The 144,179-nt window shown below is 47.6% G+C and overlaps 1 long non-coding RNA gene across 3 annotated transcripts; it reads right to left on the bottom strand.

Annotated features, from left to right (window-relative positions):
• Positions 1 to 42,929: 42,929 nt before the first annotated feature.
• LOC135261307 (uncharacterized) lies at positions 42,930 to 131,674 on the bottom strand. 3 transcript variants are annotated; one of them, XR_010331878.1, is made up of 9 exons: positions 130,774 to 131,674; positions 130,442 to 130,608; positions 130,205 to 130,271; positions 124,387 to 124,519; positions 117,726 to 117,870; positions 115,120 to 115,292; positions 70,380 to 70,888; positions 68,425 to 68,504; positions 42,930 to 43,872 (listed from the first exon to the last, which is right to left on the bottom strand). It is a non-coding gene; the product is annotated as an uncharacterized LOC135261307 (long non-coding RNA). The 3 variants fall into 3 exon arrangements; XR_010331891.1 differs by lacking the exons at positions 42,930 to 43,872; positions 68,425 to 68,504; positions 70,380 to 70,888; positions 117,726 to 117,870 and adding an exon at positions 94,897 to 96,245 and having other exon boundaries at positions 130,774 to 131,663; XR_010331881.1 differs by lacking the exons at positions 42,930 to 43,872; positions 68,425 to 68,504; positions 70,380 to 70,888; positions 117,726 to 117,870 and adding an exon at positions 111,510 to 111,637 and having other exon boundaries at positions 130,774 to 131,662.
• Between the last annotated feature and the right edge of the window lie 12,505 nt (positions 131,675 to 144,179).

The following is a 144,179-nucleotide window of genomic DNA, read 5'->3' as shown; positions in this document are numbered from 1 at the left end:
TAATAATTTTCGTTTAATTTAATTAAAAGGTATTTATACAGGAAAGAAAAATGTATACACCAACAAATGGTTTGTAAAAAGCGTGGCCCTTACTCAGCACATTTCCTGGTTTGCAGAGGGTTCCTGTCCTGCAGTGGTAAAGGGAGGAAGAAGGATAAACGAAAGAGAAAGAAGGAGAGAATAAAGACAGATATAAAACAGGATAGAATAAGTAAGAATATAATAAATTAATAAAACGCTCAGAAATAGATGACAGAATGATAATAATAACAATAACAAGAAGGAAAAGGAGATGAAGTCCCGTGCTTTCCTCGGTTTGCTACCGCCTGCCAATTTCGTGAAGTCGTACACTTCGTAAGCAAACCAATAGACCTCACACTGTACACCGTGAAAATTTTGCATTTCATTGCTGTTCTCTCAGGAGCCTCTAGATGGCACTGTGGTGCTACTTCTCATCCCGCATACTGCGAGTCTCCGGGCGGAAAAGCGCTCGTCTTAGATGTACATTTCAATGCCTCATATCACCACAGTTTCCCATTTCATGTTTTTGTACTTCTCTTGAACCAAGAGAAAGTTTACTTTTGAGCATTTGGGAAAACCCAGTGTATGCCGTTGGAAGTCAGTGGTGATATTTGGAAACCATTGTGGTTCATCAATAATAGACCAGTGAGTCCATACATCAAGATGTGCATCGTTTTTGAAATGCCCTCAATGTCTAGAGTTAGTCCCGCATGATTTGCAGAGGTAATAGGAGTTCACACTTATCTTCTTCTTCTGCAACTTTTGGAGAAAGGTTAACTTCTGTTTTTTTATTTTTTTATTTTTTTTTTTAGCTGAAAAGCCAAACTAGAAAATGGTGTTCTCTCAGGTTAACCGCTGCTCAAAAGAAGACCAAGGTAGGCTGTGTCACGCAAGGTAGCGTTTTTGATTTACACAGAAGACCGCGTCTCATAACGGGTAAATCAATTAAACCTAAAGAAAGGTAAAAGGAGAATTTAACTGCTGAGAAATTACCCCCGCCACCCCACACCCGCCCAAAAAAAAAATGAAAATAAAAAAATTCACTTCTATAGGCCCCGGCAGTTGGCTTGGCTCTTTGCAGACACTGTAAGTGTTTAAGAGGCGCGGAGCAGTCAGAGTAGCAGCTGCCCTCGCAACGAAAAGAGCCATTCGACAGTCTTTAAATCTTAGTTAGCTATAAAGAACTGAAGTGTGTGTGTATAAAATACATATCTCTGCTTTACTGGCCTATAAAACACTGTGTGTAGATATTAAAGTAAATCTGGCTTTATTGCTCAAAATGGGTTATTGAATAGAGATCTCATAAATAGACAGGACAAAAAATCGTTTACTTTTTTTTTTTTTTTTTTTTTGCAGGGCCAAGGTCTAATGGATTCCCCCCCCCCCGCTGCAGCACAAACTTGCCTTCTGTCCTTCGCTCAGCTGTAAAACCTGCTAATTTTCCACACGCGTGTTCAGCAGCCTGGCGGCGTGAGCAGGCCGACGTCCCCCCAGACGGTCACGCTCGCCGCGCATCGACTGACACGTGCCCCACTTCTTTGTTTCCCACGCAGTGTTGCCAATTTAGCGACTTTTGTCGCTAGATTTAGCGACTTTTTGGCCTTCCCTAGCGACTTTTTGGCCTTCCCTAGCGACTTTTTGGCCTTCCCTAGCGACTAAAAATCTTATCGAGCGACTAGCGACAAATTTGGCGACTTCTCGCAACTTTGGCAACCCTCCATTCTCGTTGTCGACTGACACGTGGCGCACTTTTTTCCACGGCGCGCAGGCAGGACTGCCGCCGTGGGCTACGCGTGGCAAATTGTGGTCACTCACCCACTCATTCACTCACTCATTCACTCAATCAATCACTCACTCACTCACGGACGCTTTGTAGGGCGCATGTGCAGGTGGTGCTTCGTTTAGTAGGACGCATGCGCAGGTGCGTCTCCCAAAATCACCCCTTCGAACGGCACGAGATTTTTAAGCACAGCTTTATCGACTAACGTTACTTTAGCTAACCCTAACATGTTAGCGTTTCGCCTACTTTAGTTAACCTAGTTAGCGCGTACGGATGCTATCCTGCACGCATGAGCAGGAGCTACGGACACACAGCTACAACCACCGATACAGATGTGTGGACACACGGAGGACAACAAATAACGTTACAGAGGTGAGGACATGCCATAGCCAGCTAGCTATATAGTTCGCAAAGTTGCGCCGTGGGTCTGGACGGTTTCGTGCTTGTTCGTTTTGACCGTGGTGCAAGTGTCATTCTGAGGCTTCGCTCTGTGCAGTTCGGACTCCTCCACGAGGCCTCTTACCACCTGACCATTAATTATGGTCCAAAATATCTGAAATAAAGTAATTTGTGTTACTCTCTGACTAGTTTTAAGTAGACAACAGCAGTGGCCCCCATGCGTTCACTGTTTATACGGGGAAAAAACAAGAAGATTAGCAAAAAGAACATACAGTTTTATCCCACTTTGTGGAATATTAACCATATTTGACCTTTTCCCCCCTTTTGACTTAGCCCTGTTTTGAGATTGGTAGAAGACCATGTTTAAGGCCGTTTTTGCTAATTCAGAATTAGGCGCCGAAGCAACAACATCTGCACCAACACAGTTTCAGTCACAGTTTCAGTTTTTTTTTTTCGGTGAGCCTGGGCCTGTTGGTACAGTAGCCTATAGTCAGGCCTTCCAGGCGCCGTGGCAACGCTGAGCGGAACAGGAAGGCGATAACAGCAGGAGCCCCGTGCACTTCCTTATCGCTCTCTAACACTCCGCGTTCACAGACGTTTTCACTCATAATGTACTTGCGCTGCAAAGCTAAAAAAAAAAAAAAATAGATATCATCCATTTAATTAATTTAATCTCCTTTTGGTACAACACCAGACAGTTGCTAAATATTGGATGGAGAGAATGCTTTTTTTCCAGGTGGATCATTATTAACATAACAAAGACCGATTAAAATAATGATTTTTAAAAAATGTTTGGTTTCGCTTTGGCGTTTTTAGTATGAAAGCACTAAAATGCAAATGGTCTACACTGCGAGGCTGTCTAAGTCTGTTGAGGCTCATGGTGTAATTTTTAATCTCATATTAGGTTTCATATCATTTTGAATTTCTTTTTTTTTAACATCCGCCGAACATTTCAAAGGGCGGTCTCTGAAGTTATCGTTGAGAGCTAAATGTGGATAAAACTGCATTAAAAATGTATGCTCAAGCAATCTTAATACCTCATTAAAAGCAGTAAAAAAAAAAAAGAATTAAAAAATGATTGGGCACGATGTTATTTGGGAAAGATTAATGACTGTATACCGCACATTTTTGTAAGATTGTGCGGTGGGCCATTAAGTGCGAAAACACCGCGTGAAGCAGAAAGGGGGGGTTTCAGCGTAACGGTGGCCAGATGGTGGGGAGGCAGTGAGGGGGGGGGGGGGGTCTCTGTGCAGAAGCAGGGCCGTGCTGCCAGACTGGGCCTGTGAAACGTGAGCGGGGTCGCCAGGCCTGCCACTGCAGATGTGGGGCTTGGTGGGGTAGTCTGAAGGTTTCTTTTTCTCTGGAGGGGGGAAGGTGGGGGTTAATGACCATCACTCACAAATAGGTACAGTGGAGGTACATTTTTGTTGTCTCGGGGACAAATTTCCCAAATGTACCCGAAAAACAAAAAAAAAAAATTATTTGGGTTCTAACAAGTACATTTTGCAAACAAAAAAAGGTACCAATGAGTTATTAAACCTATGGCTCAGGGTACATTTTTATGTACCTATAGGGTACCACCCCAGTGACAAGCATTGCACCCTTTTTAGGCACTTTCTCACACCGTATTTATTTCTGAGAGTGAAAGTCCGGGGTATGTCTCGATTTCAGGGAGGAGGGGGTAAGCCTTGTTGATATTCAATAGAAGTGACCGGTTCAGTCTCCACACCATCTTCCTGATCTCTGTTGCGGGGGAGAAGATAATGAAAGTAGGTCTGACATTGGCGTTGTCATTGTGCAGCTCACCGTGGTTGTCACCTTTCACCGAGAACCCTGGGAGGAGATCCACCAATCATGGGCTACGCCGGTGACAACAAATAGGACAACGGTAGAGGTGATTGGTGGATATTTTACTGCCGAGGTCCCTGCTGGGCAAGGTGACATCACGCCTGTCCTGTCCGTTATACATTATAATCTGCTCTGTGTGTCTCCAGTCTGACCTGTGGAAAAGTGGAAGATGGGGGGGGGGGGGGGGGTTTGGGTTGTGCTAGATGTTTTTTGTGTGTGTATGTGCATGTTGGTGTGTGTGTGTGTGCGTGTGCGTGCATGTGTGTGAGTGTGTGTATATGTGTGTGTGTGTGTGTGTGTGTGTGCGTGCATGTGTGTGAGTGTGTGTATATGTGTGTGTGTGTGTGTATCTATGGTGCCTTGCATTGTGGTAGGATCTGCAGCCCTTCAGTTGGTAATTGGCCACTCCTGGCTGTCAGGGCTAATTAAAAGAGGCCTAGCCTGTGTGAGGGTGGAGGAGCTCCATTTACATTTATATGTGCTTTTACTCAGCTGTGCACCCCCCCCCCCCCCCACCCCAACCCAAACCCCAACCTCAACCCCTACTCATTTCAGAAGATCAGTTTCGATTGGTGGTCAGTAAGACGCAATTCTTTCTCGTTTCTCATGTTGTCATGGCTCTCTCAAAAATGGGCGTCGCTGTATCGGTGCTGTTATTATGAATTAATGTTTTGTTATTATTTAATTTTTTCAAAATGACTTGCAAATACCGTGAAATGGGGATGTGGGACAGGGGGGTGTGGGACAGGTTTCGGGATGGGTAGTGGGTTGGGGGAGATGGGTAGTGGGAATCTGGTATGGGGTGGTGTGGGACGTGTTGTGGGGTAGGGGAGATGGAGGGGGGTGTGGGGGCAGTGTGGGACGGATGTGGGTTTGGGGGGGGGGGGTGTTCCTGTCAGCGGATGCTTCCTCTTTGTTCTGTCACTCCGAGCCGCGCCCCGTTAAGGCACTGCTCTAGAGCATGGATGGTCCCCTCCGCCTGGCATGGAACCCAGGCTGTGCCCGTGCCTACTGTGAGTGCCACAGGGTCAAGCAGAACTGTCGCCAGTGTCGCCCGCGGACGGGTGGGTTTCAGCAGGCAGACTGACAGCATGAGAATTCGACTCGTTTCTAACCCTACACAAAAAGGGGGGATGCTCAAAAATAAGAAGAACGGGTTACACCCCCCTCCCGAGTCAGTACGTTTCAGGTCATGTGACCCGACGTAGCCCAATCACACGCAGTCAACTCTTCACTGTTTGTTTTCCTCCATTCATCTTGAGTTTACCCCCCACGCCCCCCTCCCCCCCCCTTCCGCCACACTATTGATCTCCCACCTGGCTGATCGGCTTCCCTGTCAGACTGAATCAGAGAGGATCCCGGGCTAAAACAAAAGCAATTTGCTTCAGCACCAGAAAACCGAGGCTAAATTTCATTTGGCGGGACTGGCGGTGGAGTGGGGCGGTGTACGGCAGAGGGGGGGAGGGGGGCGGGCCATGGAAGGGGTTCTCCTAAATCAGGGGTGCACTGCAACCTCAGCCCCTGGAGGGCCAGGGTAAGTGCTAGTTTTTGTGTTCCGACCGATTACCTTGGCTCGGTTTTCCAAACAGCTGCGGATGCTGGTGCTGGGTCGCTGCCACGTTGGAAACGGTTACGCTGCAAGCGGAATCCGCAGCTTTAAGCTGACGCTTAAAAACAATTGGAATAATTGATATATGAAATAAATAAGAGCAGGAGGTGGTGCAAAATCCCAAAATGGATGGGGGCCTCGCTCGTACGCCCCTCTCCTGATTTAGGGCTGCTCAGCCCCAGGTCCTGGGGAACAGCACAGACTGGCTGTGGAATGGTGTGAGGCAAACTCTCAGCCCGTGCGAACGGTTGGATTTTTTTTTCAGAAAACCCAGAGGCTACAATTAGTGTACCGCTTGCATTTGGATTTCAGAAGAACCTGACATCTGAGCAGCTAAAAAGGGCAAGAGTTTGCAGTGGGTGGCGGAGTAGTACAATGCTTAGGGAACTGGGCTTGTAACTCAAAGGTTGCTGGTTGTTCCCGGGGGCAAGATTGTTAAACCGAACCTTGCTTGAGTAAATATGCAGCTGCATAAGAGGATTACATGTCACATGCAAAGACAGTCTTTGTACAGCGAGCTAAATGCAAAATGTAAGGGGTGTATGAGGCCTGTAGCATCGGTCACAGGAGCCCTGTTTCCATGTAACATGTTCAGATACATGCATGTAACCAGGTAACACGTTCAGATACACATTAATGCCAATAACCGTTAACTTAACGGTACCCCAACAATCCACTGGATTTACATTCACTCTGAAAACATGAAATCATTACGGTCATGCCTCAAAAATACCCTTTTTCTGGCAAAAAATTAAATGATATGAATCTGTTTTCTATAAGAGCATGAATATACATGGCAAAACATCTGTTTTCATCATAAACAGAACAGGGATGTGCTATAGTCTTGTGCATAGATTACAGATTAGAGGTGTATGGGTTTCTGAGTCCAATCAAAGCCTGTGATACAGGAGTATTTCTCCCTTTGTGATGTCACAGAACGCAGGAGAACTTCTCCCATTGTGATGTCTCAGAACGCAGGAGTACTTCTCCCTTTGTGATGTCACAGGGCGCAGGGGTATTTATCCCTTTGTGATGTAACAGGGTGGAACACCAGCGCTATTGTTTTTCCCGGTGTTCACGACATCAGTCACAGTGACAGGAACCACTGCGTGGAAAATGCATGGCGGTCCTGACGGGGGTACTCCTGATGGATTTGTGGCTGCGCAGAAATGTGAAAGCTCTTCGAGTGCCAGCACCATTTTAACACTGATTTCCCCGCTTTGCTGTTCTTCTACGAGCCGTGACCAATGCCCAAAAAAAAAAGAAGAAATAGAAGGACTGTTGTAGTTGTAGAGGGGTGCAGGCAGCCAGGATAGGACAGCAGGGGTAACAGGTTTGGCTGATGTACCAAACCCTGCACACCATCCATAAAAAACAAGGCGAGTGTGTGCACCAGTAATTCCTGGAGATTTATGAATGAATTCTCACAAATTAGCCCACCGGCAATTACAGGGTTGTGTGTGTGTGTGTGTGTGTGTGGATGGGGTAGGTGTGGAACAGAAGGTACTAAATTCTCCCGTAGTTATAAGCAGATTTAGACCTAATTACATCTGCAGTGCTTACGCCCCCTGCCCCCCCCCCCCCACCCCCTCTACCACCCCCCCCCCCCCGTTCCCGTTCTCTAACGGCGACAGGGGTACAGAATTAACCGCGCATTAAGTCAACAGTTCCGCCCCGGCGCGATAATGAAGACGCGGACGCGCGGAAGGAGTCATCCCGCCAGCCGGCCAATCGCACGCCGGCGCCGCGCGTACTCCAGCAGAAAGGACTTCCATTACCATTTAGATTGCGCATTCAGGCTCCCGGCAATATATGCACAAATAAATAATTGAATCTGCACTCCCTCCTCTTCCTCCTCCCCCCCTTCACCACTCCCCTGCCCCCCCCCCCCCCGCCTCCCCCTTCCCTCCCCAGGAAGAGCCCTGTCTACGGACACAAATTTCTCCTATTTCCCATTTTCCTATGAGCCGGTGACTGTGGCGGGGGCCCTGCTAAAGCTCTGACATGCGGTTTAAATGATAATCTGACTGGGGGGGGTTTGACTAAAGAGACCCCCTTTCTACTGAACCCTCCTGCTTCTCATTCAGAGAGAGATGTGGAGAAACATACGATCCACGCTCGCTCCTCCGGTTAGAGAGAGTGTGTGCATGTGTGTGTAAATGTGTGCATGGGTGTGTGTGTGCGTGTGTTTGCGTGTGTGTGTGTGTGTGCGTGTGTGTTTGCGTGTGTGTGTGTGGCCGCATGTGTACGTGCATGCATGTGTATGCGTGTGTGTTTGTGCATGTGTATGTGCACGTGTGTGTGTGTGCATGGGCGTATGTGTATGTGCATGTGTGTGTGTGTGTTTGTGTGCGCATTTGTGTGTGTGTGTGTGTGTGCGCATGTGTGTGTATGTTTGTGTGTGTGTGTGCGTGTGTGTGTATGTTTGTGTGTGTGTGTGCGTGTGTGTGTTTGTGTGCGCATGTGTGTGTTTGTGTGTGTGTGCGCATGTGTGTGTGTGTTTGTGTGTGTGTGTGTGTGTGTGTGTTTGTGTGTGTGTGCGCATGTGTGTGTATGTTTGTGTGTGTGTGTGCGTGTGTGTGTTTGTGTGCGCATGTTTGTGTGTGCGCGAGCACACAGATTTTCTCCTACGCCAGACTCTGCCGCACTAGCTTGCCCTCGCAGGTCATAGAGTCACAGGCTGGCGCTGCAGAGTTCAGCTCACACCTGTCAATAAATCCATAAGCGACTGCACCTGGATTAAAACTGCAAGCCTCACGACTGCTGCTGTGCGCTTCTCCTTCAGCTGTGCCTGTTCTCTCTCTCTCTCTCTGAACTTCGCTATCTTTACTAAACACACCTTAAAAGTCACGGCTCTTATAAACAAAAATGAAAAAAAAAATCTATATTTCTGATGATTAAATGAGTTAATTTGTCTCTCCCCTGACTTGCCTGTCCTTAGTAATTCGGTGATTTTGATAACACACAGGGGTGCAGTTTTTAGAGAGCGCCAAACAGCGATGAAAGTGACATTGAGGAGCGTCTCTTTTCTGCAGGGGATTGTGGGATTGCAGCGCATTATGTCTGACCTTTAGGATGATGTCATTCCTGGCTCTGGACCGGTAAGCAAAAAAAAAACAAAAAAAAAACAGGAGAAATCCTGAGTCCTGAGATAGCTGATGATTCATCTGTTAAAACACACTCACACACACACACACACACACACACACACTCACCTACACAGCACACACACACACCTACACAACACACAGACACATACGCGCACAAAATAAATAAAAAATATATAAAAACAGTTCCCATGGAGCACTGCGCCATCACAAATAGAGTCCCCTGTGAGAATGTTCCGGAAAGTTCCATTCATCACCCACTCTCCAAATCACACGCACATGCCTACATTTCTCTTTTTCCTGTCTCCCTCCCTCTCTCTTGCTCTTTCTCTCTCTCTCCCTCTCTCCCTCCCTCCCTCCCTCTCTCTCTCTCGCTCTCTCTCTCTCTCTCTTCCTCCCTCCCTCTCGCTCTTTCTCTCTCTCTCCCTCCCTCCCCCTCCCTCTCTCTCTCGCTCTCTCTCTCTCTCTCTCTCCCTCCCTCCCTCCCTCTCTCTCTCTCTCCCTCCCTCCCTCTCTCTCCCTCTCTTTCTCTCTTTCTCTCTCTCTCTCGGGAGGACGGTTCCCTCACACTGGCTGACCTTTGACCTTTCCTGCCGTCGGACCGGCAGATTCCCGCCCTCTGGGGTTTTACTCCCGGAGCAGACGCACGTATGATGATGACGGCCGTGGCGATGATGATGATGATGATGATGGCCATTATGATGACGAAGGGAGAAAAAAATGCAAGGCGAGGAAAAGCTGCCTCTACGGTCCGATTGGTCACATGCTCACCCGCTCGCTCACTCGCTCGCCCACTCACCCGCTCATATTCGCCACCGCCAGCAGCGCAAGCTGAGGTGGCTGCGTGCTCAAGGCTGTTTGGAGGACACCCCCTGGACCCCCCTACCTGCCTGCCCCCCCCCCCCCCCCGGGCAATGCACTGTGGTCACATTACATTACATTACATGTCTTGTGCCGATGTCACAAATTCAAATTATAACAAATAAATAGCAGACTTGAGGGGTGCTACACACTGCATGTAGCAGAAAACAAAGCAAAGCAAAAGGCAAACAGGACACTTCAATGAGAGACAGAGTGAAACTGGAAAAGAGGATGGAAGTGACCTCGGAACTGAGGTGTGGATTCTGTGATGCTTAGACTCTATGAGAGTACGGACACACGTCACACACTTAGCAAGCGCACACACACACACATCACACACTTAGGAAGCACGCACACTCACACGTCACACACATAGCAAGCATGCACACACACACGTCACACACTTAGCAAGCGCACACACACACATCACACACACAGCAAGCACGCACACACACATCACACACTTAGGAAGCACGCACACACACACGTCACACACTTAGCAAGCGCACACACACACATCACACTTAGCAAGCGCACACACACACGTCACACACATAGCAAGCGGCGCACGCACACGTCACATGCTAAGTGAGCATGCGCGCGCATATGACAGGCTTTGCGAGTACCAACGCATGCCACACATCACACGCTGTGAGCGTACGAACACGTGCGTCACATGCTACGCCAGCACGAACACGCACATGTCACACGCCACACGTACACGGCCAATACCCTGGCTGTCCCAGGCTGGGGTCTGCGCCCTGTTATCTGGTGCAGGGACAGGGGGGGACGGGGGGGGACGGGGGCGGGGGGCGTGTTTTTGAATTAACCCCGGGTAAATACTCTGGGGGGGGGTTTGTAAGGAGAAGAAAGGCGGGATGTAATCCGGCGCACAATGAAGCCAAACAGGTTTCTGAGCCTTTATCTCCCCGCGCCGGTGAAAGGGACCTGCGCCCCGATGCCGCAGATCCTCTGGACTGGCGGGGTTATTAAAACCGCCGATTGTGGCGCTTTAATCGAGAGATGCCGCCGGCCGATAGGCCGCTTTATTTCCTGAAAGGAGAGCCGACCGCGGACGGATCTCCCCCCCCCCCCCGCAGAAGAAAAGCGCTCCCTCCCTCCCTCCCTCCCTCCCTCCCTCCCTCCCTCCCTCCCTCCCTCCCTCGCTCCCTCGCTCCCTCCCTCCCTCAGCCCACGCTGATTGTTTATCGAGACGCTAACCTTCGGCAGACACTCACAGAAATTACGATTGCTATCCATCCGGGCCGAATGAAACGCCTCAGCGCTCTTCAGTTCTGTTTATTTATTATGTTTTTTTTTTTTTTTTTTCCCCGCCCGGTTTGCTTAATAGCAGGCATAAAAGGAACGCAATGCAGAAAGGGTAGAGTTGGTCAAAAACTTTTCTTTTAGTGTCACTAACAAAATGGAACTTCCCGGACAAAAGAGGATCTGTTTCCCATTTAACAGCACAGCATTGCGGTTCAGTCACTTAGGAGTTTTAAACCAACTTTGGTAGCTGATGAGTGGTGAAAAGCTGACATTCAACTGAAACAACTGAAATAAATAAAAAACTGCCATATGAGATGATATGAAAGACGCATTTGATTGGCTAGAAATATTGCTACGTTTTCCCTGGCAGTTGTTACGGCAGTTGTTATAAGCATGTGATGACTCACAGGTGCAGCTGCAGTTCAAGAAAGAGGGGGGGGAGGGGGGGGGAACTTTCCCAGTTTCCACAGAAACGAGCAACCGAAGTTGATCCGAGCCCCCTGCCACATCCTGTCCTGACCAGGAGAACATCCTGTTCTGGGCCCCGGACGCACGGCGTCCTTGGACGGGAGCGAGCGCGTCAGAGTCAATGTCACAGGGGCGTGCCGTGGGCGGGGCGTTTAAAAGCCCCGTTCGCCGTTCCCCCCAAAACTCACGCTTATCAGCCCGCCAGGCAGGTGGGGTTAGCGCCCGCTGCCATCGGTGGCTGGAGGGGGCGGAGTCACCCTTCACCACAGCTAAGGAGCCTCTAAAATCAGAGAGAGAGAGAGAGAGGGAGAGAGAGAGAGAGAGAGAGAGAGACGGAGGAAGGAAAGAGAGGGACGGAGCAGGGGAGGGGAGATAGGGAAATAGAGGGAGAGTAGAGGGATTGTGATTAAGAGATAGAGATAGAGAGAAAGAAAAGGAGAGAGTGATACAGATAGAGAGAAAGAAAAGGAGAGAGTGATAGAGACAGAGATAGAGAGAAAGAAAAGGAGAGAGGGGTGTAGATAGAGATAGAGAGAAAGAAAAAGAGAGAGGGGTGGAGATAGGGAGAAAGATAAGGAGAGGGGGTGGAGACGGAGGAAATAAAGGGAGGAGAGCTGGAGAGGAAACGCACCGTGCGTGAAACAGTGGCGCAGTGACAGGTGTGCAGCGCATGCAAACAGGCGAGCTGCCGTCAGGCACGCTACGACGAGGTTCTCCAGAGAGCTCACTGCTGAACGCGGGAAATCGAGCATCTAACTGATGGGCGGGGACGTCGGCCTTCACTATATATATATATATATATATATAATGATGCAGGGCTGGGGGTGGCCACTGATCACGTTGTGAATGGACATGAAAACAACTGAACAAAAGGTTTGGCTTACCACCCATTATAGGTCCCAAAACACCAAAGCAATACAAATCCAAAACACCAAAAAAAAGGCCAATCTGGCAACCAAACTCTTCAAAGAAAAAGGAACGACAAAAAATCTGACCATTTCCGTGCGTGTGCGCTACGAACCGCTCCGCTCCAGCGCGTCCTCGATGGGTGTCAAACATCCCTCAGCCCAACCTCTCAACGGGTAGAGACCTGATCCGAAAAAAAGACCCAGACCCTCCGTGCACAGGAAGTCCCAGGTGAAATCAGGGGCTCGTTCAAGCGTGAAAGACTTCTGTGTAATGGAATACGATGCACGGGGAGATCCACCGGGTCAGAGATTTTGAGAAAAAGACAGAATCGAGAGTCGATGTCCTTGATGTGTTGGGACAAACGGTGTAAGCAGTGAAAGAAGGCCTTCTCATTTCATCACAGTAGTTTGATTACATGCGGCAGATTGGACAGTAGTAATACAATAAAGCAGTAAATCGGTAAAGTTATAGTAGTTCCTGGCAGAAATGGCTCTTTCCTCTTGTTATTGCACAGGTAAGCTGTATCCCCCCACCCTGGGTCTACAGGTGGGGCGTCTGTCTGCCGAATTAGAGATGTTTAGAGATGTCTACACTCCAAGCTCAAGTGAGGCTCCCCCTGAAAACTGCCCCTCCCCCCCCCCCCGAATCCCCAGCACGCCCACCTCAAAATTAACCCACATTAACTGCAGCCTGACTCTCCTAACCAGGTAATAAATACAGCTAAATGAGGCATGCTGGGAAGGGAGGTAAAAATGAGCAGGAGGCTCTCCAGCTTGTCCTCTCCTTTTGATTGGGGGGGGCAGAGGGGTGGGGGGGAGACGCTGTGCGACCCCCCTGCTAGGGAGAAGGTCGATATCGTCGTTAGGGACGGTAATGAGCGGGAGGACCCCGTAAGGCTCCGCGGCGCGGAATGCAAAGCTTTTTCCATTTTCCCGCCGTTTTTACGTCGGCGTGGCAACCGGCGGAGCGCGCGGTGAACAGAACGGTCACGGAGAACGTTCCGGATCCCGCCGTCCCGCGGATTAATTACAGAGCCCCTATCACGGCGGTTAAAGGGTGGGTCACGTTTCGGGGAAGTGGCGCTCAAAGATTTCATGCTGATTTTTTTAAGGGGGCTTCAGCTCGGGCTGGGAGACTCTCTTTCTCCATTCCGCATGGGACTGACAGCTCAACACAGACAGAAGGAGTCAAATATTTATTCCTTTATTCCTTCCTTATTTAACCAGGTTAGTCAACTGAGAACTCACCTTAGCTTTTGTGAGTGATTACTAGGGGCCTGGATGTGGACAGGAACGCAAGGGAATGTACAGCCAATCAGACGATTAGGGGGCAATCAGGTGACCAGATGTAGCCAATCAGTTTTTAGGCGGGAAAAGCCATGACACAAACTACTCCTTCGAGTGTCATTAGGTGTTAAATGACTGCAGTGAGTGTGGACCTCAGTTTAACATCACATCTGAAAGATGGGCATATGTTCTGATGTCATTATAGAGATGAATAAAAGCCCACATCAATGTTAATCTATTTTAGGTGGGGATCCCATCTCTGGGCTGTCTTTGCACGGTGCAAAGCATCATGGGTAAGGAGCCTGAAAAAACCACCATCGTCATATTTGGCTGCCAAACTCATTTTTAAATTTAATTTTAAATCGGAAAGCCATTATGCTAATTCCCAGAACCCTTTCTTCAGCAAAATATAAAAAAAGAAAAAATCATAAAAAAAATAAATATATCACACAAACAATAAAAAACATCCCTTTTAAGTTTAAATTGAGCCTCTGGGTCGTACACATGGAGGAATCATATCTGTCCGTCCTATAATTAACATCTAAACCGCACTGGATTCAAGGAAGTGGAAAAAGCTAAAAGAAAACAATTGCTCATTCACCCTGGATAATCTCATTAATAAATCACAAGGCTAGCAGCCCCCATTATGTCACGGATCCAGAATCCGGCAGCAGCGTTCTGTCTGCCGCACAGCCGGCTCAATTCTACTGCCGCAACAAATCATTGTCTGTACGGTTAGCCCTTATTTATTTTTTATTATAAATGGCTATACCAGTCTGCCATCGCTTTGACTCGTGTATAAAAGATGAATGAGCGCTTGAACAGGCGTGCGAGTGTTACTGTAGTCATTTCTCTTACGTAAAGGAACAAGGAAGCACATGTTCAAACCATTTTCTCAGGAAAAAAAAAGGAAAAAAAGAAAATGTGAAACAAGACAATGTTAGTGTTTCTGAGCGTCTGTAACGAGATTCAGAGATTTCCTGCTGCTGGTCTCGGGTTCGAAAGCAAGGTGTGCGGTTTCCACAACGTTAGTCTTCATACCTTTACCTGAACATCTCGTACGTACAGTTCATGTATTCGTTTCATTTTACTGACACTCAATTTTAGTTTGCTCCATGTGGGAATTATTGAGTCTGAGCAGATTACTGGCTTGTTACAGACACTCTTATCTGGAGAGAGTTACTCAACTTTAGTACCCATTTATACATATAACTGTGAGTAACTAGGACTTTGTTTTGTTGCAGATTATTCTGCATGGAAGACCCCTCAGAACACATAAATATCTGACTGGGCATTATGACATCACAACAGCACTTGTGGGATTTGTAGTTCTAACCCAATAAAACGCTAGTGAACAGGATTAAACAGAACGTGTTCTCGGGTAGTAAACGTAGTTTTCCGGAAGTTTTCCTCCAACCAGGGCTCTGGAAAAAAAAAGAGAGAAAAAGAGGCAGGCTTCTGAGATGTAATCTCTGTGCGAAACCTCCGCAGAGTCCTTCTTTTAAAAAAAAATGAAAATCCGAGAGGGTTTTTTCTCGGGAAATGCCACAGGCCTGAGGCTTACGAGCGTCTGTTAGCGAGCCACACCCCGAGGAGTCAGCGGCAGCGCCCGTTTCCTCCTCTCTCTCCGCCAAACAAACTGCAGCCAGGCTCAGCCAGCGGAAATGGGAAATGGCTTTTTTTTGAAACTCGGAAATTGCTGCGGTTGTTTTGAGAGGTAAAGCCTGGATGTGAACTCGGGACTCGCTCTGGGAAAAGCTGGGGAGCAGTTGCCGATGCTTTGCCCCCTTCGGCAGCGCAGCTGACAGGCTCTGCCCAATAACAGCCTCGGCCCTGATAAACCTCAGCCTGACATCCGAGATCCAGGGCGGTTTTATTGTGCCCTTACGGAAATTGAATACACTGAAAATACATTGAAAGCAAATATATTACCGAGATACGGTCACGCTGCACAGTGTGTGGGCAAAAATACACATCGTTTCCACCTCACAATATTGCCGTGTGTTACACTACTGTGACACACATTTAATATTATATTTATGCATATGCACGCAGTATTGAACTATATTACATTTCCATAAGGTTACTAAATTTGAATAAATAATCCACAATACTATTCCCATAAGTGCATGCAAATGCTTTCATAAAACACAGACAGCAGATGTTTCCAATAAAGAGGTACAACATATTAAAATTTCTCTTTTTCAAGGAAAACCTCTACAAGCGACTATATGAATAACTTAAGAAGTTAACAGAACATTACACCCTTTTTACTTCTGAGTGAACTACTACTCTTTGATTTAGTTTAATTAAATATTAAGTATTAAAAAAGAATTGCTATTGTGGAGAATTAAACTATTATCACTGTCGGCATTTTTGTGAATTTTGGCACAACTTCAAGGACTCTGCAAACTATTATACATGCAACATTGTAACTAAAAAGCCAATGAATGAGGTGGCAGATGTGACTGATGATGATTGAGAACATTCTAGATTACCATAGTAACATGGCGATCTAGAATGTTCTCAATCATCATCAGTCACATAGACAGAACGTTCTGGAATGGAAAGGAGAGCCGTACAGGAAAGGCAAATGTAAATTTAAACACTCTTTGAAAAAAAGGTAAGGAAAGTGCCAATAAAGATACAAAAACCTGTCACTGGGATGGTACCCTGTAGGTACATAAAGCTGTACCCTTAGCAATCGGTTTAATAATTCATCTGGACCTTTTCTTGCTTGTAAAAGGTACTTATTTACACTCAAACAAAGCTACATTTCAGGGTACATTTGGGAAATGTGTTCCTTTACAAGCACCTCCACTGTACATTTATTTCCGAGTGTGTGTAAAAAAAAAAAAACAGAAGTAAAAGAAAAACTGTAACTGAAGAATTCATCATCGGGCCTGTTTGCGGTTTGAGATCTGCTCTGATAATGGGGCCACCTGTGCTACGATTCTCACTCAGGTGCACATCCCAAATTCCACACCCACGCCATCTCCCAACATCGCACACAGTTGCAAATGTCACTCGGTAAAACTGATGGAAATAATTTCAGACCTGTGGTCTTCTTTAAAGCATTATTATCATTAAGTTTTTTTCTTTTTAAAATTTCATTTATTTCAGTTTTTTTCAGGTGTTGTTCATTGGCAGTGCTTCTCGCCCAAAAAAACATAATTGAGCTGTTGTTCCTGTCCAGCTATTGCGAGGGCCTCAGGGAAGGGGCAGCATATGGTGCCCAGGACCGGAAATTAAGGCTCACAGGGAGACGAGTAAATAATAGCGTCTTACTTCCTGAAAGTGAATGAGCAATCAAACTGAAGCACAAATCACAAAAAGCCCTGGATGTTAGTTTAACAGAGGCTCGGTGTGTAAGACTAAAACACCCATTGTGTATTTGCCGGGTCCTGACACCACTGAGGGTACACTTCCTTCTACCGTGCAATAAATATACAGAAATTCCCTAGAAGTTCTTTAAAAAATTTTTATATGACACAAATATGTCAGTATGTGTATGTTGTTGTTTATGTTATATGTCTGTAGAAATATGTGTATGTTAGTTTACAGGTTGTAGAGTTGATTTATTTGTTTTTCTTTTTTTTTTTTTACTAATTATTGCTGTTGTTCTTTGTAACTCTTGCTTTGGAAACACACTGTGAAATTGAAATTGAGGGAGAGAGAGAGAGAGAGAAAGTGAGCGAGAGATAGAGAGATGGAGAGAGAGAGAGAGAGAGAGAGAGAGAAAGTGAGCGAGAGATAGAGAGATGGAGAGAACGAGAGAGAAATTGATATGAGAGATTTACGTGCCGAGTATGGTAATAACCATCATCATCATTGCTCTTTACCGGAGTTATCATAGTCATACAGCATTCACTTATCTGAAATGCCAACGTCCGTATTGCTGTTTACATTTATCGCCTGGTGATTTAACGATATCCACGGAGGGAGAGGGAGAGGGACGGACAGGAGGAGATAGACGGAGTGGGGGGGGGGGTCGCCCCGCGGTGAATTACAGTACATGTCTCCGTAGCGCGCGCGGACGCCTGCAGCGGGAGAGACCGGAGAAGGAGCGGGGGGGCAGCAGCGCTTTTGAATGCCGTGCGTGTGCGTAGCAGACGTGCTAAGCCTCGCGTCCCTTAATGAGATTAACGAGAGGACTCGCTCGGCCTCCGTGGTCTTTAACGAGGCTTAAGAGGAACGAGCAGGGGATCAGCGAGCAGGAGATCAGCGAGCAGGAGATCAGCGAGCAGGCAATCAGCGAGCAGGAGATCAGCGAGCAGGCGGCTCCCGGAGCCCCCCCCCGAAGCCCGCGGAGTCGCGGAGTAATCCACACGGGCGTTCGCATTCCTCACGCGTCCGTCGTTCAGCTCATAATGTTTGTGTCGGCTTCACGGACCGCCGCGTAGCTAATTAGCGCCTGTCAATTATTCCCCCAAAGTGCCGGGAATTAAGGGAGCTCGGAAAAGCATGAACGAGATGTTCGGCTTCAGATTCAGAGAACATGAACTGTGTACGCCGGCTTCTGTGAATGGGGTGTGTGCATGTGTACGTGTCCGTGTGTGTGCGTGTGCTTGTGTATGTGTGTGTGTTTGTTTGTGTGTATGTGTTCGTGTGTGTATGCGTGTGCGTGCCTGCGTGCGCGCATGTGTGTGTGTGTGCATGTTTGTGTGTGGGTGCGCTTGCATACGTGTGTATGCGTCTGCGTGCCTGCGTGTGCGCATGTGTGTGTGTGTTACAGACCTGACCTCTCTGTTTATGCGGTGTGTAAAACACGTGCGCATCGTTGCTGCGGATCGGCTGATGCATTCACTGCCTAATGCATGTGATTTCTCTCCAGTCTGCATCTGAGCAAAAATCGAAATTTCACTGCTGACATCTTCTCCATCTGTGCAAGGCTGGGTTTGTGCAGATTGCCCGGTGATGTTGGGGCTGGCGTTTGCAATAAAAATGGTAATGAATTCTGGCACCTTTTTTTTTTCTTTTTCTTTTTTTTTTCGCCAGCAAGTTGTGACAGCTCACTGATTGGCGGATGCCTGGTTTTACACATGGAGAAGACCAGATGCTTAGCGACAGATGCTCATGAGCAAATTAGATGTGATTACAAGAACAGGGGAAGGAAAAGAGTGTCAAGAAGTTTGTTGTTTTCACAACGCCGCTGCTGTTGCCCCCTGGGAAGAGGAAGTGTGACCGTGAGAACCTTCGACAGCAGCCGCGCGCCAGAGCCGCGGAAACGCAGTGTTTTCACCCCCGGCGAACGTACAGCGGGGGCTCCAGGCTTCCTCAGCTCAGTCACACAGCAGTCGAGCTGCGTACCGCAGATATCAGGCCTTCAGTATCTCTCCCAGTTTAACTGGCTGAAATCGTTCTCTCCCTCTCCACCACAGCTGATGTTTTTGGTGAGTGTTCTGGCACAAAATGGCCGCCGTGCATCGCCCGGGTGGGCGCCACGCTTCGGTGGTGATTTCTGAGAGTTTTCCCCTTTCTGCCTGTAGAGCACTTAAGAGTCTGAGAAAAGGCCAATATAAATGCAAGCCATTATTATTATTATTATTATTATTATCTGTACTTGCAAAATCTCAAAAAGGGTTCAGTGTCAAGGAAGGTTGAACAAATCTGAGCGACTTGCTCGGCTTAAATTTAACACACGCTCGAATCTGGAGTGAGTCACACATCTTAAATTTATACACTCATACAATGTGGCGTTACACGCTGTAACAATCTTATCCAGTTCTAGTTTAATTTAGCACATGCATTGTTATCCAGTGCTAGTTACACTGCTTAAATTTAGCACATGCATTGTTATCCAATGCTAGTTACACTGCTTAAATTTAGCACATGCATTGTTATCCAATGCTAGTTACACTGCTTAAATTTAGCACACACTGTTATCCAATGCTAGTTACACTGCTTAAATTTAGCACATGCATTGTTATCCAATGCTAGTTACACTGCTTAAATTTAGCACATGCATTGTTATCCAATGCTAGTTACACTGCTTAAATTTAGCACATGCATTGTTATCCAATACTAGTTACACAGCTTAAATTTAGCACACACTGTTATCCAATGCTAGTTACACTGCTTAAATTTAGCACATGCATTGTTATCCAATACTAGTTACACAGCTTAAATTTAGCACACACTGTTATCCAATGCTAGTTACACTGCTTAAATTTAGCACACAAACTGTTATCCAATGCTAGTTACACTGCTTAAATTTAGCACATGCATTGTTATCCAATGCTAGTTACACTGCTTAAATTTAGCACATGCATTGTTATCCAATGCTAGTTACACTGCTTAAATTTAGCACATGCATTGTTATCCAATGCTAGTTACACTGCTTAAATTTAGCACATGCATTGTTATCCAATGCTAGTTACACTGCTTAAATTTAGCACACACACTGTTATCCAATGCTAGTTACACTGCTTAAATTTAGCACATGCATTGTTATCCAATGCTAGTTACACTGCTTAAATTTAGCACACACACTGTTATCCAATGCTAGTTACACTGCTTAAATTTAGCACATGCATTGTTATCCAATGCTAGTTACACTGCTTAAATTTAGCACATGCATTGTTATCCAATGCTAGTTACACTGCTTAAATTTAGCACACACACTGTTATCCAATGCTAGTTACACTGCTTAAATTTAGCACATGCATTGTTATCCAATGCTAGTTACACTGCTTAAATTTAGCACACACACTGTTATCCAATGCTAGTTACACTGCTTAATTTAGCACATGCATTGTTATCCAATGCTAGTTACACTGCTTAAATTTAGCACACACACTGTTATCCAATGCTAGTTACACTGCTTAAATTTAGCACGTGCATTGTTATCCAATGCTAGTTACACTGCTTAAATTTAGCACATGCATTGTTATCCAATGCTAGTTACACTGCTTAAATTTAGCACATGCATTGCTATCCAATGCTAGTTACACTGCTTAAATTTAGCACATGCATTGTTATCCAATGCTAGTTACACTGCTTAAATTTAGCACACAAACTGTTATCCAATGCTAGTTACACTGCTTAAATTTAGCACATGCATTGTATCCAATGCTAGTTACACTGCTTAAATATAGCACAGAAACTGTTATCCAATGCTAGTTACACAGCTTAAATTTAGCACATGCATTGTTATCCAATGCTAGTTACACTGCTTAAATTTAGCACACACTGTTATCCAATGCTAGTTACACTGCTTAAATTTAGCACATGCATTGTTATCCAATGCTAGTTACACTGCTTAAATTTAGCACACACTCTTACACAACCTACTTTTTATGGAGTCTTGCTTAAGGTTACAATAGCAGTGTCCACACCTGGGATTCAAACCCGTAACCTCAGACTTGCAAGCGGTTCCCTAGCCACTATATTCCACAAAAAAACTTGACAGAACATGAAACGGCAGAAGAACGCCAGATTTTAAAAGCCGTCCCAGATTTCATGAATCACACAAGCTGCAGAAGCATTTATGGAATACAGATCATCATCCATCGTGACTTTAAATTTATAGCTCAGAGCTGTTTCGACGTTTACATTTTGTCCGGAATCGAAAATTCTGTCTTAAGTGGGACACATTGTTTTTAACAGCAGCTGCTGCACAAGCTGCTTTTGAATCACTTGAAGTGTATTTTCTTGATACAGACCACAAACTACAGAATGACCCAATACCTTTGTAAAGCTGGCAGATGATCAGAAACTTCTTTGATAGCTAAAACACTTTCACTCGCACACAAAAATTGTGAACTTATCCAAAAATACACAGTAAAACTGATTTAATATGAAACCCCTGAAAGTAAAAATCCTTTCAATGCAGGTTTTTTTTTTTTGGTAATGCTGCATACAAATTGCCCATGAGGGACAAGAAAAACATGCTGACCTTTTTTTGTCTTTTTTTTTGTTATGAGGATGAGGAGAGTCAGTACCCAGGAACACTGAGCTAACCTTGCATTTGAGAGAAGATGAGAGTACTTCTTTTGGAAAGTACCACTCCAAACCACACCACTGCAGAGGTTTTAAAACCTCCTCTCGAGCAAAATGTTAATTTTGCCACTGACAGACAAAATCAGAGCAAACATCGAGAGCTGAATAAAAGGACAGATTTGACACTTTACTTCCTCTCATAAACTTCTCTTATGACCGGCTTGCCTTTACCTCAGAATCAACATGTTAAAAAGGCAGCAACAGCACATTAACGTTACATCTGCTGAGAAGATGCTCGTATCCAGGGTCACTTACAACCCAAGAGAACATCAGAACATCATGCACACGCACAGTTAATTGAAAAACAGCGCCTGGTCTGGCCAACAGCATTCCCAGACCAGTGGTTCTTTTTCCACAGCATCACTTAAAGCACCGGTGCCAGTTATTATGGTAACCTAGAACCATAACACCAGCTCTGCACATGCACGGGTGCCACCCACAGCAAGCCGCAAACAGTAAAACAAACAAATTAACACAAAAACTGAGAATTTATTACAAGCATATGAAATTACTTCAGTATTTTAAACCCAGAGGAAAGCAGCACATGTTTATTCATTACATGACATTACAGTCACTTAGCAGGCTGTCTCGTCCAGAGCGCTGTACAGAACTTATAATCACTAAGTGTAATGTTATCCTTGCATCTCTCGAAAGTACCACTAGACAGAAAACCTTTTCATAGCTATAATTGTAACGCTATCCCAAAAGGAAATCCAGAGAAAGGAGTTAAAAAAATTATATCTGAAGGGGGTCAGGGGTACTATGGTGCAATCTGAAGACATGAGTCTTCAGTATGTATGGAAAGATGGGCAGGGTTTCTGCTGTTCTGACTGCAGTGAGAAGATGGGCAGGGTTTCAGCTGTTCTGACTGCAGTGGGAAGATGGGCAGGGTTTCTGCTGTTCTGACGGCAGTGGGAATATGGGCAGGGTTTCTGCTATTCTGACGGCAGTGGGAAGATGGGCAGGGTTTCTGCTGTTCTGACTGCAGTGTGAAGATGGGCAGGGTTTCTGCTGTTCTGACTGCAGTGGGAAGATGGGCAGGGTTTCTGCAGTTCTGACGGCAGTGGGAAGATGGGCAGGGTTTCTGCTATTCTGACGGCAGTGGGAAGATGGGCAGGGTTTCTGCTGTTCTGACTGCAGTGTGAAGATGGGCAGGGTTTCTGCTGTTCTGACTGCAGTGGGGAGATGGGCAGGGTTTCTGCTGTTCTGACGGCGGTGGGACAAAGCAGGGGGGTTGGCGGAGGTAGCAGCATGGAAGGGTATGGTCAGTGTGTTTAGGCTATTTCACTGTTGGGCCATTTCCCATTTCCATGAATGGCCCTAAAGCCATTCCCAAAAATCTTCCTTTCTCTCAAAATGGGTAAAAATATTTTTACTCTACTGGATGAATATCTTTTACGGGGTGATATAGCTCAGGAGGTAAGAACGGTTGTCTGGCAGTCGGAGGGTTGCCGGTTCGACCCCCCGCCCTGGGCGTGTCGAGGTGTCCCTGAGGAAGACACCTAACCCCTAATTGCTCCCAACGAGCTGATTGGTACCTTGCATGGCAGCCTTTCACCGTTGGTGTGTGACTATGTGTGTGTGAATGGGTGAATGAGAGGCATCAATTGTAAAGCTCTTTGGATATATAAATATATAGATAAAAGCGCTATATAAATGCAGTCCGTTTACCATATCTTTTATCTGAGAGTGAAAATACCACACTTTGGCCTTCAGGAAAAGTCTTTCTTCATTCTCATCGGGGATGGATGGAAATAATAGACTTGTGTGGACGCTTTTTACTCTTCAAAAACCAGAAGGGGGATACGCTGGTGGATTTCATATTTCTGCATTCAGCGTGTCAAGGACCGCTTCAGTACAGCAGAACAAAAGGAACGTTTGTGCGTAAAAAAAGGAGGGAAAAATCTCCTCGATCTCCACGTTTGCCGGATATGAGGACTTGTTGTTCGGAGAAACAGAAAAGCCGTCGGTCAGAACGGAATGGCAGACAGGACGTGTTTACTTTCAGCGACCATGTCCCTGGAAAGGCATTTATGATTTCCAATAACATGTAAAAACATTGAGATAACAACATGCTCTCCCTCTGAATCCCTCCAATCGGAAATAACAGCAAGTGACTGGCTGTTCACATTGTAGTTATTTGCATAATTTCTATAACATGCACATGATATTCTCCCTCTGAAATCTTAAATCTGATGTAAATGACTCCTCGTTCACCATTTTCTTACCTGACAGTAAATGCACAGAGATTTTGAATCAGGTTTAAATTACTTTAAGGATTTCCATTTCAATAAAACACAAAACTGCTTGAGTTTGACATAGACTTGGTCGAGTATATCTATCAGAGATTAACACAACAGAATGGAAGCATGCTTGCCAGAATGGAACCATATTTGTCAGAATGGAACCATGTTTGTCAAATGAAACCATCTTTGCCAGAATGGAACCATGTTTGTCAGAATGGAACCATGTTTGTCAGAATGGAACCATCTTTGCTAGAATGGAACCATCTTTGCCAGAATGGAACCATGTTTGTCAGAATGGAACCATCTTTGCTAGAATGGAACCATCTTTGCCAGAATGGAACCATGTTTGTCAGAATGGATCCATGTTTGTCAGTCTTCCAGTGACTCAAAGTTCATGGAGGCTTTTATGGTTCCCCCAGTGTAGTCAGCTATGCCAAAATGAAGATCTTTTATATGTCCAGATGGAAATGCAATAGCCATTTCACTACTTTCATCTAATTAGAAAAAAGGAAGAAGAAGAAATACTCACTTTATCAAGCAACGCTGTACTTCAACATTCACTTTCAATTTAATTAGCTGGTTTCTTATCGACACCCATTTCCATGGCAACGTCACAACAGTCGTTCAGCCAAAGTTTTTTTTCCCCATCAAATTATGCTTTGTAAAACTTTTTCTTCATAATGGAAAAGTCCTTCTTGGCTCATTAAATCTCTTTAATCACTTACCCTCTCTCCCCATCAGACATATGCTTCGCTTAAAAGCAGATTTTTACTGTCGTTCCACTCAAAGCGCCCCGACTGTAATTCGTCCCAAACATTAGAGTTCGGAGGGGGCCCCAGTCCCTCGTTTGCTTATCGTCATCTTCAGGGCTAAAGGGAAGTCTGGAGCTACGGCATTGTGAAAATGCATTCATATTAATTTCACTATAATGGAGTTTATGATGCCAGTCATTTGAAATGCTTCGACCGGGGCTGCTGATGAAGCGCTACGCTAATAGGACAGGAAAAATTACCCACAGAAAACGGAACCGAGCGAGCCCGGAGAAGCCGCCAACGATACGTACGCCAGAGAGGCCTCTCCTCGCCAGAGTCACGCTGATCTAATTTTTTAAAAATCAATAAACGTTCCCGAAGCCAACAGCAAATGTATTCGGAGGTTTTCCGCTGTAGCTACACGGCGCGCGAGCGCGAGGCCTCGACACTCATGAATAATAAACCGGATATTTATTGTTTGTTTTGCACGTCTGAGAATTGAAAAAGAAAATAATTCACTTAAGTTTGGGGGTTTTGCATAATGACCCCTGGACGCGTTCTGCCGCGTTGCTGCGGTTACCAGCTCGGTGGCCTGAACCGCTGGCCTCCGTGCTCCCAGATAATCAGCAGAGCCGGATAAATCCATACGGCAGCGTGCGGCTGCGTGTTCCCATGGTCAAAAGGGCTGAAGGGGAAATAGAAAAAAATAAATAAATGAAATAAAAATAATAAAATAAAAGGTCATAAAAAAAAAGTAACAAGCAACGGGCTGCCTCCAACTGTTTTTCCGTGCTGAGTGATTTGCAGAGGTGGGAGAAGCCATCATTATGCGGCTGATGTCGATAACTTTCTCCTTAGGCGAAACACACCCCGCCCCCGCCTCCCCAAATCCCCCCGCCCCCTCTCCCTCCCCCCGCACCCTTCACTCACTGACCTAAAGCGAATGTTCGTTATACGAACTCAGGCCGTACCCCTCCCCTCCCCCCTCTACTCCTGCACTGTGCCGACACACCCCAGAAGCAGGAGCGCGGGGGGTGGGGAGGCGAGGGGGGGGAGGGTTTCCCTTTTCGGTGAAAGCGCATGGCGTTCTGCCAGACACCCCGCAGAACCGCCATCTTCCCGCCGGCTACAAATCAGGAGCTCGGGACCTCAGGCTCGTAATGCTGCCTGATGGAGCCCAAATAAATAGAATCTGTCAGTCAGAGTAAAACAGCTCAGTTTCACCCATCACACTGCATCTCCCGCACTTTTCCCATTTACTCTGGTTAGGGCTGAGAGAGGGAGGGAGGGAGGGAGAGAGGGAGGAAGGGAGATGGAGGGAGAGAGAGAGAGAGAGGAAGGGAGGGAGAGGGAGAGAGAAAGAGGGAGGAGAGAGAGCGAGGAAGGGAGGGAGAGGGAGAGGGAGAGAGAGAGGGAGGAAGAGAAAGAAGGAGGGAGAGAGAGAGAGGGAGGGAGGAAGAGAGAGAGGGAGGGAGGGAGGGAAAGAGAAAGAGAGAGAGGGAGAGAGAGTGAGTGTGTTTGTATAGAACAGTGAATGTGTGTGTGGAACTGTGTGTGAGTGTGTGAGTGAGTGTGTGTGAGAGAGAGAGTCCTTAAAAGGTCAGCGAACAGAAGTAGTTTTTAACCCGGGTGATAACGTAATTGTCTTACCAAAAGAGCAAGAGTCAAAAACGCACATCACACATCTCTCCGGAACACTGTACCGATTCAGCTTTCCAGTATCGACAGGATTTAGATTTAATTCCAGTGCACTCCGCAATCTACAAAAACACATGAGGTTTCCAGCTCAATCTTCCAACTTAAACAAAGACAACGGGTAGAGACAATGAAAGTGAATCTTGCATTTTCAGCACCAGGAAAAACATCTAACTTGCAACTTAAATCACAGAGATTAATTTATAGGTGTATACTTTGGGGATTCTGTGCTGGAGGAGGAGGCTGTGGTGTAAGCAGGCTTCAAAGTCAATATCCTTTGACGTATTGTACATGTGTAGCCGAGCGCCTGGTCGGCTTAAAGCGGGAAGCCGGAGTTTTCGCCACGACAGCTGATTGCGCGGAGCAGATAAAGAGGACGCATCGCTCATTTTCAAACGCAGCGCTGCGTGGTTTTGAAGAGGAGGAAAGCATTGTTTCCTAACAGCGAGGGGAAAATATAATATTTCTACTCTTTCAAATATTTAGATGAGCGCAGGCCTCTCGGAGAGGAGCCGGCACAGTCGGGAGCCCAGGGTTCTTGGAAGAAAGAAAAAAAGAAAAAAAGAAAAAAAGAAAAAAGAAAAAAAAAAAAAAAAAGAAAAAAAATACGATGGAAAAAAAAGCAGAAAAAAAAGAAGGGAGGAAAATCTCCGGCAAATGGATCAGCTTGACATTCATAAATGAAAATACGTTTTAATAAACGATGAATAAGTAACGGCGGCTTCCGAGGCGTTACCGTGACAACTGGAAATGGTGGTTTGGCGGCGGGAGGGGGATCAGCCAGCTGCCGGGGGGGGGGGGGGGGTCGCAGTGTGGGGGGAGAGGGGGGAGTGTGTGCTTTTGAGACTTATGCATGCCTAATCCACTTCTATCTAGTTACCGTGACCCTGGGCTCATTAAACAGAATAGATTATTGATTCTGCTCTGCTCGCGGTCTCCTCGCGGTCTCCCCTGCGGTCGCTGAGCGGTTCCGTCTGGGCCCGGTTTCCGAGACGCAGAGGCAGGAGGGGACCGTCGGCGGGTCAGGGGAGCCGTTCGCTGATCATCACCCCATTACTGCCGGGGCAGAGGGGGGTGGGGGAGGGGGGGTATTGCCTGGGGGAGGGGGCTGTCGTAAAACACTTAACTGAAACTTATCTTCATATTTACAGGACACGGTGAATACAGCAAGAAATGAATCGTCATTTAAATGGCACCTTTCACACGTGCTATAATGCGAAACCATTGATTTTTCATACTTGAAATTTGAAATGTTGACCGGGCAGAACAAATTAATCTTAACACAGCGTGTGAGAGTGTGTGTGTGTATGTGTGTGTGTGTGTGTGTGTGTGGGTGGGGAGTATCTGCGTCACTGTGCCACACTCGGACACAAAAGAGAAAAAGTTACTGGTTTCACCAAAATAGGCTTAAAGCACACAAAACTGGCCAATCAGTAATGTGTGAAATTTGAAGGAATATATTAAAGAAGAAACACATACTGTGACAATTTAAAAAAAAAACAAAGGCTGCACAGAATACCTGCAGATCAGTGCTGTCTGACCCCAGCCCTGGACATTTAACAACCTGAGGGTTACAGAGACTCCTCAGATCAAACATCTTACTAACACCTGAGGAAAAAAGAAATCAGACAGGTGATATTCAATAAAAGGATGCAATCCTTTCTTCGAAAGATCGGGAACTACAGCCGACGCCTGCACCTCCTTGGGTAACGCAGCTCTCCAGATATTTTCGGTTGAGCTCACCCCAGTTCTACATTACGGGTGCCCACTGCCCATGCTCAGATCTGTTCCACCAATCAGAGGGGCAGCCTGTGAAAGGCCACGCCCTCTTATGGCACAGGTAAGCACAGTAGACCTGTAGAATAACCGGCACAAGCTTAGATAACCCAGCACAGGCATAGACAACCAATGCAGGCATGGAAAACCAGCACAGGCATGGATAACCCAGCACAGGCATAGACAACCCAGTGCAAGCTTCAATAACCCAGCACAGGCATAGATAACCCAGGAAATGAGCGGAGAACATGAACTATTCATGTTCTTCCACCCAACTCGTTTCAGTGTGCATGGGTACCTCAGGGAGGGGAGAGACCCCCACCACATCTGCAAATCAGATCAATAAAACACCCGGACTATCCGCCTTCCCCCAGAGAACTGCAGGAACGCCACTCCTAATGCCATCTCATTTCTCTGAGAAAAAATGAGAAAAGAAGAAATGAGAAATAAAATATGAATTAAAAAGCGGTCTTACAGCAGCGCGAGCCGCGGTTTCTGAATAAAACATTCCTAAAGGCGCCCGAGGCAGCGTTCAATTCAAGGTGCAGTAGTAATTGTGTGACGAAATGCGAGCAAAGACTTTGTGGGGGGTAAGATGGTGGGTTGTGGGTGGTGAGGGGGAGGAAAAAAAAAAAAAAAAGAGTGCAATGGCTCCCCGCAGGAGCCTCCCCCCCGATCTCGCGGGCGTTCTGTGGTCTCCCCTCCACAGATGGCAGTAGAACGCTACTGATGAAGTTTTGGGGAGCGACCGGGAGCGTGTGAAAACTACGATCCCTGTTGGGAAACGGAAAACCAGAGACAAGGATGAGGGATGTCCGGGGGGGGGGGGTCTGCACTTAATCACTGAGAAATACACACAGTCCCTTACCCGCCTCTCTGCTTAATGTGCATTAGCCTCACCTGAAGCTGTGTACCAGATTACACGTTGATGCATGATTTTGTACTATTGCCCTAGGGGTCCCCAATCTTACCCCCAGAAGGACACGTGTTTGTGTGTGTGTGCGTGTGTGCGTGCGTGCGTGCGTGCGTGCGTGCGTGCGTGCGTGCGTGTGTGTGTGTGTGTAATGGTTTCTGCTCTGGCCTGAGGAAAGAAAATCTCCTGATTCAACTAATCAGCTAATGGAGGTTTTCAGTCTTCCTCCCTGATTGGTTGACTCAGGTGTTTTGATACCAGGCCTGACCGACGGCCTGCATCCACACCGATCACTCCTGGGCAGGCCGGGACACGCCCGTCCGACACTGTAGGGCTCATTCTGTTCCTGTTGAGGAAGAATTCAGATTGTGGGTGGATAGTCATTCAGTCATTTTTCCGGGAAACCTGAAAATGCTCATCCAGTCTCCCATTTTAGTGCTGGAACATTTTAAATGCTGTGTACGGTGCACACACGATTTTGCTTCTTGATGCTGTTGCGTGAATAAATGAGAACTACCAGGGAATGTTGCCAGCAAACTTATGTGTGACACGCAAAGAACGTTTCTCTGTGACGTCCACAGAAATGGTCTGGAACAATAAATAGGTCGCAAAGATGTGTGCGATACACTATCGTCCCAAGATTATCTCACGACCAAAGGGTAACCTGACCAGAGCATCCGCAGTCTATTAAGTCTTTAATGTTACAATGAGTAGCCAATCAAACACATTAATTGATAAAAATACATGTCAGTAAAATCATTTAGAGTATGTGGAAAAAAAATACATGTAAAAAGAATGCATCGGTCCCTGTCTGTGTGACAAATCATACGGCATCTATTTACTGGAATGCTAACGTGTGGCCCAGCATGCAGAGGTGCATGGATGCATCCTATGACATCACAATGCAAAAGAGATTCCAGAACTTTCAAAAACAGACACTTGTTCTCTTGGAAAGGGGAGGAGCAGCAGCAGCAGTAGCAGCAACAACAACAACAACTATTATTATTATTATTAATAATAAAAAAATATCAGACCATATGTTGCCTGGCATAGTTTTCAATGTGTAGTGCCATTCATGTAAATGATGTGAAAGCTCAAAGCCCTGGCATTAACCTTGGGCCCGGACTCCTGGCCCAAGCTCCACAGCTGCGTTGCCAAGGTGAACAGTGTAAAATTGGGCCAATGACCTTGCCGAGGCTCTGTGACATGTGATGTGGCACGGCTAATCCGGAGCCTCGCCTCATTCACAGCGTGCGTCCCCGAGGCTGCTGGGAAGCCGGTATAATGCTCTCATTACCACAGCGGGACTTCATTAATTATTCATGAGCGTATGTGTAGGCGCTCTGGTTGGAGGGGGGGGGCGGACCTTAAGCCAAGCGGAATCGTGTCCCGTGTCACGGCCGAGGAGCGCGTTCTACACAAACACGTGTGATGTCCTGCCTCCGTAAAGCTGTGCATTTTTTTCCTATGAATGATTTATAAAGATGTTCATGAATTTCACACGCGGGGGGAATTCAAAGGGAAACCGTACGGTTAGGTAATACTAATGGGGCGTCTCAAAAACAATTCCAGCCCCCTGGCTTTTACACACGCTCACTGAAACGAACGCCAACGTTTGCGTTCACTCGAACGCTCCCCCGGGAAGGGATTGCACACAAAACAGGGGGAAAGAAAAAAAGTTCTGACACGTTTGGTTTTCTCAGTGCCTGTTCTGGGCTGGTCTCGTGTTTTTTTATAAACTTGTGTGATGTCATAATTAACAGCCAAAGTTCTGTTCCAAATTCGAGAGTGCAGAGATGCGAGAATTCCTTAAAGATCCAGCAAACACTAGCCAGATGTTAGCAGGTACAGAGAGACATTTTTAATGAGGAAACGCCTTGGCTAACTTGTTGCCCAGGCAAGCTTGGCTGCATCGAATTAGCTGAGCGTGCTCTTGAAGCACATGTACTTGCATGTTGTAGTAAGTGCTAGGTAGATTTTTATGGGTACAGAAAGCAATTGTGTATGAAGCAACCTAAAAGCATTAGCTAGCTAGAGAACAGCGGACAAAAGAGTCACTTTCATATTTTAAATAAGCTATTTGTCGACAAATGGAACAAAACTACACCCCATAACCACAGTAAAACAGCCATACAGAGGGTACGGGGAAACTATTAGGAACGGCAGCTGCTGCCTGTTTTATTGCGACGGTGTAACCACACGCCACAACCATGCATTGCATCTTAAACACACAGAGCACCGTTCTCTGTCCTTGTGTCCTTGGAAGTGCGGTATCCCAAGGAAAAGGGCATTGTTCACAAGAACTTAAGTCAGAACTTGATGTTCTTAGTACTGAGAAACCCCTTGGGTCTTACCAAGGTCGTAGGTAAAAGGTCACTGGGCAAAGGTCAACGCAAGTGAAGAGGCAGAAAGGAAAGCTTCAGTTTCTCAGAGACTTTTGCAGGAATCATTTAGAAAATTCACACACATACAAAAGCTGCGTTGGAAATGCTCTCTTCAAGAAGTCCTCACCCAAACCAGAAGGAAAGCAGGCAGGAAGTGTCTTAAGTGCTTCATGTTTTCTGGGAGACAGACAGCGAACCATCAGCCTCGTTGAGACTAGAATAATTACTTGCGCTGTGCTGCAAACGTTCGATGGTTTAAAAATATTTCAGTAGATGCCAGGACACAGTTTTCCTGACACCCACACCCCCCCCCCCCCCCCCCAAAAAAAAGATGAATGGCGGAGAAGAGAGAGGCGGAAGGAACCGAGAGGAGGGAGCGGCCATGTTGGTTGGAGGGCCTGGTTATTACCGTCCCGGCACAAAGACGCAGCTGAACGAGGGCGTTGGGCGAGGAGGGGTGCTGGGAGCCGTTCGGCAGGGTGGCACAGCGCCCGTACCCCCCCCCCCCGCCAGCGGAACGACTGCCCGAATGCTGCGGCGCTGATTGCGGGTAATTAACGCGTTACAATGCGGAATTGTGGGTAATTAACGCGTTACAATATGGAATGGGCGCGCCATTCAGGCGCGCTGAATGGAGATTTCCCCCCAGAACTGGAATGAACGCCACCGGTATTAATAGCAGCGGCGGTGGGGAGGCAAGATGGTGAATCTCTGGAAAAGATAGTCCACTGACTGCAGGCCATGCTCTGGGGATAGCAGGGGCAGTAGGGGAGGCAAGATGGTGAATCGCTGGAAAAGATAGTCCACTGAGTGCAGGCCATGCTCTGGGGATAGCAGGGGCAGTAGGGGAGACAAGATGGTGAATCGCTGGAAAAGATAGTCCACTGAGTGCAGGCCATGCTCTGGGGATAGCAGGGGCAGTAGGGGAGGCAAGATGGTGAATCGCTGGGTAAGATAGTCCACTGACTGCAGGATGGTGCTCTGGGGATAGCAGGGGCAGTGTGGTCCCCAATACAAGGTTTCGTGATGGCCGAACCGAGCTAAAGGAAGTATAATAGGAATGTGTGTGTGTGTGTGTAAAATATACAAATGCCAAATCTCATTTTTGTTCATTTTAATACATAAATAGGAAGCTTGCTTCCTAAGGTCTGTACAGTAAATGTTTTGTGACTCTGTGGCCAATAAAAAGTCTATTCAAATAATTTTTGAATCCAATACTGATGTGAATGAAAAGAACCCCCAATAACAATTAAAAAAAAAAAGTCATGGTAGTGGCATAAAGTGACTGTTTCATTCAAATCCTTCATAATGTGACACATGCAGTATTCCAGCACATGGTAAGAAATACTTCGTTTCACTCGCAAACTGCACAAAATGGAGACTGGGTTGTCTGAGAGTGTGTTGTCTGCGTTGTGCATGAATCCGTCCAACTCAAACTCAAAAACGTCTATTTCTAAAAAAATCGAATCTTTGCGGCGTCTCCACGCCGCACTTTTTCGGTTAAATTACTCCCAGAATCCTCTGCGCTTAAGTGGGGTTCCGCTGACGATGTGCCCCGGCGCTGTGACGACGCGGAGGGAGGGAAAAACTTCGGGATTTAGCGCCAGGCCGACACGCTGAAAATAAATTTGACTGTAGTTCAAATGGAGGGGTAATCAGCGATAAAGAGAGCGATTCTCCGGAACGAAGAGCCAATCCAGCTTCGGTCTGCAGCCGCGGCAGCGAGGCACTTATCTCTGAAGAGTTACGGCACTTCACAAAAACCCCCAGATAAAAATAAGAGGCGCGGTGTAAGAACAGGGGGAGAGGGGGGGGGGGTAATTCAGGGTGCGGGGACACGGCCAACAGAGATCCAGGACAAAAACAAAAACAGAGAAAACAAAATCCCTTTCTTTATGAACACGTTGCAGGTATGCGACAGAGCTGCACGATGCTGGTAATGCTCATCACCTGGGAGGACTGGTCAGAGACGGCTACATACTGCTTATGAGACACAGTGCGCACGTTTGCAAACAGAATGAGTACTTCTGCAATTACAGAAGAATGACTTATTATGCGCCTTGCTGAGCTGGCTTGTTCTGATCGTGTCCCATGTGGGTTTCCTCTGGATGTTCCGGTTTCCCCCCCCACAGTTTGAAGACATGCCGGTTAGGTTAACTGGATAGTCTAAACTGTCCTTGGGGTATGAGTGTGTGAGTGAATGGTGTGTGAGCCCTGCGATGTACTGATGCAGGTTGGTTTCCTGCCATTCACCCAATGCATGCTGGGATAAGCTTCAACCCTCTCTTTCCTTCTCTCCCTACCACTCTCCCCTCTCTTGCTTTCCCTCTCCCCCTCCCTTTCCCTCTCCTCCCTCCCTCCATCTATTCTTCTTTCTCTCCTCTCTCGCTCACTCCCAATATCCCTTTCCCCCTCCTTCTCTCTTTTCCTCCCTCTATCCCTCTTTCTCTCCTTCTCTCACACTCTTCCCTCTGTCTCTCTCTCTAACCCTCTCCATCCTTCTGTCTCTTTTCACCTTCTCTCTTTATCTCCTTCCCTCTCTCTCCCTCTCTCTCTCTCTCCACCCCGCTCTCTCTTTCTCTTCCCCCTCAGATGGCCTGTGCATGCTATGCTGCCCCTGGAGTGTTGCTCATTAACTTTCATTCTGTCTCTCCTGTGAGGCTGGCCCCAGAATCTTCTCCCTTCACTGGCTTGTCTGATAGGATTTGGTGCTCCAGCGACTGATGAAATCTCTGCAGCTCAACAGATGCGAACCGGCCCATCCCTCGGTGACCCCCCCCCCCCTCAAAAGCAGTCTGCTGGTAACACACACCCACTATCATTAAAGTTAGATTAAATATCAAATCTACACCATGCTCACCACATATAGAAAGGGAAAATAGGGATAAAAAAGTAAAACAAAAGAAAAAAAAGACAGAAGAGAAAGTGATGAAATAAGAATCTTATCATCACTGTAATTTTTTTTTTTACACTGGTGCTAAAAAAGATTACAATTGATTTTTGCCATAGAAAAACCACATATAACAATATTTTGGGTTGGTGTAGGTGCATGTCCCTACGTGTGTGTGTGTGTGTGGGTGTATATATGTGTGCAGGCATGTTTGTGTCTGCATGTGAGCAGGTGAGAGAGAGAGAGAGAGAGAGTGAGAGACTGTGAGAATGATAGCACATCTGTGTGCATATGTGTTTTTGGTGTGTTTTTGGTGTGTGAACATGAATGCACACTAATGCCCATGCATAGGAATTTGCATGTAAATGATTTAGACTGCTGCCGGGCCAGAGCTATTTTCATACACACCACTCCCCCATTCTACAAACACATGGGAAAATGGAATGTTTCACAATGCCGTTACTCTAATCCAATCCATGGGCCTGTGCGTGTTCTGTTGATTAAATATCTCAACAATAATATGTTTGTATTATGTTTATTCCAACAAGAAAAAAGAAAATAGAAAGAAGCCAGCTATGGATTCTGTTCAGCGGTAATAATCCAGCAATATTAACAGCACTATGTATTCAAACCCAACCCGATTAGAATTCAGGTTGTGAATCCGTGTTGCTCTGCGGAGTCGTTTCTGAGCTGAAGGATCATTGATTCACCTTTAAATAGGAATCCTGATTAGTTTTTTTTTTTTTTTGGTCCTTATCTTTGTCAGCTTTCCCACTTGGGAACCCCCCCCCCACCCCCTCCACCCACCCCCCATCCCTCCTCTCCTGACCTTATTTAAAATATATGCTTGTAGGGCAGCTCGGTGTTTATTATGACGTACACGAGTAAACACCGTAAGAGGGAGAGTGGCAGCGCTCCAAGATAAGCCGCTCCTCATCAAACCCAGCACATTCTCGCCCCGACGTTCATTCAGTACAAAATCATATTGGGCACTTTTTAAAATCCGGTGCCCCGATCCGTTATCCAGTTAAATAGAGGCTGCCATGGAGCGCCCACATCGTCCTCCCTTCGGATCTGTGACCGAGAGAATAATTCCACAGTTCCGTTTCAGCCAGGAAACTACAGACGGAACGCCGGGGGGGGGGAGCCGGATTGGACCAGATCTCTGTATAGCGCCTCGGGGTAGACCGCTAAAACTGGGGGGGGGCGGATTCGAACCCGGAGTCAGGCCGTAATCAGTGACTGACGAGTCGAGGCAGCGCTCTGAAGCCGCTCCGGGCCGGGGGAAGGGGGGGCCAAACCGAAACGGCGGTACGCGACTCGGCGCGGGGCGCGGGGGAACGCTGGCGGGGGATCGGCTCCTGACGGGCGCGCGTCCGTCCGCAGCGCCCCGCCGTGTCGATCCACATCAAGGCGGCGATTTGTTCAGCGTGCGGAACCAGACAGGCGTGATTCCCCTGGAGCTCCCTCATCGGCCAGCGCTACAGCGCGCCGTACACCGGCCCTGCCAGCTGCTTCTGCGTCCCTCTCCGGGGGGGGACAAGCGATTTCTCATTTACACCCCCCCCACTCCTCCTCCTCCTCCTCCTCCTCCTCCTCCACCACCCCACACCTCCTACCCCACCCGGTCCTTTCCACCTTGACACCCGAGTCCTCTCGCTGTTTTCGGGAAACCAGAAATGGAAACCTAAAACATCTTTTACTGCCACGCGAAAAAAAAAACCACAGCGTAAGTTCACCGGCGGGGCGACCGCATCTGGCGGTGCTGTTACCCGTCGTCTCCAGGGGTTACGGGCCGTCGCCGTGGCGTCGCGGAATGGGATGTACACTGCTCAGATTGCAATATCACCCCCCCCCCCCCGGTGGAAAGTTTTCAGAAACATCATCCGACATCGCCGGCGTACGTTTGACGGAGCGTCCAATGCAATTCCGGGCGATGTGTCACTGTCACCTGCAAACCCGCCAGCTGCCTGTCAACCTGCCAACCAATCATTAAGCATGAGCAAGCCACATTTACCGCGCATATTTAATTAGCGCGCGCGATGTTTAGACAGCTTCGGCAGCACATGTTGCGTGTTCTTACGCACACAGATCCGGGCGTGTTATCTCAGCGGTATTAAACCTAATGAGGTCAAAGAGGCTGAAAGAATTAACTAATTCCAGCGGTAATTTAAACCCGTGCTAATACAGAGAGGAACACGGATCAATTACGGTAAACATGAATCTTAAAAATAATGCGCTAAGTACAGCTTACCCCAAGAGCGGCGGTATTTGCGCAAATTATACGGCTATGCTCAAATGGAGCTCGTTTCCCCTCGGGTGGTCCTTTTGAATAAACCAATAAACAATAACGTTGCGTGCAATTTCCTGCCTAGCAACACGGTTGGAATTTTCTGATTGGATGGAGTTTTTGAATTGCTGTTGGCTGTCAAGTTCCTGTTGTGCTCGCAGCCTGAGATTCCTTTGGTGTGCCACCCCAAAGCGATAGGTACCATGAGCACTGTGCATAAGGATATAAATGAAACTGGGGGGAAAAATGCCTGGAATTTCACTGAAGCCCATTTAGTTCCTTTTTTCAAGGACCCAGACACTTTACAATATTACACAAATAAAATAAAGACTACCATACAGAGGGATGTGATGATTCGCACTTAGACCTGTGGAGGGTGTTCCATGAAGCAGGGTTACTGAGTTAGCTGGATAACTGCACAGAGTAAAACCCAGAACAGTTCTTTTCACTTCAGTCCATGATTCCAGATTTGGGAAGGTTCTGGGTTTTACTTGGCGCAGTTATCCGGCTAACTCAGTAATCCTGCTTCCTGAAACAAAGCCCAGCTGTATAAAGCAGTTAACAGCTGGCCTCTTTATACCGGCTGAAAAATCTACGTTGCTGAGTGATATTGAGATTGTCAAGTGGAGCAGCGAAATCGATAACGAGCTTACTGTTAAATGAGTGAACACGCGTTCCGCTGTGTTTTCGCCAGACATCGTGTGTGCCATCGTCAGCGCAGTTTACCGTTCACCTCAGCGCGACCTGGAACTTCCGGCATTTACAAAACAGGAATGCTTATTCAGTAACTGAAAAAAATGTAAAATAAATTATCAAAAATTGGAGGTAAACATGTTGGACGAGTGCCAGTTCTGGTCCAGTACTTCTCAGTGGTTATTAATTTACATAAGCCGCCAGGTGACCGTTTTCCTCATACATTATCATCCAAAATAATTATCACCAGAACTGCAAATTATAAGCATTTAGATACAAAAAAAAAAGACCATAGAAAGATAACAAAACATTCCTACTTCCCTGTAGCTCCTCCTGCTCCCTCCCCCCCACCCAGAACACCAGGCACCACTTAAAATAGGTTACATGAAGTACATATCCATAAATGTAGATATACCTACACACACACACACACACACACACACACACAAAACACACAAACAAGGCTATTTCAGTGGATAGGTAACATGGCAGATGTGCTCAGATGTGAATCTCTTTCAAGTATTCTAAATGCAGAATTTAGCTCCCAGTGGAATGCATCCATTTTAGTTCTCTGTCTCCTGTCTTTTTTCCCCTCTAAACAGTCGTGTAAAAAAAAAAAACAAAACAAAAAAAGCTGGTGGGCAGTACTTGCTGTGAGATGACAGGTTGATGAATCATTGGAAACATGCAAATTTAATAAAGTTTTGTTCTATCCAATTATTGTTAGGTGTCAGGGATGAGAGGCCGGGCTTGGTTGAGAAGGGGGGGGGGGGGGATGGGGGGTTAGCCTAGCGGTAGCAACAGGCCTCATAACTCACATTGTGCTTTTGCATTAAAAATGGAGGGAAACAAATTAATCCGGGCACATTTAAATATTGATAGTTATTATGATACATCTGGCTCCGGGGTCTCTGATGCGTTTTCAAATTACCCGCTGAATAAATGCATATTTATTTAACCTCCACCCGGAGATTATGCTACATTCACTTCATGCACAAACAGAATTTTTATTTATTTATTTCTCTCGCTGTCGTGCAGTTGGTTTCCACACACTGGACCAGAATATGTAAACACGTAACCGAGAAAACAATAGAAATGTCAATTTTTTTTTTTTGCCGAGTAGAAGAGAAAAGAAGCATCCAGTCGGTCCTTTTTTTAGTCTGTTTAGCTCTGAAAAAGTTCCAGGAAGTGTTTCCGACTTCACTTGTCATTTTGTCAAACACTTGTTCCCGACCCGCCCGTCTTTCCCACCCACAAGCTTCTGCCTGCTGTCTCTCGCAGTGTCTCTGAGACGGATTTATTCTCTTCCTCATCCTTCCTTTTCTACCATCGTTTTTGTCACTTCCTGTTCTCCCCTTGGGGAATCCCCGGGCGTGGTCACGATAGGCTCCTCCTTTCAATGATGTAAGGAGGTTGAGGGTGTGATTCCCACACCCTTGAACTAATTACATAACTGGAGTAGCTTCAGTATATATCCAGCAGTGTAAATACATTGTGTGCTATGGATGTAAACTGCTCAGAATAGGAGAACCTGAAAGTAAACACAAACTGTGCAGATACCTGATTGGCTAGAGTCATCGCTCCCACCAAATGAAATCCTTGTTCCCTAGGTAGCACTCTGGCCAATCATGTGCCAGCCTGGTGGAGCTACCAACCATAGTCTGTGCTGATTGGATAAGATTTGGAATGTCGCTAATCTGAGAACCAGTGTTGCGCACGTGTTCGATTTGGCCAGATTTTCCAAAAACTGTCAATCTACTGTGTTCAGTGGAAGGGAAGAAAGGATAAAGCTGTTTAAAATTTGAGAGATAATGTGCATTATGTTGTTTGGGTCTTGGGACTGCAGAACAGTGTGATTATTTTATTTATTTATTTCTTTAAGTTTGTTTTCAAGCACTAATTGAAAACCAGAACACTAGCGCACATCTGTCCTTGTTTATTTCTGCAAGGGATGAAAAAAAAAAATCCAATTTAATTTGGACAGCCAATTTAATAGAGGCCAGCAGAAATAAAATTAAAAATAAAATGAAATAAAATAACAATGACAAATTCATAGCAACGTCTAGCAGGTGAAGAGGCGAAAGTGTTGATTTGCCACTTGCCTTCGTATACACATGCATTACGAATGCATCTCATAAATTATCACCCTCCAGCCCATAATGAATAAAAAAATAAATAAGCCCTCCTGCCGATGCTGTTCTGCATAATCTCGGGGAGGTAAACCATGTCCCTGCTTGGCACCACTGTCTGTCTGACAGGAAGTGAAATCTTTTGTGCAGTGTAGTGTCCACCGTGCGTCTCACTGGAGTCCCATGATAAGCCCTGCCTAAGGAACTACGTTTCCCATCAGACCTTGGGAACGTGTTCCCAGTGTTTCCAGTGACAAGGCATTAAATATGCCAAGAGACGGGGGATAACAACAAAAACAACAGTAAAAACAGATTGCACCTTTCAGGGAATGTCTGAATATTAAATATTACTCTGAGCTGGGCAGTGGTCAGTACTTTAGGACAGAGGTAGGCAGTTTCTTACCTGCAGGGCAGGTGTGTGTGCAGGTTCAACTCCTTACCTGTAGGGCAGGTGTGTGTGCAGGTTTAACTCCTTCCCTGCAGGACAGGTGTGTTTGTAAGTCTTTGCTTCCTCCTGTTACCACTGGCTCAGTTGGCTAATTAGCTGTATACAGCAACACCGGTTCACTGATAGATTAGATCACAGTACAATGCTTGTCCTTATCAGCAGGTTAAGCCAAGTATCCAAAATAGCAGATCACATAAATAATTGGGGTAATTAAATAATTAAGAGCAGAAGCTGGCACAAAGTTCTCAAATGGATTCGGTGCTCTCTGTTACACAAGAGGGGCTTTAAAATTTGATCCCGGGGAATCCAAGTGTTTCAGCCAATTCCCCCATCAGCTAAAGCTGTTAGAACTGGTGCTCAAGTTCTGTGAGTTCCTTTATGTTCTGTGAGTTCCTTTTAAACAGACCACAATGCCCTGCAGGTCAGTGACCAGGTGTCCTCAGTTTGAACAATTAGGACCCCACCTGTCAGTCTTTAATCTGTCAGACACGTGGCTGTGCTTTCTAAAGGAAGCGTTTCCCACAGGATTCCCACGCAGTGCAGGAAATGAGAGCACTATTTTGTCTGACTGATTAAAAGTTCTGAGATGTGATTATGGATCATTTATTCTTCACGATATGAACAACTATTCCACTTCTGACAAAATGGGCTTTAAGAGAGCAAATCATGCCGAAATACATTAAAAATGCCTAATTAAGGAAAAATGCCTAATTAAGGGAAATTAACAGCTCATTAGAATTCAGGCCTTTGCAATTATGGCTGGAAAATAACTTGCAACGGGTTTCCCTCTACTGCAGTTCACTCTCTCTCTCTCTCTCTCTCTCTCTCTCTCTCAGAGGTGGGCAATGAGGGCCATGTTTTTATGCCAACTTCTGGCCTTAATTATTTAATTAGACCTAAAATTTCTGCCATCTGACATTTTGGCTACGTTTCGTGATAAGTGCATGAACGGCAGCTGAAGGCGGTTCTTGCGTCCCTCTGTGAAACGGCTCACTGTGATTTAATCTGAGAGTGGACCTGTGTCTGCGGACGCAGCCAGTTAGCTCAATCAGCCAGGGCTATGGGTGCAAACAAAAACCTGCACATACACAGGCCCTCCAGGACTGCAACCGTCCATTTCTGTTCTAAATCCAGCCTTATCCGAAAAAGGTGGTTGCAGGTATTCGGTTTAACCCAGAACTAAGACTCATTAAGGCCTTGATGTCAATAATTGGTTAATTAGTTCAGTCAGGTGTCGTAGCGGCAAAAACACAAACCTGCGCCCACATCAGCCCTTTTCTTTTGGTTAAGATTGGACACGCTTGTTCTAAACTGCAAACAAACCGAACAGAGGCGCTGGTTCACCTCTATGTCAGGCCTCTCTGAATCGTTTTTGTCACCCGGGGGGGAGCGGGGGAGCCGGGGGGGGGGCACACAGGGAGTCTTGCAGCTGCGACTCAGCTTCTGTTCCAGCGGAAATGGCGGCGCGTGCGTGTGAGCGATCGGCCTCGTTAAGCAATTAAGAGCAGACGCTGGCGCCAAACCCGGAGAGCGGACCGGGGCGGCCGTTTGGCACGGGTACAGCCCCAGAGAGGGGCGGAGCTCTGTCTGCCGGTCCATGTTGGGGAGGCGATAATATTCAAATGAAGACACCAGCACCCCCCACTGCTAGTTCATAACACGGGCAACTCCATTCCTGGAGGAATGCAGGTTTTGGTGCAACCGGTTATCCAGGTTTCCGTTTCTAAACACAGCAACCGGACACAGATCCTTACTGACTCACTTCTGTACGGGACCATTGTCATGAGTGCAGCTCATGAGTGAAATAGAGAAAAAGATCAGATCATATAAATGAATTCATTGAAGTAATTCAATAACTAAATTCCAAAATCCTGAAAGGGCCCTTGCTGAGTTCAGTTCCTGTCATGTTCACTTAGCACAACCCCCCTAGCCCCCCTAACCCCCCTCCCCCCCACATGTAACTGGAGGGACAACACAATAAAATGTCCAGTGTTAATTCAACTCCAACAAGAGTACATAGGACAGGGACCACATGTACTCAGTAAGAGTCGATTTAACACACTGAACATTTTACTGCGTATATTTAGCTTTCCAAGAAAATGCATTAAATTATTAAATTATTCTCGGAACACATTAAATTAACGGGCACAGCACAAAAGAGAAAGCTCTACACAATCGTGTATTTATAAAAAAAAATAAATGCAATCACAGACATGAAAGATACCACCCCCCCCATCCTAAACCCCCCTGACACACACACACACCCACCGTTCTGGGCTGGCTGCCAGGCCGTGCCCCATAATGCACTGGTAATTACACTGCCGATTCCCCCCCCCCTTCCTTTTGTGCAATTACACCGCCCCCCTCGTGTTATTCCTGTCCGCTGGGCGGGGCTCAGGATAGGCCGCCGCGTCCGTTAAACTTTAATGCAGAAACCTGCATTTAATTACGGCTGCCACGGCAAACACAAGCTTCCGGAGGGGGGGATTGTGGGATAGCGGCACCGGGGGAAAATCGCTGTCCTGAACAATTACCCGGCAACATGTGACGACTGGAAGTCTACGCCCGAAATGCTTATAGGACAGACATGCACACCTGTTTACGCACGCACGCACGCACGCACACGCACACACACACACCTGCTCACTCACATGCATACACACACGCATGCACACCTGCTCACACACCTGCACACACACACACACACCTGCTCTCACTCACACTCACACAAACACACACACAGAGGACTTCTGGGATGAAGAACAAGCTGAAAGTCCAGACCATCAGCCAGTGAAAACGGCCTGACATTCAAATCACTGCTATCAGTTAGCTGAGTTTCACTTTGGGGGTCACTGAAATAAAAATGCAAATTACTTTTGCAAATTGTTACATATTTCATACAAAAAATAAAACATTTTTTTGCAGGGTCCTCTCAACACGGAGCAGGAAGTGACATCATTACCACAGGATATCTTACCACTTGCCTGAGACCCAGAAGAAATAATTTTTAGTAATTGTTTTTAAAAAAAAATAATATATGTGTTTAGTATGACAAAACATGTTGCAGTGAAAATATTTTCAAAAGTATGAATTTTATTTGTATTGAATGCCCCTTGGCTCTTGAGATCAAGACCAGGGACTCCTGTCCCCTACAAAGGACAAACAGACAGGTTTTAGGAGGTGAAGCATATAGTTTGTCAAACCCACCTCAACATCTCATTTAAAAAGAAAAAACTATCCCTACCCCTACTTTCCCTGGTCTTCCTTTGATCTTATGGCACAGAACTATGATGGCACTGATTCCATAATTGCTAAACTGATCTCAGGTGGGGATTTTAAACACCCCTGGTTTAAGACACTTTGGCTCAGGAGTTTGCTTAAATGCCTAAAATCTGACAGGCCATCGCTCATATCTTCACCAAAAATACAAATATTTATATTATGAAGGAACACATGCACAGTAACACAATCATGGCACACCGACTCTACACCAGGTTTACCAGCCAGATTGGAAAATTCTTAGGTAACAGATTTTTTAGTGTAAGGCACTGGCACCCATACAACCCAAAGTTGTAGCACCAAAACAAAACAAAACAAAATTCCACAATGCCAGAAGTTCTGGCTTTACAACGGCACACTGATCACTAAGGAAGTAAGTAGTCTGAGCAAAGAGAGAGAAAAAAAACTACCAATCCCCAGGAGCACCAAAACAACAGCTGGCTTTCCAATCTCACCAGTCAGCGCTGAGTTACTGACAAATCAGCCAATTTGGCTGAAGGAGCCAAAGCGGACAACTCTGGCGGAGACAGAAATCAGCACAAACTTCCCCCGGGGCCTGGAAGAGCAGAAGAGAAAGGGAGTGTGCAGACACTGCAGACTGGGCCTTTTATACGAGACCTGATGAAGGAAATGAGCAACACCTGCTCTGAGTATCAGCCAGCTCCAGCTGCGGCATCCTTTAAGTGGCTGGGGCTGTCCGTGGTCCTGAACAGCAGTGCGTGGTTATCGCTGTCCGTGGTCCTGAACAGCTGTGAGTGACTGCCACTGTCCATGGTCCTGAAGATCTGTGAGTGAGGCTGCTATCCTTGGTTCTGAAGTCTAGGCCGTGGGAGAAAGCAGGAAGCTCTGACTGTACAGAAATGGAAGGGCAGCCCTCTCTACCCCTCCCAATGTGTGTGTTGTGTCGTCGTGTGTGTGTGTGTATATATGTATGCGTGGTGTTTCTGTTATTGTGTTGTATCTTTTTGTGTGTGTAATATCTGTTGCATGCATGGTGTGTGTTGATCATGGTGTTTGTCGTTGTGTAATCTTGTGTGTTACGGATCTCTTGCATGCGTTTGTGTGGTTATGGTGGTTTTGTCTGTATCTCTGCATCAGAGGTGTGGAGTTGTTGTATCTCTGTGCGGTGTGGTGCATCTGTGTGTTATTCTGTATGATTTTCATGTGTGTGTGTGTTCATGTGTGTGTGGTGTGTCTTGCGTGTGTATTGTGTGTTGTGTGTATTTGCATGGTTTGTGTGTGTGTCTCTGTGTGTGTGTTTGTATCTGTGTGTGTGTGTCTCTGTGTGTGTGTGTGTCTCTGTGTGTGTGCTGTATCTCTGCATGCGTGTGTGGGTGTGAATATTACCTCTCATTGTGAGGCTGAAAGCGTTAGCGGGGCCCGCTAATGAAATGCTCAGCCGGGGCTTTGAGGCTCTGTAGGGCGGAGGGGATATTTCAGCACATGAAAGAGACGCCGTTATTGTGGGGGGGCGGTACACGTCGGCGGTAACGCGCGGCATAATGGCCGCCCGCGGAGGCTGACTCACGGCGCGTACGTGTGACTCACAGCGGGCGTGATGTCACGCCGCGAATGAATAATGTAAACCGTCACCACGTCCCTGCGGCCAGCCGGGGGGGGGGAGGACTCGTACGAAACCACGCTTATCCGTCTCAAGGTTACGGTTGCCTCCCCCCCCCCTCCGCTGCGAACGGCGTGTTATTAACACCCCCGTGGGGGTACGATGTTCAGGGACGCAGAATACACGCGCAGCAGGGCTAACTGGGAACACGCCGCGCAGACTACATCTGGAGCCTACGTGCATGTTTTCTTGTTTTCCATTAAGCGCATCACACATAGTAACCGTAGTAACAGCTGCGCTGTACCAAGCTGTGCTGAACTAAACTGTGCTGAACCATGCTGTACCGAGTTGTGCTGTGCCAAGCTGTGCTGAACCATGTTGTACTGAGCTGTGCTGACCTGTACTGAACCATGCTGTACTGAGCTGTGCTGTGCCAAGCTGTGCTGAACCATGCTGTACTGAGCTGTGCTGTGCCAAGCTGTGCTGAACCATGCTGTACTGAGCTGTGCTGTGCCAAGCTGTGCTGAACCATGCTGTTTCGAGCTGTGCTGTATTGTGCTGTGCTGTACTGACCTGTGCTGTCTCATCGGTAGTCAGATCACAATGGAAACAATCCTCAGGCAATAATCACCATAAACAGAAAAAGACTTTATCTGAGAGGAACAGAAATAAGCAACAACAGGAAAACAAACAAACAAACAAACAAACAAACAAAATGCAAATAAGAATAAAACCTTGATATTTATACAATAAAGTCAGTTTAATTAGTAAATGTTAATCTTTTTCTCCCTCTCCCCCTGTTCGGGTTTTGATTCTGAGAATGCTAAAATGGGAATGCTGCTTTTTCAGTGGAACCCGTGTTGGCGAGGGTCCGTGTGCAGGAGATGCAGATGAGTTTTGCGCAGGCTGTTCTCAGCCTATCCGGGGGAGCCGGTTATTGACTGCGGGGAAGAAGCCTCCAGGAGCTGCTGGGGTGGGGGGCCGGGGGGGGGGGGGGCGAGGAGCCGAAAACCCATTTCATCCCCCTGCTGCTAAGACAGAGAGCTTTACTGCCCCTATCCTGGTCTTACTGCCCCTACCCTAGTTTTACTGCCCCTGCCCTGGTCTTACTGCCCCTACCCTAGCCTTACTGCCCCTACCCTAGCCTTACTGCCCCTGCCCTAGCGTTACTGCCCCTGCCCTAGTTTTACTGCCCCTGCCCTAGCGTTACTGCCCCTACCCTAGTTTTACTGCCCCTACCCTAGCCTCACTGCTCTGACAACAGAAAGAATCACTTGATGACAACAGGCATGGTGTCACTGTCCACCGAAACCAAAGAGTGTGCTGCTAACAACAAATTGAATAAGTGGTTTGTGCATACTTCCCGACCCTACTTTCCTGTGGTAATTACCAAGTAGTGGCAAGAAAGTATCCAAAAATCACCATCTGCTTTGTCCTATTGGTTGTTACCGGCATGCTCTGTGATTGGTGGAGCTCCTCTCCATGTTCTACCAGTAAAGTGACGTCACAACCGCATTTTGTTATTGTGTTTTCCTGTCATGCTCAGTTGCTCTGTGATTTAGATGAATGTTAGATAAAATGTTGAACGCTAAATTAACTCTGACAGAGTACACGGGACTCTGATATGAGTACATGCGATTGCTCTTAGACTCAGAGAGCTAAATTCACACAGAGCATTATACAATGTACCAGCACAGGAAAGTCAGATTCAGTGTAAGATGATAACAAAAATGTGTGAAGGAGAGAGAGAGAGAGAGTGTGTGTGTGCGTCTGCATCTGTGTGTGTCTGTGCATGTGTGTGTGTGAGTGTGCATATGTGTGTGTGTATATATATATATAAGTGTGTGTGTGCATCTGTGTGTGGGTGTGTGTGTATGTGTATGTAAGTGGTGTATGTGAGTGTGCATCTGTTTGTCTGTGCATGAGTGTGTGTGCGTGCGTGTGTGTGCGTGTGTATGCATGTGTGTGTGTGTGTGTGTGTGTGTGTGCGTGAGTGTGTGTGTGTGTGTGTGTGTCTCATATTGGACCTCTGGGAATGATATCTGTGCAGGTACAGTAAGTGGAGAGCTGGGGGGGGGGGGGGGGGGGGGGGATTACATTTTAGTGACAGTTATTTGCTTCACTCGAGCTCTGGAGTGTGTTCTAACACCCCAGGGGGGCAGTTGGGGATTATCACCGCGCGCGGGAGTCCATTAGAGAGCGCTCCGCCCGCTCTTACCGCCGCGACTCGGCCTGTCAGCGGCGGTGTGGCAAATTGGCCCGCGCAGTGGGACAGACCGCCCCCCCCCCCCAACACCCCCTAAACCCCTCCGCCCGTGGGACAGGCGCCCCCAACACCCCCTAAACCCTCTCGCGCAGTGGTCAGGCCCTCTCTCTCTCTCTCTCTCCTCTCCCTCTCTCTTCTCCCTCTCTCTCTCTCCTCTCTCTCTCTCTCCTCCTCTCTCTCTCCCTCTTCTCCTCTCTCCCTCTCCTCTCTCTCTCTCCTCTCTCTCTCTCCCTCTCCCTCTCTCTCTGTCTCTCTCTCTCCTCTCTCTCTCTCTCGCTCCCTCTCTCTCTCTCTCCCTCCCTCTCCCTGTCTCTCCCTCTCTCTCTCTCCTCTCTCCCTGTCTCTCTGTCTCTCTCTCTCCTCTCCTCTCTCTCTCTCCTCCTCCCTCTCTCTCTCTCTCTCTCTTGCGGAAACGCTCTTTTTTACGGCCCCGGTGGGAACTCGGTGATGTGTGTGTGAAATTCCACGCCATTCTCAATCGCAATCCTCCTCCGCACGTACCCCCCCCCACAAATAACATCAGCTTTAAAAATGACTCATTTTCCCCCCAATATTTATCTGCCTTACCAACACAAGGGTTACTAAAAAAATCTCTCAGTTCATATTAGATACTGTATTATCTAATATAATGAAATTATATTATTTATATATTGTATGAAAAAAATTAATTAATCTGTTTCCTTGTGTCCAGTTGGCTGACTAGTGTGCCTGCTGACCTCAGCCTGAACTGACAGCAGGAAGCAGGTTTATTTTGACTGTCATACTCAAGTGGCCACAGGCACAGCCTAAGACAGATGACAGCAGTCATTAAAGTGAGAGTGTGCTCAATAAGAGGTCACATCGCACGGCTGTGTCATTATGAATGACCGTGAGCCCAGCGCACTGCGCGCTTATCAAAACATGAAACATAACTAACTGCCACGCGCCATGCACTTCAGCTGATATTATTCACAGGCCAATGCAGTTACCATGCCACCCCCAGTTATTCACATGCACACACACACACAGTGATGCTTTCTCTCAGGCCATGATGTGGGCATTGGTCAGCCAGGTTCTCACCTGACCCAGGGGTGCCTGTGGGAGCCTTTTTTTTACAGCGTGAAACAAACAGACGTGTCGTGGCCACCTGTTCCTCCAGGCCGCGCTTGCTGGTGGGGTGAGGTTGAGAAAGGTTGCGTGATGATCCCACGGGTTATACGGACTTATTTTCTTTCCCGCTGCCTTTGATGACCCCCCCCCCTCGCCTCCCCAGCCGCGGTTTACAACCTGTGGAAAGGTCGCGGCTCCAAACGAGTGCAGCGGTGGATTTTCGCTGGAACTGTCAAAACTGAACCCCTGCACTCCTATTCCCTAATTTAATTTTCACTGCTATTTCGCCGAGAGAGACGCAAGCCGTGTGATTGGTCGATGGGAGTAAATAGGCGCGGTCAGAGGTTCGAAGGAAACCCCAAAGACACTCGATCTTTCTGTCTTTCCCCTATAAAGAGTCTCTGCGCCTCCCCACCGATGTTCGCACCCCCCCCCTCCCCCTCCCCCGGCCGACGGGGCTCTCCAGCAGAGGACCCGGGACGGAATTACCCATGAGCCCCCTGGGCGCCCCTGCATCTGACGGTGACGGACAAGCTGGAAAGCAGCCCTGTGGCCGTTTCCCCTGATCCTAAAGCCAAAATAAATAAATACAACCTGGAGGGGGCGGGGGTAGGGGGGTTGGAGAGGTCTGCTTTTGAGAAACACACTGGCTTGCAGGACCAAGATTCTCCTCACTGCAGGAAATCTGTCTGGAAGGAAAAGCCTCCTCTGCTGTGTGCTGCTTCTGTAGGAGGTGCTGTGTAACTTATTAAACTCAGCCCCCAGGCTGTTCAAATCCAGCCCGGCAGCAACTGCTCACACTTCCACCAGACCCAGTTTGGGTTTGTCTCCTCCGAGCTGCGTGATGTGCTGCACGTCTTTCCTTTAAAAAAAAAAAGAAGAAAAAAAGCCAACCGACAGCTGAACTTCTTAAGGAGTCTTAATTGGCATATTTACGTGCAATTATATCCAAATCAGCTGTTGCCAAGTAACCATGCACTTCTCTTGTCAGTAGTCTCCATATTGCGCTGAAATATTATCTTGGCTGTCATATTCAAGTGCAGGCCTCCAAAGCTGAAGATTGATCCGCTATCATAAATTAAATAAAGCTGTTGATAACGTCACTGAGCCGTATCACTGCAAATAACCACAGCTCGGCAAGTAACATGTTTATCAAAATAAATAACCACAGCACGGCAAGTAACATGTTTATCAAAATAAATAACCACAGCTCGGCAAGTAACATGTTTATCAAAATAAATAACCACAGCTCGGCAAGTAACATGTTTATCAAAATAAATAACCACAGCTCGGCAAGTAACATGTTTATCAAAATAAATAACCACAGCTCGGCAAGTAACATGTTTATCAAAATAAATAACCACAGTTCAGCATGTAACATGTTTATCAAAATAAATAACCACAGTTCAGCATGTAACATGTTTATCAAAATAAATAACCACAGCTCAGCATGTAACATGTTTATCAAAATAAATAACCACAGCTCAGCATGCAACATGTTTACCAAAATGCAGGAATGAACATGCTGAGATGTACTTGTACTTTGATGTCACCACTATTGACCTCTAACCTTACCAAGAATGCATTGACACTGCAAAAATCCGTGAAACTAAATAAAATATACTTACACTACTGGTACACACAATCCTCCTGCCTGCTGTCATCCTGTCCATTTTCTTGACGCAGTGAAAAAAATAAATTATTCTTCGCCCTCAAATACAAAGCAGAAAACGCAATGGCTGCTGGGAAAGGAAAGCATGGAAGAGTGTGCTTAAAAGTTTTTTTTAGTCCTCCCAAGAACACAAAAGAGAATTCTTCTCGCATTCTTGCCTGGTTGTGTTCTTGAGGTTTGGAATGCACTTGATCACCGTTTGCTAATTTACTAACTAACAGGGGCTGGCTAATTTAGGATCCGCTTTTCCCCCCGTTAGCTTTAAAGCCCAGCCCCCTGCTCTGGAACGGTCCGCAACAAGCCAACAAAAATCACACGACAGGAGAGTTGTTTTGTTTTTTAATTTTTACAAGGCAGCAGCGCGCAGGCCCAAGCGATGCGTTTGTGTGCGGCGGCGGCGATGGCTAACGGTCGGTTAAACGGGAAGATGACACGCGTGGGCCCTGTTGGGGGGGCGTCGGTTAGATCGGAAGATGACACGCGGGCCTCGTCTGGGCCTCGCAGAGAGCGGCAGAGAGCGGCAGAGAGCGGCAGAGCACCCGGCCAAGCAAGAGCTCATTCATTTGTCAGCAGGAGCTCGGAGACTGACAGCAAAAACAGAAAAATAACACGTTTCTTTTTTTTTTTTTTTGGGTTCCATTTGTCTTGAAAGAATCCTCTTTTTTATTTTGTGTGTGTGTGTGTGACTGAGTGTGCATGAAAGAAAAGACTCAATTCAGCCAAAACATTCCAGCTGAATAAAATGCTAATTAGTGCAGGACAATAACCCCAATTATTTGGAAATAGGAAATATGCAATTAGGGCTGTTTTTGTTCCTCATAAATGTCCAGACCCCCTTTTGCAGTTTCCCAAAGTATTATGTTTCTTCATTATGCAGATGCAGACAGACTGTTGGTTTATTTATTTTTTAAACATGTGGTGAAGCCTGATGTGCAGGCAGCCAAAGGGTTTGCTAATACTCACTGAATAATTAAAAACAAACTCCTGAACAGAATCTGCTGCAGACATCTAAGTTTTGACGGCAAGCTCTGTTTTCTAAATTCTAAATCCATTTAATTAAAAGCGGCTAAAAGCTAAATGGATATTTGTTTCATCCTGCAATTTATTACGAAAAAAATTATCTCTTTTTTTGTCTTTGGCTCGTCTCTCTGAATTAAGAGCAAAGAACTGAAAGATCATGCGAGAGAGACATCAACCGCGTGAGAGACAGTGACATGCGATGCGGTGATATGAAGGTTCAGACGACGTCCACTCGGACACAAAAACTGATTATTTAAGACGTTGGAAGCTAACAGAGGCCCCAGTGACAGACAGGATGTTATGGGGCCACAAGCCGGGATGAGGAAACCGTGTCTGTCGCTTATCAGTGACATTCCGTTATCCCTGCTGTGTGTGGGTACGGGCCCGGGAGGGGGCCTACAAATCTGGCTCCCCCCCCCCCCCCCGCCCCCCCTTTTGAAGTGTCAGAGGCGGCTGTTTGCACAAATCCCTTTTTTTAAATGCTATTTCCTCCCCCTGTTTTCTCCCCCTGATCGGAATGGGCCAATCACAGCGATCCGATCCGTTCGTGCTAATCGCTAAAACCCCCGCCAACGATTCGGGGGGGGGGGAAGGGCGGACCTGTACGCTCTCCTCCGGAACACGCGACGGCAAACGCGCCGATTCCATTCGCGCGGCAATGCGCTAGTTAGAATCCTGAGCAGGAGGAGGAGGACAACACTCTTAGCTCACGCAGACAGACTGCAGATGCCCAGAACGACCAGAGGGGGGCGCCGGTGCACAGTGGGAGAAGGACGATGCGGATGAGAGCCCTCCCTGGGTGACGTCTCGGCCCTGGCGCCGTCCGCTCCTCAGTACCGTTACAGGAAACCTGGAACGGCAGCTTCGGCAGCTACATTCTGCTTCAGGAGCGAAATCGCTTTTTCGTTCATCAGGGACGGTAAACCATGCTGACCACGCAGCTACTAAAGCTCACGCAGCCGTTCGCCTACAGCAACATCCTATTACACCAGAACCATGGCTGAGAGAAACACGGGTGTTTGTGTGTTTTTGGGCAGGGGGGGGGATAGTCCTACCCTCTCATACCGAGCACGCTATCAGGAAAGCTGAAAAGACATTCGCGGAAGCTCAGTCGTCAGGACTGAGACCACTGTGTTTCAGGTTCTGCTCTCTGCAAATTCATTACGATGTTGAGCCCCGCATCACCCCGTTAACTCCTGGACCCTAAGCCCTGTGCGAAGGACACTGTTCCGTGCCCTTAAGTCTGTCTCTAAGGCTCCAGTAACCCCCTGGGGATTTGTTTTCCCTCTATTCTGAAGCCCCACAGGATCCCTGGGTAGATTATGTTTAATATCGCTCGCGAGCATCTGTTTGTGTACATCGAGCTAACGCGCTACCGCCCGGCGCATCCAACCATTTCCCAGGAGTCAAGCTCCACGTCAAGGTCGAGTTAGCTCACACGCTTTATTTTTTACACTCCTTGAGGCTGTAACATCTGAAAGTGTAACATCCCTAGCCATTTACTAAATGAACGTTGATTGGTTACTTGATCAAAGCTGGTGACTGTGATTGGTTGATTGATCAACGCTGGTGACTGAATTAAAAAAAAAAAAAAAAATTGCTTGGAATTTTCCAGGACATTCCTCGTTTTTCTCTGCCTGTCGGACAGAAAAATGGAAGATACTGCGTATTATTTTTTTTTTACAGCCTCTTTTAAATTTCAGGTGCATCTTCACTAGACTATTGCCCCCCTGCAATAAAGCCTTCATTTCTCCATTGCCATTTTCATAAGCCCCTACCCCTCCCTGCTGAACACTCTCCCCCCCCCCCCCTCGCTGTTGAAGTGGAGAACGTGGCTCTGCTCCAGGCAGTGAGTGAGAGGGGGGGGGAGTTAATTTGCAGTAAAGTTTGTGGAGTGCGTGATCGCCCCGGATGACTGATTATCTGACCCGGGGGCCCCCCCCCCACCCAGGAACAGCTGCACGGAGCGGCGCAGGGGGGCGAGGGGGGGGGGCACTTCCCAACGTCGCCTGCAATCGGAACGACCCGTTTGGCTCGCGGCTGGTGCTGCCGTATAATGCCGCTTACGCAGAACCCTCCCCGCTGCTTCAGTTAAACAGCAATTTGGAAAATGGCGGGGATCTTTCATTATGGTCCCTGCTCCCTTTAACAGCATCAGCGTCACCTTTATTCCCTTCACTGTTAATATTATTTATTTTGTGTGACTTCATAGAAAAATAATAATAAGTAGCGCCATAAAATTGAATTGCTATCGCTCTTCTTTTTTTTTTTTGTAATATAAAGCTAACACCACAGGATTTGTTGGGGAAAAAAAATGCTTCTTATCAACTATTGTACATCTGCCCAATCCCAGACAGAATACATCCATTTCCTTTTCACAATACCCATAATGCATCGCTAGCATCGGGACTAGAATACACAGCATTTCTTTATCTTCCAATAAAACAGTGGCACAAATAACTTATATATAGAGAAAATAAAAAAATGATGATACTGAACTTTCACGGGCGCGAAGCAACCACTAGAATAGTGCTTTAACAGATACCAGACCATAGAGCCCATCCATGCACTAGAACAGTGCTTTAACAGATACCAGACCATAGTAGAACAGGCTAACAATCCAAATGACCACCATGAGAACAGTGCTTTAACAGATACCAGACCATAGAGCCCATCCATGCACTAGAACAGTGCTTTAACAGATACCAGACCATAGAGCCCATCCATGCACAAGAACAGTGCTTTAACAGATACTAGACCATAGAGCCCATCCATGCACTAGAACAGTGCTTTAACAGATACCAGACCATAGAGCCCATCCATGCACTAGAACAGTGCTTTAACAGATACCAGACTGTGGGACCCATCCATCCACAAGAACAGTGCCTTAACAGATACCAGACCATGGGACCCATTAATCAGTTAGTCTTTAACTGATCATTCTAATGCTGAAGTAACAGTCGTTGCTGGTAATTCAAAGTAATGGAGTTTTTGAACCCTGACTCAAATTTTCAAAAAAAAGAAAAGAAAAAACATCCTAGAAAAAACTACTTGTCAAAGGGTTTAGCAGAAGCCTTTTTGCTTAGTGTGGTCATTTTGTTAGCAGGTACTGTGATGTGACGTAGCCTTGTCCACGTTTTTGTTTGTTTAGTGTAATATTTTATGGCGCCAAATTCCACAGGGTCCTGGCCTTATCAGTCTTTAAATACCCGACAGTTACAGCTTATCTCTCTCTGCTTGTGTATGCAGTATCACATGCATTTTATTCTGCTATCACCAGGTTTTTGTGAATGCTGTGTGCGTTTTTTTTTTATCTCTTAGTGTTATTTCTTGTCTTTTTTGTGAAGCACACTGAAGGGACACTATTTACAAAAGGTGGAAAATACAAAATGAAATGTGTTATTATTATTATTATAAGCCGCTGAAAATAAGGATGATAAAATGACCTATATGTCAGGGTAAATCTTCCTCACTGTGAGACCAGTGACTCACTTCCAGACAGTTTAAAAATAAAATGTTTGTGGGTGACATCGCACATCAGACGAAACAAAGCAGAACAGCAGGGAACACAGTCTGAACTTCCGCATGGTTCGGTTTGGTATCCGCTCGGTAGAAGGAACAAACCTGCTCGGTGTCTGAAACAGAACCATGCGAAGTCAAAAAGGAGAGTGTCGCCAGGTAGCCAGGAAAACCGCGACACGGTGAGCATGTTGTCTTGGAGACGGGCCCGGTCCACAGGTAAATACGGATAAGACCTAACTGCCATGCTCCAGGTGACCTTTAACCTTCTTCTGTGTTCACTGAAGGACTCAACGATCTTAAACCCCCTTCCATCCAAGTCCAGCACATACTGCATGTGGCATGCAAACCCCAAACCATCAGCGTCCAGACGATCGTCTGCTCTAAGGCCGACCTCCTTATTTAACCAAGAACAAAATGGCCGCCTCCCTTCAAAGCAGAGGTGACTTCAGCCTGACGGTTTCTGAACTGAAGGGTGTGGTTTAAAGCGCACGGCTCTGGCCGCAGTGGCGGGTCCTCCATTTAGACCGGCACTGTACCCTACCCCGCGGTAAGTGGCTGAGCGGCGGCGGTGGTGGCGGCGAAGCACTCTCCTGCTTTTTTAGCGGTAATTACGTTCCTGGGACCGGCGGACAGGTTCCCGGAAAAGCATTAGCAATTAGACTCCAGCAGCCCGCTAAGGTGTTTAATTACAGACAATGAGTGTGATTAAGGTTAGAAGTGCAATAAATTACATTAGCATACTTTAGAAGTCAGAGAGGACACATTTTGGGTTGGGGTGGGGTGGGGTGGGGGTGGGGGTTGGATAGGGGAGGGGGGTGTACAGTGCAAGGATCGATTTCACATTCGCAGGGTAAATGCGTTTGGTAATGACTAATGAGGTAAAAGAGGTGGTTCAGTTCTCCCTGTTTTTTTTTTTCTACATAAAAAAACCTGGTCTGCTGCTTTCTCCTGAAAATGTGCAAGGGAGCAGAATGAACTCTATCAAATAATATAAACAAAGCAAGTCTTGTTATAGGTGCAAAAAAGCGATGTCAATATTCTTGAGGAAGAAAGCAAACTTACCAAACTGATCCTTTTCAATTTGCAGTCCACCAGCTCAGCTGTGCGGTCACTGCATTAGAACTTAGCTGTGCTTACATCTGGGCTGTCCAACCCTGTTCCTGGAGATCTACTTTACTGCTTTAGGTTTTCTGTCCAACCCTAACAAAGCACACCTCATTCAATAGCTAGAGATCTACTGTCCTGTAGGTTTTCACTCCAACAGAAAAGAAAGCACACCTCATTCAAGAGCTAGCAATCTCGTAGAGCTGCTAATCAGTAGAATCAGGTTTGCTGAACTCGGGTTGAAATGAAAGTCTACAGGACGGCAGATCTCCAGGAACAGGGTTGGGCAGCCCTGGCTTGCCTGTGTGTTACCCAGGGCAATTAAAAGTGAGAGTATTGTTTTTGAAGACAGACGGATGGGTCCATATTGAAATCAGTGCACTTGTCAGCGGTGCAGCTTTAAACGCAACACGCGCGCGTCTGAAAAGGCGGTCCCCCGTGTACAGGAAGGCTTTCCTTTAAACGAGCTGTTCAGCTTGTTTAAGCAGAAGGCCCTGGAGACCTGACTCAGACCTGCCTAACTGCCAGTAGGCCACAGGCAGCCAATCACGGTCGAATCCTGAAGGGGGGGCCTATTTAAATGAAAGTTTCCCTTCAAGTGCGCTCTCTCTCTCTCTCTTCGTCTCTCTCTCTCCATCTCTCTCTCTCTCTCCTTTGGTCTGCCAGATGGAAGGCTCTGGTTGTCCCTGAAGATTGGGGGGGTGGAGGGGGGGATAGAGGGGTGGGGTTGGTGTAAAGGGGGGGGGGGGGGGGGCGTAGCTCCACCTGGCGCCGGCCAGAAATTCAGCTGCCAACTTTAATCGACTTTTTGCAGGAAGACCCGCCGCCACCCTTTCCACGGAGCGCACCGAAGCTCTGGCTCCTTCCCAAATCCTCTCAGCGCTCCCAGGCAGCGGAGAGGAGCGGGGGGGGGGGCTGGGAAGCAGCAAGGAGACGGGGGGGGGGGGCGGGTGGTGCCCATCTCTGCGGTCAGATAACACCTTTCAACCTCTCAGCCCATCTGCCGGCCCGGCGTGTCGGAGCAGAGGATCATGGTCCGGGGGAAGGCGGACGGAACGCTCGCTCTCCTCGCGGGGCGAGGGCCTAATTGCTTTTTCGGCGTCTCCAAACGCCCGGGCGCTGGCAGCGCGCCACGCCCACCCCGCCATCCGTCCGGCGCCTTCAGCGCTTATGCAAATCACGCAGAGGAGCTCCGCCAAAGGATTTCTCCTTTTTTCTCTTCTTTCTCGCTCCCTCTCTCCACTTTCCAAAGCAGCTGCAAACTTCCTCTCCTTCCAAAGTTTTTGTCCTGCTTTTCTTTGTTTTTGTTTTTTTTGTTGGTGCAAGCAACTTTGTTTTCAGGGGTTCTTTTTTTCCTGTGCTTGTTGATCGGCATACACTGAAGGTGGGCCAGGTCCAACTGCCAAACCGTGACAGAGCTGGAACTCTGTGATAGAGTTACGGCTCTATAAAAGTGCTACAGTTCTTTGATAGAGTTACAGTGTTACAGGTCTGTGGAAGTTACATTAAAAGCTCCTTTTAAAAAACAGCTGGCAAAAAGAGTGATACAAAGTAACAATGTGATTAGTGTCTGTGTGCTTTTTTCATACAAAAAAAAATCATAACAGTCCTATGGTTAACTTTCACAATAGTTCAACTTCATGTCATGAAGACGTGTTTTCTTAGCGTCAGAATATTTGTCATAACATCACAGCAAAAAAAACAAACTGGTATTAGAAATGTAAAATAAAAATGGATAAAAAATTTTCGTCCATGTTTTTGCACCTCTGTATTGTGACATATTTTCACGAGGCCACCTATTATAGGAAGAAGGGGAAAGAAACAGACAGACGGGCTGAAGCACCTGGTCCTCTCTCGCTTTTACCGAGAGCACGTGGACATAAGAATGCGCACGAGCGTAAGGCCATTCAGACCGTCAACAGCTTCCTCCTCTCTGAAGAATTTGTTAAAAAAGGACTCACAATTCCAGAGAGAGAGAGAGAGAGAGAGCGAGAGAGAGAGAGAGAGCGAGAGAGAGCGAGAGAGAGAGAGAGAGAGAGAGAGAGAGAGAGAGAACGCTTTGAAAGCCCGACCGGCTCTACCCAAGGACGACGGCATCGATTGAGAGGCCCCCCGTGATGCGTAGTACACAGAGGTGCTGAAGGAGCTCACCCGATTGGCCGGCTCGTCGTGACTCGTCATCTCCTCATTCAGGAACCTTGGCATCCTTTTCACATATTCGTCACGGCAACCAACTGCCGCATTATGACCACGGGCCTGTGCTCATTTCGTTACAGTAGAAAGCGTCTCTTTACCCGATTTTCACATTACAAAAGACGAAGTTACACGTCCATTCTGCTGTTATGTTTACTCTCTCTATCTCTCTCTCCCTCAAGCCAGATGGGATTGAGGTGTTTTATTTATTTATTCAAGTTGTTTTTATAGGAAATAAAAAAGAAAAACCCACTACAGGCAGCACGTCTATGAACCACAGCCTCTTAATCTAAACCCACATCTCTGACAGGTTAGCAAAGGCATTTTCATTGCTGTTGTCTTTTAAAAAAAAGTGCATCACACCTCAGCGTTTAAAAAAAAAAAAAATCATTTTCTCTCTCTCTCTCTCTCTCTCTCCTCATCTCTCTCTCCATGCAGCTCTTTCTCTCAGTCTGTCTCTCTGGGAGCTCGGGCCATTGTTAACCACTTGAGATAGCAGTCTAAGTGAGGTGTCAGAGACTGTTGCAAAATGGCCGCCATTTTTCAGCCGGAATGTGCGAGACGCATGACATCATTAAGTGGACGAGACCTTCAAGGTGATGCCAGCAGTCTCCGGCAACACTCCCCCGGACGATCAATCCTCCTTATAGCACCACTTACCCCCCCCACCCACCCCCGCCCCCCCACCCGCCAATAGACCTCTAATCTATTTTTAATATTACCCAGTTAAGTGCACTCACGCCGTGTCTTCAGAGAGGCCGTCGTTTGTTTTATGGGGGTGCGCTGGAACGACAGCGCCGGCCTGTCGCAGGTAATGCCATGTAGAGCAGGAGGGTTTTCTGCTCTCTGGTTATCCAGCCATGTCCAGCAGTCTCAGTGCTGTTATTGTGTGTGTGTGTCTGTGTGTTTGTGTGTGTGTGTGTGTGTGTGAGTGCGTATGTGTGAGGGTGTATGTGTCTGTGTGAGCGCATGTGAGTGTGTGTCTGTGTGTGAGCGCATGTGAGTGTGTGTCTGTCGTGTCATGTGTGTGAGTGGGTGATGTCTGTGTGATGCTGTGTGTTGAGTGTGGTGCTGTGTGATGGTGTGTGTGATGTGAGGTGTGTGTGTGTGTGTGGAGTGTGTGGTTGTGTGTGTTTGTGAGGTGTGTGGGTGTTCTGTGTGTGTGTGTGTGTGGTGTGTGTGTGGTGTGTGTGTGTGTGTGTGTGTGTTGTGGTGTGTGTGTGTGTGTGTGTGTGTGTAATGAATGTGTGTGGTGAGTGAATGTGTTTGTGTGTTTAGTGAGTGTGTGTGTGTGTGGTGTGTGTGTGGTGGTGCTGTGTGGTGTGATGTGTTCGTATGTGTACTGTCGCACAGGGCGCTGCCCTGGCCCCTGCAAACCGCCCACGCGGCTCTACAGCGGGCCGCCGTTCATTCACCAATCACCACGCGTTATTTCATCAGCTGACCTTCATCCGGACGGCCCTGAATGAAACGTTCGCGAGTGCGCCGCTGTGCCGATCGGCAAACTGTTAGCATGCTGGCGGGAGGGCCGCTATTGTCCCGCGCCGGCTGGAGAGCCGAACGGCGCTCACCGTCCGCGCTCGAAATGCGTTGCCCGGGCAACGGCTTGTAGTGCACATCCTGTCGTATTTCACTCGCTGGGGGGGGGGAGGGAGCGGAGCTGTCCGTCGGGTCAAGGGGGAGGAGCTTAAGTGCAGTGTAATGGTGTAAAGGACCTGGGCTTGAAAATCAGAGGTTGCCAGTTTAAGTCCCAGGCAGGTCCCTTGAGCACAGTACTTAACCTGAAATGCCTCGGTAAATATCCGGCGGTAAACAAACACTATTGTGAGAGTTAAAACTGGATAAAAAAGGATGTGCAGTATACAAGGATATACAGCGGTGTTCATTGTGAATGTCTGTTAAGATCTGTCCCTCTGTGACTGGGAGATTTTGCCTTACGTTCCAGGTGCATGATGGGATTGTTTTAGAACAGCTGCAGGGAGGGAAAACGAAATGAGATAATGGCGGCTGCTTACCCAGTAAGCTCCAGAGGTAAAGGCGATCAGTGCTAAAGTACCCACGTGCCCCGTGTCTCTGTGTTTATTTTACTCTGCTGAAAATCACTCACACTACCAGTATGTACAGCATTACATTATGTACACTGAGCATTACACTATGTAAACAAAAAAAAGAAAAGAATTTAAGCTGTGTAAACCAGTCTGGATAAGAGTGTCTGCAAAATGCCAAAAATACTGTTAGAGGGAAACACTGACAACCTTTAAACTGATGCCCGGCAGATGACACGGTTGTGAGCGTGAGGATTTGGAGGCAACATCAGCGTTTGCACGCGCTCTCAATGTTTCACACCGTCAACGAGATTAAACGCAGAATGCCAGGATTTGAGGATTTGTTAGTCCGTTCATCTGTCCATCTCTATTTAAAAAAAAATTTCTTTCACAGAGCCAGAGAGGGGAAGAGATTTCCCAGGCCATTGATCCTCACTACATTTATATAGAACACAGGCTCACTAGGCTCAGCACAGTTTCCCAGGCCATGGGTCCTCACTATGACTGTATGGAACACAGGCTAGCTAGGCTCAGCACAGTTTCCCAGCCTATGGGTCCTCACTATGACTGTACGGAACACAGGCTCGCTAGGCTCAGCACAGTTTCCCAGGCCATGGGTCCTCACTATGACTGTATGGAACACAGGCTCACTAGGCTCAGCACAGTTTCCCAGGTCATGGGTCCTCACAATGACTGTATGGAACACAGGCTCGCTAGGCTCAGCACAGTTTCCCAGGCCATGGGTCCTCACTATGACTGTATGGAACACAGGCTCACTAGGCTCAGCACAGTTTCCCAGGCCATGGGTCCTCACTACGACTGTACGGAACACAGGCTTGCTAGGCTCAGCACAGTTACCCACGCGCCGCTAGCTTAACGTTTCGCCGGGTGCAGGAATCAGCGCCTTGCTCTACCTCCGCTCCCCTTTTAATCAACACTACCCACCGCGTGCAGATGGCGGCATTATTAGCCACATTCAAATGAGCCCTAATGATGGATGAGGAGCTCGTCCCAATCAATGCCAGTCGCGCGGTAACCGTTCGCCGCGCAGATTATTCCGAAAGCCAAGCGCTTGTGAAGTGCCTCTCCTCGTTTTTTTATTTTATACAATCAGACGCACCTCACCACATGAGCAGATGTCTCTGAGTCTCTCTCTCTCTCTCTCGCTCTCTCTCTCTCTCTCTCTCCACAGATCCAGGCATGAGGCAGGTCGTAATTATCAATTATACCTCAAGCTTGATTTTTTTTCCGAGGTGTCGGTTGCCCGTCTTTTCGCTCGCTCGCTCATTTGCTCCGGCTGCCGAAGAACGTCAACAAAGCGGCACCTTTCATCATCGCGATCAGAAGCCATCTCTGCGCCAAGAGGCCGAAGCGTGAAGTACTCGACCTTCCCGGGAACCGGATAAACATTTGCTCAACCGCTACGAGATTCGCCGCCGTTTAATTAGACAAAACACATTTTTAGGAAGCGGAACGCGACGCGGCCCCGTTCTGCCCCTCACGGCTCGCATCCAATCAACCTCGCCGCTTAACTCTGACTTGAAAATTATTTCAAGTGCTCACTTGAGTAAGGTCGGCAATCACCGAACTGACGAAACTGCTTTGGCGAAGGGACAAAAAAAAAAAAAAAAAAACGAGCACTTGAATTCATCAAATGAAAATTAAGGGAAAATGCTGCCCGACGGTGCATCTGCTAAAGAGCCAGGGTCGATAGCGATACACACAATTTACATTTCGTATCGTGTATTCTGCAATTTTATGAGCAGTCATAAATAGATTTATATTCGTATATTTATTGTAATTATTACGAGCAGCACTGCAGCCAAGACAGGGTCAATTGGTGTAGTCATGGGTCATCACATTTGATGAACATGTGTGGCTGTTTGCCATTTAAGAAACAAACAAACAAAAAAACAAAAAAAAAAAAAAGGAAATTGTTATGGGTGCTCTGTTCGCCACCACGGTCGCTCCCTCCCAGAACGGTGTTTCGCCAGATCCCCCAAAATCCCCTTCTGTTTTGTGTTGATCCTGAAAAAAAAAAAAGGTATGGAGGGGGGCGTTGGTTAGGCTGAGCCTGCGGCAGGGGGGGGGGTGTAGGTGTTTGGGAGGTGGGGGCGGTTGGTTAGGCTGAGCCTCGCTGGCGGGTGGGGGTGGAGGTGTTTGGGGAGGTGGGGGCGGGTTGGTTAGCTGAGCCTCGCTGGCGTGGGGGGGGGTGAGGTGTTTGGGGAGGTGGGGGGGCGGGTTGGTTAGGCTGAGCCTCGCTGGCGGGGGGGGGGGGGGGGGGGTCGGAGAGGTGTTTGGGGAGGTGGGGGGGCGGGTTGGTTAGGCTGAGCCTCACTGATCTGCGGGGGGGCTTCGGTGCCGCCGCTAAGCTCGCTGTGGCGGAAGCCGGCGAAGAGACATCAAACATTCGCCTGGAATGCAAATGCGCAGGTAACACCTTGAGAGGCATGTTTCCTGCCCTGGACCCCCCCACCCCCCCCACCCAAACCCCCCTTTGAAATGCAGAGACCTGGACTGCAACAGCTGAAAGGCACTGCTGGGGGAGACTGTGCTGGGTGCTGGTAGGACGGGAGGGGGGCACGAGGGAGGAGGGCTGTGGGAGGTGGGGTGGGGGAGGGTGGAGACCGAAATGTGTTTTGTGCCTAAACGCCGAAGACCATTTTGATTTGTAGATGATCTATTAACCTCTTCATCAAAATGGTGGAGCTGTAGGTTACCTTGCAGGTGATCCAGAGGTAGGAATACACAAAAAAAAAGATGAAAGAGAGTTGAAATAATATTAATTCCAGATACCAGCTGTGCAGAGGGTACCCCAGTATTACAGTGAGTACTCCAGAATTACAGTGAGTACTCCAGTATTACAGTGAGTGCTCCAGAATTACAGTGAGTACCCGAATATCTGTTTCAGGCTGGGTGGAGAAGTTATGCCTGAGTTTAATGCTTGTTAATGTTTTTTCTTTTGGGGAGAATGTATTTTTTTAAAGGGCAGGGATGGGTTCAGTGCTGACTCTAAATGCAAGATCACCTTGACGAGGAGGAGAGTCCCCTCAGCAGGGGAGACTCTGGTGGAGTAAATGCGTTGATGCTCAGTTGCGTCGAGTCCGCCCCCCCCCCACCACCCCCCACGACCCCACCACCCGTGGTTTATATTACAGTGTCAGCAGGAATGTCTTTGTTTCTTGCCATTTATGCCACATGAAACATAACAGTCGCCCGGGAGACCGTAACCACAGCGATGATGCTGGTGGTCCCTCAACCCCCCCCCCCCGCATAAGAACACGGAAGCATGAAATATTAATGTCTGCATAACCTTGCAGTATTACAGAGAGAGAGAGAGAGAGAGCCATCTTATAAACTCAGTCATACATTGTGATCTGAGAGGTGGTTAGTAAAACAGATCATGGCAGGGGGAGGGAAGGGGGGGAGATGGTCTATCCCACCTGGGCACCCCCACCTGAGCTGCAGGTAAATCGCCTGCAGGGGAGGCTGGCTTCAGACCCGCGCGAGGAGCCCGTGAGTCGGAGAGAAACGAGGGGAACCAGGCGGAACCCGTGAGGGGTACCTGACGAAACCTGCGAGGGGAACCTGACACGAGCGGCGTCCTGAATCCGCTGTAGGTGGCACTGTTCGCCCGCAACAGAGCCGCAGAGCGCTCGCTGCATCAGGAGCTTCTGAAGTTCAACTGAACAGCACCCAAAAAACAGAAGGACAAGAAAGAAAAAAAAGAACAGCGTAGCCTCCCCCCCCCCCCACCCCCCCGACTTCCCTGCTTCCTAAAACAAGCCCCGCTAATGCAAATACAAATAGATTTCTGAAGAGGATAATGTGAGCCCTAATGTGCAAATCCATAAAAATGGAATTAATCTGCGAAGATTTACAGAGCGCGCTGGACGGGCTGTGTGGCGGTGGGGTGGGGTGGGGGGGCGGCAGGCGGGCGGGCGGGCGGCAGGGCTGCCTGTGGCGCTCGCGCGTCTCGGCGCTGAGAGGCCGCGCGGCGATCGAGAGCGGCGGTGAGGAGTTTGAGCGGTTGAGCGGGTTCTGCCGCTCGTCTGGACATGGAGGCGCATCGGGTTCTGATTCTGCTCACCGACGGCGGCGGCGACGGCGGCTCGGGATAAAAAAGGCGTCTGAAGCGACGCGTCCGCTTTCCGCAAACAGAGCCGAGCGCGGTGAGAACGCAGACACAGGGCCTCGCAACGAAAAGGAAGACAACCCCCCCGCCGCCGCTCTGTCAAAACACGCTCAGCGCTAAACGCATCACCGCGACACACCGACGCGTCTACGGCGAGAGAGAGAGAGAGAGGAGAGAGAGGGGGAGAGAGAGAGAGAGAGAGAGAGAGAGAGAGAGAGGAGAGAGAGAGAGAGAGAGAGAGAGGGAGAGAGAGAGAGAGAGAGAGAGGGAGAGGAGAGAGAGAGAGAGAGAGGAGAGAGAGAGAGGAGAGAGAGGGAGAGAGAGAGAGAGAGAGAGAGAGAGAGAGAGAGAGAGAGAGAGAGAGAGAGAGAGAGAGAGGGAGAGAGAGAGAGGGAGAGAGAGAGAGAGAGAGAGAGAGAGAGAGAGAGAGAGAGAGAGAGGGAGAGAGAGAGAGAGAGAGAGGGAGAGAGAGAGAGAGAGAAGAGGGAGAGAGAGAGAGGGAGAGAGAGAGAGAGAGAGAGAAAGAGAGATAGAGAGAGAGAGAGAGAGAACAAACGCAGCGTCTGTCTCCCTGTCTAGAATACCTCCCACTGCTTCCACAGAACCTGGATCTGCAGATGAATTATTTTCTTTCTTTGTGTTGTGTTGTTTTATTTTTTGTTTGCAGTAATGCCATTCTTGGCTGGTGTGGGGGGTGGGGGGGTGGGGGGGGTGGGGGTTGGGGGGGAGCAGGGTTAGGTTCTCCGATGGCCAGGTTCAGTCTGTCACCCACAGTGCCATGGGCTGGGTTTTGGGAGGGCAGCCCCCCGAGACACAGAACCTTCTAGAACTGCTTAAACAAACATTACACTCTGTGGTGGGTTGGGTGGGGCGGGGGGCGGGAAGGGGGGCATCGTACTCTGGGTTACACAGTCGGGGCTGTGCTGTGATCAGGTCCAGAACAGGGACACTCAAACCCTAAACCCCCCACACCCCATAGTCTGAGACCACGTTTCTCTCCAGCACAAAAGAAACATGGGGATGGGGGGCGGTCGGCAGAATGTAGGGAAGGATGGAAGCGGTGGCTGGTGGGGGGGGGCACACAGAAGGGCTTTTCTCCATCGGTTCTCCCTGGTCACAAACCCGCTTGTTCAACGTGCTCCGTTCAGATCACCGCCAACTGACACAGGCGAGCAACAGATACTCCCCTAATACGAGGGCGTTGTTTTTTGTTTTTCTTTTCTATTCACGCAAAATAAAAAGAAAGACCTCAGAAACAGACGTTTCTTCCTCCGCTTCCTCTCGTTACCTTCACTCCGTCTTTCCACAGAATGATGATGAGAAGGCTCGTCTTTTTTTTCCGGGCCTGGACGTTGTGTAGAGGAACGGCCCACGTACCGCGTGCTAGATTGAAGAGGCGTTAAATGCGTGCTTTAGCATCTCCAGGAGCGACTGCACTCATAACAGAATTACCGCTAAACCTCCTGGACGCAGAACCCGCCCCTCTCCCTGCTTTTATTTTTGGAATGGGTGCAGCGCTCAGTCTTCCCCTGGCTGAGGGGAGCGTTGTCAGGACTCGTTCTTACAATGTGGGGGGGGACAGCGGTGCGGACATCACCAAAAACAAAAAAAAAAAAGCTCATCGTCGCTTCCTTTCGCTGCTGTCGATCGGAAAACGTTGGCAGACGCGCGCGACCAGGACACGTGGGGGTAATTTAATGCCGGCATAAAAAATTTGGTGCTGCCCGCAAACTCATTTGTCCCCCGCCAGCTCCTAAGTTGATGTTTTGACGTTTGGGGGTGAGGTGGGGGAGCTGGCGGTATACGGAACGCCGCCACCAGCGTGGGCATTTCACCGGGGCGCCCACACGGGCTGGCGCGCCTCTCGCAGGGCCAAGCCGGGGGAGTCCGGGCGCTCAGCCTGCCCGTCAATCACAGCAGTCACCGTGGGAACCGATAACTGCAGAAAGGCAGTGTGTTGTCAAGGTCACCACGTATTATTATTATTATCTTCTTTCAAAAAAAAAAAAAGAGTGCGGTTAAAAATCCCTTAAATTCAATGATTTATTAATTAATCTATTCTTCACTTATCCAGGTGACCCCACTGAGACTGACACCTCTTACGCTGGCATTTTCTTAGACTGACTGCCATTTTCTCATAGACAGTATCACAGGCCCTCATTTTACATCAATGTAAATTCTATAAACCTAAGGGCACAGTGGTGACAGACAGTGTGCTTCCACAATACACGTGCCAGCTCCGTCCTGCACACACACCCGTTCCTATTTATGGACCTCACAGGGGCAAGACCGGAAAAAAACGTTCCAGAGGAAGCCGATATCAGACGGGCAGTTATGAATCCCCCACTGTCTACAAGCACTTCTGCATGATGAGACGATGTCAATTAAACAAGACGTTAAGCTGAGATTCTGACTTATAATGGCCATCAGCTATCCCATGGTGCTTACTGAGGGAACTGGGGTATTAACCTCTGTGTGTCCCGGACCGATTCCTCTCTCCCTCTCTCCGTCTCTCTCCGTCTCTCTCTCCGTCTCTCTCTCTCTCTCTCAGCCTCCTCACCTGATCATACCCTTTAATGGTTGATCGGCTGCACGATCTATACTCCCAACACGTTTTGTTCTCTTAACGCGTTCGGAAACGGCCTTAACCTTCCTGGTAAAAACAAACGACAATAAGAAGAAAACAAAATCACAGTGATTGTGCTTTACAGCAGAAAACAATTAGCTGATGTCATGGAACCCTGAGAACAGACGAAATTATGCTTCCACATAAACAGAATTCCAAGACACTCCAGAGAGTGACATTAGTTACAAGTTCAACTCAGAAGGACAAATAGAAAACTATTATTAGGAATGCTGATGTGAATATCAGCCTGCTGAACTACTTGCTGTACTACGAGTAAAACTAGCTTAGCGTCGGCCAACCATCATCCTCCATAATTTTTATGTTTAGCATTGATAATATTGACCAGAGACTTAAATATTATAGTATAAACACACACTATACTCTGCTCCCCTGCTTCACCTTTATGCATTGATCAAGAAATGAATAATATTATACGACTGGAATTCATCTGGTATTCCCTTTTCCCCATCAGTCTTTACAAAAATTATTGCTACAAGACGCCGGTGTTTAATCTAAATGGGGAAGATCGCAGAATTCATCCAGGATTGATGATAATAGGCGGTGAAAATGGTAAAACACAGCAAGCCATAGACGCGTCATACTGCTACGGCTGTGATGTCATCAATCAACCGGCCTAATAAACACCAGCTGGTGAACGGCAGGGCAGCCAGCTGGATCGCACCTCTTCATTTAAAAAAGGAAAAACACATACAGTAGCTGTTTCTAACCAAAACCTCCACCTGCGTGTTGGTACCCGTTGCAAAGTCAAGACTTGGGTCTCATTCTAATCGCATATTTTATCTGTCCTCCTCTCCTCTGTCCCTCGCCTGGCCCAGAAGTCGATCGAGGTACGCCATCTTTAAGGACATTCCAACCCGTTAAAATGTCCCTTGGAGGAGGGAGGAGGGAGGACACTTCTGGAGGATGCTTGAGCAAGGAAACACGAGTGCATCCTCTGCGGAAGTATGCTTTTTTTTTCAGGAAGCCTGACGTATAACTCGATCGCCCTGTGGATGCACCTTTCCCCCCATCCGCTTGGGTCCCGACCACACAAGTGTGCAGCTATGCCCCCGATTCTGTACGGTAGGGCAGGAGAACTCCAGAGGGCCTACTTAACTCCAGAGAGTGTTAACCTCAGTAATCTGTTTCTGGGCTGTTCTGTCACTGGCCACGACCTTGAGTATTCATGACCTTATTGTGGGTCATGTGGGTAGAGTCTGTCTTATCACTGGAACACCTGTGATTCTACGCTCCTTGTGTTGACCTTTGAGCAATGCCTTTTTTCGCGTTTGCCTGTTAAACAATGCAGCTACCACATAGAAAGTGAGAACAACAGAGTTTTATAGATATTAATAAGTGTACGAATTAGAGTCCATTTTTTAAAATCTAAATACAGAAGCATCGGCATTGATTCTTGTGCGTGCGTTTGCCGTTGTTCCATGGTAAATTGGCAAATTTGCACTCTATTGTAAAGTGTACAGAGCAGTGTACAATGTACTCTGCTAAGTTTGCCCGACAGGTTTTGGCAAAATGACGATGTGCATTTGACTCAGCCCGCCATCGAATGGCTATTTGTGATAAATCATCACAAATCATAGCCTTTCATCAATTACTCACCGCAGTCAGCGGGCGATTGATTATTGCGCTTTGTCAAAAGGATCCGGTCCAATAGTTTCAGGGGAGTCGTCGCACATTAACACCAAAGGTCATTTTCTCCACACAGTTTGGATGGAAAAATGGCCACAAGTGCCGAGAACAATTCTTCGCAAAATGGGCACCGCTCGAACGGTTTTGGAAACATTAAGACTACATGATTTCCCCTTCCTTTTCTTTGCCAATTTTTGCCAACAAAGGCAGATTTTTTATGTTAGGAAGAGTCACAAAATACAAAGATATATGTGTAGCTTTAGTGATGGCACAGTTATTACATGTTTGATGCCCCCCAAATTTCAAAAGAGAGAGAGAATGGCGAAGCAGACGCGCTTTAGATCACATCGACGCGCACAAACGCTGATTTCTGATCTGTCTCACGATCGCAATTTTACAGCTGCCTGCATCTCAAAGCTCAATAAACTGTGCGTGTGTGTGTGTGTGTGTGTGTGAGAGACAGGCCAACGGAATCATTGAGTAGAATTTACCTTCATTGTCCACCTGGACGTGGAATGCCATCCACCTGTTCTGTGTTCGCCACATGAAAGGCACAGCAGCTCTTGAAAAACTATGGAGAAGGGCAACTACTTTGATTCATTGTATAAAACTGTAAAAGCCTTGAGCTACCTAATCATTCTGGGCCTTGAAAAGGATGGGGGTGGGGGTGGGGGTGGTGGTGGTGGGGGTATTTCATTGAGGCTTTTAAATTCACTTAAAGGATTAACAAAGTAAACTGAAAAAGATTTACAGAATGAGTTGTGTCCACAGAACAAGGGGAGGTCAGTATCTGCATTCCGCGCAGACGTTGGACAGTGCTCTTTTACACAGAGATCTGTCAGCGCGTGGGAGGTAGCCGCGTGCAGACAAAGACCTTCCAGTGTTCAGATCTAGTGCTCAAATACTCTTTCATTTGAAGGCAAATGGCAAGCTCGAATGGCCTGAATGGCCTGTTCTCCTCATTATATAATGTTCTTATGTTCTAGATGGGCTGAATGGCCTGTTCTCCTCATTATATAATGTTCTTATGTTCTAGATGGGCTGAATGGCCTGTTCTCCTCATTATATAATGTTCTTATGTTCTAGATGGGCTGAATGGCCTGTTCTCCTCATTATATAATGTTCTTATGTTCTATAAGGGCTGAATGGCCTGTTCTCCTCATTATGTATTCTTATGTGCTTATGTTCTGTAAATATAACACGTGGGACCAGGACAGAAGAGGGTGGCTTCATCTCTCCATACACGATCTTGAATGGGGATGAGGAAGAAGAAGAGGAGGATGAGGAGGAGTAGGTCACAGCTCATCGGAGGGAGGCGGTCGCTTTAATTCAGACACGCCCGAACGCCCTACCTACCCCAAGCCACATAAAAACCAGACTAATCTCCAAAAACTTTACGGGCCCGCCTCCCTTAATATCGTCCCCCAGCGCGCCAATTCACCGAGGTCACTCAGCTCCATAAACAGGCCGCGTTTCACAACGAGACGAACGCGAGCCCGCCGCAGCCCAGGAGGGCAGAGAGCGCGTCGTTATTCTGACGTCAATTTATTATTATTTTTTGCGCACATTTGTATCGATGCTTTTGCGTGATCTCGCCCGGCGAAGCATGGTTCCTCCTCACCACGCGCACCCGTGTGCACGCACGCACGCGTTTGTTTTCCTCCAATCACAGCCCACACGCGGGCGGTAAATATTCATGCCGCGCATCGCGTCTCCTCCCTCTGCGCCGCAGAACGCGCTCCCTCCCTCCGCTCACATATTTCATTATTAATACAAGGTGCGGCATTAATCGCGCTGTCTGCAGTGCCTCTCCTTTTGTTTTTAATGGGCTTATCTCTCATGGAGACCAATTAAAATAATTTGAGCACCATAGCTTGGCAGTTATATAAGTGAATTATTTAAGGAGGTACATAAATATGAATTGCAGTATTATGGTGAAATTCTCTCTCTTTCTCTTTCCCTCTCTCTCTCTCTCTCTCTTCCTCCCTCCCTCCCAGCTTTAAGTGTGATGTCACAATAGGCCTGCAACAGGAAGTATCCTGAAGGCTATTCTGTTTATCGATTCCTTCTATGGTCAGTAGAAGCTGGGGGGAAATATTTTGTGTGAAAGTTGTCAGACATGACCGCTAAGCACGCTCACAAAAAAATTAATAATAATAATTAATAATAATAAATAATAAATGTAAGTGTTTCAAGTGTAGAGGACAAAGTGCTTTCCAAAGCAGATAAAAAATAAGAATAATGGCACTTCACCTTTAGCAATTTGGTAAAATGGCAGCCAGCATGCTTTACACTCAAACCACTGACTAGTTTTGATGCACCATCGCCAGGTCACTCATACATTAGATCACCGATAAGCACCTCGCCTAAGAGCGCAAAAGGCTCCCCAGCTATAAAACACACAGCACTCAGCAGCCTGCCCATTAGGGGGTTCACTGTCACTCACCACAGCTGTTTCTCCCACCACCATTTTGCAAATTATAACCTGCGGTAGGAAAGAGAAGCCCTGGGGGAAGAAACACAATCAAAATGGAGGGTGGTGACATCATTTGCGCATCACTACCACCCAGATGCACAGGAAGCAGGAAGTAGCCGCTTCAGGCTACACTTGAATGTAAGAATTTTTTTTTTTTTACTAAAACCAATGCATTACAAAACAACCTGTGTTTTATTAAAAACCAGAGAAAGGTGATACTTATTCACAATGTTCAAGAAATAATATTTTCCAATTAAAATGTAAGGGAGCAGGTGTACAGACAAACAACCAACAGCATTCATGCACATGCACTAGCAAATAATGAGGAAACAGGAAATGCCAGGTATCAGTCAGGTACAAATAGGATCAGTTAAAACACTTAAGTGGATGGTATTGATTATAAACAGGCTTACTGAGTGATATTACCCTTTTGTATTGGCGTACTCTCCGGACAATCTGCTGCTAAGCGGTTGTGGAAACTGGAAAGACAAACAACAATACCGTACAATTAAAATGTCTTACAAAAAACAACAATTTAAACTTGAGTTCTGTGGCACTGGGATAACTGTGGCCCTAAATTACTGCATAGACTGTTTATGCCTACACTGTGTAATGAAATGTAATGTAATGTAACGGAAGGAAGCCTTAGGCACTGCTGTTGCAAACATGACATTATGGCGTACACTGTTTCCCATGCAAGCGAAAATGAAATTAAAAGTAAAAATAATAATAAAAAAAACTTTATATAGCACCTTTCCTGTAATAAAGCAGCAGAAAACATTTATACTCTGATAATAAAATAACGATAAAATAAGAAAACCGCAAGATACAGAATAATTTGTAGGGTTAAAAACCTGATTTGTGCATCAGAAATCAAATAAAAACTGCACTGAAAAATAAACATTTATGAAAATACAGAATCCTACGGAGCTGAGAACAGTTGCGACTCAACCAGAAGATCCGGTCCCTCACAAATATTTGCGCTATTGTGGAAGACAGAAATGTATAATTGTGACCGAATAACAATCACTGCTCAGCGTTTCGCGAAACGGTGTGGGGGATTTATTGTTTCAGCACTGGAATATGCATCGGCAGATTCTGACTGAATTATTAAAGAACAGCAAGAAATGCAAAGCCCCCTGTCAGTTCAATTCCTCTTATTTTATTTAATTTTTTATGGTTTTATTTTTTTGTGGAAAAATCGGACGGCTTTCGCCTGCAATCGCGCTTCCTCCGCCGTGTTTGCGGATCGCGCAGCTCGTTCGTTCGCGCATGGTGCCATTTTTTCCCCGCCCGTTAATCGTCGGGGGAATAAGGCGATAATTAGTTAAAACACATATTTAATTAGCTTAAAGAAACGAACAAGGGCACGGCACACGCTGTAATTAAGCAGACGCTTTCTGTTTCAATAGCTGCCAGGGTCACACAGATCCCAATTCCCCCCTCTGCCCTCCAGGAGCATCTGCCTCCTGTTCCAGAAGACAATACAGCGGGAGGAGGGCACGAGAAAGGCGGGGGGGGGACGGGGGACGGGGAGGGGGGGGGGGCGCCTCATGAATCATCTCCCCACGATACAAACAGTAACAGTGATGGATAAATATTAAATATGGCAGAGGGGGCGACGGCTGCAGACAGGCAGGCAATTTTTCACAGACATATATTGCAGATACTGTATCTGTTTGTACTTAAATGCATTTAATGTGATATGGGTCCCTCTTGTCTGCAAAGCACCTGCACTAATATGATTGTAGTTTATAGATACATTTGTCTGGAAGGTGTTTTGGATACATTGAAAACACATTTAATAATAGGGTACTGTTTGCCCTATCCCTGAGTGCAAATATTATTATTATTATTATTATTATTATGCTGTAGTGGTAGTAGGAGTAGTAGCAGTAACAGTAGTAGCAGTAGTAGTAGCAGCAGCAGTAGTAGTTTCAGTACCAGTAGTAGTAGTAGCAGTAGCAGCAGTAGTAATAGTAGATTTCATTGACTGGTTGCCCATAGCAACCCAGACACTTTGGGCAGGGCAGGGTTAGAGGAACACGCCGAGCCCAGCGTGATTTCCCCACTGCGTTTCCATGGCGACCTTGGCAGTGGCACCTGCCCAGGGTAAGGACCATTGGGGGGGGGGGTGGGGGGCGCTCGCGTGCTGACTCAGGACATGCGGCGGGTCAGCCCGGGAGGTCAGATGATTGGGGGGGCTGTCAGGTGATTAATGGGGGGGCGGTCAGGTGATTAAGTGTGGGGGGGAGTTGGGTCAGGTAATTAAGAAGGGGGTGTCCTGACGCTGGGCTCCACATTCCCGCTACGTTGTTCCCCACGACCTTCACTGTCAAGGGCGGCTCATCAGAAAGCCCCCCCCAAAACCACACCCCCACACAGGAGAACAGCTGGCATGCGTCCTGGCAGCTGAACACCCCCCCAGGTACACTCCTACCCAAACTAACCTTTCAATCACTCAATGGACCTCTGCCCATTCTCTTTCGCTTTCTATCCTTTTTACTTCTTTATTTTTCTCACCTTCGTTAGCACTGTCAGTTTCAGATGGGGGGTGTCTAGATGACTGCATTATATGTGCTTTACCCAAGCTTACATTGATGCTCATCGTAGAGCAGTTGGTTGGGTTGGTTCTTGTAGGACACTTCGACACCAGGCGGGTTTGAACGGCAACCCTCCGACTGCCAGACAATCGGTCTTACCTCCTGAGCTATGTCGCCCCACTCAGCCTGGGACGGTTTGGGACCTGAAATCTTCTCCTCCATCATTTATAACTGCACTTAACTGGGGGGCCACAATAAGGAAAACACTCATTGTTGGAGCAGGAGAGAACATGAGGGCAATCTCACCATGTAAGTATAACGCAAAAAGAAGCCGTTTTCACCGCTAACCGCTAAGGTTTTTAGTGCACGTCTTTCGCCCGCTGGCGTTCCCGCCACTCTGCCTCTGGCTCACAGGCCGCGCAGGGTCGCCCCCCCCTCCCCCCCCTGACCGCGGCGGCCTTGGCGGTGGTGGCAGCGGCGAATCGCTCTCCTCCTCCTCCTCATTAACCGCGGCCCCCTGCCGCTGGGGACAGGGAGACTCGCGCCCGGTCACACGACTCAACGGCTGGTCCCACCCACCCCCCCGTCCCCCGTCCCACCCCCACCCAAGCTAATTTGGCTCCCAGCAGCAGTTCCCGGTGGGCAAAGAGGGGAGGGGGGGGCAGGGGAGCTGAAACAGCTCCAGCCAATTTTAATTTCCAGGCTGCGGGAGCGCCACAGATGAGACTGCCGTTTGCCATTTGTGTCAAACCGGGAGGGAGAGAGGCGGAGGTGAGGTGCGGGAGGGGGTGGGGGGGGGGGGGGGCGGGTGCCGGGAGCGGGTCAGGGTGAGAAAAGAGTCACTTAAGGCAGCCGAGCAGGTCTGAGAGCTAATGGATTAGCAATGTGGGAGAGAGAAGTGCGATGACGAGCTCCATGAACAGCCAGGAGAAGGCAGACGTGTGGCAGAGCAGAGCCCTGTATCACAGAGCAGGTTTACTGAGTTAGCTGGATAACTGCACTGAGTAAAACCCTGTATCACAGAGCAGGATTACTGAGTTAGCTGGATAACTGCACTGAGTAAAACCCTGTATCACAGCAGGATTACTGAGTTAGCTGGATAACTGCACTGAGTAAAACCCTGTATCACAGCAGGATTACTGAGTTAGCTGGATAACTGCACTGAGTAAAACCCTGTATCACAGCAGGATTACTGAGTTAGCTGGATAACTGCACTGAGTAAAACCCTGTATCACAGCAGGATTACTGAGTTAGCTGGATAACTGCACTGAGTAAAACCTGTATCACAGCAGGATTACTGAGTTAGCTGGATAACTGCACTGAGTAAAACCCTGTATCACAGCAGGATTACTGAGTTAGCTGGATAACTGCACTGAGTAAAACCCTGTATCACAGCAGGATCACTGAGTTAGCTGGATAACTGCACTGAGTAAAACCCTGTATCAACGAGGAGGGTCACTGAGTTAGCTGGCTAACTGCACTGAGTAAAACCCTGTATCACAGAGCAGGGTCACTGAGTTAGCTGGATAACTGCACAGAGTAAAACCCTGGATCATAGAACATGATTACTGAGTTAGCTGGATAACTGCACAGAGTAAAACCCTGTATCACAAAGCAGGATTACTGAGTTAGCTGGATAACTGCACTGAGTAAAACCCTGTATCACAGAGCAGGGTTACTGAGTTAGCTGGATAACTGCACTGAGTAAAACCCTGTATCACAGAGCAGGATTACTGAGTTAGCTGGATAACTGCACTGAGTAAAACCCTGTATCACAGAGCAGGATTACTGAGTTAGCTGGATAACTGCACCGAGTAAAACCCTGAATGGCTTTTTTTTTTTTTTTACTTCAGTCCGTGTTCCAGATTTGGGAGACTGTTCCGGGTTTTGCGCTGTGCAGTTGTCCAGCTAACTCGGTATCCCTGCTTCCTGAAACCAGGCCCCAGGTTCTGTGAACTGGCAGAGAGTCAGACCAGCTCTCTCTTTTTTTTGTGTTCTCCTCTGGCAATTATTATTCCTTGTTAAGACCTCCGTTCTGTTGCTCATATTTCAGCCCTCCCCACCTCCCCTTTAATGACTTCCTCCCTCCCTCCCCTTTAATGAGTGGCGCGCTGATTGGGCCTTTCTGCCGAAGCTGTGCGCTTCCTGTCTGGAGTGGGATCCTGTAATTAGCACCCAGGCCCGCGTGGCTTGATTAGACAAGCAGGTATAAGTAGGGCTCATTTATACCTCCTGCTGAATCCAACCGCAGTGTGTGTGTGTGGGGGGGTGTGTGTGCGTGTGTGTGTGTGGGGTGTGTGTGTGTGTGTGTGTGTGTGGGGTGTGTGTGTGTGCGTGTGTGTGTGTGTGTGTGTGTGGGGTGTGTGTGTGTGTGTGTGGGGTGTGTGTGTGTGTGTGTGTGTGTGTGTGTGTGTGTGTGGGGTGTGTGTGTGTGTGGGGGTGAATGCGTGTGTGTGTGTGTGTTTGTATGAGAGGGATATGTGTATTTGTAAGAGAGAGTGAGAGAGTATTTGAGGGAGAGCATGTATGTGCTTGAGAGCAGGGAGTATTTTGTGTGTGCGTGTGTGCACGCATGTGTGTGCGTGTGTGTGTATGTTCGTGTGCACGTGTATGTGTGTGCATGTGTGTGCATGTTTGTCTTTTAACATGCAAAAATCCTCACTGCCTGTCAAAAAAATATGCACATTCATTTAGAGAATAAAAAAACTGAAGAGGTAACAGGTGTTCAACTGATCTGTTTTATGTCACTTAACCAACCGCACCCCCTCCCCCCCAAACTCAAAAAACAAAAACAAAACAAAAAATACAGTCTGTGCTCTGACATGCATTTGTTGCCATAGAAACAAGCTGTCAGGGTTCAATCAAAATCCTGCTCCAGACTGGGGTGCTCATTTGAATTAGTCCAATAAGCAGTGAAGCTAATTTGTGTGCGTCTGCAGCGCTGCGCAGATCTCTGCCTGACAAAAACAGAAATGTTCCGGACAGGTGTCACAGTACGGCATCTACCTGGGGAGACTTTCACAGACCTCAGTCACATGACCCGGAACCTGTTTGAGAGCTCCTGAGTGGCTCAGGGAGTTACAGATGACCGGTTCACGGGTTCGAGTCCAGGCTGTGTCCTCATCCACGGATGACTGGGAGGCGACGCTGATGGGACAGCGCTATGATTTCCCACTTGCTGACTGCACATCTATGTGAAAACATGAGTCTACATTTGTTTGTGTACATACAGTAATGACCACACCACATCATACATTTTCAAAAAGCATATGGGACGGATTTGGTTTATGCTGAAAAATATTTCTGTGGTTTAAAACGAGAGGTTTCAAAAGCTGTTCGTACTTGTCAGGTCTTATTCTTTTCTTATTCCGGAACCTTCCGCGGATGAGCTAAACCTGAAACGGCGAAATATCCCCTTAATGATCCGGCCTGCTCAAACGCATTATTGATTTCTGAGAGATTACAGCCCTCGAAGACAGCCTGCATGCAAGCAGAACAAAACAAAAAAAAAAAAACCCCGAGTCATTTATAATGGAATCGCTGCTTCATCTTCGAGTGGGTATTTGATTTAAGCGGAACGCACGCGAGTGCCGGTGAAAGGAGGGCACTTATACTGCTGACGTGTTTTTGAGGAACTGCGGGCGCAGGTGGGCGGAGAGGAGGATCGAGCGCGCTCATCACCGGACGGCGCGGCGGCATTAGCCTTAATCCGCCGGGAATGGAGGAGCGGCGCTACGCGCGGCGTGACGCTAAGCATGAACGAGGCGCCAGGCGGCGCTGACGCGACAGCGAAAGCCAAGGCAGCGAAAAAAAACGGCGGATTTGGGATGCCGCACAGCACATCACGTTACCCTGGCGGAGAGGGCTAACACCACCCCGCCCCCACCCCCCCTCCTTTCCACCCAAATGCCACCCCTCCTGTATTTAGGGCCTGCCGTCCAATCAGAATTCACCACAATTTTACTGTTGTAACACTATAGTAATGTTTCATTTGCACATGACGAAAGAAGATAAGATACCAACACTTAAAACAGCAAACCTATTTTTACAAGCGTGAATGCAATGCCATTAGTGTGAGTGTGATTAATATAAGTAATGTAGTAGCTAAATATAGGAAAGTCTATTTTATTTTTTACTAGTGATGTAATGGAGAATATATTAATATTATACATGTGAGGAATTTGTACGCTGATTACATGTGCACGTGTTAACACGCTTGTCTCCAAATGGGTTTAGTCACAGCTGGTGGCTGCCTGGGGTCATAAGACAGAGAAAACCTGAACGAAGACCAACTAAAATCAGCCATAAACAACTGGCCTGCTTCACAAAAAATGTCCTTGTATTTCAACTTAAACAAAATCTTAAGATTCCATTTCCCAAGATGCACTTATTTATTGGTTGAGTTGCTTGATTTATAAAAATAACTCAGACCTTGCTTACATTGGTTAAAAGCGTCGTGTCTGCACCCTATGCACCTGTGATACATAAATCTCAAAATGACTTCACTTTGAACTCCAATAATGTGAATGCAGCCATGATTGAATGTTAGTTTCCCCATGCAGCACGCTGTTTAAAAAACGCCTCATCATGTAATGTCATGATTGATCACGAGTCTCTCACTCTTCGTGCATAAAACGCATTAATTAAATATTATTCTGAAAGCGTGTCCACAGAGGATTCACACACAGCCCTTAAACATGTAGCAGGTAATTAACTTAAAGTCTAGTGTAAACATTACTTAGGGATACGATTATATCCGAGTCAAAGTGGGATTTAATAAACAACTACTTAGTCATGGTTTTCTGCGCAAGACACTACTTAAGATGCGCAAGATGCACTGATCATAAGCCTATTTCATAAACGAGGCCCCTGACAGCTTTCTCGCCCCCTGCTGGTTCTCGCGGATAACCCCACCTGCGGTTTTAAAAACGTCCCACTGGGGATTCCGAGCAGCAGCGTATCCACGACAACCATCGCCATGGTGCAGGGGCGACACCCTGACCTCAACGTGCCCTCACCCTGAGAACGGTCGCCCTGTGCTCACCACCCCTTCCCCTCCTGAGAGACCGACACTGCGCCACCTAGAGTCTGGAGGACCACATTGCGTTTGTGGTGAAAACAGCCTGAAATTCCAAACAGGAATAATGACACTGTCAAACAGAGGTAATGTGCAGAGAATGGCGTAGTGGAGGTGCTGTTTGATGTTTTTATTTGTCATTCATTTAACAGAGAAAAATGATCAAACTGCTTTTTGCAGGAGAGACCAGGTCCAACTCTGCAGCAAGAAACATATTTCAAGGGCATGACACAAGATGAATCATCGCTCACAACAAATACGGTTTCTCACTGTAAAACCGATAGCAAACATGTATCACCACCCAGCCTAAGCTCTGGTCCAACATCAATCCAACAAATATCACACATAGAAACATGTAGAAATATATTAATATCAAACCTACAGCGACTCCCCCTCCCCAGCAAAAAAAAGGTAAACAAATATTCTTTAAAATCTGAAAACATTTGTTTAAATGTTATATTCCGCTCGGCTCTCTTTTGCCCTCTGGTCTTGGTCTAAGGCTCCGTAGCAGCGCTTCGCGTTGGCAGTGATGTAACAGGCGTCACCGCGAGTTTTGCTGCAGTCGTCACGGCAACTCACTTATCGTCACCTTGTTCCCGCCGAGGCGAGAACGGCGAATCGATTGCGAGCGCGCGGCCCCCGTGAACACGCCCGCCCTCCGCCCGGGAGCCAATGGCTGCACAGCCTGACAAAGACAGACAGGCCCGGGAGCCAATGGCTGCGCGGCCTGATAAAGACAGACAGGCAGAACAAGATGGAGGGAGGGGGGGGGGCGGGGAAGACATGGGGAGATATGGGGTTACTTATTTTGGTTTGTTCATATTTTATGTTTTTTAGATGAGGTAGGTGTGTGTGTGTGTGTGTGTGTGTGTTTTGAAGGGCCTTGTAAATGTAATCTGTGTGTTGAGTACTTTAACAACAGGTGTTCCCTTGTCATGGAAAATAATTAAATTTGAATTGGAACTAGGGAGAGAGAAAAAGAGAAGTGTGAGGGAAGGAGAGAGAGGGAAAGAGAGGGAGAAAGTGAGAGAGAATCCTATAAACACCTTGCATGCACAATTTTGCTGAACGATACTAAACATCCAAAGGAAAAAACCCACAAATTCAGAGAGAGGGACAGAGAGAGAGAGAGAGAGAGAGAGAGAAAGAGAGGGAGAGGAGAAGAAGAGGGAGGAGAGAGGACAGAAAGAGGAGAGGAGAGAGGAGGAGAGAGAGAGAGAGCAGAAGTGAGTTGAGGCTGAGAGAGAGAGAGAGAGAAAGAGAGGGCGAGGGAGAGAGAGAGAGAGAGAGAGATCAATCAAGGTTTATTATTTTGGATCAGGCTATGGCAGTAGCAATGACAACAGTAATGATTGTTATTAAGACGGCCATGACAAAGCAGAATTAAAATGAAAACTCGATTGATGTTTTATTTGCTTTCCTTTGTGAAACAACATTAGCTCTACCACCGGTATTAAAGAGTCCTCAAGGACAATTCTAAGAGCATCACTGAGGAAATGACTTCATCCAAAACTCAGAGCCATGCTCATGGAGGGGGATTAGGAACTTAAATCTGAGTAAGCATTGCGGTTGCAGCTTTTAATGAAACGGCCAGGCAGTCCGACCGTGAAGTGTTTTCCTTTGCTCTTCACTCTACATGATGTTAACAAAAACACTAATACAATAAAATAAGCAATGATGATAAACCGGGTTGCACATGCAGTGCGCATTTCTGTTAGATATGTATTATGCTCAAAAGAAAAAGGAAAGAACGCATCATTGTTTAGCATACTTCTATTCTGCAGGCCTTTTCAAGTGCGCTGCGGAAGAGATGGGGGGGGGGGGGGGCAGGTGGGCGGGGGGGAGAGCGGTCCTTTGGACTCTAAATAAAAGCCCCTCTTCAAGCATTTACCCCAGCTATTGATACACCCCTCTTCCCCTCTCCACATTCTCCCAGATGGAAACCTTAAAAGGCCAGGGACGACTCCCAGGAGACCACACCGAGCTCTGTAACAGGAACAATCCCACCAAGGCCAGCTGCTTCACTGCTCTCCTAGAGCATTCTGGGAAAATGAAATAAAAAACTTTCTTTCTCCACACTTGAAAAATACTTGGGGAGGAATTAGCTGCGTGACTTGTAGAGTCCTGACCCGCTCGGGGGTTGACCTGTTATTGAACGAGCACACGTTCTGGATCAGTCGTTGGAGGGTTTTCATGTGTGCTACAGCTGCTATACGCACTTATAATTAAACATTAACAAGGTATCGATCAGGCGGTCATACATTGATGTGCCCTATGCTTTGATTTGGAAGCCATTTGCCTAATGAAACCCTTACATGTATTTCTGTACAGCCCAATAGTCAGAATTATTTTTAGGGTAAACTTGTTATTCTGTTGCTTGTTACTCTTTCTGTGTCACTCTCTCTCTCACTCACACATACACACACCGAGGTTTTACATCTCATTGTTACATTACAGAAAAATTTCTATGTTATTGAGAAGGGATGTGAGAAGAATTAAGAAATGAAAAAAGAGAACAGGCGGGAAACTAGCCGCTACTTCACACCACTGTTTCCACGTCCTGACTCGGTCCGGTGGAGTGCTGTGTGCTCTGTTGCCAGGGCGACCATACGGCATCATCGTTTGTGCACACGGCGAAGGGGGGGGGCTGACAGGCCGTACCTCGGTGTTCCGGCGGGGGGCAGCTCCTAATAACCCCCCCCCCCCCGCCTCACGGGAGGACCGCCCCGCCCTTGGGGCGCTGGTTTGAGATTAATGGGCCCTTCCTCCTCCGCCGCGCCGCTGGGGGAAGCCGCCGTCGCCACGGTCACCGTGAAGTCCCGCGCACCTCGGGCTTCACCTGCGGGGGCCCGTGAAGAAAAATCTCCTCCCTCCCTCCCCCCCCTTCCCTCTCTCCCTCCCTTTCCCCCTAATGGATTCACCTCTACGCGATCATCGCCTTTCGCCACACGAAGGAAGGCAATCGATAGTTTTCTAAATGCGGCCGAATCGTTCATCATAATAGACTCCACCGCTCTCTCTCTCCCCTACCTACCCCCCACCCCCTTCCCCACCATTCCCCCCCGCCCCGCTCCCTCAAATTGCTGGAGATTCAGATTCAGAGTCAGTAGACTTTCCATTTGCGAAAACCCTGGGGCTCATCCCCCGATGGAGGATGCTGGATATGGCATCTGTCGGATATATTTATTAATTTATTTATTTCAATCTTTTTTTTTCTTCTGTTTTCCATTTTCCCCCTAGAGGCTTCAGATAGAGCAGGGGAAAAAGGCGCTATTCTCAAAAAAACAAGGCCACAATGGCTGGCTGAGCCGGCTGCTAATCTTAACTGACACAAATTAATCTCTCTGCTCCCGCAAATTACCAGCAGTAATACACCCAACTACAACAGCAACAACAAAAATACCAAAACAAAGCAAACGGCATCCCGAATCCAAGTCGCATTGGAAAAAAAACAAAAACAAATGTGTGGAACAGAGATAAGTCATTAACACAGCGGCAGTGCATTGTGCACAGATAAATATTCTATGTACATGGATTCTCTTATAAATCAAAGGGAGCATGTATTTTTAATTTTCACATTTGTTTTTTTTTTTTTTACATTGATATTTTTAATTAGAACCTCATCTGAATTCGTGGATGAACCGGGCATTGCATAACAGGCACTGAGATTCCGAGCCGCGTGCTGCTATTATCAGGAACGCTGATTTGCATGCGGAATGTTCCGGACCCCCCCAGACCCCACCCCCCCCCGTGCTCTGGCTGAAGGCCGGCTGGCTCCTGCCGTTCATCGACTGGCGCCTGACAGCAGCGACGCTTTCAGAGAACGCCGGAAGGGAGGACCTCCAGCTGTGGCAACAACTGCGCCTGGAACTGACTCCACGTCTGCCACACGCAAGCCTTCTCCCTCACCCACACCATCCCTATCTCCACACCATCCCTAACTCTACACCCTCACCCACACCATCCCTAACTCTACACCCTCACCCACATCATCCCTAACCCTAACCCTCACCCACACCATCCCTAACTCTACACCCCCACCCACACCATCCCTATCTCCACATCATTCCTAACTCTACACCCTCACCCACACCATCCTATCACCACATCATCCTAACTCTACACCCCACCCACACCATCCCTATCACCACATCATTCCTAACTCTACACCCCCACCCACACCATCCCTATCTCCACACCATTCCTAACTCTACACCCTCACCCACACCATCCCTATCTCCACACCATCCCTAACTCTACACTCTCACCCACACCATCCCTATCTCTACACCATCCCTAACTCTACACCCCCACCCACACCATCCCTATCTCCACACCATCCCTAAATCTACACCCTCACCCACATCATCCCTAACTCTACACTCTCACCCACACCATCCCTAACTCTACACCCTCACCCACACCATCCCACTCTACACCCCACCCACATCATCCTTAAACCCTACACCCTCACCCACACCATCCCTAACTCTACACCCCCACCCACATCATCCTTAAACCCTACACCCTCACCCACATCATCCCTAACTGTGAGTAAATTTAGAATGAAGTTTACAGTACAGCTTTGGGTGAATAGTAGAGGATTGATTTGACTTGGCGTAAAGTTTAGAGTAAAGTTGAGAGTAAAGTTTGGAGTTAAGGCTGGTGTAAAGGTCAAAGTAACGTTTGAGTGAAGTTAAATTACTCTTTTTTTCCAGCTGTGTTGAAGACATTGAAAAAGTGGGAGTAATATATCAAAGGTGAGGTGTTACTCATGAATACAGAAAACTCCTTTCACAGGGCAGCACAAATCCCATTTTGCTGTCAGCTTCCAGGAGAAAAGGCATTTTAAACTCCATTCTCTGTCTGTTGGCGAGTTACATATTTGTCAGGACATGATATCAAAATGTAGGCAGAGGAATCTCTCTTCATTTTACCCACAATGCTGATAGGGAAGTATTAAACAGCACAAGTGCTGCTGTCACTTATGAATAACAATAATATACATATATATATTTTAGTGCCAGTAATTGTAATGGTTAATTTGTCATGATGATTGGAGAATTAACCAATCATTCTGTTTTATGTGGAGACCACAACCTTTTTGATTGGTCGAAACAAGCCGTAAATGACTGACAGGTCATCAGGGCTATGCCCATTTAGGGGATCATGAAGCCTCACTCTCCCATCACAAGGGGTTGATTTTGACTTAACTTTTGCCTTCATCGCCACGGCAACAAGCCCTGTCCACTGTGACCACTTGCCGCATGGTTACCACAGTACTTTCTGCATACACATTTCAAATATCCGCACACACACACACAAAGAAAAGCTAAAAAATGATTATGATTAAAAGGATTATCTCCTGTGCTGCGGACGGTTTCATTTTCTTTATCACTTGTCCCCTGAGGGGAAATCAAAAAACAGAGAATTTAAAAAGGAGAACTGCTGAACACTGTCTGTCTGCAGATTAAATCAGACTGTAATACTTCACTCTGTCTCTGAAACACATAATCGAGTCTGCGTATAATACGCTTAATATGATGCTTAACCTGACGGAAACCCGAGTAAAGTTGTTTGGCAATGCATCAAACTTAATTAGCAAACTGCTTCAGCATTTGACCAAGTCCATTTTTAAAAAGTTTTAATTTTTCTAATAAGAGGGGAGCATGAATATTACAATGACATATAGCTGTAGCTACAGATAATACTACTACTACTACTACTACTACTACTACTAATAATAATACATTTGGTTTTTATCATCATAAAATCAATTACTGAAATGTGAAAATTTATTTATAAACGGTATGAAAACAATATAAATAAGAACCATCTGGAAATGAATAAAATGGGGGCACATACCTGCTTGCTGGCAGCTGTTCAGCCTGCTCCCTAACCCCCACATTTTCCCTCTCCTCTCCCTAGACTCCCCATAACATCCCCTACGGACCCCACCCCATGGCCCCACCCTTTAAAACGGCAGCCCTCGCGCGGCGCGACAGAGGGCATCGCCCGCCGGTGTCTGGCTGGCTGGCGGAGAGAGCGCACTAATGACAGAGCAGCTGATAATCTCGTGCATCTGCATCGGAACACAGGCTTTCAGCGCTATTGGCCATTCGCCGAGAGCGAGATAACGAGCAGCGTCATTTCGATCCAGGATTTTTTTGGGCAGCGCTGGTCCACCACTTCAGCAGGCAGCACCTGTGTGAACACGTCATTCTGGGGTCTACCTGTGCCACAGGTTTTCACCTGTGGGGTCCACCTGTGTCACATATGACGTGGTAGAAAAGCAGAATACTCTGGTCATTTTAACTGCTGAATAACATGCACAGGTTCACTGTGGAGCGAACAGCACTCTTCTCTTTAATAATTTAAACATGGACAGCGACCCACCCTTTGCAGAGTTCTTCTACTATTTCTTCCTTGGGGCCAGAGTCTTAAAAAAAAGCTGCATACGCTGCAAACGTATTCCAAAAACTATTTCCTGAAGGTAATTATGAATAAGCTTTACTGTAAAAATATATTTTCATTCTCATTCACCATCATGATGGTCAACACTCACCCCCAAACTAACCTTTGTAGGAGTATTTAATGTGTAAATAGTAAATGGCATATTAATGCTTTACAGAAAACTCCGCATGTACTTGTTTTGTTGTGAGAGATAAAATATTAAAGTCCTTTGGCATTCTGCCTTCCAGCAGTCACATGATTTCACTCTCCCGGCAAACTTTCCCCAACTCCGAATCGGTACGGGTTCATTAGAGAGGAATCTTCCGGCAAGAGGCCGTAAATTCTATCAGGGTGTTTTCAACGTATAGAGAGAGAGAATCAATTCCAGTTCCACTTTGAAGTGTACCCTGGCAGGGGGGGGGGCGGGGGGGGTAGATAAGAACGCAGCTGTTATTGGATTCACACTGCAGAGCCCCGGCCCTCCGATGGACCCCGATCTCTGTCGGTTCCTGGAGCAGTGGAGAAAACCCTACATATTTCTGCATGCATAGAGCCCCTGAGGGCCTCAGCATTATACGCGGTACAATGTTGTGGTATTGATCCGGCGCTGCGGGTCAGAGACGGATATGGTAAGTGGACCACATGACCTCGTTGACCTCCGAACGTCGCCACGCGCTCAAACGAACGGATTTGAGAGCCCAACAGGCGACCTCTCACAGGCAGAGTTCGATCGTCACTGAACATATTCAGGCAGCGCAAATCACGCGCTGTTCTGAAAGCAAGGTGGGAATATTCACGCTTTAGTGCATGGATAGATGGATGTATAAATGGATCAATAGACAGATATACTTTATTGAGCCCTCTGGGGTAATAGAGTTGACCCCATTGAACCCACCCTAGCTACTTAGGATTAGTGGGCAGCCACAGTGCAGCGCCCGGGGACCAACTCCAGTTCAGAGGCCAGTGCCTTGGTCAAGGGTGCCCCTAACCTGACATGCATATTTTTCGGTGTGGGAGGAAACCCACACAAACACAGGGAGAAGATGCAAACCGGCCGGCTGGGATTTGAACCCGCAGCCTCCTTCTTGCCGCAGTGCCAACCACTGCACCTCCGTGCCGCCCCGACCGCAAGAAATTGGGGAATGGGCCGCACTCCCACAAACCAATTATCGGACAGACGGAGTAGCATTTCATCTAGTCAGCCTTCCTCAGAGCGCTGGTTCATTTTCCAAACCTCAAGTTCAATATTGCACACAGCCCCTTTGAAATGAACACATAAATATGCATTTGCTCATTCTGATAACGCGATAGTCCGTTACAAATCTTTCCTCATCTGCAGTCACAATATTATTGCAATGCTTGAGGGACATAATTAGCATTGCAGGAGCCGCACACAGCTACACTTGAGTTTCGCTTCCAGCTACTAATTAACACACGCACACACACACATACACACACACACATACAGTACACATGCACACACACACAGACACACACGCACGCACAGGCATGCACAAACACACGGACAGAGGCACGCACACATGCATGCACACACACACACACAGACACACACACATACCCACACATACACACACACACATACAGTACACATGCACACACACACAGACACACACGCACGCACGGGCACACATGCATGCACACACACACACATGCACACACACATACAGTACACATGCTCACACACACATACAGTACACATGCACGCACACACACACACACGCACACACACATACAGTACACATGCACACACACACATACCCACACATAAACACACACACATACAGTACACATGCACACACACACACACACGGCACGCACAGGCACACACAAATGCATGCACACACATACAGTACACATGCGTGCACACGCGCACACACACACACGTGGAGTGACTGAGGTTGTGTGGGAGTACATTAATCTGCATTTCTCCGTTTCTATGATGGAACGCACAGAATGGTTCAGCACTGTTCCAGTTCTACAGGCAGTTATCTGTCACAGTTAGATCACACAGCGAATGTGTAAGCACTGCATACAGACAGGTGCACGCTAGGTTAAACCAAAACAAAGCTTACCTGAAGTACAGGAAACTAAAAGAAAGCCACTATCAGACGTTACCCTAAATGTTCCAGGACAGAGCATTTCCATGAAATATGCCCTACTTTCCGATCACTAAAAATACTTCCTCAGTTGAAACTTGGAACTGTGCTAAAGCAGCCCACAATCACTTTCAGCAATTAGACTAATTATACCCTGCATAAGAGCCTTCTTCTGTTTGTTCAGCACTATGACACATTTCAATTTGGAAATCAAGGATGTGAAAGGGGTGACCGTTAAGCGTTCACCGATGCCTCAGTTCCTGCTGAAACAACGGCTACATTCTTAATGGCATTTGATTACACTTCACGCTTTTAACAAATTCGGAAAAAAAAAAAATATATGAGTTTCTAATTAAAATGTGATTTTATGAAATCAACTCACATCAGACCTCACCACCCCCGAAAATTTTGAGAGCCCCTGTTAGTCAGGGCCCTTGGAATTATCCAACTCCCCCCCCCCCCTTTTACAGTGCCATTGGGTACAGCATATTTAGTCATTTTCTGCAGTTCACCCAAAGAGAGAACACTGTTCATTTACTTGAAACTGATAATTGTACTGCACAGGCTCGTAGATCAGAGTATGCTATTAATTCATGTACCGATCAGATGATCGAACGTGTGTTTGAGAGGCCACCTGCGCAAAGACAGTCACGCCCGGGTGAGCGTAAACACATCTGCGTCATCGTGTCTCATCCGTTCGCCTGGAAAGGAGGAATAACTGTGGGACGGGGGAACTGCGCTCGGTCTCGTATGCGCCCAAAACAATGTGCTGCGCTTGGCAGAGCTTCTGTCCCTCATCCGGTAGATTTTATTCTGCTCCAGGAAATGAATTATTGATTTTTGATTTTTTTTGTGGTGAACCACCCCCCCCCACCCCCCACCCCCCACCACCGCCTACTCTCTACTCCATCCAAGTCCAAAATTCACCCTTATCCATCTCTGAAATAACTCATTGTTTGTGTTGGGGCTCAAGCTGATACTATAATCTTAACACATATTCACTTTGGCTCTCTGATACCTGTGGAATAACTCAGGCTGTCAGTTTTGTAATGTGTTTGTTTTTTTTGGGGGAAATACACACACTTTATTACAAACATTACACTTGAAATGTCCGGATGTAATATCTATAGAATTTTGGAAGCAATAACATCTTAAATAAGCTTCTAAAAACTTCCGTGAGTGTCCTGCTATAACCTGTAGCTTTAATATGTTACAAGTAAGAGCAGGACACAATAAGCCCTGGTCCTTAAACAGACACATACCCATGCCCACGGGGTGATTTAACTAAACAGTAATTACATTTTTTTACCACCCCATCCCATACTAGAACATAAAAACATAAGAATACATACTGAGGAGAACAGGCCATTCTGCCCATCTAGAACACAAGAACATGCAGTATGTTCAGTATGAACATGGGTTCTGGCCCACTGGCATTCATTCATTCATTCATTCATTCATTCAACCTTTAAATGTCAGAAATGAATTGAGGGAGAGAACCTCATTCACTATCCTTGCACTGTTCAGGAGGCGGAGCTTCTTGTGATGGCCCCGCCCCTTATGGGGGTGGGGGGTTGGGGGTTGGGGGTGGGAGTAGGGGGTGTGGGTGGTGGTTGGAGGTGGAGGGTTTGGAGTGAGGGTGTTGGGGGGGGTTGCTATGGACAAGGCATGATTAATTGATGCATTGAAGCTCATTAAGGAGATTAGGCGGGAGTGACTAGAACATTATCGATTGCTGTCCCTTAAATAACCTCAGTGTGAGTATGTGTGTGTGTGTGTGTGTGAGAGAGAGAGAGAGAGAGAGGGAGAGACCTCTCATGTGTATGTATGCATGAGTGTTAGCATGCTGAGATTTGAGTGCATTTGTGTGCGTGTGTGTGTGTAGTAGTGGGTGTGTGTGTGTGTGTGTATTTGTGTGTGTGTGTAGTAGTGGGTGTGTGTGTGTGGTGTATGATTGCTGTTTGAGTAGGTATGTAATGACTGTTCTGGATATGTATGTATGGTAGGTAGGGTACTGATAATGACTGTACTCTGAGATAAGATACAGGGCTATATTTAGGAGGTAGGGTACCAATAATGACTGTAGAGGTAACAGGGCTATATTTAGGAGGTAATGATTATGACTGTACTGTTACAGAGCTTTATGTACTGTAGGTGGTACGGTACATTACACAACTGTGTACTGCGTGGATATTTTATTTTGTATCATGTTGGAACGAAAACATTCTCAGCCATAACACCGTTTTATTATTTCACAGTTCTGTTGTCTCCATCTGATTTTCTGCACTACAACATGGCCTGCCGAGCCTGCCATCAGCTTTAACTGTCAGGATTTGTCATTATGGATACGACATGAATTATGGGGTAGTCACACAAGCTCTGCGTAGGCAACGCAGCGCTTCAACTGCGCACTTCAAGCAAAGTGTTTGTCGCTGAGAGAGACGCCGACAAGTTTGTTCTCAAAAATTCAACGTGACTGTCACCTTTTTGTGCTACACACTTTCAAAACATCCTCATTCCTGCCTCTCAAATCTCTATATTTGATCAAACGCTTTTTATGTTACCAAAAAAAAAAAAAACATTTTACCGCAGAGTTTCCATCCTAAACTTTAGCACCCTTCAAAATATTATGTAATCTCCTTACAAACATAAGTCTCCTGCCTCAAGTTCTGACTTCTGAAACATCACAAAAAATAAAATAAAATAAATCTTTCACTTGTGTATCTCCAGTAAAATGCCAAAGCACCCCCCCCCCCCCCATCCCCCTCCTCATCCCCCTGCCCCCCTCCCGCCCTACTCCCATTTCAAAAGAGTGGAATTTTTTATCACACCTTGCGAGTCTGCTTACTTTCCCCATCTAATGAAAAGTAAATCCTTTTAAAACCCTCTCATGGCTGAAGGCTATCGCTCCCAATTTCCCCTCCGTTCCTTATCTCCCCGCTTACACCTCGTCTCTTAAAATATCGAGCCGGGCGCCGTCGCGCGGCCCGCATTAACTCCGCGCGTTAAAAAAAACGGCGCCTTGTCTTTTCTGACAGGCATCGCCGTGCCGCTCCTAATGGATTCGGCACCGGAAGGGGAACCGCGCGAGTCGCTTATCAGCGAAACCGCCCCTCCACTGCCATGCAAAGTGCTGGAAACAGGGGAGCCATTGCAGCTCTGCGCGGCTCAACGGCACTTTGCACACCTGCCAACACACACTTTTAAACACTCTTTTTTTTCCCCCCAAAAGCAGGAGGGCCCTGAACGTGGAAAGCTCTTGACGAACGTCGGCGTGTAAGATGGCCGGGGGGGCCCCTGCTCACGTGCACCCGCGCCCTGCGCTGCGTTTGGGATTCCGTGGTTCCTGAACCCGTACCTCATACCGCGCGGTGACCATGACCCTGACGCCCATCAGCCCCCCTGACAGATTTAATGAGAGTAAGAGTCCTGAAGCCCGGACGCCCTGTTAAAAAACAACCCGCCAAAGAGGCGGCTCCAGTTTACCCCGCCAACCGAAATTAAACATGGCAGCCAAGTCCACGTGCTGCCCCTCTTTCACAAGCACCCAACACTGGATTCTGATTGGATGCAGGGCAGGCGTCTCGCTCGTCGACCCACAGACAGGAAATAACACACGCGTTAATGGCGGTGTGCGTTCGCGGGTTTTCGCAGGTGAAGGTAACCGAAGGTAACCATCCCCAGGGAGCCCAGAGTCGCCGTGTTCCAAACGCGTCTCCAGGAGCTTCGCCAGACTGCAGTTAGAGGGTAATTATTTTAATCATAAGCACACAAAAAAAAAACATGATTTTTTTCTTCTTCCCCTCATGAGCTCCTGTGGAGCTTTTGCAAAGTGCGTTTATAAAGGCGCCGCAGTCTTTACCTCTCCTCCCGGCGGTGTTGTTGGGCGAACGTGATTGGAGGGGGGGTGGGGGGGGCTGTTTGATGGGGAGGGGGGGCTGGGCGGGGGTGTGAAAGTTGAAATGGCAGCCCCTTGATTGCGAGGCCAGAGTGCCGCGGGCGTCGGCATGGTTACGGTAACGCGGGGGCCTGCAATCAGAGGCAATAACAAATCAACCCCCCCCCCCCCCCCGTACCCACGCCCCCACCCACTCGAGCCAAACGCCATCAGTACCGCACGAAAGAGGGGGGCGAGTGACATGGTACGATGGCGCCATTTTGCCAGCCCCGCCGGGAGACTCTGGCTCACCTGCCGAACCCGCAGGCCTCGCGCCGCGGCAAAGCCAGGAGCCCGGGCGACGGTTTGTTTTCGCGGACAATGTCAGGACGCCAAGCGCGCTTCTTTCTAATGCGCGCGAGCGAGCGTGCGAGCGAGCGAGGGAGGGAGGGAGGGAGGGAGCGAGGGAGAGAGGGCGTGTGAGCGAGTGAGTGAGGGAAGGAGGGAGGGAGGGCGTGCGAGGGAGGGAGCGAGGGAGGGAGGGAGAGCGAGGGAGGGAGGGAGGGAGGGAGGGTTTCTCTTTTAAAAACAGCCGTGGCGTCTTCATGTTGCTTTTCCTCTCGCCGTTTGGCGGTGGAAGCTGGAGTGGGGCATTCTGGGAGCGTGGGTCTGATAGCGGGACGGCGGGGCGCGCGTCCGCCAGGCTTATCGGGCGCGGCCAGCAGCGCTCCTCCCGCTTCAAACGCAGGTGGACCGCGGCCGCCGCTGCTGTTACCATGGCGTCAGAGCCACCGCACCGCGGAGGGAAGGATGGAGCATCGGGGCGTACTGCCTTCGTGTACGGGGGGGCAGAGAGAGAGAGAGTAGGGGGAGAGAGAGAGAGGGAGAGATGAGGGAGACCCTGCTGTTGCACTGTCCCCACGCTGGTCAAAGTGTCAGTGAGCGTGGCTCCTGTTTGTCTTTTTTTTCGGTGCTCGAGCAAAAAAAACAAAAACAAAAACAGAACATGGGGAGTGCTTCTGCACGGCCTGCCTGTCGGGCTGGGGGGACTCAGATAAGCAGCTTCATCGACATGCCGGTCACCCGCCTCCCCCCCCCCCACCCCCCAGTGACCATCACACTGCATTGATCTCCGAATCACCGGAAACACCCCCTACTACCGCCCCCCCCCTTAATAAACACTGGGGATCACAGCCGTGCCCCGGCCCCCGGCCCCCGCCACGCGTATTAGTAAATCTTTTCATTCCGTGAATTAAACCGGCGCGCAGCTATGTTAATGCCGCACAAACTCAATATCCTCATTAAATCAACTCCTGATCACACAGGGTTTCTGATATATGGAGTGGGTGGATTTAGCCGGCTTAGAAATGTTAATTCTCCCCCAAGTCTCAGGATTAAGCTTTCAAAGACTCCAGTAATTCAATATCACACTCATTTTCGCCTTACATCTCTTTACTTTTTCAGCGGTTGATATATATATATATATATATATATATACACACACATTACATGGCCAATAGTATATGGACACCCCTTCTAATTAGTTGGTTTGGCTACTTCAGCCAAACCCATTGCTAAAAGGTGCATAAAAGCAAGCATGCAGCCATGCAATCTCCACTGATAGCCACTGGCAACGGAGTGAGTCGTACTGAAGAGCTCAGTGAATTTCAGCATGGCACTGTCGTAGGATGTCACCATTCCAACAGGTCAGTTTGTGAAATTTCAGCCCTGCCAGGGCTGCCCAGGGCAACTGCAAGCGCTGTTATTGTGCAGTTCACTGTCTGGCAGTTTGATTGACGATTCTGGGTTTGGTGAAGCAGGAGACCGCTACCTGCCCGAATGCATAGTGCTAAAAGTATGGTGGAGGAGGACTACTGGTCTGGGGCTGGCTTGGGCTCCTTTGTTCCAGTGAAGGGAAATCTTAATGCTACTGAGCACAATGACATCCTAAAGAATTGTGTGCTTCCAACTTTGTGGCAGCAGTCTTTGGGAAGGCCCTTTCCTGTTTCAGCATGACAATGCCCCCGGGTACACAGCGAGGTCCATACAGAAATGGTTTTGTTGAAAAAGGTGTGGAAGAACTTGACTGACCTGGACACAGAGCCCTGACCTCTACCCCGTCCAACACCTCTGGGATCAATTGGAATGCCGACTGCGAGCCAGGCCTTATCGCCCAATCAATGCCCGACCTCACTAATTCTCTTCTGGCTGAATGGAAGCACATCCTCGCAGCCACGTTCCAAAATCCAATGGAAAGCCTTCCTAAAATAGTGGAGACTGTTACAGCAACAAAGGTTCCATGTCAATGCCCATGGTTTTGGAATGAGATGTTCAACAAGCACATATGGGTGTGATGTTCGGGTGTCCACATACTTTTGGCCATGCGCTACAGGTATTTATATGCATAATAAATTGAAAATGTATGTGGATGGGGGAAACATTTTAATATTTAACTCAGAAGGAAAGCCAGAAGATTTTTTTTTAAATCCAACTGTATTTTCATTCAGTCCTGTTCATGCAAATGAACTGATTCTTGTGCTTGAACTGAAGGTTATATAAACCCATTTTAGAGTTATTCTTTTCCATTTTATTGCAGTGACAGTTGGTGCAATATGTGTAATTATCTTTCAAAATACACCTCTACATGCAATTAGCAATAATAACAATGACAGATTTGTTAAGCCACAGGCCTTATTATAAGTAGAACATTCTTAGTAGCAGGTCTCCTTATTAGTAGCTTGAAAGAAGCAAAAATCATGCAGTTTAAGAGAAAGACATTGCTTTACATTACAGGCATTTAGCAGATGCTCTTATCCAGAGCGACTTACACAACTTTTTACACAGCAATTACACTGCATCCATTTATACAGCTGGATATATACTGAAGCAATGCAGGTTAAGCACCTTGCTCAAGGGTGCAACGGCTACAGCCTACCCGGGAATCGAACCCGTGACCTTCAGGTTGCAAGACCAGTTCCCTAGCCGTTGCACAACACCGCCGCCCACAGAGCCATCTAAATAAACGGGTGAATTATGCATCTGGCGATCACTCTCCGTCTTCTTAATTATTGAAACATTTCAGTGTGAAATTAGATAACGAGGGAGGAGAGCGACGGCTAAGCACCGGCGTGTGAGAATCCCCGGCGGAACGTCGGTGAAAACATCACCCCGGGTCTCCTGGACCGGTGATCAATCACCGGTGTCTGACAGGGGGGGCCCCCGCTCCTGTTCCGGGGCGCTGTAAGACACTCTTCCTCGGTCCGGATCTCCGCTGTCCGACAAGCCGTATCGGAGCTGCGGCGATGTTCCCTCGCCGCGGCGACGGGGGGAAGAAGCGCCCCTATCCGACGTGCGATCGCCGCGTCGCGGGGACGCCGGGCGGCCGTGATTAATGGACGTCGCCGCGGTAACAGGCGGGCGGAGCGCGGTTTTCGAGCTACCCGCCGTTTTTTTTTTTCCTGCGACGAAGGACAGCGAGCTGTCAGGGAGGAGAGAGTGTGGGAACGGGAACGTTAAGTGTGATGGGTTGTGCTACTTTTCCACGCGAGGGCACTTTTGGGTTAAAGACAAAAACATATAAACAAACTGACGACGGCACGTCATGTAAACCTTCGAGGTTTTATTCATTTTTGAGCATTGTTATTTAACAGTGTTGTGGGAATTCTGGTTTTATGCCAACGGCAGTTTATGAACACCTGGAACATATTCAAAAGCATCAAAACTTTAGCGTAACAGTTAAAACAGCAAACCATTCACAGAGAATTTCCTGTCCAATAGATGGACCATTGAAAATGTAAAAAAAAAAAAACGTTTTTGGAACTGAATAAGACCCCAGGATTTACATTACATTGCCTAAGGACATCATATGCAAACAAACAAACAAACAAGCACGACATATTTAGATTATTAACAACCACCACCCCCCAGCCTACCTTTGCAGGAGACTAATATACAACATATGCCAGAACACAACCCCCTCGAAAAGCCTTGCATTTAAATTTCCCTTCTAAAGGTCAAATATAGATTAAGATTAGTATATTTAAACTGAACACGGAAATTTAGGAGGTTTAATTTAACTTTTTTTTTTTTAACCGGCATATTTCGGTGACCTTCTCCCAGATTCCAGTCAAACGATTAACATGAAAGCACTTCAGGCGGGAGGCAGAGCCTGATTTGAATCTGAAGTCGAGTTCCCAACCGTTTAAATCGGGCTTTGAGTCTCCCGTCGAATCTGACGCCGCCTTGAACAGGCGCAGAGTTAATTTGGAGCGGTTTTTATCCCTCCTAATTTGACTAACAGAAATTACCCAATGGCAGGAGTTTATCAGTCACCTTAGCCGGCGAATCAGAACCCCTCCCTCAGATTTTAATTAAAAGCCTGACTGACAACTCAGCCTATTTTTTAAAATTTATTTATTTATTTTGTCCTGCAGCTGGTTTCAAATTAAAATAAAGATAAGAAATTATATTTAGGAAGCTTTATCAACCCCCATCGACTTCCTGCTGGCTAATTTCTCTTTTCTGTTTTTGTAGATGAAGGGAAAATGTTTCACTAAAGCAAGCAAGGATATTGTCTCACCACATGCTTTGGGAGATATCGGTGGTTTGCACTGCTGCCTTGCAAGGAGGAGGTTCCCGGGTTCAAGTCCCAGCTGGCCCAAATCCTCTCCGCATGGAGCTAGCATGTTCTCTCCTTGTTTGAGTGAGTTTCCTCCAGGCACTCTGGTTTCCTCCCCCACAAAAAGACATGCATTTCAGGGTTAGATACATGCCTGCTATTGCCCTTGGACCAAGGCACTGGCCTCAGAGCTGGAGTTGGTCCCTGGGTGCTGCACTGTGGCTGCCCACTGCTCCTAAGTAACAAGGATGGGTCAAATGCTGAGGACAAATTACCCCATGGGGCAGGGGGGCTGGGGGGGGCTCAATAAAGTCCATCCATCCATTATCTATAACTACTTGTCCTGGTGAGGGTCGCGGGGGGTGCTGGAGCCTATCCCAGCATGCATTGGGCGAGAGGCAGGAATACACCCTGGAAAACTTGCCAATCTATCACATGGCACACACCGTTCACTCACACACGCTCATAACTATGGGCAATCAAGAGTCTCCAATTAGCCTAACCTGCAAGTCATCTTTGGACTGTGGGAGGAAAGCGGAGTACCCGTGGGAAACCCACACGGACACAGGGGCCAGTGAAGTAAAACCGGAGACAGCTGGACCTCTCGATTGAGCGCAAGGACAAAACGTGAGGCTACCAGCCAGCGAATCTGACGAAAACAACCTGAAGGAAGCATCCGGAACCACATCTACGCTGCGACACAAGAGAATAACTGAACTGCGTTTTTTTATTTTTTATTTTGCTCGTTTATTTCAACCCAACAGTGGCACGGCTCGGCATAGCGACACAGCGACTCATTCTGGCCATGTGTGCCTGGCTGTTATTTTATTTTTATGTTTTTTATGTTTCAAACGTTTTTCTAATCGTGTCATCGAGGCTGAAAGCTACAAGCGGCGGGCTCCCGCCACACAAAGCGACGGCGTCCGACGGCGTCCGACAGCGTGCCGCGCGATCTCTCGGCGCCAGTCGGATCCGATACCGAGCCGGCGGCCGAGGCCGATGGCGCAGACCCTCCGATCCCGCAGACAGCCCGCGTTAAAGCCGCCGTGCCTCCAAAGCGGCCTCTTCTTTCTTCTTCTTTGGCAGTTTATTTTCCGAATCACAGTTTGGTGGCACTTTATCTGTTTTCCTTTTCTTTTTTTTTTTTTTGCCTGACAGGGGAAAAAAGCGGAGGGATGAAATTCTTCACCGAGCGTTCAGAGGCTCAGACGGAGAGAGCCGGCTTCACACGGCGCCTCTCTTCTGCCGGGCATTAAAGAGCAGGCTGCAGCTTTTATGTGTCAAATCCAAAATAAATACATACGTAAATAAATAAAGAACATTTCCAAGCCATTTAAAAAAAAAAAAAGTGACAAAATGCACATTCAGAATCATAGCACTTTAATGATACTACAAAAAGGTAAATAAATCTCCCTTATTTCAGAACGCATGTTGCAACAAACGAGAACATGGAACATGCTGCCTGTCAACACGTACGTTCCCGTAGCGACGGGCCCAGGCTTTGCGCACAACAGCGGCTGCATCTTTGAGTCAGCACGTTAGCACGTTAGCCTCCCCCCTTCATCTGCGGCGATGACCTTGCGGAGAGAACGGAAAACAGCAGCCCGCCTGCAGACGGAGGCTGGATCTGCGGACACTGCCCTGTTTTCATCTCTCTCCCTCCCTCCCTCCCTCCCTCCCTCCCTCCCTCCCTCCCTCTCTCTTTCTCGCTCCCTCTCTCTTTCTCGCTCCCTCTCTCTCTCAGCCGGGAGGGCTGCGCTACAAATGGTGGGATGTGGAGGACGGGTCAACGCCTTCCCTACAGATGGCATTGCCGGGCTGTCTATCTTCTCCCACCACATTATCTCAGAGAGAGAGAGAGAGAGAGCATTTGAATTTGAGAGAGAGAGATTCTTAGAGATAGAGACAGATAGAGAGATAAGAAGATGTAGAGAGACGGAGAAATAACGAGAGATAGAGAAAGAGGTAGAGGAGAAAGAGACAGAGAAAGATAGATGGAAAGAAAGTGTGATAGAGATAGTGAGAGATAGAGAGAGGGAGAAAGAGATACAGAGAGAGAGGTAGAGTGATAAATAGTGTGAAAGAGAGAAAGATAAAGTAAGAGAGGGAGCATGTTTAGGCTGGCTGCACAAAGCTATCGTCCTTTGCTACAAACAGTGCAGTGCATCGATCTCCACTGCCCCAGTGTTTCTACACAGATATCTCTGTTTCACATCCATGATTTCACTGTTCCAGTTCATTTCAGGGATTCCCTATTTCTGTTTCCCTTAATGGCGATGGCTGAAAAATATTTTCATTTAATGTCAAATAAAAAATTATCTAAAACTAATGTATATGGGGACAGGACAAATCAATCTTTCATTTGATCAATGTGTTGATAAATTAACGTTCACATAAATTAATGTTACAAAAACATATGCGCTATGTTGTTAAAAAAGTGTTCATGTCTAACAGCTCATCATTTCAATGATAGCAAGAATCAATGATGACTGTTATAATTATTCTTCATAATAATCATTGGCATCATCATTATCATCATCATCATCATCCATCAATTGACTGTTCAATACTAGTGGAAACTATCCATAGAACGATACACTTACACACGTGATTATTCATTTACAAAGTTAAAAAAAAAAAACAAAGACAGAAAATGAGACTCAAAGCAATGGTGTTTGCGAGGGATTTCTGCACAGCACTGGTCAGGCACGTCCTTGACGAGTTTTAATACCGTCTCCTCGCCGAACCTGTCTCTGCTCTCTGTCCTCCCCCTCCCCCCCACCCCCCCTTCAGCCCCCCCCCCAAGCCTTTTCTAATATCCATTACTTCCACTAGACGGGTCAATGCAATCGCAGAGGGTCTGCCGGAGACCAGCGAGGTGAAGATAAGCTCGGCTTCCTCTCGCACACTCTAATAAGTTAACAAATCCCCGGCTGACCCGCGGACCCCGTCGCCAGAACACTCACCCCCCCTCTAATTACTCAACACCGGCATTACTGCACACCTGCTGTTGTGGAAAGGTGAGGGGGAGGGGGGCATCGGCAAGGTTATATGTACATCTGGGCTTTTTCTGGGGAGGGAGAAAGGGAGAAAGAAAAGAACAGAGAGAGAGAGTGGGAGGGAGTGTGAGAGAGAGAAAGGGAGACAAGAGTGCAAGAGCGAGAGAGAGTGAAAGGGGAAGGTGTGCGAGGGATAGAGGGATGTAGACGGAGAGAAAGAAAGCGGACTGAAGGGAAACTGGGGCACGGCAAACGAGAGAGGGGGGAACTGAGAGAGAGAAGAGAAGGGGAAGAAAGAGAGAAAAGAGGGGGTGAGGGCAAGAGGGGGAGGGAGGAGAAAGAAGAGGGGGAAGAGAGGTGGAAAGGGCAGGAAGAAAAAGGGAGAGAAAGGGAGAGGGAACAGACAGAACGCAGAGGCTTATCTATAAACATGCTGTACGAAGAGTGGGCTTGGAGAAATGGAGTGCTGTCGGGTGTGTGTGTGTGTGTGTGTGTGCGTGTGCGTGTGTGTGTGTGTGTGTGTGTGTGTGCGTGTGCGTGTGTGTGTGCATGTGTACAGTATGTGTGTTTGCACGTGTGTGTGTGTGTGTGTACCATATGTGTGTGTGTATACAGTATGTGTGTGTACGTGTGTGTGTACGTGTTTGTGTGTGTGTGTGTGTGTGTGTGTGTACAGTATGTGTGTGTACGTGTTTGTGTGTGTGTGTGTATATGTGTGCGTGTTTGTGTGTGTGCGTGTGTGCGTGTGGTTGTGTGTGTGTGGTGTGTGTGTTTGTGAGTGTGTGTGTGTGTGTTTTTGAGAGTGTGCGTGTGTGTGAGTGTGTGTGTGTGTGTGTGCGTGCAGAAGACATGTTGTTTGCTCGATGCGCCCGTGTGATTGCAGGTCCTTCAGCTAGGCACATATGTGGAGCTGACTTTCATTATTCCGTATCTCATTCCCCCTCTTCCATCCCTCCATCTCAGCCTCTGTCTCTTTCCTCCTCTTATCTCTCATTCCCTCTCTCTCTCTATCCCAGTGCAATTATGGTGCTCGTCTTACAGCATCAGCCCAAGGCTCTCTCTCCCTCTGTCTCCCTCTCCCTTTCTCTCTCTCTCCCTCTGTCCCCCCACTCTCTCTCCCTCCCTCTCTCTCGTCCTCCTCCACCTCCCAGTCCATTCGCATGTCAATCATGCTTTGTCCCCATTCAGTGGCCGTGGTGTTAATGATTCAGTTTTAATCCCTACACCCCCCCCCCCCGCCCCGCCCACCCTCCCCAGGCTGATAAGCACAGGACCCAGATGGAGTTTTTTTTGGGGAGGGGGCCTGCGGTGTTCATTGTTTACGGTATTATTTTACGCCTCGAGTAATCCCACCCCCTTGACCCGCTCTGGGCTCTGATATCCCCCCCCACCCACCCCCACCCCCCACCCCGCCTAAAAGTGGGGAGACATGATATTACAGCCACACAATGAGAGATAAAACTCGAGCCCTAATTAATTCCCTCACCCCCCCCCCCCCCCCTTTTTTTTTTTTTTTTTACAAGAGTTTAAGGGATATCTAAATGCCCATGCCAGTCAAACACCCGTAAGAACATTCTCAGCACAATGGGAGCAGTCAGTGCTGGCTCTGTGCAGACTGGCCCTCACACAGGCTCAGCACAATGGGAGCAGTCAGTGCTGGCTCTGTGCAGACTGGCCCTCACACAGGCTCGGCACAATGGGAGCAGTCAGTGCTGGCTCTGTGCAGACTGGCCCTCACACAGGCTCAGCACAATGGGAGCAGTCAGTGCTGGCTCTGTGCAGACTGGCCCTCACACAGGCTCAGCACAATGGGAGCAGTCAGTGCTGGCTCTGTGCAGACTGGCCCTCACACAGGCTCAGCACAATGGGAGCAGTCAGTGCTGGCTCTGTGCAGGCTGGCCCTCACACAGAGACAGCGTAAAGCAGAAACGCGATTTCAATATGCACAAAAAAAAAAAAGAAGAAAAAAAAGAAAACAGCTGAACGTGTCTTCTCACATGGGTATCGTTGGACAGTTTGGAAGGAGTTCGTGTTGCAGGTCAAAACGGGCCTTTTGTGCATTTATTTATTCTTATTCTTTCTTTTCTAATCTTCTGCACTGTGTATAGACCCTCAGAGGCAGGAGAGTTTAACAAGTCAAACCAGTCCTGGACAGCCACGGCATTTGTGTATATTTATGGTTTCCTTTCAATCAGCAGTCAATGTAGGCCTAGGAAACACGGTGCACGACTCTCGTCCAATAAAAAAACACATTTTCATTAGTGATGTGTAGGCAAGAACAAACTGGCTTTCCTCAGGACAGAGGCTTGTTTTTGTTTTTTGCTTGTCAAAAAAACATCCAATACTATGTCCTTCCCCCTTGGAGAGGACCGCAACTCCCAGGAACGCACTGCAACATCGCATTTTAAAACGCTCGCTTTATTGTTACAAACTGACGTGCTTCGACATCTTGTCTTTGTCAAAGTATATCTACCACCATTCTACTACCACTATATATACTTTGACAATGACAAGATGTCAAAACACTTCAGTTTTCAACAATAAAGTGAGCGTTTTAAGATGCAGTGCATTCTTGGGAGTTGCGGTCCTCACGACGTGGGAACTACATGGCATCAAATATATTTACTAGTAGTGATTTCTTTAAAATATAATTAATGAATGTGTCTATTATCTATGGTAAACACACCAAAAAGCCAGCAGATACAGGACTGGGGTCTGACAGGCGTCTAACTCTCCTGCTCCAAGCGAAGGCTCATTTTTAAAACTTCCGTGTCAAATGTATATTTCATAACTTTTGCGGGACGCTCAAACTGCACACGGTACATGGTACACACCGTGTAAAAGACCCACAGAGTCTGGCTCTCAAAGCCCTGAGCGTTTGAGATGCTTGTGGATAAACAGACTGCATTATTTCGAGTCCTGCCTGTCTCTCATAAACGTTGCGGAAGTCAGAGCCGCTCTTCTCTCCCGGGCAGATAATCGCGCGGCTGCACTCGCGGTCCAGGAGTGGATGCCGAATTTAACGGAATTATGCTCGAGCGCACTTCAGATGCGGAGTGGTGGCTCCGATTGTTGCGCCCCCCCCCCTCCCCTCCCCTCCCCGAAACAAAGTACAAACTCTCCAGTCAACATGTTACCTCAGAACTGAACTGTGATGAGGCATGGACTGCTGACGGTCAGGTCAGTAATGCACGGGTGGATCGGAACAACGCGGTAAGACAAGGACAAGCGACGCGTCCGTTAGCCACCGTGTGGCCCGGGGACGCTTGTGGCCCCAAACGACAGCATTGAGTGTTCATGCCAAACGACCCTTATGTGCTGTCAATGCAGTTGAGTTGGGTTAGGATTGATAATAGCAATTAAATAAACTGAAGCTTTGTTTCATTTTCAGCCATTTTAATAATGTCTGTGTGTCTTACTAAGCATTTTGGACATTTTGAAGATTTTTTTCCCTCTTGATTTAATACATTTTTTGACATTTGTTACGCTTACATACCATTGAGTATGAGAGTATGAGTGACTCCATGTTTGGGCTCCTTGTTAATAAGCACAATATTCTGGCATTTCGGCGACCAGTTGCAAGGCACAGCAGATGCAGGGTGATATAATTGCTCTGCTCTTTCTTTTTTGGCGGGGCAAGGTGAACATCGCTACCCTCGTAAAGACATCAGGGGACAGCATCAGCGTCGCAGCGTCGGGGGGTAATAGCCAGGTTCACGAACCCATAAATCTGGCTAATCTAATGATGTGGCATCACCTGCAAAGCAGGCTGATGATGTCTCCACGGTCTCCGATTTGGCGGTTCAAGGGGAGACAACACCACCCCCACCCCCCCACCCCATAACCAGCAGAGGAGATTCATAATCATAAACAAATGATTATGATTTCCCCTCTTGCAGGGACACGACAATAATGTGTGTCTCCCTGCACGCTCGTCTGGGCTTCTGTCGCCAGTTGAATCTGCTCCCCGAGAGCTGCAGACGTTTTTCTGAGGGTCAGACGTCAGATAGACCCCCCCCCCCCCACCCCCCCAACCCCCTGTAGTACAGCGGAACTAAATTAAGGGCCCTTTTGTGACGACCAAGCGCCGAAGGAAGGCGAAGACACGGTCACCGCGACAGTGGCGGACAGGCGCGGCCAACTTCAGTTCATAAACGCGCCCGCGACTGTGTGTGTGTGTGTGTGTGTGTGTGTGTGCGCGTGTGTGTGTGTGTGCGTGTGTGTGTGTGTGCGTGTCACCCGTTTTAGAAAGCTTCTATTAAATCTCCTCTCCTGAATTTCATCGATTTTGTATGGACAACAAAATTTCTGCACAATTTTTCCACCAGAATATTTGGTTCGGCTATTAGATAAGCATCGATTCGTCTTGCCCGGACTTCATGTAATCATTTGTCAATATTTCATCAAAAGAACAACACATTGTCTTGTCTCTCTGAAGAAGAAGAAGAAGAAGAAGAAAAATAGAGAAGAGAAAAAGTTTAGAAAGTGACTCAGTTTTCTCTTTCTCCACTTTAAAGGCTCATCCCAAACTTTTCCACACAGTGGCTGGGGCCACCAGAGGCCTTTACACATAACATGCGCCAGAGGAAAAAAAAAACAAAAAAGAGATGCTTTTTAACAGTGCGGCTGGAGTTTTGAGCCAGCGTTTATGTTCATAAAGAGTGATAAACGGTACTTAGCAGTACGGCGCGGCGCGGGTTTGATGCGCTGTGAGAGAGTTACGAGCCCACAGGCAGCGCTGGCCTCGGCGCTTAGCGTCCCCACGGCGGTGCGCTACCCAAACGCGTTAGCGCTAGTGCTAGCCTCGGCGCTTAGCGTCCCCACGGCGGTGCGCTACCAAAACGCGTTAGCGCTAGCGCTAGCCTCGCGCTTAGCGTCCCCGCGGCGGTGCGCTACCCAAACGCGTTAGCGCTAGTGCTACCTCGGCGCTTAGCGTCCCCACGGCGGTGCGCTCCCCAAACGCGTTAGCGCTAGTGTTAATGGTGTGCTGGCCTGCCGCCGCCACCCACGCCGCTGAACACCCCACGCAGCGATTCGCCGACGGTGCGCATCCGAGACCGCGCTTAAATTACACCCCACACCCCCCACCCCCACCCCCCCCGGCCGATACAGAGCGCGTGCTCCGATGGGACGGAGAGAAGCTGCCGAGCCACAGTTTCATTTAGGATGTGAGGATGTGGGATGTGGGGGCGGGGGGGAGGGGGTTGTGGACTGGGAGTGTCTTGGGGGGCTCTGGGGGGTTGTGGAGTGGGAGTGTGTGGTGGGGAGGCTGGGGGAGTGTGGAGTGGGAGTGTGTGGTGGGGGAGTTGTGGAGTGGGAGTGTGTGGTGGGAGGCTGGGGGAGTGTGGAGTGGGAGTGTGTGGTGGGGGAGTTGTGGAGTGGGAGTGTGTGGTGGGGAGGCTGGGGGAGTGTGGAGTGGGAGTGTGTGGTGGGGGGTTGTGGAGTGGGAGTGTGTGGTGGGGGGGCTCTGGGGGGGTGTGGAGTGGCAGTGTGTGGTGGGGGGCTCTGGGGGTGGCATAATGCCACAGCCAGCACCTGCCATCCGCAGCGGTATCGACCCCTCCGTCCCTCCCCGGTCCGGGCCTGCTTTTAACGAGCACATTGTCGCGACCATAAAAGGTCGGTGCATATGGTCGGTTGCCAGATATCCTGAAAGTCACCTTAGCAGTTTCTTTGCTGTCTGAGCATCCCGTTTTATTCTCACACCCGCCCCCCCCGCCCATCCCCCTGTCCTCTCTTCCCCCAAACCCCCTTTAAGGACACATTCAGGTCCTGCGCCCTCTCTTCTTGGCTTCTCTCTCCACTCCGCCGCCCCCCCCCCACCGCCCGCCCACCCCCCTACACACCAAAGGCCTTTTGAGACCTGCCTGAGATTTGTCCCTCTTGATGTCCCCGTGGCAACAGCGAAGGCTTTCTCAAGCCTCTACTTCAACACACAACAGAGAGTGTTTATCCCCAATCCCCCCTGGGTTATATGTGTGAGATCCTGCCCCTTAATTTCATACTTTTAACACACTTTCGATAGACAGACGCCGCCATACTCAGGCCAGACAATTATCTCCTAAAAAGTTGCGCTACAATCCGCTCTTCAGTTTGAAGCGGGTTGCTGTATCTGTGGCTGAGCCTCTTTAAAAAGTGGATGGTTTCCGTGAAGCACTGCGGAAAGCCTGGGAATCTGTCTGCTCCAGGAACGTCTGTCTGTCTGCTCCAGGAATGCCTGTCTGTCTGCTCCAGGAACGTCTGTCTGTCTGCTCCAGGAACATCTGTCTGTCTGCTCCAGGAACGTCTGTCTGTCTGCTCCAGGAACATCTGTCTGTCTGCTCCAGGAACGTCTGTCTGTCTGCTCCAGGAACATCTGTCTGTCTGCTCCAGGAACATCTGTCTGTCTGCTCCAGGAACGTCTGTCTGTCTGCTCCAGGAACGTCTGTCTGTCTGCTCCAGGAACGTCTGTCAGTCTGCTCCAGGAATGCCTGTCTGTCTGTCTGCTCCAGGAATGCCTGTCTGTCTGCTCTGAGAACATCTGTCTGTCTGTCTGCTCCAGGAATGTCTGTCTGTCTGTCTGCTCCAGGAATGCCTGTCTGTCTGCTCTGAGAACATCTGTCTGTCTGCTCCAGGAACGTCTGTCTGTCTGCTCCAGGAACATCTGTCTGTCTGCTCCAGGAACATCTGTCTGTCTGCTCCGGGAACATCTGTCTGTCTGCTCTGGGAACATCTGTCTGTCTGCTCCGGGAACATCTGTCTGTCTGCTCCGGGAACATCTGTCTGTCTGCTCCAGGAACGTCTGTCTGTCTGCTCCAGGAACATCTGTCTGTCTGCTCCAGGAACGTCTGTCTGTCTGCTCCAGGAACATCTGTCTGTCTGCTCCAGGAATGTCTGTCTGTCTGCTCCAGGAACATCTGTCTGTCTGCTCCGGGAACATCTGTCTGTCTGCTCCAGGAACGTCTGTCTGTCTGCTCCAGGAACATCTGTCTGTCTGCTCCAGGAACATCTGTCTGTCTGCTCCAGGAACATCTGTCTGTCTGCTCCAGGAACGTCTGTCTGTCTGCTCCAGGAACGTCTGTCTGTCTGCTCCAGGAACATCTGTCTGTCTGCTCCAGGAACGTCTGTCTGTCTGCTCCAGGAACATCTGTCTGTCTGCTCCAGGAACGTCTGTCTGTCTGCTCCAGGAACATCTGTCTGTCTGCTCCAGGAACGTCTGTCTGTCTGCTCCAGGAACATCTGTCTGTCTGCTCCAGGAACATCTGTCTGTCTGCTCCAGGAACGTCTGTCTGTCTGCTCCAGGAACGTCTGTCTGTCTGCTCCAGGAATGTCTGTCAGTCTGCTCCAGGAATGCCTGTCTGTCTGTCTGCTCCAGGAATGCCTGTCTGTCTGCTCTGAGAACATCTGTCTGTCTGTCTGCTCCAGGAACGTCTGTCTGTCTGTCTGCTCCAGGAATGCCTGTCTGTCTGCTCTGAGAACATCTGTCTGTCTGCTCCAGGAACGTCTGTCTGTCTGCTCCAGGAACATCTGTCTGTCTGCTCCGGGAACATCTGTCTGTCTGCTCCAGGAACGTCTGTCTGTCTGCTCCAGGAACATCTGTCTGTCTGCTCCGGGAACGTCTGTCTGTCTGCTCCAGGAACGTCTGTCTGTCTGCTCCAGGAACATCTGTCTGTCTGCTCCAGGAACATCTGTCTGTCTGCTCCAGGAACGTCTGTCTGTCTGCTCCAGGAACATCTGTCTGTCTGCTCCAGGAACGTCTGTCTGTCTGCTCCAGGAACATCTGTCTGTCTGCTCCAGGAACGTCTGTCTGTCTGCTCCAGGAACATCTGTCTGTCTGCTCCAGGAACATCTGTCTGTCTGCTCCAGGAACATCTGTCTGTCTGCTCCAGGAACATCTGTCTGTCTGCTCCAGGAACGTCTGTCTGTCTGCTCCAGGAACATCTGTCTGTCTGCTCCAGGAACATCTGTCTGTCTGTCTGCTCCAGGAACGTCTGTCTGTCTGCTCCAGGAACGTCTGTCTGTCTGCTCCAGGAACGTCTGTCTGTCTGCTCCGGGAACGTCTGTCTGTCTGCTCCGGGAACGTCTGTCTGTCTGCTCCGGGAACGTCTGTCTGTCTGCTCCGGGAACGTCTGTCTGTCTGCTCCGGGAACGTCTGTCTGTCTGTCTGCTCCAGGAACGTCTGTCTGTCTGCTCCGGGAACGTCTGTCTGTCTGCTCTGGGAACGTCTGTCTGTCTGCTCCGGGAACGTCTGTCTGTCTGCTCCAGGAACGTCTGTCTGTCTGCTCCAGGAATGCCTGTCTGTCTGCTCCGGGAACGCCTGTCTGTCTGCTCCAGGAACGTCTGTCTGTCTGTCTGCTCCAGGAACGTCTGTCTGTCTGCTCCAGGAACGTCTGTCTGTCTGTCTGCTCCAGGAACGTCTGTCTGTCTGCTCCGGGAACGTCTGTCTGTCTGCTCCAGGAACGTCTGTCTGTCTGCTCTGGGAACATCTGTCTGTCTGCTCCAGGAACGCTGGCTATCATATCCTGGGTGCTCACACAGAGCAGCCGTGATGATTTGAAAAGGTTTGTCTTAAGTTGCAGTGAATAACGATCAGATATAATCTGAAAAACTGTCAGTGTTTTTTTTTACCCTCCCTCCCTCCTCTCTTAGCTTTAAGTTCTTTTCAATTCTTATCAGTTCATTTTAAAGCTTCCCTTTCAGTCCGTCAAAGTGAGGGAAATAATTACTTTCTGTTCACTTTTCTCACATTTTTTTGGGGGGAAAAACTGGGACACTGCCTCGTTTGGCCATTTACATTTCAGGCATGCAGGAGATGCTCTTGTCCTCGGCCACTTACAGTACACAGATTACGCTCTTCAGATTCCAGCCAATCATACGGCAGGATGTGTTTACTAAAGCAAATCAGGTTTAGCACAGTACAATGGCTGTGCCCCTCTTAGGAATCAAACTTGCAAGCCCAGCTCTCTACCCATTATGCTACTGTTTGTCCTCAGCATATCTACTATTATATGTTTACTGTACAGTCTGCTGCATATTTGAATGTAACATAGCCTTGCTTTATTTTCAGTTGGCTAGCAAATATGTTTTTATTTGTTGCATTGATAAAAATGTCAACATTGTTAAGGCAATGAAGTAAACATGTTTCGGTAAAGAAAAAGAAACAAAAAAGTAATAATAAAATAATTTAATTATTATTAATTATCTTATTTTTTGGTTCATCAATCTAGCGCTTCAATCTAATGCGTTCAGGGCCATGTGCAGACCTACATAGCTTTGTGGACCGCAGTAGGGGGGCGTGGGTGACTGTGATAAACGTTTCTGTTTTCTGTGAAGGTATCCCCTCTTCCTTTAAGACCCCAGCCTATACCGCTGCTTTTCTGTCAGCGTGAGAGAGAACAGAGAGGACAGCCCTTACAAAGCTGAAGGGGAATCAGCCGCTGTCTGTTCTGTGCTCACAGACGACTCGACCGCTAATAAAAAAAAGAGTTATTTATGCAGAGTTACTTATATTTCCAGCCCTGCCATGCTCTCTACACATCTGAGCGCACTCCCATGATTCCTAGCTGTTGTATGACACTGGGCCCTGGCTGCTTGGCAGACCCTACTAATCTCAGCCCCACAGACACTTTTAAATTAGAGTGCAGTTACTGTGACCCGTATCAACTCAGTCAGAGAAGACTGGGCAGGGTGGGGGGGGGGTGCGGGATCGTGACTGGATTCGCCCGACAGTCTAGCTGGCCTTCAGGTCGCGGAGAGAAACGAACGCTGTGGTCTCCGCCATCACCGCCATCGCCGCCGCGCACTCCACCATCACCACACTCTCTACAACCGCCACGCAATCCACCATCACCGTGGTCTCCACCATCAGCATGCAATCCACCATCACAAGATCCGCCATCACCGCCACGCAATCCGCCATCGGCGCGGTCTCCACCATCGGCACGCGGATCGAGCCACGCGGCACGCTCTGCAGCCGCCGCACACGCGGGGAGCGGAGACACCGTCGCTGAGATTTCATTTCATTTCGTTTTTATTAAACCAAAACAAAACAAAAAACCCGGAGACTCGCCGTCTCAAACGCGTTTAGGCTCCGACAGCTTCCACATCAGATCAGAGGGAAGGATGGGTTTCACACAGAGAGAGAGAGAGAGAGAGAGAGAGGGAGAGAGAGAGAGAGAGACGGAGAGAGAGAGAGAGAGAGAGGGAGAGAGAGAGGGAGAGAGAGATGTCAGACAGGCCGAGCAGAGGGCTCTTTTATTTCCGCTGATCTGGCAGCTAACGCCCTCGTTACCGCCGGTTCCAGGACCCGGCAGGGCAGGATTGGGCAGGGCTGGGAGGGGTGGGGCTGGGTTTGGAGGGGCAGGGCAGGATTTGGCAGTGCTGGATTGGGCGGGGCTGGGTGGGGCAGGGCTGGGTTTGGAGGGGCAGGGCAGGATTGGGCAGGGCTGGGTGGGGCAGGGCTGGGTTTGGAGGGGCAGGGCAGGATGGGCGGGGTGGGTGGGCAGGGCTGGGTTTGGAGGGGCTGGACTGGGCGGGGCTGGATTGGGTTGAGCAGCGAGGCACGGGGCCTGTTCCCCAGCGATGTCAGCACAGCGTGTGATGCAATATTTACCCCCTCACAGCGGAAACAGGTGGAAAGGTCGCGTGTTGACTTTACCGCTCAGAAACAAGACAAATCACCTGCACTGCCGGCCATGACTGCAACGCTCTCTCTCTCTCCCTCCCTCTCTCTCTCTGCCTTTTCTCTTCACCCCTCTCTTGCCCTCCCCTCCTCTCTCCCTCCCTCCCTCTCTCTGCCTCTTCTCTCCTTCCTCTCTCCCTCACTCACTCTCTCCCTCTCCCCTCCCCTCTCCTTCAGTCTCCCACTCTCTCTCTCTGTACCTCTCATTCTCTCTGTCATGCTGTGCCGCTCCCTGAAGACCATCTCTTTCTGCATCACTTGCAGCGTTCTCTTTCTCTCTCTTTTTCTATTCTCTTTCTCCACACCTCTCATTACCTGCCTTCCTCTCTCTCCATCCCCCTCCCCCTTTCTCTCTTCTTACATCTTTCTGCCTGCTTCTCTTTCACTCCCCCCTCTACATCTGCCTCGTTCTCTCTCTCTCCACCTCCCTGCTTACCTTCCTCTTTAAATTCTCTCCCCCCTTTCTCTCACTTTCTCACCTCAGTCTGCCTCCCCCTCCTCTCTCTGTCCACCTCTCACTCTCTCTCTCCCTCCTCTCCCCCTCTCTTCCTCCTCTCTCTATCTCTCTCCCTCCCTCCCTCCCTCTCTCTCCCTCCTCCCTCTCACTGTCTCTCTCTCTAAGCAGAGGTGTGATTTGGGTGCTGGTGTGTGTGGGTAAGGTCTCCTCCTTGCAGTACTCAGAGGATCAGAGTGAAGCTCACGCAGGGAGAAGGCCCCCATCTTACAGCATCACCACAGACCCCTGGTTACAGCAGCCTGCCAGGTCCCCAAACCCGAGCACACCCCCCCCCCCAAATCATGCCATGAACCCCCCCAAACATGCACCCCCCCCCCCAAATCATGACGTGAACCCCCACCCCCTGCCCAAACATGCCCTGCACCCCTCCCCCCTAAAACACGCCCTGAAAACCCCCCAAACACCCACCCTGCACCCCCACCCCCCAAAAAAACCTGCTCCCCCAAACGAACCCTAATCCCTCTAAACACACACCTGCACCCCCCTGTCTCCAAGTGATTTCTGCTTAACCATAAGAGGGTGTCTGAGAATGGCCACCTCACCTGGGAAAATGCAGCCCTTCCAATCACAGGGCTTCAAACGTCAGGTGAGACGGAACTGAGGAACCGGGAAAGGGCAACAAAGTGCCCTCACCTGCATGACGGCCTTCTCAGGTAACACCACAGCGGCACCCCCACAGCGGAACGCTACAACGCGATCACGTTCCATTCCTGTTCCTGTGAGCGCGGTTTATTAACTCCACCAAGCTGCTCGAATGTTTACATTGCGGCAGTCGACAGTATTTGAACACAAACTCAAGGCGTAGCCAGCCATTGCTACGCGAGGGTGTTATTTTGACTGTAAACGTACGGTAACTGTTCAGGATTAACCGCAGCGAGGTAAAGAACGCCCCTTTCAGTGAAATGGTACACAATGCCCTGCAGGTCTTTGGAATAAAACAGAACGCTAAAATGAAAAAAAAAAAAAAAAACATTTCTGTAGACCCGGGGGCCATTGACACAGTGCTGGAGAGGGATGAGTTGCCGATTATTAAAAACAAAAAGCATAATGGCAGATGACAGGTCCTGTGTTTCGGGACGAGGCCAGGCCTGAGGGTGGAACTGTGACTGGGTTACTGAATTAAACACGGATGAATCACGCTTATTTTAAACTCAAAATTCATACGGTTACATGACAAATGCAGGCGTTTGAGATCACGGGCCAGGAAGAATTCAGTGAAGGCTTCAGTGAAGATATTTGCGATGGTTGTTTTTTTTTTCCCCTCTTAAAAAGTTTTAATTGTTGTGGTTGTGGTTGCTGTTGTTTGGTGTGACTGGAACTGTGAGGATTAAAGCTCAGATCTGGAAAGCGTTTGAGGCGGAAGGCGGTTTCGTGGAGTGTAATCAGAGAGGAGCTCTTTAAATCATAGAGGCGAGCTGATTCATAAATGCACATCGTCGACCTGCAGAGGAGACCGTGGGAGGGGGTCCTAAAGCACTGACTGAAAGTGCCGAAACCGAAACAGAATTTAAAACAGAACATTTAAAAATCGGAGCAGAACATTTGAGTGATAATACCTGAGACCTGAATTTACATTCTGTTTTAACAGGTTGCGTTATGTAATTCCCATCCCAAAATAAATATAATGATTCTCCCCTTTCGTCCGCTGTAATACTGCGTGGATGTTACCATTAGTTTTCCCTCAAACCCTGGAGGTGAAGATCCAGAAGGTTTCTGTAGTGTGCAGGAACATGCAGGTCAGCTATAGGGCAGGAGCACGATGGCTAATCTCACCTGACCGGCTCGCAGCACAAACTGATTGAGGCGCTTGGTCTTGTAAAGCTAAAAAATAAATAAATAAGTAAAATCCACTCAAAAAAGGAGAAGAAAACGAAAGGAAAAGACAAGCGAAAGGCGAGCCGATGTTCTTAAGCTGTCAGCCGTCAGCCAGGTAATTTATTTTATCTGCTCCATCAGCGCAGGTGAGCGTAGGAGCCCTGAGCCCGCAGGTAAAAACACCTGTCAGCACACTTAAGCCCCAGTGCCGCTAACGCTCAGAGCTTCAGACGCACAGATACCATCTCCCCCCATCACCCCTCGCACCCATCCCCACCCCAGCCTCTCCGCACAGATACCATCTCCCGGCCTGAGCAGGCCTCTCCACCGTGGGCAACTCCCCCCCCCGTCACCCCCCCCCATCCCCCCCCTCCCATCACTCCCCCCCCCCCCTCCCCCATCACCCTGCCCCATCACCCCCCCTACCCCTCTCACTTCCATGATTGAACCAGCAGATGACTCATCTGCTGAGGGGACCTTATCTGGAAGTTTTTGCGAAACGAGCCCGTGTCTCTCCACCAGAGATTCCAGGCTGAAGCCGCAGCTGGAGTGCTGAACATCCCGGGATCTTTTATTCATTTACTGCTTTTTATTTTACCCTCCGGATATGTCAAATATCATAATTAGCGTGAATAGCGGCTATGCCTTTCATTGCATGTACATTTGTGTTTCACTTTTTTTCGTTTTTTTTTGAGTGAGGAAAATCACATCAGATTTCGTGCAAACAAAGACCATCTTTTTAGCACGTTAAACGTCACACCTGCAATTCTGAAAGATCGACATTCACCATTCGCTTTAAGCTCCAGACGGTATTAGCTGTGCACTTCAGTTTTTGCATATGGAGGGTGGGGTGGAGTGTGGGCGGGAGAGTGTGGGGGGGGTGATGTGGGGTGAAGTGAAGGAGGACTGGGGGGGGAGTTAATGCAGAAATCATATTTTCCCCTGTTCCTTCACGACTCCCCATAATGATAAACTGTCAGGTCCTTTAAGAAAAAATAAAAACAAAAATGAGGAGTTCATTATGCAGCTGAGCTCCAGTGCGCAGAACAAACACCATATTAATGTGCTGCCTAATGGATACAAAGCAGCACGACAGCCATCAGGGCATGAGAGGGAGAACACGCAGCCGCCTGAAAAGGAGAAATAAGAAAATATAAAACCATCTTCTTCAGCGTCAGCTCAGATGGAAATGTGGGAAAACAGACTTGAAGTGCATTAAAGAGAACAGTCAGCCTCAGCACGTCTCCAGCGCAGTCACCCTCAGCATGTCTCCAGCTCAGTCAGCCTCAGCACGTCTCCAGCACAGTCAGCCTCAGCACGTCTCCAGCACAGTCAGCCTCAGCACGTCTCCAGCACAGTCAGCCTCAGCATGTCTCCAGCTCAGTCAGCCTCAGCACGTCTCCAGCACAGTCAGCCTCAGCACGTCTCCAGCACAGTCAGCCTCAGCACGTCTCCAGCACAGTCAGCCTCAGCACGTCTCCAGCACAGTCAGCCTCAGCATGTCTCCAGCTCAGTCAGCCTCAGCACGTCTCCAGCTCAGTCAGCCTCAGTCTCCAGCTCAGTCAGCCTCAGCACGTCTCCAGCTCAGTCAGCCTCAGCACGTCTCCAGCTCAGTCAGTCAGCCTCAGTCTCCAGCTCAGTCAGCCTCAGTCTCCAGCTCAGTCAGCCTCAGCACATCTCCAGCTCAGTCAGCCTCAGTCTCCAGCTCAGTCAGCCTCAGTCTCCAGCTCAGTCAGCCTCAGTCTCCAGCTCAGTCAGCCTCAGTCTCCAGCTCAGTCAGCCTCAGCATGTCTCCAGCTCAGTCAGCCTCAGTCTCCAGCTCAGTCAGTCACCCTCAGTCTCCAGCACAGTCAGCCTCAGTCTCCAGCTCAGTCAGCCTCAGTCTCCAGCTCAGTCAGCCTCAGCACGTCTCCAGCTCAGTCAGTCAGCCTCAGTCTCCAGCTCAGTCAGCCTCAGCAGGTCTCCATTATAGTCAGTCAGCCTCAGCAGGAGGGAGAATGGAAGTGAGAGAAAGAGAAAGGGGGCAGAGCGGGAGAGAGAGAGGAGATGGGAGAAAAGGAGAGACGGAAGATGAGAGAGAGGAGGGAAAGAAAGGGAGAGAGGGAACAAGAGGAGGAGAAACAGTGGGGAGAAAGAAGCATACAGAAGGAGAGGGGGAGAAAGAGAGAATGGGGAGAGAGGGTGGGGGATGGGGAAAGTGATAGGAAGGAAAGAAAAAGAAAGACAGAAGAGGGGTAAGACTGAGAAAGAAACAGATGAAGAGAGAGTGGAAGAGAAAAAAAGACAGAGAGAGGTAGAGAGACTGGCAGAGGGAAAGAGAGAGCAGAAGGAGAGAGAGAATGAGAGATAGAGACAGAAGAAGAAGAGAGAGAGTATTCCCAGAGGCGACGTGGAGAGTGAATGATGGTGTGTGTGCTTTGGTCTGGAACTCCATTAAGGATTAAACATCATTAAGACTTTTAGATGGGCTTCCTACTGGACATACTCCAAGTTTTTTTTTCTCTTCCTGTATTTAATTTATTTAAACCCATTGATTGACCTATTGATTGAAGTGCTCTACATTAAATAAAGCCTCTCCCCGCTTCCCCGAAGAACGAGGTTCCCTTCTGTTCCGAAAACGGGCTACAGCTATCCTTTTCACTTCGCCCGACTCCCTCTAAGATCACCGTCTGTCAGGAAGAAAAAAGGGCTCTAAATACTAAAATACTTTAATCTCTGTCCTACAAGAGCCTCCCGGAGCTCAGGCAAGCCACGCTAGCTCCACGGGGCTAACGTTAATTTGATCTGCGCGGAACCGCTTTTTTAAAATTGGCTCGTGAGTTAAGACCCCGAGGATTCCTGTGGCCTGCAAAAGCCTGCTTTGTCTGTCTGCATCGGGCTCCGCGAAAAACAAGAGAACGAACGATCTGCTATAAACGAGGCAGGTCCCGGAGACGCCCTCACCCACCCCCACCCCCCAACCAACCCCTGAAACGCATCACAAGGAGCTGAGAAATGGCCCATTACAGGCATTCAGCAGACGCTCTTACCCAGAGCCTTACTTACAAAACTTTTTATACAGCATTTACACCGTGTCCAGTTATACAGCTGGATATATACTGAAGCAATGTAGGTTAAGTAAATTGCTCAAGGGTACGATGACAGTGTCCCACCCGTGACCTTTAAGTTACAAGACCAGCTCCTTACCCATTATACTACATTGCCGTCCAAAGATGTCGACACATATGTGCTATGACTGAGTATCTGTCAAGACTATCCGTGAGTGCGTAACAGTTCTAATGTGAGATTTGGGCTATTGCTACTCTGCAAAAAAAAAAAACAAGAGATATGATTGGCCTGCTGAGCTGAGGACCACGATCCCCAGCTGGGGGAACCAATCACACTCTCGCTGTGACTGTAGTGGACATTTACATGTTAATTTGCAACTTGACCTCAACTAAACGTGAAGTAGCCAATTGAGTTAATTAGTGAATCAAATTACAGTGCCACCTGTAGTTTCATGGTATAGCTAAAATTAAATGATGCTTGATTTGAAAAAGATAAGCCCCGGTAATTAGCTTTCTACTGGGACCAAATAAAATGTGTTTATCCCACAGAAGACATTGCAGGCCCCTGTATCCGTAACTCTCCTGGAATTATATTTAGCGCATTGCTAACAAGAAAAAATAATAGACTAAATACATAAATTTGTTGCTTGTCTATCTTTAATTTTACAATTAAATAATAAAAAAACATTGAATGTATTAGACTATCCACAGTTGCAATGCTATGTTTTCATAGGAAAAGAAAAAAAAAAAAGAGATTAATTTCAATGAAATGCACATTCATCAAATAGGAAACAGGGCCTTTTGATAGATTATTATTCTTTAATCTTTCTGCATTGCTGCGGTTTGTCACGCACAGATAATAAAAATTCATCAACTAATGCGATGAATTTGGCGGTTTTGATTATATTCTGCCTGCTCATCTCTCCAAAGGCCTCACCACCCCCACCCCCCCCCCACACCCCCCGCCCCCCCCTCCCTCATTCTCACCTTCCGAAATGCGTTCAGAAGCAGGAAATCGGGACGCCGTCGCCAGGTTTTTGAAATTCAGAACAGCGAGCCGGCGCTTTGAAAGGTACCGCCTGTCTCAGTCACCGGCGACAGCGCCGCGGAGATTTGGGCTGTCGGATGTGTCCTTCCCTCCTCCTCAAGCCTCATCCAGCCTAAAGAAAACAGAACACTTGACACATTTTAAAATGACTTTCGGCTACGCCAGCTCACGCTGTGCACGCGCTATGCAATATGCATTATTTATAATTAAGTTGTCTCCTTAAGAAATATGCCAGGTAGTAATGATTTAACTAGCTGCAGTCACTGCAGTCATTTCTCTTGCATGTTCCCAGCTAACGTTTAAACTGAACAGAGCTCAATAAAGCAGTTTTCTTTCTTTATAAATATAATCCTGGGATACCTTTTCTTATTTATTTATTTACTTACTGACTGACTCACTTTATTCATTGACTTAAAGTTAAAAGTCACAGTCTTCTTAACATCAAGATTTACCCAGAATATTTTATGTTGCCTGTTTTTTTCAAAATATAAATATCTATTTATATGCTTTTACAATTTTGAAAGTACAGTGTAAAAGGAAGAGAATATTTCCTGGCGATGCGGCTGAGACACACGCAAACGCTGAACCCGATCGGCGTAGCGTGGAACTGATGCACTGTGAATCGCCTCCTGTTCACCCCGCAGAACACCCCAGCCCATCACTGTCAGGCCTCGTGCTGTCTGTAGGCCTGAATTATTTATGCAACACGGAGTAGAAAGCAAACAACACAATGTGAAATACTGACACGTTCGGAACAGCATGTGCATGTTTTAAATTCTTTTAAAAAGACCTGGCTATAGGCCCCAGCATTAGCACTATTGGTTTTTTATGATTAATATCTCAGATTATGGATTGATTAAATTATTTTTACTGGCCGCTTCTCAGTGGATTTTCACAGAGCTCACCAACCTTCAGCTGCACCCCCTGCATCTCCCCAGGTACAGATGTAACCTTCCTACAGGTGGAACAGGCTCTGGCACAACCTTCCCACAGGTGGAACAGGCTCTGGCACAACTTTCCTACAGGTGGAACAGGCTCAAGCACAACCTTCCTACAGGTGGAACAGGCTCTGGCACAACTTTCCTACAGGTGGAACAGGCTCAAGCACAACCTTCCTACAGGTGGAACAGGCTCAAGCACAACCTTCCTACAGGTGGAACAGGCTCTGGCACAACTTTCCTACAGGTGGAACAGGCTCTGGCACAACTTTCCTACAGGTGGAACAGGCTCAAGCACAACCTTCCTACAGGCGGAACAGGCTCTGGCACAACCTTCCTACAGGTGGAACAGGCTCAAGCACAACCTTCCTACAGGTGGAACAGGCTTGATCACAACCTTCCTACAGGTGGAACAGGCTCAAGCACAAACGTCCTACAGGTGGAACAGACTCAAGCACAACCTTCCTACAGGTGGAACAGGCTCGAGCACAACCTTCCACAGGCGGAACAGACTCAAGCACAACCTTCCTACAGGTGGAACAGGCTCTGGCACAACCTTCCTACAGGCGGAACAGGCTCTGGCACAACCTTCCTACAGGTAGAACAGGCTCAAGCACAACCTTCCTACAGGTAGAATAGACTCAAGCACAACCTTCCTACAGGTGGAACAGGCTTGATCACAACCTTCCTACAGGTGGAACAGGCTCTGGCACAACCTTCCTACAGGTAGAATAGACTCAAGCACAACCTTCCTACAGGTGGAACAGGCTTGATCACAACCTTCCTACAGGTGGAACAGGCTCTGGCACAACCTTCCTACAGGTGGAACAGGCTCTGGCACAACCTTCCTACAGGTGGAACAGGCTCAAGCACAACCTTCCTACAGGTGGAACAGACTCAAGCACAACCTTCCTACAGGCGGAACAGGCTCTGGCACAACCTTCCTACAGGTGGAACAGGCTCAAGCACAACCTTCCTACAGGTGGAACAGGCTCAAGCACAACCTTCCTACAGGTGGAACAGGCTCAAGCACAACCTTCCTACAGGCGGAACAGACTCAAGCACAACCTTCCTACAGGTGGAACAGGCTCAAGCACAACCTTCCTACAGGTGGAACAGGCTCTGGCACAACCTTCCTACAGGTGGAACAGACTCAAGCACACAACCTTCCTACAGGCGGAACAGACTCAAGCACAGCTCACAGCAGTAATTACAGTGCTGAAGCCATCCCACAATTCCCTCTGTTTGAGTACAGCAGACAAGCGCGCCATTCTTCTGTGTATCACTCTGTTATTCAGGACTGACAATCCTTCTCCTAATTATTATCATCTGTCTGTTCCCATTGGGAAATTCTCACTGTGTGGTGGATTATCTTGTAACACTGGCAAACGGCGCAGTACACAGAAAATATGGATTTAGAACCATGGCACACGGAACGGCACGGAACCAATAAATCAATAAATAACACCCGCGCATCGGCCGCGAGATCTGCCACGATGGCGCGCTCGCGACAAGCGACTTGTAATCGGACTGCACGCTGCTGTCGCGCCGGCGCCACGTTTGTGTTTATTTATTTACGGAACCTCGGCTGCGGAATTACAGCTTACAGTTTACAAAATGGCAGCCGGAGAGAAACCGGGGGGGGCGGAGTCCGCGCCCGTCGCGGCTCGCATTAGCATACGCTAGCGTGGCTCCCTGTCTGCGCAGACTGAACGCACCCTTCGATCCCGACTCTGCGAAAAAGCCTGTAAACTGACGCAGGGAAAAGTCTGTAAACACCGTATTTTGTGAATGGCGTGAACTCTGCTCGTGCTCCGTTTAAAAAAAACAGAACAGAGCCAGAACAGACCCGTGCAGCTTTGCAGATTAGCTTCACTGCTGGAAGAAAAACAGAGCCATGTACACAGGCACAGGCACACAAAGACATCCAGCACGCACGCACGCACACACCACACACCACACACATGCAGACACCTGCACACACCACACACACATGCAAGTACACGCACATGCACACGAAGACATGCCGCCCGCACACACAGAGACACGCACGCGCACACACCACACACACACACACACACACACACACACAGCAGCAGTCAGCGCCTGTTTTGGGGCCTGCATCATGTCATCCTCAGAAACATAAAGAAGTAAACAGACTGATGGAGCAGGAGAAGGCCGCATGTGAAATGCAGGCATGCGGAGAGGAGCACAGTCTGCAGCCTCACCCCCTCTCCTCCTGACGCTCGCAGCTAGGGTGCAGCCAGGCCGACGCTAGGTGAAACAAATGTGCGTTTCCTGTTCTCATTCAAATTTTCAGCAGCTTTACGGATAAAGAGAAAAGAGACCCTGCACTTCCTCTCACACATGTGCAGGGGGGGGGTGGGGGGCGCCTGGGGTTCGTTTAATGTGGGGGCTTCTCTGAGCTTAACGTCACCTGGCACGCACGTTTTAGTGACTCAAACGCGTTTACAGAGACCGTGGAAAAAGCCCATCGCCATCATCACGTGAGTGAGAAACACGCATCACGTGGATTTATTTATTTTTTTCCTCTCTCATCGATTCATCAGAGAAAACACGGTGTAAAATACAAAAATGGTAAAAAAAAGAAATTAATAAATAAATTTTTTTAAATCCCATCCCAAATTTTTACTCGAAAGATGAATACAGATCGCTGATTGATGTTTAAAGAAATGACCCAAAACAGGCTGGGTAAAAAAAATGGGGGGGGGGGGGGGGGATTGGGGGTGTAATATCATTTAGGCTGAAAATGAACAAACTGCAGCCCCTCACACCAGCACAGAAGCACAGGTTTTTTTTTTGGGGGGGGGGGGGGGTGTGTGGAATTTTCAACGACAGAGCGATGTCCCTCAGGGTTCTGTTGCATAAATTAAAGGGGTGGGGGGGAGGGGGGGTAGCGGGCAGGAGATAGAACAAAAAACAATCAATATGCAACAGAATTATTTAACAGTTCCAATCAATACAGAGTTAATCATTTGAGATTGGAAACGGCAGTCGTGAGGGGGGGTGAATGGAGGAGTGGGGTGGTGGTGGTGTAGGGGGGGGGGGGTAATGCTAATGTAAATGACTTCAGCATGGACTGCACTGTCTTGTCCTTGCCCAGGAGTGTCACACTCCAGTCCTGGATGCATGGCTACTGTGCTGTAGTTTTTCTTTTGTCCTTTCAATCAGCAGCCAATCACACCCCCCCCCCCCCCCCAAACCACCCGCCATCCCAGAGTTCAATGCAGTAATGTACAGATGGCGGTCTCATAATCATCATCGCTAACAACAAACACGCAGTAGCGCAGAGGTGCAGCTCTGCTACTTTCATGCTCTGTGACTCGGAAGCACGCACACACACACACACACACACTTATTGATTTTTCTTTTTCTTTTCCCAGGCCGGTCAGGCTGAGTCCTGTACAATTAAAGTGCTGAAACAAAATCTCGGGCAGCGCGCGACTCGTGTTTAACAACAGTGAGCCTTTTATGACAACGCCGGTCGGCTTGATTAAGTTTTCAACTAACAACTGACAAAAGGGAAAATCGATACACAATTTTGGGCCCTGGTTTTAGAGCGGCACTGGTCAATACCGCGGAGGCCGTGAAATGATTGCGAAGGCCCAGGGGGGGGCCAGGGTAAAGGGATTAGCTCACAACTGCCCTCAGACTCCACTCTCCTGTGATTGCCACTGAATATAAACTAAGAGCAGGTGCTGGGGGGGGGGGGTTCAACAAGTTATTTGGGGCTGGACCTCTTGTCAAATTAAATGAGTGACAATGAGATGTGCCCAGCCCCCCCCCCCTCTCTGAGAGATGAAGGTTTGCTTTTCATCACTGCCAAATAAAATGAAATTCTTTTTTTTTTTTTGTCGTCGTTGTCGCACATTATTAACTTTCCCCATAGAAATGGGATCAGCAAATTGATTCACTTACATTCTGAGTGCGTGTGAATCGGATATTGGTCGATATTCTCAACCAGTGTTCTCAGCATGCGAGTGTGGTCATTGATTATTATGAAGCTAAGCTGTATCCACACCCTTGTAAGCTTTTGCAAAGTATTGCTCACAAATAAACTTTGACCTGCTTCTTAAGACAGTTTTCATTGAAGTGGACTTTTTTATTTATTTTATTTTAATTTATTATTTATTTTGCTGAGGGGGAAAGCTTGCAATATACGGTCCCGTGCGTCTGTCGGTAAGTAGACAAACGATCGCCAGCCAATCGGTTCTCTTGAGACTGGCAGAGATTTAAACCGAGGACAGGCAGTATTTCAAACACACGTGTGCGCGTTATGTATTTAGATGTGTGAATTGCAATACAGTTTGCTGTTTTTTGGGGGGAGGTATGGTTTGTAGCACATTGATACAAAATTGCCAAATAGCTCCAAAATAACAAGGGTAAATAAAAAATAAAAAATATTTTTTTATTATATATTTCCCATCCCTCTTTACATTACATTACATTACAGGCATTTGGCAGACGCTCTTATCCAGAGCGACGTACAACAAAGTGTATAACCATAACCAGGAACAAGTACGACGAAACCCCTAGAGAGAAGTACCGGTTCAAGTGCAGGGAACAACCGCATAGTTCAACTTGGACCCTGAAGGTTAAACTGATTAACACTAACAACGAGAACTTTATCGTTCTCTTTATAGGAGACCAACTCGATTCAGCAGGAGAAACTGTCAGAAATGTGTCGCTGCAGAAGTGACTAACCACTAGCGGGAGGGGTGAGGGGGTTCCTCTTCTGGCAGAATTTAGCGGGGCCTTTGCGTAGAATTCGCGTGATCCGAGCGGTCCATTGTTTTTGCCAAAAAAAAAAAAAGGCACCTCGCTCTCGCAACAGATTATCAGTTTACGTTTTTAAAAAAAAAAAAAAACAGCATCAGTAACGCACTTGCTGGCGAATTCCTCTCCCCGCTGTCACGCGGTCTCCGTTCTCCCCCCTCCCCACCCCCACCCCCCGCGCCCGCCTTCGCGAACGGCTCGATGAGGTACCGCGCCGTCACGCGAGAGACAATCACTTACCAATGACTGATTGCTATTCTCCCCGGACAGTTCAATAACTCCAAGGTTAATAGCGTTATTCATTTTGGATTAAATCCTTTTCTATCAAAAAACGGGGCATTAATTGGTAGCTTAATAAAGGCATTTAAAAGCTATTGTTAGCTGATCTATGGTACTCTTTTGTTCTGGTACAAAAGGTGCCCGATTCGGCACGAGGCGTAATTCTTCTGAAATTGTTACCTTTATTGTTCTTCCCGGGTGCGAGGCAGTGCGAAGGGGAGGCTCGGGCAGCGGCCAATAGAAATGGAAGCTACTGATGGGTTTTTTCTTTTTTTTGGGGGGGGGGGGGGGGGGGGGAGAAAGCACCATCCTTAGTGAAGTTTTTTGTGCATCAAGCTAATTGTCTGTCTCAATGGACCTGAAATGATGGTGCTTGATTTTTCAGCCACTGCTCTTCATCCCACCCCCTCTTTTCTCTCTCTCCCTCTCTCTCTCTCTCTCTCTCAGAGATAAATGTAACTGACTGGGCTGACTGGAGCACGTTTGATTCGTAATATGACAGAAACAATATGTTTCCTGAGAGCATTTTATCAATGCCATACACACATAGACATACGCACACACACACACACACACTACAGCATTCACTAGACTTGGGCAGCAATGTAGTATAATGGGTAAGGAGTTGGTCTTGTAACCTACAGGTCACAGGTTCGATTCCCCGGAAGGACACTGTCGTTGTACCCTTGAGCAAGGTCTTTAACCTGCATTGCTTCAGTATATATCCAGCTGTATTAATGGATGCAGCATAAATTGAATGTAAAAAAAAAAAAAGTTGTGTAAGTCACTCTGGATAAGAGCGTCTGCTAAATGCCTGTAATGCAATGTTTAAGAACACATAATGTTTGGATCCTGAGAATGGATTAAATAAAAAGCTTGAAAAAATTTCCAGTTTTCCAGTGTGAGAAATCTCAACAGGTTTGTATCCCCAGTACTGAATGTACCGCCATTCAAACATCACACTCCGCGATATGAACTACGAAATACTAAAGGAACTAAACTGCCATTTGCATGACGGAGTGCAGTGGTGTTTAGGAAGGTCTTGCGGGTTTAAATCCCAAGAGCAATTTGGCTGCTGTACCCCTGAGCTTCCAGTTTACCCTGGTGCTGAGTGCTTCTCCTGAGTTTTTTCTCTAGATACCAAGCAGCACGAATATTGAAAATGTAAACCAGCTCAGGGCACTGGTTGTCCATTAAACAAATAAATAATATCAACGGATACAAATAAAGAACAAATAAATAACAACCACTACCAAAGTTCGTTTTGAGCTTCCGTTTTTATACTGCAGGGAACTCCAACAGTTCCTTGCTCTTGTGACAAAATTTTAAAGAACGAAATCACCGGAAATAAAAACATCACATCACATCCCCCCCCCCCCCCCCCCCCGAATTGACATTCAACTCAGCACAAACGTCGCCTCCATCAGGGCACTGCTGCCGCGACAACAAAGATCATCCTCGTTTTCAAGGCAGGACCGCTCCTTCTTTCTTATTAAATTGGCCGGTCCGCACCTCATTAAGCACCTGTCCTCTGTCTCTTCCAATAAGCATTATAAATAAATGAGCTGGGTAGGCAGGTAGCTGCTAATTTAACTCCCAGCAACAACTATGAGCGCAGGAAAAATACACTCTTAAAACAATAACCAGTTTACCAATTTCCCTTGCAGTCTCAGCAGTCCCCGAAATAAAAGGGCTGAATAATTGAATGGCTAAATAATTTATGAAAATCTTATTTTCTAAAGGACAGGAGGGCATAAATCAGAGGACGCCACGCACGCGGCTCTTTAGCATCTGACGGTGTGGCGGAGCTGTGGAGAGGGTCTGGCTGCAGGATGGGCGGGGTGTGTGTGTGTGTGTGTTGGTAGTGTGTGTGAGTGTGCGCACGGGGCATGTCTTTGTGTGTGTGTGTGTGTGTGAGTGTGGGGTATGTCTTTGTGTGTGTGTGCGTATGTGCATGTGCGTGTGAGACAGAGTGTGTTTGGTTCTGATCTTGTGACCTGCTGTTTCTTTGTTAGCCTCTTTCTGAGCCCCAGACTTGACTGGAGCCACTGGAAATGGGGTCAGCCCACCTGGATGGAACGATAAGGGAGTGAAAGCTGATTGGATATTATACTGAATGAAAGGATAAGAGAGTGAAAGCTGATTGGATATTATACTGGATAGAAGGATAAGGGAGTGAAAGCTGATTGGATATTATACTGAGCGATTTCACTTTGCCTCTGGCTGAGGGGTGAGAGACTGAGATTCACCACTTCAGACCAGCTGGATGAAAACATTCAAATGTGTGAATGGCTTAGAGGCACGGGCACACACTCACTCTCACTCTCACTCACACACACATACACACACACACACACACTCACTCACACACACACACTCGCACTCGCTCACGCACACGCACACGCTCACACACACACAATCACACTCACACACACTCACTCACACACACACACACACACAATCACACTACACACACACACACACACAAACCACACACACACACACACACACACACACACACACAGCATTAATCTTCACCACATTCAGACCACGCACAGCGTTTAACGCAGTATTAACGTCCGCCATGTTTTCTGTTATCCTCTCCTCCCTGGAAGAGTGTTTTATATCTTTACCTCTCCATCCCTGGAAGAGTGTTTTATATCTTTACCTCTCCATCCCTGCTCTGTGTAATGCTTGTGCCCATGTCTTACAGGAATCCGTTTCTATGGCTCCCCAAAAACCAACAGCATCATTAATAACCATCATTTATTGATGGAGTGATAAATACCTGAATTATTTATATCAAACACCAGCACTGTGTTTGTGCGGAGATTATTAATTCTTTTGAAAGATTATTTGTTTATTTATTGTTTTTGCCTGTTTGATGATGCACAGTACAGACAGATTCCCCCCCCCCACTCCCAGGGAAAAACGTGTCTCATATATTAGCATGTAAAAAGCTGGGACAGTCACATCTGCAGCGTCAGCATGCCCTGGTCATGCAAATATGTCCCATCATGCCCCAACCAAACAAGTAAAACACGACTCCTCACAGGACTCTGGTGACTCCTGTGCAGTACCTGCACCCAAACGCGTGTGTGTGCGTGTGTGCGTGTGTGTATGAGTGTGTGTATGAATGTGTGTGTGTGTGTGTGTGTGGGGGGGGAGGGGGGGCCAGACTGAGGTAATTACTATGATTAACTCCGCGTCTGTGAGCATGCCGATGACGACGGGCAGGCCGCCAGGCCCACGGCGAATGGATTTTCTCTCCTCCTCCTCCTCCTCTCATTTTCGCGCCCGCCATCGATTTTCAGTCCGCGGCGCTCTTGACGACGCCCGAATCGAATGAGAAAGAGAGAAAGAGCGGGAGAAGGGGTTGAGAGAGACAGACAGAAAGAGAGAGAGAAAAACATTTTATATAGTGCGAGCTTTTATATGTCCTCTCTCTCTCTCTCTCTCTTTCGCCCCTCTCTCCCCCCCTCTCAAAATCAACAGCAGTGAGTGTCGGCCATTGTGTGCCGCCCCTGGCTGGAGGGGAGAAAGGGGGCCCGGCGCGCTGCAGAGTGCGCTCCCCGTCTCTCTGCCGAGGGGCTCGAGGAGCGCCTGATTGGAGGGATTTCATCGACAGGCTCATCTCGAGAGAAAATGGCCACTCCACACTCCAGTGCTTTTCATTTTCAATGGAAAAACACCTCTGCCCGAAATCTCCATTCGAAAAAACAAGCACTTCGACCCTTTCTAAACACAATGTGTGTGTGTGTGTGCGTGCGTGAGTGTGCGTGTACGTGTGCGTGTGTGTGTGTGTGTGTGTGTTTATGTCTGTGGGTTACATATTCAGTGTTTGATGTAGGCCACAGCATTGACCCCCTTATTATTATATTAGTATAACTATTAGTTGACAAAGTGAGCTAGCTAGCTTCTTGAAACATAAGACATAGTTGGCTATCTAGCCCTTAGTTACGAGTCTGTTTAGCTAATGTCATATCAGTAAGTTAGCTAGATAGTGACTTTACTAGCAGGGTAAATTACCTAGCTACTAAAGTATATTAGCTATAGTAGTGAATTTGCAGCAGCAAAATCACTAATGTTAAGTAACTTCATTCAAACATCACTCTGGCAAACTTTATAAATCTAACCTTAATTAACAAGTATTTACGCATTTATAAATAATCCTTCAGCAAATGCAAGTAAAAAAATGCAAGTAAAAAAAAAAAAAAAAAAAGAAACATTTATAAAGATGAATTCAAATAGTACCCAGGTAATGAAGATCTCAGAAATATGCATTCAGTGCTGCATGCATTTCCCACTAAACTTTTACTATACCCTCGCACGAGCGATTCTGGCACTTCCTGAGTCTGAAACAGAGTCTCTGGACGTCACCGGTTATTCTTAACCGTGAAAAGTCAAGGAAGCTCACTTACAAACTTACAACTTACAGCTTCATCACTACGAGCTTTCAGGCTTTCCATAAAAGCCCATTTGTTCGTTGCTCACATGCGTGTCCGACCCGGAACAATTACCCAGACAACAGCGCCTGATTGCAGCGGGCTACCTGGCAATCAGAGAGAGCCGCCACGCAATCAACTGCAAATCACTCCCGCGGCGTCTCCCATGGCAACATCGAATCCGTCACGCGCCTCGCCCGGCTCGGCCCGCACCCCCGGAGCAAGAGCGTCCGCGCCCGCTGCCCGAATACCGCAGCCCCCGTTCCTGCCGTTAGAGCCACCCCCCCCCCCAAAACGAAGACCCAACTGTGTGTAAATCATGCTAACGGGTGGGGCCCAAACTCCACAGAAGGCAAAGAAATGTGACTATTCTGCATTTCTGAAGTCACGGCAGAGGAAAGGATGGACCATCTGACTGAGGTTAAAGGATTAGTTAAACTGAGGTTAAGGGATTAGTTAAACTGAGGTTAAAGGATTAGTTAAACTGAGGTTTAAAGGATTAGTTAGACTGAGGTTAAGGGATTAGTTAATCTGAGGTTAAGGGATTAGTTAATCTGAGGTTAAGGGATTAGTTAAACTGAGGTTAAGGGATTAGTTAAACTGAGGTTAAAGGATTAGTTCAATTGAGGTTAAGGGATTAGTTAAACTGGATTAAGGATAGTTAAACTGAGGTAATGGATTAGTTAACTAGGTTAGTTAGTCATTGGGCTAAGATCGTTAACTGAGGATAAATCTCTTTGAGCCCTAAGATGATTTTGATGGGTTTTTTTTTGTACTATTCCGTTTTTTATTTTATTTTATTTTTTTACAAATGGCAAAGGTTTATGTAATAGATACGACCCGAAGCACCTCATTTTGTTCACCAGACCAGAAAATGTCAAGCACAGGCCTGAATACGATATGGATTAGCTAGGGAGGCCATATTATTAGAGAAAAAAATAATTTACACTTACTAAAATAAATCTGTTCACTGGGGTTAGGAGGTTAGTTAAACTGGGGTTAATGGTTTAGTTAAACTGGGGTTAATGGTTCAGTTAAACTGAGGTTAAGGGATTAGTTAAACTGGGGTTAATGGTTTAGTTAAACTTTAGCAGCTATTATGTAAAATCAGGAAGAATGTCCAAGTATTCAGTTAAAAACAGAAAACTCGACATTCCTGTACAACTAAAACCTGTTTTTAAATGAACAAATGTGCAAACAGCACCCCAATGATGCATGCATTTCCCCCCTAAGGATAAGGATTTTCAAAATGTCCTCACTGTAGCAGCAAGAGGTAAACTAACAGAGGAACGTATGAATTTGGACTTGTATTGCTCTTTAGAAACAGCACTTTACCTACTGCGAATTGACAACACTTCACCAGTACTGGACTGGGACTGGTGAATTCATCAGTGTTTACCGCTCTCTCATTGCATTTCATTTCATGTTTTCACATAATTAAAGAACACAATGGAAACGTCTAGAGTTCTTGTTTCAGAAGAGGTTTTGCTCTCAGCCGTTGTTCTCTGGGGCCAATTATGACTCACCAGCGCTGTACCCTCAGTTGCCTGATTTGCCCTCTCATTTAGGAATAACATCCAACTGATTTGTTAACTTCTGTGAGCACCCATTATTTCCATGAGGCATAGAGATGCATTTTTTTTTTTTTTTGCTTTGCTTTGTTTGGTGGCAAAGCTGCATTTTTCTCCCCACACGATACGGTTCTTCGTCAGCAACTGCAAACGGTTTTAAATTAGGCGAGAACGCCGACGAGGTGCCGTTTCTCAACGACAAATTCCACCGCAAACGCGGTTTCTTTCGGAATTTCACGAACGGTAACAAAGGGAGTGACCCGCGAACCGAAACGAGTAAACATTCATTGGCACATTACAGTCAGGGCAAAAAAATAAAAAATTAAACATAAATAAATGAATCTGCAGGCTCCTGGAAGATGAATGACACTGAGAAATTAAGTGCACCTGAGGTGAAAAGGTGGGCTGCACTTCACAAAATAAAAGGATAAATGGACAGAATTTGTGAGGCCTGTCAGACAGCTTCTGAATTAAACGTCCATCATTTTTTGTACTGGAGTCGGCAGTTTAAGTTTAATTCCGGGCTATATTTATTTGCTGTAACAGTTCAGTATTTTTCTAAATGTTGTTGTCATGGTGCTAACTACACACACACTTCCGGAACACGCACGGGGGGGGGGGGGGGGGGGGGGGGGGACAGGGGACTGCATATCTTTTCCTGGTGGCGTAATAATTGAAATTTTAAAAGTGCACGGAGTCAAACTCACTCCGAGGCTGTTCTGGAGTAATCTCTCCGCCTGAATTTGTTAAGACACAATTTCATCGGCAGGAATGAAGACGATGGGACAAAGCAAGCTCACGGGGTCAACTCCACACTGTAAACGGGGGAATTGCGGCGCTCGGCTGAACGGGGAAAAGGGTACGCAACACAACCTCACACTCTCGTTACATTCAGACCGCTGGCAATTATCCAGACTGACAAAGGTGCAGAAAGGTAACAGAAACACATAAAAGGTTTAGGCATGGAACAGATAGAATAATTAAGGCAGTGTCATAACATGACAGCAGTGCATGAATCTATGACATAACGCTAAGGGTCAGAATACCTGTGAGGAGAGGGGACAGGATATTTGAGGTGCTTTAATAGAATTTGGGGTCGGCCGAACCGAGATCCAACGTAAACAAGGTGAGTTTTCAGTCAGTGGCAGAAGATGTCCCCATGTGTGGACGTGTTTTCCAGAACGGAACGGTTTTTCAATTTTACTTTATGAAACTTAAAAGCGTCACGGGGCAGCACAGTGGTACGGTGGCTAGCACTGTCGCCTCACAGCAAGAAGATTCTGGGTTCGAATCCGGCCTGGGCCTTTCTGTGTGCAGTTTGCATGTTCTCCCCATGTCCGTGTGGGTTTCCTCCGGGTACTCCGGTTTCCTCCCACAGTCCAAAGACATGCTAAGCTAATTGGAGACCCTAAATTGCCCAAAGGTATGAGTGTGTGAGTGAATGGTGTGTGTGCCCTGTGATAGATTGGCGGCCTGTCCAGGGTGTATTCCTGCCTCTCACCCAAAGCATGCTGGGATAGGCTCCAGCACCCCCCCGTAAACGGATTTATTCCAAGTCTTCTTCAGATCATCTACAATGATGTTTACAATGTTAAGTGAGCTTATAAAAAAAGAAATATATACAAAATACAAATGCTAAGTGACAAGAGACAAGAAGACCAATGTGGGGGAGGGTGGGGGGGATTCCCAGTAAAACCACCCCCTCTGGGCGCCCTCCTCTTTGACAAACAAAGACTGACAGCCCATGTTTTACCCCCGTCTCTGGCAGAATGCAGAGCGCAGGCACGTTCCCCCACAGCGCAGAACCTCATTTCACGGCCTGAACTCCGAAACGGGGCTGATCAATACGGGGACCCCCTGCAGCTGCCTCTGACCGCAAATTGATTTTGAATGTTTGGGGGGGGGGGGGGGTTTGCTCTGTCACCTGTCAGCATCGCTCGTGAATCTGTTACAACGCCAGACACACCGTCGGAGTGAAAAGACGCCGTCTACGCGGAACTACGCGACTGACACAGAGGTCACCGCGTCTGTGCGAAGGAAACAAATCTACCTCGTTATCATTCAGAAGAAAAAAAAACAAAAACGGATTCTGCCCCCATCCCCCACCCCCACCCCCACCCCTTTCCTTCTATCCATCTAATTCTCTCTCTCTCTAAAACTCCACCAATGATGCCTTGGTGTTTAATCAGGCAAGTTAATATTACAAAATATAAAATAAAATAAAAACAGTACTTACAAAAAAAAAAATGTTTCGTTATTTTCCTACAGTGACAGAAGGACAGTTTTTTCGCAGTGGTGCCAGCTTTGCTTTGCTTTTTAAAAAAATCATTCATTTGGTTCATTTCTGCAGGTCAACTATGAGAAAAGTACACAGAACTGAACTGATCTTCCGTTAAATCGAATAATAATAATAACAATAATAATAATCATAATAATAATAATAATAAATGTACCGTTCATACATCTGTTGTAGCCCAAAGTGCATTCAGGAAAACAAATAATAGCAATCAATCATTCTGCGCGTGAGGTTCGGCGGGCTGGGAGGTGGGTGTGTACGAACTAATGATCCAAACACTCGTAATCATTACACTTCGCAATGCAAAGAGCCTCTTAATTTCAAAACTAAAAACTCAGCATGAACTGAAATACAAACACTTATGCGCGAGACTGTAATGAATTTGCTAATAAGAAACAGCATGCCCTGTTAAAAAAAAAAAAGTTATTCTTACAGAAACTTTCAGAAACATCTGCTTTAGGCCCATTTTCACGACGCAAGTTTATTCAACCACTATTTGCTGCCTTGTGCGCAGTGTCACGGTCCATAAACAGCCACTATGCAAATGTTTAACAGGCAGCGGCACTGGAAAGTACAAATCATGCCATTTTAAATTTGCTCATGTATAATGTATAATGTTTACCGGCGCAATAATTGAGCTCTGTAGATTCAGGTATGGGTAGGTGTTTGTTCTCCCCTCCCTTATTGCAGTAACTGACCTTTTTATTGAGCCAGAAAGTGCCAAACACACACAAAGCAGCAGGCCCGGGCCTAGACGGCGAATCGCTGAAAATCGGAAAAAGAAAAACGGGATTCAATAAAACACGCCGTCGCATTATTTCCAGGGCAAATGGATTCCTGTTATTATTCCGGAAAATGCGCAGTTACAGCACTGTTGTGTTTATTGTTGCAGGAGAGAAAAGAGGCAGTGCTGAAACCGGGCTCTGGGACATTACCATACAAATGCCGATCCTCAGCGTTGCCGTCTCCCCGGCTGTGAGATTTACCAGAGCGCAACAATCTCACGCAAGATGCTTTCTTAACGGCGCAATGCCCAAGCCCGTGAAAAAAAAGTCGTTTGGACAGGGCTGGAGGGTAACTGCGCACACAGGCGTTCGGGAATCTGAATTAACACGCAGAGAAAGGGAGGGAGGGAGAGGGGAGGCGTGTGCGTGGTAAAGAAAGCAAAGTGGATTTTCGGGCAGGTGATTGTGATCTGCTTAGGACAGAGCAGGAGGATGCGCGGCGACTAATCCCGTTTGCAGGCAAGTAATGAAAACGCCCCTACCTCCAACGGATGATTGTTTTGGAGAAAACACTTGGGAGAGCTCCATTTCCATTCCCGGGAGGCTCACATCACCATCCGTAAAGACTGCCAATCATTTTAAGACTGAACCTAAAAAAAAAAAACAGCATGTGACCTACTGGTGGTGCAGGTCTGGACATGATTGGCTGGGCTGGGGGGCGAGCGGTAAATCAATGTAATTTGTTCTCGCGTCTTGACAACGGGCAGAGGCTTCAGGTAGCGCTATTATATATTTAAAAAAATATATTTCCATAAGCGGTGCAGACAATTAATAACAAGGGAGCGATCGGGCGCCCTTTCCATATTCGTTTCGGGACCCGCCTGTTAATCGCGCGGGCACTCTGTTAGGACGGTGGCCGCGGAAGGGAAACTGCTGCCCCGCCCGTTTAGAAGAAAAGACAAACGCGCTAAGGCGTGAGGTCACTGGTCGCCTATGGGCTCAAATTAATGCCAAAAGTATTTTGTATTTGTAAGCAATGACTTGTGCTTGCAACTTATGGTTTGTGTTTTGGCATTCATTTGAGCCCATAGTTGCCACCCATAAAGAATATATATGTAGCTCTACAGGGCTTCTGCTAGGAGGAGGAGGTCACCCAGAGACCATTATATTATTATTATTATTATCCTGTTAACTACTATTCAAACAATCTCCATTGGCAATATGTATGTATAATATAATAATGCTTCTTGAATCTGAGTGTGAGTGTATGTGTGTGTGTGTGTAAGAGAGAGAGGGGTGAGGGGAGAGTGAGAGGATGTTTAAAATGCCATTGTTGTGGATGATTTTATTTATTTATAAATGTACTTTTTGCTGAGTGCGCATTTCCTTGTATCGTCGGTCTTGTGCCTCTGCCTCATCCTGCGGTTTGAGTGAAAGGCTCGCTCACGCCGTCTCTATCCGAGCGGTACAGGTACCAGGCACTCTGAAGCCCGCGCTTCAAAAGCAATACATACTGATGCTGCCGCATACCCCGACTCTGGGAAGCTTATTACGGAATTTGCTGCACATCTCATGCATAATGTAGCGTGCTGTTTGGGGAAGCAGAAGTGCGCACCTCTCTTTAATAATTCCGGAAATAATGGGGGATCATTGCGAGCAGCAGATGTTGAATTAGTGCACAACCAGGTAGCTCCAGCCAGACAGACGGCGAGGCTGCTTCGCGGAGCAGGCCGCGATGTAACCTGTTTTTAATTAGCGGGTCTCTGCTGGCTTGTGGGAGCAGTCAAAAAAATAAAAATAAAAACGCACACACGACTCCCGACTCCTGGTTTTTTAAGTGAACATCTGCTTGTTTTTGGTGATTGGGAACAGAGAACACGTGTCGTCGGTGTTCAGAGGGAATGCTTTCAACGCTACACCCAGAATTCATGCGAGGTGTCGCCTGCAAATGTGCACACTGGAGGCGATGTTGCGTGAAATTTAGCCGGGGGAAAAACAGGCACAACAACAAAAACAAAAAATTTGGGCTGAAACCAACATATGCTTTCAGTGACTCTTGGATTTCCATTGCAGCATCTACCCAGTTACAGATCCACAAAGCCTTATTCTCCTGTCAGTACTTACATTCAATTTAATATTTTGCTTAAATTTTTTGTGAGGTGTGGTGTATTCACATATGAAAGTGTCTCTCACAAACAGCAAATAGGTCTAATAAAACATAACATACTGTGTACAAATGTACATGATGCTGCACTTATTCTGAGACAGATGGTAATAATTTTGGCTTAATGCTGCACATCGCACAAAATGTTGGTTCAAATGGCGTCGGTCCGAAGGGCCACTGGGAAAACAAACTGTACACAATTCACAGGGAGTGAGACGGAGTAAAGCAATGAAGAACTGAGGGCGATTATCGCCATGGCAATGGGGTTCCTATTAGTGTAACATAAAGAATAAAACACATGAACTGATTGTGGCAAAAAAGCAAAAAAAAAAAACCATTTTCTGCAAATGATGAAGACTTGCACTGAGAATAATCCTCCTTGTAATATAAAGGCCCAAAAGCATAATGAACAAAATCTCGGAGTAGTCGTAAACTTCAAGTCTTCCGCCCGCCATCATCTCGCTAGTCTGCTCCTTCATTAGCGGAGTCATTCATGTGCACTTCTGAAGACGCTTTTTGAAGTTGAAAGATTTTGAAGTTGTTCTTGAGCTGTTATTTAGAGGTTTAGAGGCAAGGAAAATGGGGGGGTGGGGTGGTGAGACAAGGTGAAAAGCAAACGCTACAAATTCCTCTCAAGCAAATATATTTGCAAAGACGAGCGGCAGTATTTGGGATGAAAATGGCTCACATTGCAGTAATGAATTGCAGGATATGATGGCGATGCGCACAGTAATCAGCTGGGTGGGTAAAGGTGGTTTGTTTCATCTGGAAATCTGACAACCTTGCAAGCTTTTCGAAGACTATTTGGAAGTTTTCTCACCAGTGTTCTGGGACATATGCACTACAAAAGAGTTTATTGTGTTGCACTGGAACTACAATTAATGCAAATGACATTTGTAGAATACATATTCAATAAAATCTCTCATTTTATGATAAATATGGCACACAGTTTTGTTTTTTTACTTCCTGTATCTGCCCAGCTGTGGAAATCCATTACAAAAAATTCATTTCATGGCATGAAGTGATAAAGATGCACGCCCTCTCTTTTTGGCTGGAAAGGGCAGCTCTCAGCCGCTGCTTATAAATGGCTTTTTATAGGATAAACGGGATTGTGAAATGTCACCTTTAAAGCCATTTATTTGTACTGCAAATATCCCCCTCCCCTCCCCTCCCCCCCCCCCCCCCCATTGCTGTGATGTCACTAACACCTTTTGTCCCAGGCACTTAGTGCATGATTTGTAATTTCTTTGACAGGACACATGGAACCCAGTTTGACTCCAGTTTGAGTTTCAGTCTGAATCCAGTTTGCCTTCAAGCTGCAAATTCCATTTTGTTATATCCCACTTATTTCTAATATAAATGTACATGCATCAATATTACAAATATGGAGGCCACATTTTTTCCTCAGAGTAGCATGTCTTTATTATTCAATTCCAATAATAGAACGTCAGAAAGAATAATGCAATTTCCAGACGCGAGTGTAGACGGTTTTGCGGGGTAAGTTTTGCATTCTGAGAGAGGCAAAAGCACTCACCAAGCATCCGTTAACCCACAATGCACCCTGCCCCCTCCTTGTCCACTTTTCTCTCTCTCTCTCTCTCCTTCCCCTCTGTCTCTCTCTCCCTCTTTCTTGCAGACCTTCTCTCTCTTCCCTCTCTCTCTTCCTCTCCCGCTCTACATCGCTCCCCCTCCGCCTCTCTCTACCCTTTTCCAATCTCGCCCCTTATTCTTATTCTCTCTCTATTTCTCTCCCTCTCTACCTCTTGTTCTCAATCCCTCTCTCTCCGCCCGTCTCTCTCCCCTTTCTCTCTCTCTCTCCCTCTCCCCCTTTCTCTCAGACCTTCTCTCTCTCTCTCCCTTTCCACTTCTCTCTCTCTCCCTCTCCCCCTCTCTCTCCACCCTTCTCTCTCCCCTTTCTCTCTTTCTCTCCCTCTCCACCTCTCTCTCAGACCTTCTCTCTCTCTCTCTCTCTCTCTCTCTCTGTCCCTCAGTAAGTCCGAGCCTCTTACACTGGGACAGGGATAAATAGACGCTGAATAAATTCCAGGCGTGTTCCCCAAATCCGCCGCGATTTGTCCTAAAAGCGGCTAAGTCACCACAGAAAAAAAGGCGGGAAAAAGCAAACGGCGGGATGAATAATGCATGCGCGGCGCTGAAACTCGATTATATAAACGCTATTTATCTGATAGACGCCCGCTTGCTCACACTTCATAACTTCTCATTCTGCGATCTCCAATCTTCAAATTTAAGAAAGTGCAGGGCCCTCTCGCACCCATCCCTGACCCCCCCCAGCCCCCCCCCCCACCCCCACAGCCCTCCCCCGGCTGTCAGCTTGAAGGCCGCAGTTTCCATTTTCACATTAAAACACTTTTCATGTGCATCCTCACACATTATATCTGTTTGGTTTTTTTTTTGCCCTATGAAATTTGAAATAACTTAATTTTCTCCAACATGCAGCATCAAAAAAAATTTAAGAAATGTAAACAGCATTATCTTGGTCCATTCAGTTTCCTAAAAGAGACAGAACGACATGGTGCAGACATGGTATTTATACAGCTACATACTGTAAGTAGATTCTGTGAGGGTAAAGTTCTGTTTTGGGCGCACTAGTTGTATTTTAGTTATTTTTGCTGCCGAACAGGGGATTGTGGGTTCAAGTACCAAATCATACCCGTTAGGGATTTGCTCTGTTTAACAAATTGGTTGCAAGTTGAAATCCTAAAGCAGTTATATTTTTCAACGGATGCCGTTCAAATCCAACGACTGACCACAGTTTTTGGTTTGAATCTCTGATCAGTTAGGGATTTACGCTCTTCAGAAGTTGTTTATGGATTCTAATCTCAGCTGTCTCATGCTGAATACTTCACAAGAGCGGGTGTGGTAACTCAGTAGCCATGGAGACCCTCAGACCATTAACAACTGTCAACGAGGGTAAGCAACTTTAATACACAAGACAGAAATAACAGCTTATTTCATTTGCAGGACAGAGAGAAATGGTCTTTTCTGTCCTCATCAAACGCGACCATCAGCAGCCACACCTCCAAAGATGGCCGCCAGACAAACAGAAGCCCATCGGTTGTTTTACGCGGCGTTAAGGGCGCGTGGGTGACATCATGACAAGCAAAACCCCGTGACGACGGCTTCCATAGCTTCCATAGCTGTTTATCTATAAACGCACAGAAGAAAATTAATAGTTTTATTCCTCTTTTTCAAGATAATTTAAGTCTGGAAATTAATTTAATTTTTTTTTTTTGTGTTAGGTTGTGGTTTTATATCAACCTTTAATCTCCCTTGTGTATACGCCGACGCCTTATTTAGACTTAGCTGGGTGCAGCGATGCAGATAACCGGCTGTGTTCTGCTCACGAATTGTCAGGAGCACAATGCCCCGTCGAATGATTTTTTAAGAGCCCGCGGATCCCCGAACCGGGGCTCTCATACCTCCCAGATTATTCAATCTCACACCGCTCTTGCCAGACCCAGATAAGCACGGCACCATGTATTCAGCTCCTTATCTTAACTTAACACTTGCACCCTGCAATATAGGACTCCTCTGCAGCTCCTCAGTGTAGCAGGTGTGACCCAATTAATGTGGGGAATTCGCTTCTTTTTTTTTTTTTTTTTTTTTCAGATGTAAAAGCCACGTCAACAGCGATAAGAAGTTTCCCTCGTTCTTTTTGGAAGTGGGGTTCAAACTTTTAGTTGACACCTCCCATGCTCTCTCTCTCTCTCCCTCTCCCTCTCTTGCTCCCTCTCTCTAAGCATTTATCAATCAGCATTTATCCTTAGGATAAGGGCTGTATTCAATCAACATTTATCCTTAGGATAAGACCTGTATTCAATCAGTATTTATCCTTAGGAAAGGGCAGTATTCAATTAATATTAATCCCAAGGATAAGGCCTGTATTCAATCAGCATTTATTGGTAAGGCCTATATTCAATATTATACACTGAAATACGATAGTGCTTTTTCTGACAATCACTAAACAGCATTTCTAAATTAAAATAATTAATAGTAAGTCAAATTTAAAAATTAACAAAAGGTTTCCAAATGATTCAAGCATCCAATATTCAGCCTTTGATTCTCAGCACTTTCGAATCTTTATATTCCGTTGAAAAAGAATAAACGGACAGCGTAGTTTTGATGAGTCCAATTTGCACACATTCCCAGAGAAGGGCCAGTGACTGAGACCTTTTAACCCACGTCAATTGAAGTTTATTCTTTCAACAGGTGTTACTGTGTCGCTTCGCATCCTTCATCCCTCCCCCCCCCCTCTCTGTCTCTCACTCGCTTTCTCTGTCTCTCACTCTCTCCATCTCATCGGCAGAAAATCAGGCGGACTGTTAAAAATGCTGACACAGTATGAAGATGGCTTCATTACAGCGGAGTGTGTGTGTGTGTGTGTGTGTGAGAGAGAGAGAGAGCTCCATGTCTGTGTGCTCTCTCAGAACACTGTGTGTGTGTATGTGTGTGTGTGTCTGTACGTATGAGAGTGTGTGTGTGCATGTGGATGTGTGTGTTTGTGTGCGTCTGTGCTTGTGTGTACATGTGAATGTGCATGTCTGTGTTTGCATAAAAGAGAGAGTGTATTTCTGTGTGTGTGTGTGTGTGTGTAAGTGGGTGATGGGTTGTGTGTGTGTGTGTGTGTGTGTGTGTGTGTGTGTGTATGTGTGTGTGTGCAGGTAAGTAGGTGATGGTGGGTGTGTGTATGTAGAGGACTGAGATTGGTGGGTGAGATTCCCCATGCAGATTCCCTTTCATTAATCTTACCTGGAGCCTGCAATCGATTTCCCATCAGCTTACCAGTCACAGAGACAGCCTACGTGAGGACAACTGAGAGCCCCCCCCCCCCACCAAAAAAGGTGGGGTGTGAGGAGAAGGAGGGGCGGCTCTTTCTTTATCAGCGAGCGCCAGGATCTCCGTGATCAATGCCAACCCTACAGGAAGTGAAGGAAGAAAGCAGGAAGCCCAAATTAAATTCCGAGGCAGCTACGGAACTTGACATTAGTTCCCCCGACGATGTCCTTTGTGCTTCACTTCTCATGAGAGGACTCACGCGAAAACCTTTCCGGTTCACTCTGACAGGACAGACGACAGAGACTACATTTCCCATGGTGCACTGGGACAAGCTGCCCCTTTTCATTCAGTGTGATCCGGCAAGGAACTGTGACCTTCTGGTACTGGAGTCAAATCAGCAGACACTGCAGCCCTGAAGGACTGAAGTTTGGGACCCAGAGTCTGATATACCTCAGGATTGGTGTTTTCGTCCCATTTGATATGCTTCTACTGTTCTGTCTCGAAAGGAACGGGATTGAAATTTACTGGAACATTCTTCAAGAGTATTGCTTTATAACTGATACAACAGAGCTACGTAAATCCCTCTTTCCACAGAAAGCTTTATTTTATCTGCTTGAAAAAAAAGGCTTGTCACAAAAGGTAGGCATGTACTTCAAATAAAAATAATGAAAAATGACTGAATGCAAGTACACCAAATGTCAGTTTGTGTTAGCCATACAAACCAGGCCAACAAGCCAGCTCACCTTTATAAAACAAAGTTTTAAAGAAAGCATGCACAATAATGAAAACAAAAATTCCCAAATGAACAAATGAATGAATCATTGCATTCATACAACGCTTTTCCAGAGGCTCAAAGTGCTCAGAGGAAAAACTCACCTCAGCCACCACCAATGTGTGGCCCCCACCTGGGTGATGCATGGCAGCCATTTTGCAGCAGAACGCTCACCACACATCAGCTGAAGTGGAGAGAGAGAACAATTTTTTAGCCAATTATCCCAGGGGATGATTAGGTGGCAGGTTGAGAGATCCAGTTTGGGAATTTAACCAGGACACTGGGGAACCCCGTACTCTTTGTGATGAGTGTCATGGGATCTTCAGCGATCACAGAGAGTCAGGACCTTAGTTTAATGCCTCATCCGAAAAACGGCATCTCCTACAGCACAGTGTCCCCATCACTGCACTGGGGCATTGGGGATTTGACCTCGCTACCACTGGCACTGACTGCAGAGACGGGCTGCTGGAACCTGGCCTGATTGTGGTGTTTTGTTTCTACAAGCCTGTGATGGCTCTGTGTGTGGCCCCAATTAACAAGGTCAGAACACAGCGAAGGACTCACTGTTAATGTACTTTACTGTGTACACACACCTGTCATTTCATTTCACAAACTATTCTCCCTCTGTGTGTGGCTTTTTTATGAGTTTGCTGAAGAGACTACAAAGCACACGATTGGTAGCTGTGCTTAAATGTGTCAGTGTTGGCATGAAATCTGCTGACCCAGATTTTTTCCCCGCTCCATTAAGATAGTCCAGACGATCAATGATAAATGGATAGTGTATACACTACTTACACATTTCATAGTGCAAAAAATATTTGCATATCCCTTCCGCGCAACAACAGCACCAAAAAAAGGTTAACAGGCCATTCATGAAGTAAAAAACGTGATCTAAAGAATCTGTTTAGCTTTTCTTGTCATGTTGAAGTCACATGATCTGTGTTTTGTGGTGGGGGGGTGGGGGGGGGGGGGGTGGTGACCCAGTCTGCTGCTGTCTCTAGCCTCCTTTCATTCCACAGCCAATTAAGACCTTGCCAACAAGGTGTGCGGACTCTTTAATGGGACGACGGCTTAAATTAAGCCCTGTTGCCAAAACTCATCGAAAAAGCAGCAGTCACTGTGGCCCTCCATGGCTGGATTCACTGTGGCCCTCCATGGCTGGAGTCACTGTGGCCCTCCACGGCTGGATTCACTGTGGCCCTCCATGGCTGGATTCACTGTGGCCCTCCACGGCTGGATTCTGTCACACGTAGACTGGCATGCACATCCAGGGGTGGGAGGGTGTTTGTGAACAAGAGTGGGAAATATCACCAGGTGTTGAACAAATATGAGCCTAAAGCAGGATCGTGCAATTTTAAACCTTGGAGGGGGTGGTGTATGTAAACGATTACCCCCTGGCCCTAATTAGCTAATTAACTAATTATTTTTTGCACCACTGCAGTTCACTCACAGATTGAGCTCATACTGCAATATTTTTTCACACAGGGACACGAGACCAGTTTTTAGCTGTCATACACGGGCTTATCAAAACCTTTAGCTGAAATGTCAGATCACATTACGAACTGGAATAAGGATTAAAAAGAAGGATTAAAAGCCAAAGTCACACTTCCAGGACATTAAATCCCGAAACAGAATTCTCCCGCCCACCTCTGTCTCAGAGTTTTGGTTTGCAGTATAAAGCCTGGAAAGTCTTAGCGAAGCACAAAAAACCAAGAACGTGCATAAATATATATTTTCGCTTCGGTTTCTCTCTTTCCCTCCTTCCTTTACCTTTTTTGAGAGAGAGCCCAGCGCATGCCGTGTGACAGGTCGACTGGACTCTAATGAGAGTTTAATGATCTGACTGCGCTGTCCAAATCCCCCTTGCTTAGTGATTAATGGGCTCCACGGAACCCCTGGCTGTGCCCCTGTCACTTCTCCAGTCCGGTTCTGACCTGATCCGCCCGCACGGGCTGCAACATGGAGGTCAGGATCTGTACAGGAGGAAGACAGGAACTCCTTTTTTTGTCTAACCTTGTTTCCCGTTGCTGTCTTACATTAGGAAATTAGCACTTTCATTCACTGCCCGGAACAGGCTGTGCAGCTTCCAGACGCTGTTAACAGAGTTAAACCTGCAGCCACTGCGGCCCTCCAGGACTGGAGTTAAACCTGCAGGCACTGCGGCCCTCCAGGACTGGAGTTAAACCTGCAGCCACTGCGGCCCTCCAGGACTGGAGTTAAACCTGCAGACGCTGCGGCCCTCCAGGACTGGAGTTAAACCTGCAGACGCTGCGGCCCTCCAGGACTGGAGTTAAACCTGCAGACGCTGCGGCCCTCCAGGACTGGAGTTAAACCTGCAGACACTGGGGCCCTCCAGGACTGGAGTTAAACCTGCAGTCACTGCAGCTCTCCAGGACTGGAGTTAAACCTGCAGACACTGGGGCCCTCCAGGACTGGAGTTAAACCTGCAGGCACTGGGGCCCTCCAGGACTGGAGTTAAACCTGAAGACACTGCAGCCCTCCAGGACTGGAGTTAAACCTGCAGGCACTGTGGCCCTCCAGGACTGGAGTTAAACCTGAAGACACTGCAGCCCTCCAGGACTGGAGTCAAACCTGCAGGCACTGCGGCCCTCCAGGACTGGAGTTAAACCTGCAGGCACTGCGGCCCTCCAGGACTGGAGTTAAACCTGCAGTCACTGCAGGCGTCCAGGACTGCAGTTAAACCTGCAGCCACTGCAGCTCTCCAGGACTGGAGTTAAACCTGCAGACACTGCGGCCCTCCAGGACTGGAGTTAAACCTGCAGACACTGCGGCCCTCCAGGACTGGAGTTAAACCTGCAGACACTGCGGCCCTCCAGGCCTGGAGTTAAACCTGCAGACGCTGCGGCCCTCCAGGACTGGAGTTAAACCTGCAGACGCTGTGGCCCTCCAGGACTGGAGTTAAACCTGCAGTCACTGCAGCCCTCCAGGACTGGAGTTAAACCTGCAGACGCTGCGGCCCTCCAGGACTGGAGTTAAACCTGCAGTCACTGCAGCTCTCCAGGACTGGATGCTTTGACTTGCAGAATTGGCATAGAGCCATAGAGTGATGGGAAAATCATGCACATCCACACACGTGCACACACACATTCACACACACACCTACACACACACACACACACATACACACACACCCTGCTCTGAACCAACACACACACTTTGATTAAAAATATAATATATAGCTTCATTACAGTCTTTTCAGCGCAGTTTTGCATTTTCAGTATTACTACTTATGCAAGGAATATCAAATATATTAATGCCGTCTATACAATTCTGCTTCCTGGAACTTGCCTGAAACAATTCTTACACAAGGCTGCAATTAGCGGAAACTGTAGCCGAGGCGTTTTATTACGTTTCCCGAGTTCGCTGGGAAACATAATGTTAATAAGTTCCCGAGGTTGCCCGGGAATATTACTGAAATCGGTTTAAGCGGAGACTGTTGCAGAGAAGCTGCCGTTTATCTGAAACACAATAGCTTTTGTCTGCCTCCTGTCAGGCATGATCATTTTACCTGTTGAAATGCGATTCAAACAGACCCGGGTCAAACACTTCATCTGAAACACTTTAACCCATTCCCAGTAGATTGCTGAAAACGACAAAAAAAATAAAATAAAAATAACTTCTTTTCACAGATATTCAGAAAGAACATTTCTGAAACGTGTTTGTACAATTTAGATTGGCAGCGTGATCTGTTGAACATTATCAGGGTTCTGCAGTAGTGTTTGGAACATTTGCAGGCATCTAGAGAGAGAATTACACGTATTTCAAACCAGGTATGGATTCAAACTATTCTCAAAACTTTGAACTGGTATCAGCTGTTAGGTTGGGGAACATGTAATATAAAATTTTGGTTAGTTATGTCGATAGTTTTTCTATGATCACATTTTGAGAAGATTTTAACCAACTTGCTAGCTTAGCGATCTTTACCTACCATAGCATTCCCATATCTTTCATCAGCTGCAGTAAACTTGACAAAACTTACGACATCTTACCGCACATCAATTTCTGAGATGCCAAAAGGCAAATTAAGAAATTATTTACAGCACAGGTTTTCATGTGTTTTATTCCCAAAACAAAACTTTCAGCATCAATAGACATTAGTCCATCTGCTGATTGTACTGTCTGATAGGAGAACCTTTATCCTGCTGCTTGTGGGCCTGCTGAGCTTGCTCTCTGAAATAAATGAAATAATCTCAGTTCTGGTTAGCAAGCGGGGGATGACTGACAGTGAGCGATGCTAGTATTTCCCTGGAAGCATTGGTGCGGTTTTAGGAGTTTCTCTCCACACAAGGCAAAGCTGTGGAGCGAATAACAGCCGTTATAGCCTGTTGCTCAGAGACAGAGCTTTCTCGCTACGCTACGCTAGGCTAGGCTACGCTACCTGGTCACCGCTGCTGCGGGCTGAGGGATGCTGACTGCTTAGCATTGTGTGAGCGCAACTGGAGCCGACGCACATTTTCCAGTGCCTGTGATGAAGTGCTTCCCGGATCTGTGACATGACTGAGCTGTTCCGCGCGTGAGTGTTCATAATTGTGCTAGTCTGCGTGTGACTGCGCAGCTCTGCATGTGACAATGCAGCTCTGCTTGTGACTGCACCTGTCTGTGTGTGACTTCGCAGCTCTACGTGTGACTGCGCATCACTGTGTGTGACTGCGCAGCCCTGTGTGTGACTGCGCTTGTCTGTGTGTGACTGCGCAGCCCTGCGTGTGACTGCGCAGCTCTGCGTGTGACTGTGCAGCTCTGCGTGTGCGCCCAGCGGTCGGCTGCGCTGATGGATGAGAGTGAAAACAGAGTCCAGGTTCTCAGTGGATGTCAGCCAAAGCGCTCTGCTGGGAGTCTCGTTTTTCATTAAGATTAAGAGCAGCGTGGAGGAAGAACATCTCTCCTCTCCTCCCACCTGTCCTCCCTCCTCTCCTCCTCTCCCTCCCACCATCCCTCCTCTCCTCCCTCCTCTCTTCTCTTATCCTCCCTCCTCTCCTCTCCTCTCCGCTCCTCTCTCTCTGTCCTCCTCCCACTTCTCTCTCTCCCTCCTCCCTCTTACCTAGCAGCCCCTCCATGTCCTGTTAGTCGCAGGGAAACCATTACATGGGCGTCGCCACTAACAGACATCACCTCAAGTGATCCAGTTTTTAAAAAAAAGTAAAAATAAAGATCCTTAAACGAAAATATGTGTCCTACCTCACTCCTCCCAGGAGAGGTTAACTTACCAAGGGCAGACGCCTGGCGACCGAGCCGCCCACGGAAAGAGGAACGTTTCGCATTCTTATTTCGCGAGCGCCTGTCTCTCCTTCAGAGGCAGCGACAGACGGGTTCCGCAGCCCAGGAGGCCGGGGGCGCGCGAGGCCACCTCTCTCCCGCGCGCGGTTATCCACTTCAGCGCTGACGCTCTCACCCAGAGCGATTTACGCAGAGCGCGTCTCTGAGGGAGGACGCCGGCACCGTATCCAAGCTCAGCGCAGTGCAGTACGTGGGCAGCCATTTTGCGTGCCTCATCTGGGTCACCTGGTCATTACAGCAAACAGTTCACCAACAAAAAAAAAAAACCAGCATTATGAACTAGATGTCAGTTCTTATGGACAGCAAACAGTTTCACTTATGTCACACCAATGACATCACTTCCTGATGCCCTCATCCAGACGTATTGGCGCACGGCAGCCAACTGTGAGCGCACGGGACGCTGCATCCAGTGGTTGCGTTCGGGGTACAAACCCCTCTGCAGCTTGGAGGCGTGCGCTGATGCCCCCTGACGCTCCGCCGACGGGCTCTCGCGCGCGGACGCGTCGCGAAGGAGGCGTAGGTGCGCCTCAGCCAGCGAGCGGCCCGATGCCATGGCGACCGGCACTTTTCGGGTTCGAGGAGCCGTCATCAGCGCGGCGTAAACGACAAAGAGGCGTTTTACACCGAGGCGCTCGCCGCAATCAGCGCTCGAATTACACCCCCCCCCCGCTCCGGCCCGGGCCTCGGAGTTAGCGCTGTGGAGTGCCGTTTAAAAAAAAAGAAATCGAGAAAAAGAAAAAAAAAAAGCTGAACTTAACACACAGCGGAGGAGGAGAAAACTGAGGAAGTATTAACTGTGAGAGGAGGTTTATTCCTGAGACCACTTTACTGCTGAACAAAGGGAGCTTGGGGTGGGCGGGGCTTGTTGTGGGCGGAGCCTGCAGTGGGAGGGGCCATCGCAGCGGGAGGGGGTTTATCCA

Source organism: Anguilla rostrata, chromosome 1 (assembly GCF_018555375.3).
Source record: "Anguilla rostrata isolate EN2019 chromosome 1, ASM1855537v3, whole genome shotgun sequence".
NCBI classification, from domain to species: Eukaryota; Metazoa; Chordata; class Actinopteri; order Anguilliformes; family Anguillidae; genus Anguilla; species Anguilla rostrata.
This window is presented reverse-complemented; position numbering and strand designations above follow the sequence as displayed.